Source organism: Cupressus sempervirens, chromosome 11 (genome assembly GCF_028749045.1).
Source record: "Cupressus sempervirens isolate cs-2001-9-10 chromosome 11, ASM2874904v1, whole genome shotgun sequence".
In the NCBI taxonomy this organism is placed as follows: Eukaryota; Viridiplantae; Streptophyta; class Pinopsida; order Cupressales; family Cupressaceae; genus Cupressus; species Cupressus sempervirens.
The window spans coordinates 552,298,295-552,442,473 of record NC_143128.1 but is presented as its reverse complement, the minus strand read 5'-3'; the positions used below and the strand labels follow the sequence as shown (position 1 = coordinate 552,442,473).

At 34.2% G+C, this 144,179-nt stretch overlaps 1 protein-coding gene across 1 annotated transcript; it reads right to left on the bottom strand.

Moving 5' to 3' along the window:
* Positions 1-71,332: 71,332 nt before the first annotated feature.
* Positions 71,333-136,459, bottom strand: LOC149530820 (brefeldin A-inhibited guanine nucleotide-exchange protein 2-like). Its single transcript, XM_089811294.1, has 12 exons — positions 136,319-136,459; positions 134,960-136,223; positions 124,074-124,391; positions 123,479-123,827; positions 122,935-123,357; positions 122,514-122,806; positions 122,146-122,419; positions 90,475-90,980; positions 90,046-90,367; positions 89,497-89,878; positions 88,664-89,352; positions 71,333-72,327 (listed from the first exon to the last, which is right to left on the bottom strand). Exons 2-12 carry the CDS (start codon positions 136,138-136,140, stop codon positions 71,716-71,718), a joined length of 5,349 nt encoding a protein of 1,782 aa, XP_089667420.1. The 5' UTR covers positions 136,141-136,223; positions 136,319-136,459; the 3' UTR covers positions 71,333-71,715.
* Between the last annotated feature and the right edge of the window lie 7,720 nt (positions 136,460-144,179).

Genomic DNA, 144,179 nt, shown 5'->3' with positions numbered 1-144,179 from the left:
TACTCCCCATTAGTATAAATTTGTTTCTATACATACATATTGATGCTCTATACAATTTTCCTTCTTCTCCCCCTTTGACATCAATGACAAAGGTGTCAGAACTTATTTACATATCAAAATTGTGTTTCATTACCTTTTCTTAGGCTGAAAAGAGAGAAATACAATTACTAAAACTACTTGCAAGACTCTTCGTATTCTTCTCCCATGAGTACTTGACTCCTAAAATGTTGAGAAGAGCACACAACCCATAGGATGTTATCTCCACCACATTCATATATGAGTACACAAAACTATCAAAAGATATCTTGAATGATAGACATTCCTCCAATTGTTGCTCAATTGTGCTTAATCTCACTAGATAGGTGTTCTCTAAGAAGTGAGAACTTCTTTGTTATTCTTGTCTTCTAGTAGACTTATCTCATCATAGGTCTTGCTAACCTATGCTTCTACTGCTTCAATCTACACACCGAGTTGACTTAACTATATGGCCAATGCTTCTACCTCTACACATTTTCTTGTAAGCTCACTGTCAATGTCTTTTTTGAAGCTAAAAGACACTGTGCACTTTGCATATAGAGCTTTTCCTTCAAGATCGCATTTCCTTAATGTCTTGATGCATGTATCAAGAGAAAATAAGTCATTTAAGATGTTTTGACAAACACTGTCAAACATCTACACATCATGCTTGGCTTGAGCTTGTGCTACTACAACCTCTGACAAACTTGTGAATTCAGCATTAAATGCTTGTACCATATCTTTGGCTCTATCCTCGGGGTTAGGATCAAGTGACTTCATAGTCATGACTCCCTACAACTTGTCAATTACCTCCATGAGAGTTTTATGCAAACTCTTGACCTATTTTTCCTTGCTAATTATCTTGCTAAGGGATGATATCAATTCTAATTGATCATCATCATCTCAACTAGTAAGTGCAGCTAGGGTGAGAGATGTGTTGAGTGCACTTGGTTTCTCATCCTTCTCTACTTTCTTCTTCCTATGTTCTTCCTCTCTTATCTTTTCCTCATCCTCTTTCTTCTTCTCATCTTCCTTTCTTCTGATCTCTTTGTCCTTTTTCTTCTTTTCCTCTTCTTCTTCCTTCCTCTTCTTTTCACATACTTCTTTCTTCTTCTTTTCTTCTTCTTTTGTTATCTTCTTTTCTTATTTAATCCTCTTCCTCTTCTCTTCTTCTTCAATCTTCTTCCTCTTCTTTTCTTCTTCTTCATTTCTTCTCTTCTCTACTTCTTCTTTTTTCTTCTTGTCCTCTTCTTCTTCTCTTCTCTTCTTCTTGTACTCTTCTTTCTTCTTTTTCTTCTCTTCCTCTTATGTCCTCTTCTTGTCTTTTGCTTCCTTCTTTTTCTTTTCTTCCTCTTGCTTCTTTTTCTCCTTTTATTTTTCTTTTCTTCTTATTCTCTTTTCTTCTTTTTCCTTTCTTCTTCTACTTTTCTCTTCTCATCTACTTTTCTTTTATTTTCTTTTTCTTCTCCTCCTCCTCATCTAAATTGGAGTAATCAATGATATTGCCAACAATGTTTGGCCCAAGATCCTTGAAAGGATCTTATGCAATGTTAACTATCACACTTGTGGTGCCAACTTTCATAGTATTTGTTCCAATGGAGATCTTTCAAGATAGATCTACCACCTTAGTATGTTTATCTTCCAATGTTGTTGTTGCTAGAGTACTCTATTCAATAGACATAGGGATTGCTCCCCTGACTTTGTGCTCACTTCTTTGGGTATAGAAGTCATGTACTTGGCAATGGATTCTTTTGTCTCCTTGTTTTCTTCTTCATAATTGCTCCCATCAAAAGAATGGCTCTCCTTTTATTTTTTAGTAAGGGCTCAATTCCTTTTATCATATCTTGCAAGCCTTCATCATTATTGACTTCACAATTGGTCCTAGTCATATTTTATCTTATTTTCCTATCTTCACCAATGACTCTTCTTCTCCTATTTAAGAACCTATTATATGGGTCTAGTATATTTCTTTGTACATCTTCAAATCTTTTATTCTTCAGAATCATATTTCTTAATGTTGCATTCTCTAATTGAATTCTATTTGTATTGTTGTACATGCTATAAAATTTTTTTAACTAAATAAAATTGTTATCATTAATTATTTGCATATTCAAATTCTCTACCTTTTCCTTCTAGGGCTTCTTTCCAATGGTTTTCCTTTCTTCACCAACTACCTGTTATGTAAGTCTATCCTCTTCATCTTCATATTCATCAGACTCATCTGATTCAACCATTTGCAATATCTTTCTTCTCTTTCCAGGGCCACTTGAAAATTTCTTTGTCATTTTCTTGCTAGGTGACTCAACCTCTTGTTTAACCTTGGTGAGTCTCTCTAATTTCCTCTTGGATGGAGTAGATGATTTACCTTCTACTATATGTACCTCCTCTTCATCAAATTTATTTCATGGTTGTACAATATTGAGTTGCACTTCCAAGCTACTATGGCATAAGGAACAATAGGTATCTGCAAAGTAGATCTTGCTATTGTTACTCCCTCTGAAGGTCCTACTATGGCAATAGAAGTAGTTATTGATACCTATGTTTTTCCACTAGCCTTCATCTCCAAGGCTATACCCTTTATCTCATTGATTTTTTCTCTAGTCATTCTCAATTCCTTGAGAATTGATTTGATTTTCTTCTCAACATTCTTCTTTATATCCTTCTCTAATTTTCTCTACACAAGTTCCCCATCTAGGAGTGTTCTTGTCCTTTTTAGACTCTAGTATGATCTTCACATACCCTTTAATTATTTCTTCATTTAATCCATAGCCCATTAGGTCTATGAACTTAACTCTTGGCACAACTACCTCCATGCATGTTACATCTATTTCAACCATGAAACATATGTCCTCTTTGTACTTTTCCACAAGTGAGGGTGATATCCTATATCTCTACTTCATCTCATTTTGAAAACCTTTCATCATTCTATTGATATCCTCAACAATATTTTCTTCAGTCTATCTTCTGTAATAATGAGTCACCAAGGTCATGGTGCACTAATTCCTATTGTTTCATTCCCTATTAGGCATACCATGGAATTGCCTCAACACTTGGAAGAATAGGTGTATCAGTAATGACTCAGACTTGAACACTACACTTCTTGTTTTCTTGAGTTTCTCTATGTTGTCCAACAATTCATGTCTCAAAATATCACACATATTTACCTTTTCTTTCTTAGCTGTCATCATGTATGTTTCTTGTAGGAAACTAGTAGGTATTGAGTTTGATCTTGAGCTATGATTCATTCTATAGTCAATGATCTTGTTGGTCACTCTCATATTTGTCTTCTTTATGAGGTCAATCCTCATGTTCCTATCATCTAATTTGGTCTTTAGATTGGTCTCTACCATCTTCTTCACATTCTTTTCATTAATTGGATTTCTTCGCTCATTGCATAAACCAGCTAGCCTATATGTCATGTCATTATCAGTCATGGCATGCACATCTCCAATCAAAAACATTTCTTGTTGAATGTGGCTCTGAATGATTATTCTTCATTCATGGTTATCGAAGTTTGTATAGAACATATGGTTCATAGTGTTCAGCTCTTTTAGGTGTGTGAACTCTTGTTTCAATGACAAGTCTCCTTGGCATACTAGATCTAGGTCCTTATAGATTTCATTATCTTCAATGCTCATAAATTTACAGTGAATATAAGATTTGGTATCTTCTACATGAAGAACATTCTCTGGAACTTGTGAAAATATTCCTAAGGGACAATCAACTTGAGATATAAAAGGGTGTTTCTTAAACACATATCTCAAATTCTCACTAACATCATTGATAGAAGGATTCTCCATTTTAGTTGATTCAAAAACTTCATGAAATACCTAAATTTCATGAAACTGGGACTTTTTCCACTTCACACTCTGAATGCTTCAAATTCACTTTTACTTGTTATCGAATCCCTCTAAACTTATCCTCAACTCTTCACATGATCAAATGATACTCAAAATCTTATTCACATCCTTCAAATCTTTCAAATTGAACTTTTCATTAATTGCACATCTACCAAAATTTGTAAAATTGTTACTCTTTTAACTAGTAAACTTGTTTTGACTTCGTTTTCCTTCATTTGATCAGCAAGTGGCATGCACTCTTAACCAACAATTCTTTGTAATATTTACTACCTCATGTCAACTTCACAATGCTCAACTTGATTTCTAACTTCTAAACTATCTTTCTGATGTTCTTGCTTTGATAAAATGTGCTTAATTCAAATAAGATGAATCATGCATAATTTTTGACTTAAATCTCTTAGCAAGTGCATCAAAATATTGTTCTTCTAAAACTTTATGTGAACTTTCTGGATCGTTTGCTCTCAATAATACTTCCTTGAATTTTTCAATGTTGTCTTTAAGTCATTCCTTCTGACTATTATTGTTACCATTATCATTTGTTATATCATTTATGTTATTGTTCCTTTTGTAGTTAGGATTCTTGTCAAAGTTTCTTCTATCCATTCTCCAAAACCTCACTATATGTCCAAAGTTATTGCATAATTGACACATACATGAATTCCTTCTTTTATTGGTTCCATTCTGATTATCTGGGGCTTTGCAATTCCCTGCAATGTGTCCAAGGTTGTTACATTTGTAACATACAATTTGGTTCCTTACTCCATTATGTCTTTCTCCGTCATTGGATCTACTTTGTGATCTTCTTCTATAATTACCTGTAGGGTTAGTATCCCTAAAAATTCTACTATTTCCATTATTACTATCAAACTTAGGTTTCTTACAATCTAGTACTTTATGTCCAAAACCATGATAGTTATAACAACAGAAATTAGTGATAGGTCTAAAAGACTTACTTTTGCAATCTCTCTTCATATGACCAACTTTATTGCATGTAAAAAATCTACCTCTAAATTCATATATGGCTTCCTTAGATGGTTCAACTTTCTATGTTTGTTTTGGTTCATCATGTTTCTCAGGTTGATTAACTTTCTCAACTTCTTTAGATACTTATATAAGTATGCTTTGTTCAATCCTATTATGTTCAATTTATTTTGGCTTACGGTTTTCAACAAATGGATATGGTTCTTTCTTAACTTCATTTTTCTTGGTCAATTTCTCTTCAATAAGATATCCAAGACATGTCTTATCATAAGATGATCTCTAGAAAAATAATTGCTCATAAATTTACTCACTACTGGAATAAAGCTTCTCTAACTATTGCTTAGCCTGAGTTAATTCTCCTTTCACAATAGTATTGTACTTTTCTAATTATGCATGCTTTATTTTGATTGAATCTAATTCAGATGGGATCTTAGGTTTGCATTCTCAGGTTTTAGATCTGGTTCAATCTTACTATCATCCTTCTTCAGACACAACTTAAGCTCAGCAATTTTCAACTCATGTTTCAATATTTCATTTTCTTTCTTAAGGGTTACTACTTCATCATTTTCATTAGTCTGCTCTTTTGATTCTTTTCTATATTTTAGATAATCAATCTTATCTTTTAGCTTACCAATATAATATTTTGCATCTTCATACCTTTCTTTCAGGTTATCTCTTTCTTCTATAAGAAGATCAATTTTCTCTAGATCTTCTTGGAGATTCCTTTTTAACTATTTTGTATCCATAGGGATCTTACTCAAGTTGTTAAGCCTCTTATGAGTATTTTTCTCTGATACCAATTGTTAGAAATAGACAATACTGAGATGGGAGTGAATCAATATTCTACAAACTTTTTCCCACAACTGGATATTATCAATTACCTTGCAACATGAATATGAAAGTAAACCAATAATGTTGAATAGTAAATAAAATCATACACAAATAGAACTCATAACACCATAATTTGCTAACTAGGAAAACCCTCGCCAACTAAATGTTGGAATCATTGTTCTTGTTACACCAAAAAGATCGAGTTGTCAATGAACGTTACAAAATCCAAAGACAAGGATCCATAGGAAGCGATTAAGAACATGTCACAAATCCATTGGTCTATGCTAGACATAGGTACCAACCTAGAGAGGATGGAGGCATTGACCTCCCAAATATCCCCCCTCAGCATGATCCAAGTGATTTCAACTCGTAACCAAATGCTCTAATACCACTTGTTAGAATCACTATTGTCATTACACCAAAAGCTCGATCTATCAATGATCATTACAACAACTAGAGATAAGGATCCATGGGAGGCAGTTAAGCACATGTCACAAATCCATCATTCAATGCTGGATAGAGGCACCAACCTAGAGGGGATGGAGGCACCGACCTCCCAACAAAGAAAACACCAGTGTTGATAGTACCCAAAAAATTATCCACTAAATAAAAGAATCTTGTTAGGGATATTGACCCTGTTAGGAGTCTATGAATTACATATAGTGTCTTAGTCCTTGTTAGAGGACTAGGCCTTGTTAAAAGCCTCAACCTTATTAGGATTTGGTATTACAATTACAACGTATGTAAGAAGAGCCTACTGCCCTAACATACAATTATACAACATAGTGCCTTATACAAAATGAGATAGATACAAAAACCTCTTTACTACTAACTGTTGTACTTTGCATGGCTCTGATCCGACATCAAAATTTACATCACAGATCTCTCATACAAGTTTGCATGTCATATACATAGTTTACATACACATCATAATCTTCACATTCGTATTACATCACATATATCACACATCACATACTTCTCATGTAATAACTCTTTACTTATAATCTTTTCTTTCACAAAATTCTTATGCAGTTGGCATGATGCAATCACACGTTATATTAACTTAGGTTAAACATCTAGGATGTCATCCCTACATAATTAAGTAGTTATTTCATGGCCAAAATAAAATTATTTTGTGACCGAAATAATTCCTTAATAATGTATTCCCTTGTTTCTGGTGTACTCTATTATGTTGTGCATACTGCCTTTATTGGTATTTGACCTATAACTTGTTTCATACTATCTGTACTAATCTATGCACTTAGGTACATCATCATGACACTTTGTTATACCTATCCTTAACTTTGCACATGCCAAATATCTTGGTTACCTTTGCAATACCAAAAACTATCTCTGTACTGCTAGTGAAAGTGTATAACACTTCAAAAAAAAAAAATTCTATGATTGTAGAATCTTCAATAGTATATTTTCCCATCTCTACCTGAGATATATGTTTCCATAAATGACAACCTTAACTTATCCTACCTAGCCATATTACCAACAATTATCTACATGTCAATGCCTTCGAAAAGTTAAAATTAGTTGTCAAAAGATGCCTTATCCGTAGTACAATATAGGAAGGGCCATTTTTAGAGATTATATTACACATTTCATGACAACGATAAGGGTCAAAAATAGGGGATAAGACTTTAGATGTGAGTGACTATTTTTAACCTGGTTCATGCATATCTTGGAAAACACAAGTCAAAGATGTGCCACATGTCAAGGAGGTTTTGCACATGGTATTATAAAGTCACAAGCAGTTTCTAGTTTGTAAGAAGCCTATAAAGGAGGGCTTGGGGAGAAGCTTGAGCATTGAATTTTGTTTGAAAGATTGGGTGCTAGTAGGATGCTTGTGAAGTTCCTCCAAACTTGAGTTGATGTGATATTCTTCTAAGAACTCACATTGTAAGTGCATTGTAATCTCCTATTGATTTTATAATGCATTATGCAACTATTTCAGTGTGGGGTTTTTATCCCATAAGGGTTTCCCTACAATAATATTTTTGTTATGTGTTCATTGTTGTTTCATTTATGCTCTTATTTGTCTCTTGAAATATTTGTAATAATTAAGTTTAAATTTTCATAATCCTCCTCTCAAGATTAGTGTAGGAAGTGATTCTTCATAACTTTCCTTTCTTATAATTTGGGGATGTGGAATAGCCTTCATATGTGAAGAATTGTTTCCCACATGAGACAAGATTTTTGGTAGGATGGCTTAATAAGTACAACCAACTTGGCAGGAAGGCCATTAATCCTCTTTTTGAGACCCTCTTTTTGTAATGGAAAGTTTCTCTATCCATATCAAGATTTGCAAGTGTTTCCTTAGAGTAAGTCCATTCACTTGTCTTTTTTTACTACAAGGATGGGTGGGAACTATGTTTATATTGAGCATGGTAAGATGAATGATTTAAATAGTGGTGTTACTATTTGGAATCAAAAGGGAAGGTTATGCTTCTAAATATATTAAATCTATAAATGTGTTTGGTGAGGATTTATCTATTTACTTTTCTAATTCCTAGGAAGATAAGAGAGTCATTGTCAATAGAATCTCCTTAGAAATTAGTGAGGAGTTGATTGCCAAGGCAGAAAATGGAAAATAACTAGTTGGTGGTGGAAAATGGTAGCCTTGATAGGTTTTTTAGAAGAGGTAAATCTCTAGTTAAGATGCGTGAAGAATATAAAAGGGAGCAGTTGCTACCACCTTTGGATTGAGTTTGTCTCATGATCGTGAGGTATTTTACTCTTGAAGGGTATTTCAAATTTTACTAGTACTATCATATGCATCTCAACCATTTTAGAATATTTTTAATTCCTTGAAATCTCTACTTTGGATGCAAATAAGAGTTCTCAAACCTAGGGCAAGAAATTCAACCCTATGTATCAATGTCTTACATTTGAGCTTTACAATTTTCATTGGCATTGTGCCCCACTAAATCCATAATGGATTATGATGCCCTCATTTCACATTTTCTCACTCCCACCAACATCATTGATGCACCAAGCCCGCTAAGAAAAAAATGTATCCAGCTCCTAGAAACTCTTAAGATTGCCTCTCGACTTGGCACCCCAAAAATGCCCAATCCTGATGTTTCGATTTTTGAAATGAGTGGGCTAAAAGCAAAATTGTCCAAACTAACTGAGATCAATAGAAAAGGGAAAACCCCTCCCTACCACTAAAAAATAAAAATAAAAAATTGTAAATTGAATATTTAGAAGGAAGATGATGTTAATGAGGATTATACTAACCCACATAGATCTAATAGGTTAGCTTCTAGGTCAGTAAGGGAAAAAATTGCTTATCTTCTATGACTCTAAGGAGGAGGATATTGAATAGGGGAGTGGATAAGACAAGGAGAAAGATGAGAATAGAAAAATGATAGAGTGTAATGATGTTGAAGATGATACTTCTTGTTGTTTTAACAAGTCAATGAGCAATAATTCCACCCATATCTCTGATAGGCAAAAGAGGATTTGATTGACCTTACAAGGGAAACGATGTCCAAAGAAGAAAACTTCAACCATACCAATGGTAAATCAATTTGTGTTGGATGTCCAAACACAACGCTTGAGTTGGCTAATTTGAAGAGCAAAGTGGGAAATCTTAAAACAAAAATTGTTGAGATGGTATGGAAGATGAGGAGTATCTCCAAGTCCACTTTTTGAGCTAAGTGTAGTTCTGCTCCTTCCTTATTTTGATGCAACAAAAGGTTCTTGACAAGGATGGAGAAGACAAAGGTAATTAGAACCTATTCAAGTTCCTTATAGATGACTAGAGCCATGTGCTAACACAGTAGGGTTGCAACATTAAATCCCCCCACAATGTTGAATTCTCAGCTTGCTATGGTTCTTACCATCTTTTGTCGTGCGGAATTCCTATGAAATACTCCCTTTTTTATGTGGTCTTTTAACACAAACTTTGAATCTAAGAGAACATTATATTTTAATAGTCGTTTAAAGTGTTTTAATTTGCTAGGATTAAGCTCTACTTGAATAATGTTATTATTTTTATTTACAATTTGATGATCAGCTCATTATGCATAAGTTATTTGACCAATATTTTAGTTGTTATTTTTTATGATTACTTTATATATATTTTTGTGTTTTTCAACTATTATATTTTACAGTCTTAATTGTAGTTCTTTAAAAGTCAACATTATTATTTTATTGCTAATTAATATTGAAAATAATAAATCTCAACCATTTTTTAAGGCAAAAGCCTACGACACAATGGTAACTTGCGAGCCTCTCATGTAGGAGGTCTCTTGGGTTCGAATCTGTCTTCGCTTAACATATAATAATAATTAATTCAAACAAATAATAATAATTAATCTAAGCTTCGACCGTTTATCGGTAAAAATCCCATTTACATCCCGTTATACAATAGAGAGTTTAGAGTATGGGGTGAGCATAAAGAGTGACCCCAAAACAATGGATGGGGAGTCAAATCCAACAATGGATGGGGAGTCAAATCCATCTTTGGTGACTAATATGTTTTAGGGGAGAAAAATGATTTTAGGAAATTCCACTTCATATTAAAAAGTAGCACCAACTTTCAAGACATTTAACAAACGCATTTTTCAATTATAATACCATAAAATTTGAATTCATAGAATAATATAATAAGATATTTCACACCATGCTCCATCGGTCGATGGGTCAAATGATATATATATTCCAACAATAAATAAACTCTTTACGTGGTGGACTCAATATTATATGGTAGAATATTTTACAAAATAATTAATAAATCAAAAGTAAGTGGTACCATCAAATCTTTAGATGGTGTGTTCAATTACGATAATTAAAACAAGTAATGGGTCAAAAGCAAGAAAACATAAATAATGCAGCAAAAAATACATAATTGTATCCCATAATAGTACCTTGTAATTATTGTTATTGGTCAAAGGCGGGAAAACATACTAATGAATGTAAAAGTATAGATTAAAAGTTTTGTGGAAATTTGGCCGTAGAGAAGGTTACTACATCTATCTTGGAAGAAGTTTTTAAAATGAGAGAGGGTTTTAAAGGTGCAATTATAATATTAAATTGGTAATAATGTTGAAGTGTGTGATGATATTTTTCATAGATATTATTAAATTTTATAGTTTTGTTAGTTGGGAATGTACATTTGGATTATTTAAAATTATTTTTTATATAGTGTTGAGGTGACAAAATTAATAAATATTTGTCTATTAATCATTTGATAGTACTTTTAGATATTATTATTGATATAAATATTTGTCTATTAATCACTTGATATTATCAATAAAGGTGGGCTTCTACCTTTCATGAAGGTCATGGAAGGCAATGATGAATCTTTTTCCATGCAATTGGTGAACACCCAAAATAAGGGGAAGGTCACTATTGATAGGATTACATTCAAAATTAATGAAGATGTCATTGCTCAAGCCACTGGGATTTCTACGAAGGGAAGTAAGTGGAAGAAGGTTACCAAAGTGCCAGATGAGACTAGTCTTAGTAAATTCTTCAAGGCCAAGGAGGCTTCAATCGACTTTGATGAAGATAAACTCTCAAAATCCTAGAACAATGTTTCCTTTATGATTATGAAGTATGTCACCTTGAAGGGCCGCTTTGGGGTAAGTTACTATTATCACTTTTCCTTGTTGAATCACTTCAAGTAGCATGATGTGATTTGCATTCTATTTTTTTTGCTTCATGACCTTGAAGCTTTGGTTATGGAGGTTCGTAAGAGTAGACAATTGGGGAAAAACTATGTGATCTTGCATCGGGGTTTGATCTATCACCTTTACAACTTTCACCATGCCCTTTGCCCCCTTGTAATATTGTCCTCTTGCAAACCCTTGTGATTAACACAAATCATGTTGTTGTCTTTGTCGAGAATAATCCTATCCCCCAAGTTTCCCACGATACTCCTATTTGTGGCAAGAAAAATAAGAAAACCCCTACCCAAATTATCTCTAAGAAGAGTCTTAAGTTTGACCCTCCTATTGATTTAGGTGACTAGGATACAAAAATGGGAGGTGGACACAAACACTCCCATAGAATTGCCTCCAACCCTAGGAGGAAACAAATCACAGACAAGCAATTTAATTTGGAAGAAGTAGAGTCAAGCTTTGAGTCCAAAGAGAGTGTGAGGAGGAAGGGGAGTGATTCTAGGCAGAAATAGAAGACAATTAGGAAACAACATGTTGAGGAGGAAGAGAATGTGTTTGAATTAGAGAGTGGTAAAATTACCCCGGATGTTAATACCGCTACTACGAGCAAGGAAATGACCCATGTCTTAGCTAGTTTCAAAATGGACACGATGGACCTAACCATCAATAAGGGTGTTGAGAACCTGATAGATACCTCCCCCATGACTTCCACCTCCCCACTTATCCAAGAAACTTGGGATACCTCCACCTCCTCTCCCAATAAACCAAGCATCACAGGAAAGAATATTCTTAATGGTCGCTCTAAGTGCTCTCACCCCCATTTGTGTAGTATATGCCTATTGTGTAGGATACTATTAAGTGTCGGGACTCTAGAGCATCGTTTGAGGATCTGAAGAGCCTAAGAAAAGAGATTAAGAAGATGAGTGGCATGACCTTGGAGCTGGATGAAAGTTTCACACCCCTTGTTGAGTTATTTTTCAAGGTGATGCACTCTATGGCCACCACTTTTTAGCTCCTCCAACAAGAGAAAGAGAGAGGCATAGATGATGGAGATGAGGGAAGCTCAAAGCATCTCTACAGGTTCTTCATTGATGATTGGTTATGTATGTTGTTGTCTAAGCCAATGTCCCCAAAAAATAAGGGGAAATGAGGGCTCACCCTTGGGTTCTATTAACTTCTATTTTGTTAAGTTGATCTTACTTCCTTGTGTTACATTTAAAAACTTTTATTATATGTTAGCTATGGTTGATGTAAGTAGTAGCATTTTTTAAAGAACTTGTAGTAGTTTTCTAAACATTGATACTTTCTGGTTGTGTTGTTTGGCCTTGGTTATTAGTTTAGTTTATTGTATGGATATGTTTCTTAGGTTGATATTTTTATATTAAAAAGGGGTATTGATTGATGTACAAATGTATTGAGTTTTCCTCCTTTTGTTGGTCTTCTGCTAGAGGCTCTGCCTCTTGTTGTTCTCTTTGGGCCAACCACCTTATTTTGGATGCTTTTAATATCAAAAATATATCACCATATTATTATTAATTTTACACAATACAAATTGCCTAGACAAAACTGTAGAAAATGAAAGAAACATTTAATATTACAATTCATGAATTGTTGCATGACTATAATATATTCAATTTGATGATTTGGCATCAATGCATAATGGACATATTAGGAACAACAATCAATTAGTACTAAGATTCTATTAACATCTCAAATGAAAATACTTGATGTATATTTTTACAAATAGAAGTAGTTTCCTAATTTCCTTATTGTGGTTTTGTGCAAAGGTGTGATAATGTGCTTCTATTAAAGGAAAACCATATAATTATTCTAAATAATCTTGTGGCTGTAATTAATTGTAGATGAATTATATTTTGAAGTTTGTATTTGCACTATCTATGTCGTAGGGCATGTCAATGATCTTCTTTGTAGACCTCTTGAAGTCCTCTTTGAATATATATAATATTTTTTATCGTGAATTGTTACCCACAATGTTTTAAAAAAAAATTCAAACATCAAATGATGGCATATAGAAAGTTTAGCATAGCCATCAAAGTTGATAAATATAATATTCATAAAATTGAAGTCACATATAATAGATTTTCTTAACATATTATAAGAGAATGGCATAGATTGGATTTCACAAAGAAAATCATTTGGACATAAAAATATATGACTATTTTGTTGTCGAAAAAAGCAAAAAGATGTCGAGAAAGAATAAAAGTTGGTTTATGAGTCTAAATAAAAATAGATTGATCAAATAGTGGGTTGGTGGCAGTGCTGAATCGTTTGGCCTGCTTAGTTCTACTAATGGAGACCAAAATTCAAATACCCTTAAGGAAACATTAGTGTTGAATGGCTCGTTGAATGAATATTGTAATGCTTGTCTCATAGGTGTTCCACAAGTAGGTAGTATTGGAAAGATGTAAAAAGAAGGAAACTAGATTATGTTGGATGTAAAGCAAGTAGTTATTATAGTAACAGTTTTGTTAGGTTCATATACAAGTGTTTGAGTCATTTCAAAAAGTAAGATGTAAAATATAAATCTAAATGCTAATGTATGTAAACAACCAAAGTAAGGTATGAAATTGTGTTAGAACTATGAATAGAAATTAAATATAGAAGACTCACCTTGAAATGTGTAGAGGAAGATGACTTCTTGCTTTGGAAAGTGTAGATCTCATCCTATTACTAAAAATCTGGTCGTGGATCCTGGAAAGAAATAGAAAACCCAGAAACTGATTTTTATGTCGAGGACTTTAGAATAGGTTGACTTGTCAAAAAAGTATCTAGAACATGTGACATGAGTTTTCCCTCTTCCTAGGGCTATATAACTAGATCAATCCATTTTTTTCCAAAATCTTGTAGGGAGTAGTTTCTATATCTGCAACCAAAAATTTGCTATCATGTTCCTATGCATTGTAAATTCAGATTTTGGTTTTTAACTTGATGAGGACTTGCCTGAGTCAAGCCCTATATTGAAGAATCTACCTTGAATTGAAATGTCAATGTATGTAAATGAAACAAGATAAATGTAAATATTCACCTTGCTTGTAAAAACCCTTGTCAATAAGGATTTAGCCTTGTTGTGTGTTGTAGATGTTGAATTTGATATGTATGGAATAAAATATCTCCACAATTGCAATGGATCTACCAAAACCACATCATGGAGCCATGGATGCAAATGTGCATTAATGAAGATGGTGATGAATTCCTCAATGTAGATCTCATTCGTTGATGGCCAACAAATGCTAGATCTTGAAGAGGAAATGGTCACAAAAGATCCTTAAATACTTGATGAAAACTTCCTTTCTTAAATGCTTGAATGTCTTGATCTTTCATATAAATTTTCTATTATGAAGGTGTAGGTATAAGTGTTGTATAAAAATGAAGATCTCAAACCTCCTTATATTCTAGTTTTTGGGTGGAAAAATAATACAAGTTGATTGGGGGATAAAATTAAATGATTGGAAATTTTGAGACACTTCAAGCCCCAAGCTCCCAAATCCATGGAGAAGAGTTCAAGTTGTTCTAGATCAGGTCAATCTATTTCCTAGGAATGGACCCAAAAGAGCACCATAAGGTCTTAGACAAAGTGAAGATAGAATAGGAAAAAGTGGAAAGAAATGGGAGAAAGAACATTGAGCTCATATTCATCCACAGTCTAAGAGGTTGTTATGGGACAAGTGCTAAAAGTTCTTAAATCATGGGTACTTCCATTTTAAGATAGTATAATATCTATCTTTTTCATAGCTCCAATAAAAAGTGCTCTTCAATCATTTATTTTTATTTTTAAATAAAATGTACATAAAATACATAATACATGCACAAACAAATTATAAAGATATTTTCTCTATCCACAAATACAAGTAGTGAGGGGGTCTAGTTGAGCAAAATGGTAATAAACTCTTATGTCAACTAGCAGAAAAAATAATTTAGATTAAAATATCTAGAAAGTATACAGACTCTTGACATCTATAATGAAAGAATTAAAATAATGAAATGTATTTTTTAAATGACTGGGCCATGTGCCTCTAGTTCACATTATTCAATTAACATTTTTAAGTATCTTGAAACCTCTTTTCATGTATGAAATGTGGTCTTGTAAAGCTTCAAGAGTTTTATTTATAAAATATTTGAACACCTTTCAGGGTTATGAGTTTTACGTTAGCTTATTGATGAGGTTGTGAAAACCTCATTAAGCTTTGATGTCACTTACAAATGTTATGAAACAAATTCATAGCTAGGTGCATAATGGAAAGACTTTCAAATTTTGAAGCAAGAGTAAAGTAAAAATATTTGTCACAAATTGAGAAGATTTTGAGAACCTTGTTGGGACTCGACTTATGTTTTGAAAATAAAGAAAATATGAAATAAAAGAGAATGTGCAACTTCTAAGTATAAAATGACTTTGTCAGAGTAATTGAAGTTTTGAGAACTATGTTTAGGACCACATAAGGTTTCAAAATCTTAGGAATATTTCATTGACCTTGACCAAAAGTTGGAGAGAATGAAAAAAAATCAAGGCGACAACATTTAATTACATTTCTTTATGTATCTAATTTGATTCAACTCTAGTACATTATAAGTAAATAGCTATATGGTTGTAAAATCTTCCACAAGTAGGCAAGGAGAGAACAAACGCAATTCATAATAAAGGGTATCTAATTTATTGTTATAAGATGATTAATGGAAGAAACAAGTAGTTTATATATTTCAAATTGACAAAATTTATCTACTAAAAGTTAGGTTTATTATATATTTACAAAATCCTAGACTCTCCCTTTTCATTTAAAAGGGAATATCAACAAACTTAAACTATATATTAAGTTTTGAAAATTTCTAAAAAAACTATTGTTAAAAGACTAAAAAATAGAATTGAATAAATTTTGAAACTCTAAATTTCCCCTTTTTCATCATCAAACAACAATTTAGACATATTACTAAAGGTGGATGATACTAGTTGACATGGATCTCTCTACCTTTGCACATGCTTTGGTTGATTCTAACATCTCTACACATCTTCCTAGAGATGTGATTTCCATGGGTCGGGATAGACCATGGACTTAGTTAACTAATTATGGGGGACCTCTCTTTCAATTTTATTGATGCTTCTCAAGTAGTCACTTGGCAATAGATTATTCTCTCACCTCATAAAGGCAATTCCACTTGATGAAAGGATGTTAATGAAAAACATTTATTATCCTATATTATGATTGTTTTTTAATGATTCTTCTTAAGATAATGATGACTCCTCTTAAGGTAATTTTCTTGCTACTAATTTGGCCTCCACAAACCTTGTGAACCTTGCTTCACCTCTTACTTCTAGTGTAGCCCTCTTTGAGTGCATACATATCTCAATGTATCATTCCTACTCTGCTCCACCTATGGTCAATGATGTGCATCTTTCTAGCACTTCTCCCCTTGCATTAATAATATCTCAAAGAGAGATCCACCACTTTCTCCCCCTTGTGGTGGCGATCCTAGTAGTGATAATATTGCATGGATAGTTGTTTGATAGCATAGGAAAACATATTGTGTCAGTCTCTCCTTCTCCTCCTCACATTGTAGGTGAGTTGTCTACCCACTCTCAAGGAGAGCTACTAGCTTTTTTGCCAATTATTTTAGGGTATGTTCTTGACCCTTCTATAATGACTTGTTTTTTCTATCTTAGTAAGATCCAATTTCCTTGTTAATATACTATTGGTCTCTATTGGACATCTTTGGGGTTGAGTTTGTGTAGGGAAAATACCCGTATTTTTTTGTTGTTTAATATCACAACAGTTTAGACATGTTTTCAAAATTTGTAATTATTATTTTTCATCATCATTAATGATAAGATGAAACCCACATTTGATAGTTATTTTCAACACCTTAGAGAAGAAATTTATGAATCTCTTTCATTTTACAAATTATATGACATGTATGAAATGTGAATTGATCCCTCAATACTCAATATGAATTTCCTACAAATTCTCTCTAGTGTCTCATCCTACCATATCTTTAAAATTCTTGAAATACTCATGACAATGATGTTTTATACGAGCAACTTTATGCTCAAGGAGATGGTTTACTATTACCATTGGAGTATACTAGGGCCTTAATTAGGGAGATTTCGTGTTTGAAGTCCAACCATAATAATAAAACTCACTCTCTAAGGAAACATTATCACAAATAAGGTGGTGGGTATTGGGAAGATCTACCATAAGTGAGATAGGGAGAGGCATAGAACCCACATATAAGTTGGGATGTTGAAAACTATAAAATGTTATCATGACGTCCACACAAAAAAAATCACACTAGCATTTTAACGTAATAACATAGGTATCTTAAATACATATATCTATAAAAATGAGAGAGACATCAATTTAGAGTTATTTTATTTACTTCAAAGCTATTTTATTTTAGTTTAGAATTGTTTTATTTTAGTTTAAAATTATTTTATTTAAGTTAATATTTATAAACATATTGTCTTGTAATATATAAGCAAAAAAAGGGCCTTAATCCCATCACAAAATTAGTTTAGAAAATAACTTGAAAAATAGCATCTAGTTAAGAAACAACCACTAATGACCTCAAGATTGTGTTCGCCCTATACAATCAAACCCATATAAATATAACTACTATAAACATCATAACCATATTCAAAAACCACTTCCTAATACTAACATAAACCCTCTATAAATATAACAAACGTGCAAGATAAAAATCCTAGTATGTAGTGGATTGGGGGCTTTAGTTAGATTAGGTAAACATCATGTTGTAGGCAAGAGGTCATCAAGTTCAATCTCCCCCATCCTCAGGGTATCCTAGAATATGTCACATCAACAGCTGATTATAGATCTTTTTTTTGGGGGGGAGGGGTTAATACACCCATACTGTTACATTTCACCCCTTATAACTATTATAAAATACCTCTCCACCTTAACAAATGGCCAGCATCCTCGGTGTTAGTGGAATTATAATTGTATAAAAGATAACATTCTTATCACCCTTATAATGCTACTATTTTATATTTAAAAAGAGACCAATCCTCTTTTACTAAAATTCCATTCAGTAAACCATCATTACTTAACCATCTCAACCAAGAGAAAGACTTCAGAAGAAAGAGAAGAAATGTGTCATCAGCTGTGAAAAAGCATTTCAGAGACGTGGGTATAAACAAAGTCATGGAAAATGATAGCAGGTCCCTGTTGAGTATCATCCTACACCTCTTCTAGTGGAATTGGATATGAAGAACATTGTTCCAAGTCATGCTTTTCCTCCAAAGTCCATTCCGGATTGTTTGGAGGGAGGCATATTCTCAAGCATGAAATATCATAGAATTCGTTGAGGAGAGGGCATCACCGGCCAAGCAATACCATACGAGGAAAGTGAAGAATGGGTCCCTTGCACTTGCTTCCAAGTTCAAAAGATAAGAAAGAACAAGGGGAAAAAATGCCCATCAAAGAAAGAACAAGGAAAAAATGTCAATCAAACCCATGGAAGAGAATTGGACGTAATGATTCCTTGGATTGAAAAGAAGCAGCCGTGTACAAGTTATGCAACAGCATTGAGTACAATCAAGAATGAAGAGATGAAAGAATAAGAAATCTCTTTTGGCAGATGTAAAGGCAACGAATGGATGGGGGAAAATCTAATATCTCCTACAGTTCTTTGACTGCAAGAAATGGACCCAAAAGAGAGAATATGAAGGCACTATGCAGAAACGGCCAAGGTGATCGTGGATATGTTGGATATGGAAGGTAGGACAAATAGTGTGTAAATTGAATATGAAAGGCAAGAGCATTATTGAAGAGGTGGGCGATTGAGAATTGTTCTAATATGGTACATACACTGTCTTCTTTCTTCATTGATGTCACTGTTATCATTTCTTTGGCCTGCCTTTCCAATCTGAGGAATCGTTGAGTCCAACTCTCTTCAATCTGTTTGATTGGTGATTTTCTTATATGGTGGATAGTTTTTCTAGTTCTTTTATCATGGGTGTAATAGTATCCATTTCTTAGGCACCTTTTTAGTAGAAGGCACCGTAAGATTCTGCAATGGTTTTTGAATTTTGATCAAATAATAAATATAATTAAGTGTGTATTTGGAATATTGGATAGGTGATTGCCCTTTTTGATGGTCCTTTATTCTTACAAGTATCATCAGTTCAAGAAGTTTACAAGCAGTAAGTTTAGAGCAGTGAAAAGAGTAGGATGTGATGTGGGTAGTATAATGTTTCATGTTTACTAGTAGTGAAGGGAACTATTTTGAAGTAGGAAAATATGTTTAGATTTGATAAAAATTGTTGCTTTGTTTAAACTAAATCAAGATGTCTATATATGTAACACTAAAGGATTTATTTAGTAAATGTATACCATTTCTAATCATAAAAACAAATTTTATTTCATTGGTTGTGATGTAATTGTTATAACATATGAATCTGATGTAAATAAGTCAATTGACTAGAAAATGTATCCAATCCTATTTGTAACTATATCTTAAGAGCAACAAAATATCTCTTTTAGCATTTTGTTAAATAAACACTTTGTATTATAATATATGATTATGTACTTGTAATTTGATAAGCAACAAGAGGGCCTTGGCCCTATATAGAGAATTAATACAGCATTAGAAAAAAACACCATCTAAGAACAACAAAGCACACAATGAAGAGGCCCCCAACATTATAGAAAGACAAAGTAGGTTTACGAAAAGAAGAGCACCATCAAATGGTACCTAACAACCGAGAACAATCTACTAACAACTAATCATAGTCCTAGCATCCACTAGCATAAAGCTAACAAACGCATTAGAAGTCTCATATAAAAAAATTAAAAGCTCAAAAAAAACCTAGAGCATTAATTATAAAGAATTCAATAAGGCTCCATTCCTTTTCCAAACTCATTTAGCATCGTTATCCAAGTGTCCAATTCTCATTCTAGAGGTTTATTTTTTCTTTCCTTTGTAGTTTCCTATCTTCTTGAGTTACTTTTTCTTATTTTGGACCTCCCAATAGTGATCCCCATCACTACCCAAATCATAATATCCTTGGAGTTGCAGATAACAGAGTGTAGTGCCTTTTCCATACCTAAACACTTTTTAAAACCATTTTCTTCACATGATTAAGTTTCTTCATAATAGCCTAGATTCTTCTCCAAATTCTTGAATATAATGCAATATTGAAGCATTATCATTGAGGGAAATTTCAATTTCCTATTTATCTGAGTCCCTCACTACATGGTTGTCCTACAATTCCCTTGAATCCTCTAAATTCTTTAGTGATGTCATTTATTTCCCATCTTGTTCTTCTCCCCCCCTCCCCCCCGTCATCATTACTATCATCCCTATCTTTTGAATTATCTTGAGAAGAAAGAATCTCCTCTTTATGTACTGCAATATTTTTTCCTTTTGAGGGAGGTTCAACAACAACTTTTTCTAATCTAACTAACTTGTGGCTATTTGAACTAGAACTAACCTCCTCAATCCTCAAATTTGTATTTTTCCCTTTTTATCTTTGGCCTCTTTCAAAATAATGATAGTGACCCCTTTGCTAACAAAATATTTATTGGGTGTTTTCTTAGAGGGGCCAAGAAGATCAACTGAATGCTTATTTTTCTATGGTAACCATGAGAATTTCATTTATTGGTTGAGAGTTGGGAAATCCATTCTTCTTATTTTTCTTACCCTAGGGATTATAAAGAGCAGTTTTACTAGTAGAGGAAGATATCCTATGGTGAGTCTTCTAGGTGTTATTTTTATGGATTATGGGGGAGAACGAGGGAAGAATTAATTTTCAGGAATGATAAGGCCTTGGTGAAGCAAAGGTAAATAACCTCCCTAATACTTTAAATTATAAAGAAGAAAAGAGGAAGAAATGAATGTTAATCTTGTCATAGTGTCAAGAATTATTTAGCAAAAGAAAGTGGTAACCATGTGAAAGCTAACAAGGGCATAAGGGATAAGAAATTTTTAGTTCATTTGTAATACCAATTTTGAAAATCTCTTCAACTACTTCCCATCTTTGAGAATTAATTGATGAAACTTTAGTGGTCCCCAAATATTTATTGGCAATTTTTGTCATTGAGTTTTCTAGGCCTATAGCATATGCAATCATTTTTAAGGAGATAGTGAATTCTAAACTACCCACTCTAACCTTCCCTCTAGTCCAAGAATTAGTGAATTTGGATGTAGCAGTTTCATTATACCCCTACATTGCCATACAAAATAGGGCCAAGCTTATGTTCACAAAAAAATCTTGTAGCTCCACATTTTTTCTCAAGGCTTCACAATTAACTAGCTTAGATTTTTTACAGGGACCTTCCATAGCTTATGTATAGCTTATGTTAGATTTTCATAAGTATACCACCTTTTTATTGCTCAAATTTTTAAACACTTTATTGAAAATAATAACAGATAAGCCCAATTTTATAAATGAAAATCTTAAAATAGAATTAGATTAATAAATTGAGAGTGTCTCATCATAACTAAAAGATTTAGTGACATTTCTTGGGAAGGTGGCATCTTTTGTAGCAATTAAATATGGCCTATTTAATTTTGTCATGTTATTGGTAATTTCTATTTTTCATTGTCACTCTCACATGTAAAAATCATATGAAAGAATTATTTATAAATATTATGTGATAGAGATTGATGATATAGCCAAAGTATGATGAAGTAAAATTGAAGATAGTAGTCGTATTAAAACTAAGAAAGATACATTTTCTTATGTTTAATAATAACCTTCTCAAATATAGAATTCAACAAGACAAAGAAAGCTCTATGTAATCCACCATTACCTTAAAATATAACTCTTCATCCTCTCATACTTGCAAGCAATCCATGTCATACTCCTAATCCTATACTTAAATTTGATGATCTTGACTTTATTTGAAGTTATTTTTATAATATTTGGTGAGATGGGATCCACCTTTTCTATAAAATTACCCACCATATTCAATTCTTGATAGACATGTTGGATGTTGAACTGTGTAAAGCACTTGAGATACCTTACATTATCACATGTCAAAAATCTAATCTCTCAAGGATCATTCATCTCAACTTTGAGGATATCAGTAATCAATTTGGAATCGCCCTCAAATTTTATCCTATTAAATCCCAATACATTAGATAATGTTATTTCTTTCCATATTGCAACATCCTTGGAAAAGTTGTTGGATTTAATTCCCAAGATCATAGTTTTACATTCAATCAACCAAAGTGCACCAACACTAGCTAGCCTTGGATTTTCTTTTGAGCTATCATCAAAGTTAGACTTTATTCACTCCTAATCTAGGGGGCTACAGTTTTTCTTCATTCTATTTATCTTCTTTGTCCAAATTACCTTCATCAAATCTTGGTTAAACCCCATATTTGTTTCATCCTTAGTTCCTACAAAGTAGGCATCTCTTTGAAGGCACTAAAGGAGGTAACATTGATGTTCTTTTTTATTTGATATTTTATAGTCATGAAAATATCCTTATTTTTCTTGGAGTTATATCTTAAAAAATTATTATTATCTTTATTTTCACAAAGCACGAGTCACCATTGGAAGTATTTATTTTCAAATCTCTCTTATAACATGAGCATATTTAAAGAGGGGTGTAAATCCCAAGAATCAATAAACTAAGATAGAGAAGAAAGAATAGACCAATCTCCCAAAGATAAAGGCCTTAACAACACTTCTAAATCATAGGGGAAATGAAATAATAAAAGATCTATAATATCATTATCTCAAGAACACAAAGTGAATATATTAATGAATTGAAACATATTTTATTGAAATCATCTAGAGTAACAGGTTTTTTTATGAATAAAAATCCACCAAAAAGAAATAACTTTAGGGATAATTATAGGGATCCAAATATTTCTCCAATCCAGTTATTAGGGTCTAAGAAGAGGAAGCTCCAATAAGGAATAGATAAACCTAGAAAATAAATCACCTGGGCTTTGGTCCAATTGAGAGTTGTCTCCTAAAGTACGTGCATTATTATATATAATCATTTCCTGATTTGTTGACCAACCATTCCTCAACTATATATTTTTAACGATTTTTTATTTGATGATTTTACAAGTAGATTTTCCATTGTTCAAGGTAATGCAATCTAAACTTACCCTCTGACAAATGTGCTACAACAATCTTAGTTCACCATCAAAGATGATAGAGGAGAAAGAGGGTTCAACCCTCCACACATCTTTCCAAAATAATATATCTCTATTATTCTCACAATATTACCAACACCTCTCCTAAGAACTTATATACATTTAATGTTATTGAGCCATATGGTAGACCTTCTACATGCAAGCCGAATGCATTAGTTTTTTCCCCATGGACTTAGCCAAAGGCTGACATCCAATTGTTAAAGCCCTTGAGAAATGGTCATCCAATCTTAGAGAGTAAGGCTTACTAAATAGTTTGAGTATATTTATTCTTAATCCTTCTTTACTCTTTAGGGTACAAACTTTATCCCCATTTTGAATAAAGATACTCTAACCTTTTTTTTTTCCTATCTAAATAAATTTTCTATGTTATTGTAATATTATATCAATCACATAATCAAAATATTTAAATAGGAACAAGTAGTAAATTGGGATGCTTAGAAGGGAAGCCTTGAGAAGTCTCACTTTCTATGCTTGACTAAGCATTTTTCCTTTTCACTGAGTGCATTTTTTATGGAACCTTTCAATTACTTTATTTTAAAAAGAAATATTAAGAGATGTAGAAATTAAGGAAAAACTAAGGTGAAAGGATGAGAGATTAACATCTTAACAACCTGTACTATAAATAACAATTTGAACCTCTTGTTTAGTGGTGAAATGGAGGCTAATGAATTTACTAATATAAACTATGTGAGATGAACTCATTAACTAGCCACTTCCACACTAACATTCAAAATACAAAAAAAGTGGGGTCTTCCAATTATAACTCAAGTTAGATTAGAAAAACCTAAATGGATAAAGGGATTTTCAATGCTAAACCCAAATTATATCAAGGAAGTACGCAAGAAAGTCCTCTTTCATGCAATGTTACGTTTGATTAAATATGTGCGAATGTAAATATGAAATTCAAGCTAATTGATTAAATCACAAGAGTAAGATAGATCTAGGTGTTAAATATATGAAATCAACCCAATTAAGATATGGAAATAGATCTAGACTAAAAAGTGAAATAAATGATATAGTAATCATCTTGAAATGTGCAAGGAAATATGCATTTTCACTCTGAAAATCATGGATATGAACCTGTAACTAAAATTATGACTATGAATTTATGATCATAATATAAAACAAAAAAAATATTATTTTTCACAAGCCTCTAAGAAGATGTTGACCTGGTGGTAAATTTTTTGGACACTTTAGGAGAAGATGGACATACTCCCAGGACACAGTAGAAAATTTGACAAAACTTCTTTGGATTTTAGCAAGTATTTTCCAATATATGGTCGCAATTTGGATATCCTTCTATTGCACATGATAAAACTTGGTTTTTGTTTTTGTTTTATGAGGGTTTGCCTTTATTAAGCCTTAGATCGAGGAATCAATATTGAAATTGAAATGTAAAACATGTAAGGAAAGAAAGACAAATGTAAGTATTCACCTTTCTTGAAGAAACCTTTGTCAATAAGGATTTTCCTTGCTTATGTGTTGTCAACATTGAGTTTGTACTGAAGGATGTAGGAAATCTCCATAAATGCAATCGATATACCAAAATCAAATCATGGAGCCATGGATGTAAATGTACATCAATGAGGAAGATGATGAATGTCTCAATGTAGATCTCCTCCCTTGATGACCAACAAAATGCTAGATCTCAAAAATGAAATACTCACAAAGAATCCTTGACTCTTTGAATGGCTTGAATGCTTGATGAAAATATGTCTTCTTGAGTATTTAAATGCTTCAGAATGTCTTTTTATTGATGGATTTATAGTGGAAGTCTAGTACATGTGAATACGAGGTTCCTAGGCTTCCTTTTATATTAGTATTCAAGTGTGAAAATAAAGAAAGCTAACAAGGTCATCTAATTTTCTAATTTGCAACCTCAAGACAAAAATAGCCTTAGAATTTAAAATCCTCAAGGAATAGATCGACCTAGGTTGACCTTGTCTAGAACATTTTGATCTGGATCAGCCTATTCTAGGGTTGGCCCATAAGGAGTTAACCCTGAGGTCTTGGATACTACATTAATAAAAATAGAAGATATGGTACAAAATAGGAGAAAAGAGTTGATTGAGAAAAAATCCATCCATGGTCCATAAGGTCACTAAAGGATGGGAGCTAAAAGGTCTTAAATAATGGGTGCTTCCATTTTAAGATGGTACATTTAGCCCCCAACTTTACTAAAGTAGATCAAAAGAAAATTTTGATCTCATCACGATTAGGGAGATGAAGAAACCGTCAAGCCTCCAATAGACTTGAGTCTTCATCATATTCAGATCTCATCATGATTAGGGAGATGAAGAAACCGTCAAGCCTCCAATAGACTTGAGTCTTCATCATATTCAAAATCACAACAAGAGAGATGTCACTGACAAGAGAGAAATTGTAGTCAACTCTCCCCATAAGGTTTATGTTTCTTATTGTGGACTACATGAAAAAGAAAGATATCTTGTAATAAATTATGGCATTGAATGGTCTAGAAAGTATGTGTGGCATGCTAGTCAACCCATCAAAGTTGAATTGAATGGTTTATCAAGTGTGTGTGACATGCTTGTCAATCCATCGAAAAGAATCATCTTCAAGAGATCCCCATGCCACAAAAGAAGAATCAAAAAATGACCTAGGCATAAGGATGTGTGTATCTTTAAGGGGTCATAAATAAGATCAGACTGCCCAAATCGTTAATAGTCTAAAGAAGGATAAAGAATAATGTTTAAGCCTTTAAAACTATTAGTAGTTCAAAGAGGGATCAAAAGAAAGGATTGAGCCTCCCATATTGTTAGTAGTCTAAAGAGACATCCAAAAAGAAAAGAAAAAGGATCAAGTCTCCATTAACTATCATTACTTTTATAGAGGAAAGGAAATTATCAAAGTGTGTGTGTACAAAAGTGAGTGAAGTTTATGCCCTATATTAAAGAGATTGAAAAGTCTTTAACATGAGAAATAGCTTTAATGGAAGCTTACGTGCTTATAATAGAAATGTTTCCATTGTAAAATGGCCCCAAGGGAGAGCACATCAAGGGAAATAAACACATGACAAAAAGAGAGCACAAAGGGATCTACTAGCTTTGGGGTAAGTATGTTCACATGATAATATGTAATTATATCAAGTATGAAATTTCATCATTCCTCAAAGGAGGTAGATCTACAACACAATGGAGGAAAGTCATGTAAGATATATGAAGAAGAATCTTTTTGGGTTTGCAAAATGGATAACAAAAGGAATCAATGCTACCATGTTGCAAGCATCCAAGTAGGCCATACAAGGAAACATGCATAGATTTATTCATAATATTGACCTCCTTGTCAGCAGATATAGCAGTAGAAACAATAAGATCTTGACTAGAATTATTTAAAGAATAACACTTTGGAGTATCATGACAATGTTAATGATGGTATTAAAAAAAATTATTTTGATCAAATGTTATTGGGATTGGTTTTCTAGTGACAATAAGGCATATAGGAGTAAGTTTAAGAATATTAGCATTAATCAACTTCACTATCACTACAAGCAAAGGTTCAAATAAATAAATTTATTTACAATTAGGATTATACATAGATGAAAAAGTAGTCATACCTTTAAGTTTAGTATCCACTTGATCACCAATTGTGTTTGTTGATTTTTTGGCTCTTATGTAGGTGATAGGATTAAATAACTTATTTTGATGAAAGGTAGTGTCACTCTTATCAATAGTAACATGAGTCATTGGAATGGTTCTCTTAAGTTGCCTCACTTGTAACTAAAAATGGTGAAGCATTGCATAGAGATGTGAAAAGGAATTATACTCAATAAGGATAATATTATTTCTAATGTTTTATTGCAAATTAGAAATGAAAATATGTTGAATATCATGATGAGATATGAGATAAGATATTTGAAAATACAAGTGTTTCAATATACCAATAAAGTCACTAACTTTTTCTTTAACATTTTTGTTACAATGCATCAAAATATGTAAAGAAATTGGAGGGCCAATGTTATTTTAAAATTGTTGAATGAAAACATTGGCAAGCATTTGAAAGGAATCAATAGAATAAGGGGGTAAAGAGCAATACCATTGCAAATATTTATCCCTAAGGGTATGTGTGAACAACTTATCCATGAGCCCATAGTCATGAGAAAAAATACTACATATACTTTGGAGATTCCTAGCATGTCACAGGATCATTAGGTTACCATTATAAGTCTCAAGACAAGGTGTTTCAAAATATTGCAGGATAACAGGGATGAAGGATGTTTAAATAAATGGAGATATCAATGTCACATGTAGGGATGGTCTACTTAGATTGAGTGAATTGAGCCACTTGTTGTTACAAAGAGGTGATGGTTTGAACCAAGCTTATAATGGTAGGATTAATTAGAAGATAGAATAGTAGGCATAGACTTATTGAATGTGTTAAAAAAGTTGTTGTGGGAAGCCAAAGGAATATGTAAAGATGTTGGTGGAGGATTGGAAAGAATGGGAAGAGGATTGGAATATGTGAAAGGATCAACATTATATGAAGGTAGGAGGAACATTCAATGGAAGTGAAGGTTAGGAATACCAACACTTAGAGGATTAGATACTTGTGTAGAAGTTGTTATGAGAGGTGGAGCATAAGTTGGATTGCTAGGAATAGAGATGGAAATAGGAATGAAAGGTTCAACAGTTGTGGAAGGAGTGTTTTCTAACTCTTGAGAACATTCATCAAAATATTGGCATGACTATTAGTAAGGTGATATATACCACAGAACATGGAAATATTATTATCATCATTAGTAATAATCTTCTTAATAGCCTAAAAAATGGCAACACTATCAGGATTTTCACTCTCTTGCAAAAGCCAATTTTCCAACTTATCAAACTCATTAGAGATCATATCAACTTAGGGAGGAATAAATCTTGAAGCTTCATCTTTGACATGAGAAGAGTGAGAATATTTATTCTTCATGATAGGATTGAGATCTTGAGGATAACTATTGTTATCATCATGGGCCTAGGAAAAAAAGAGGAATCATGATCAAAAGAGACCATGAATTATGGATTCTACTAACGGGAATGCTATAGGTTAGACTTAATGTAATAAAGCTCATAAAAGGGTATATCATGAAAGGGAACTCTATTGAGATCTAACCACATGAATACCAATATAACAATAAGCATAAAAAGGGAGATCAAAGGATCTAACTCTAAAGTCAAGATAAGCACTTAATGCAAAAAGTGAGATCAAGGGATATAACTCCAAAAAGAAAGGGGCACATGTCAGGTTCACCAAAAACTTTAGTGGCAATGCTAATGATTTACTAATATCAACTATGTGAGATGAATTCATTAACTAATCATTTTCACACTAGCATTCAAAATACAAGAGAAAGAGAGGCTTCCAAACATAAATCTCAATATAACTTAATTTAGATTAGCAAAATCCAAAGGGATGAAGGGATGCCAATGCTAACCCTAGATTTTATCAAGTACACAAGAAATTCATTTGTCATGCAATTCTAAGTTTCATTAAAGATGTGTGAATGTAACTATAAAATTGAGCTAATCAAATAGATAAGAATGGTAAAATAGATCTAGGTGATAAATATATGCAATCGGCCCAATTAAGATATGGAAATAGGTCAAGGCTAAAAAGTGAAATGAATGATATGAACCCACTTGAAAATGTGCAAGGTAATATTCATTTTCACTCTGACAATCATGGATCTAAAACTGTGACTAAACTTCTAACTATGAATTCATGATCGCAAGAGAAAATCCAAAAAAATATTTTTTTTCTTAGGCCTCCAATAAGGTGTTGACCTGGTGGTAAAGTGTTTGGACACTTTATGAGAAGATGTATATGTCCTAGGATACAGTAGCAAAGTTGGCCCAAGTTCTTTGGAAATATTTCAGCAAATATTTTCCAAATATGTGGTCGTAATTCGACTATCCTACTCCTAGACATAGTAAAACTTGGTTTTTGTTTTGATGTAATGAGGGCTTTGTTAGAGTAAGTTTTTATTACTCTAGTTGCTTTAGCTCTCTTAGGTGTATATAATTAATATTTTATATTAATTATAATGCGCAAACCTAGTTTTCTTTCCTTTATGATTTCGTTCACCTTAAAAGGTTGAACTTTTGTATTTTGTTTTCATAACATAGAATACATTTTTCGCTCTCACATTCTTAAGAACTTCTAAGCTCTACTTTTTCAATTTTCTAGTTTCTCTTCATTGCAGGATATTTGCATGCAAGTGTTCTTAAGGATCTGTGAAGTTGGATTTCTCAACTTCTACAGGCTTTCCTTGGTCAAGCCCTATATTTTGGAATCAATCTTGAAATTAAAATATAAAACATGTAAGGAATGCAAGACAAATGTAAGTATTCACCTTGCTTGAAGAAACTCTTTTTCAATAATGATATGCAATGCTTGTGTGTTGTCAATGTTGAATTTCCAATGAAGGATGTAGGAAATTATCAAGCATGCAATGGATCTACCAAAATCACATCATGGAGTCATGGATATAAATGTACATCAATGAAGAATATGATGAATGCCTCAAAGTAGATGTCCTTCCTTAATGGCTAAAAAATGCTAGATCTCAAAAAGGAAATACTCATAAAGGATCATTGAATCTTTGAATTCCAAGAATTCTTGATGAAAATACACTTTCTTGAATTCTTGAGAATATCTTGTGATTTATAGATGTCTAGTGAATGTGAAAATGAAGTGCCTAGGCATTTTTATACTAGTTTTTTAGCCCAGAAATAAAGAAAGCCAAGAGGGTCACCTAATTTTCTAATTTGCAACTACGAGACAAAACTAGCCTTGGGATTAAAAATCCCCAAGCAACAACTTGACCTAGGTTGACCTAGTCTAGAATAGGTCAACCTAGATCAACCTATTCCTAGGTTGGCCAACAAGGAACTAACCCTAAGGTCTTAGATATTACATTGATGAAAATGGAAGATAAGGGACAAAATAAGAGAAAAGAGATAATTGAGCATGAATTCATCCATGGTCCATAAGGTCACTAAAGGATGAAAGTTAAAAGGTATTAAATAATGGGTTCTCCATTTTTTGATTGTACACCTCTATTAATTCAACATTAAAGAAGTAGATCTTGGTTTTATTATAATATCTAAAGTGAGTTGAGATGATTACATAATCATTCAAAATAGTATTCTTGTGTTTTGCCTCAACCATCTAAGCAAATCTAGTAAAGATATTTTCATCAACAAATTATTGGTGCTTTTCAAAAGGAGAATAATTAGATTTAATTCTTTTTTATGTTTCATTAATATAGAATTTTCTTGCAATTCCTTCATAGAACGTTCTCAAAACATTTGAGGTCACGTGTGAAGAAGTTTCCTTGTCTTCTAAGGCCTCTTTCGCATGATAACTACCCCTTAGGTTGCCCATTAACCCTATAAAAAATTGGAGGGAGTCGTATAACAAGCCTGCAATATCTTTAAAATTAAATATTTCAAATCAAACTATATAAGAACCTTTGTTGAAAATTCTATGAAACTCAATCATGGGATTTGGATATATCTACCCTAAGCACCATTCTTGGATTATTAATAACTTTCATTGAATTAAGGATCTCAAGAGCGGTGAAGACAACATCCAAAATATGTCTCTCTTGAACAAAACCTTTCTTATTTGAACTAGCTTATCTAAGATAGATTTTAATCTAAATACTACAAATTTGGATAGAATTTTACATATGTTATTTCTAAGACTAATTGGAACAAAGAATTGCATCAATGTAGCATCATATTTCTTGTGGATCTAATATATGAGTGGCATTAAGAATATAACAAATCTGAAGAAGTCTCTTCTCACATTTAGAATGTCAAATTTGCTACCAAATACCAATAATCTTGAAAGGAAGTAGGGGGGAATGCATCATAACCAGGGGATTTAAAGATGCCCAAGGAGAATATATCATTTCTAACCTCCTCTAAAGTGACTATTTTAAGCACTTATTTTAGATTAAAATGCATTATAAAGTTGCAGATAATATCCATAAGCTTATTCAAATATTCATGCTCATTTGTTGTTGAAAATGAAATATGAAAGAAGTAACCTCCTTTTTTATTTCCTCTTCCATAATAATAATATAGTTGTACTCTTTCATCATCGTTATAAACATATATCTAGACCTTTGTTCCATGGTTAAGTAGTGAAAGAAATTGGTGTTCTTATCACTCTATTTTAGCCATTGGATCCTAGATTTTTCTTCTAAAAACTCCTTTGGTGAGTTTGATTTTTTGATTTCTCAAATTCCTTTCCTTGGAAGAAAAAAATAGAATCCAAATGGCCTTCCTCTAGTTGATTTCTCAAATCCATTTCATTGGAAGAAAAAATAGAATCCAAATGGCCTTCCTCTATTTTATCTTATTTTCTGTGAGGCTTGATCAATGTTCAAGTGGAAGAGTGGCATTATGTGGTGACCGGTCATGCACATAATATACACTCGTCATTTATATGCTTTACAAATTGCCTCAAAAGGTTTAAAAAATAAGTAGTTTTGATATGTGAAATCATCATATTATAATTTTCCCCTAATTGGATATAAAATAAGTGGATGATTTCTTCCCTAGTGGATGTAGCATATGTTAAGTGAGCTACATTAAATCTTTGTATTATTGTATTTCTTTAATTTTCTTATTTATGCATTATCTTAATATTATTTATTAAGATAAACATTATTTTCATGGCATGCTCCATGGAAAATGTTCTAAACTATTTCTAAGGTAAATTTTGACAAGTTTATTTAGGTGATGATGAACCATGCAAAATTGTTGGAAATTAAAGATAGACAAAATGAGTAAATGAAAACCAATGATTTCTAAAAGATATGAGACTTCCTAATTTGAGATGAAATTTAATATCACTATAACAACTAGGAATTATAAATTGCACAATCGTATTCATACACAATTTGTACAAGTTATCAAAGGCTCATTGATAATAGAAAAAGGTTTGAAGGTATGTATATTGTATTAATGTACAAAGTATAACTAATTTTTCTATTCTCATAGCTTTTACAAGAAAATATATAGCTTATGGTACAATTGACTTGGGCACCTAAATAGGAAGGGGATGAAGCTTCTCAATTTGAAGAATTTATTGTTAGGTTGAAACAAGTTGTTTTAGATGTTTCATAGAAAGTGTGTTTATTGAAAACAAAAGAGATTAAATTGCTCAAAGTTGGGAAGGAAGAGAAAAGTGAAAAGTTAGAGCTTGTCCATTCATATCTAGGGCACCATCTCAGGTATCATCACTTGGGGGCTCTTATTATTATGTTACTTTTATTGATGACACCTAGGTAAACTTGGGTTTATTTCATTCCTATAAAATCTAATGCATTTGAAATCTTTAAGAAATAGAAAACTTTGGTTGAGAATGAGATAAAAAAATGTAAGAGTCTTAGATCACATAATACAAGTGAATACTACAAAAAAGAGTTCGATAGTTAGAATTCATACCATGTGATTCATAGACAAAAGATTATCCCTATAACACAGGAAGAAAATGGTGTGTCTAAAAGGATGAATAGAACACTCATGGAGCATGCAAAGAGCATGGGATTCCATGCATTATTTCCCTTAAAATTTTGGGTAGATATATTGTAGATACTTCTATTTATTTAATAATTAGGATTTCAATTTCCTTACATCATGGTATCCCATGGGAGACATGGAAAAACTGATAAACTACTCATTTATGAAGAAAATGGTTATGAAATAATTGTCCATATTGATAAAGAAAATTGGTCAAATCTTGGTACAAAATTCAAGAAGTGTACTTTTATTAGATATGGAATTAATAATTTTGGTTACCAGTTATGAGATTATGATCATCACAAATCATTAGGATTAGAGATGTCATGTTGAATGAAAAATCCATGTATAAGGACAAATACATTGAAAGAAGAAGAAAAGGAACACACAAAAAACATAGTGCTTGGCAAAATCCCAATAAAAGTAGGTTTCGATAGTGCCATAAAATATTGAACAACCAGGATCCATAAATTTCTCAAACTCTAGAAAGAATATCTTCTAAGATAAATAGACCTTCTAAACTATTTTATCCTTCACTACACAATGTATTATTGATTCACTCAAATGAACCATAAATTTATGTAGAAGAAATACATGCCAAAACCATAAAGAAGTGGGAGAAAAGAATGAAATGGATTCCTTAATATAAAATCAAACTTGGGAGCTATTTGAATTACTTGAAGGTAAAATTGTATTTCCTAATAAATAGGTTTATAGGTTAAAGGAAGAAGAAAATATACAAGGATGGACTATTGGTAAAAGGTTTTGCACAAAAAAAGGGTATTGATTTTGATTAAAATATTTCTCAAATTATTAAAATGACTTCAATTCAAAATAATCAAAGCCTTGTAGCTACATAAAACTTTTATATGTAACAATTAGATGTCAAGAACGCTTTTCTCTGTGGATATTTGGAGGAAGAGAGTTATATGCATCAACCACAGGGTATGAGGTAAAATGTAAGGAGGTCTTAGTGTGAAGCTTGAAGAAGAGCTTGTATGGAATGAAACAAGCACCTTGGAAATTCTATTTTAAATTTTATAGTTTTATGGTTGGATAAGGTTACAATAGAGGTCATTCTAATCGTTGTGTTTATTTTAATAGAGTGGATAGTGATAATTATATTATCTTGTTAGTATGAGTTGATGAAATGCTTGTTGTCATATCTACTATGCAATATAGAAATGATTGTTAACATAAATTAGCACAATACTTTGCTATGAAGGATTTGGGTGTAGCTAAAAAACTCTTAGGTATGAGGATAAATGGAGATTGGAAAAATCACAGATTAACATTATCACAAAGTGATTACATAAAGGTGTTGAAAGTATTTCAGACGCAAAATCCAAAACCAATTAGTACACCTTTTACTACTCATTTTAAATTATCCAACGAGATGATCCCCAAGACACTTGAGGAGATAGAGTCAATTTCCAAGTTTCCATACTCTTCATAATTTGATAACTTGATATATGCAATGGTGAGTACAAGGTCATATAGTGTACATGTAATGGGAGTTGTGAGCATGTATATGAACAATCCTAGAAAAGAGCATTGGAGTGTAGTTAAGAGGATTATCAATTATTTGAGAAGCACAATAATTTAGTCACTAGATTGTGGAGGCCCTCATTTTACTTCACAAGGTTGTGTTGATTCAAATTTAGCAAGAATATTGATAGATGGAAGATGACTACAAGTTATTTTTCTATTTTAGATGGCACAACAGTCAGTTGGAGTTCTAAATTGTAAAAGGTTGTAACAATTTAAATAATAGAATTATAATATGTTATTTCTATAGAAGATACTAAGGTGATGATTTGGTTACAAAGGTTCATGGTGGAATAAGACAAGACACAAGAGAGTATCAAGTTGTATATTGGCAGTCAAACTGCAATTCACAGGTTGCCAAGATCCTAATCCTTCACTCCTCGACCAAACATATATCTATTGTGCCATATAATATGCTTCATTTCAGAGGATGGGTAGTAGAATTTAGAGAAGATATGCATTCTCTATGAAGAATCATATGGATATATTGACCAAGGCAGCAACTTGAGAGAAACTAACTTCATGTCCAATTTCTATTGGATTTCAAGCTTGATCACAATGGAAATGAGGACTATTAAAGTCTAGGTGTATCAATGTAATGAGATCTATAGGGGTAGTAGTGTTCCTACAAGATTAGTATCCAAGTAGGAGATCGTTTGGTGTAAATCTTGGCCAATGCCAAAGTCGGATAATTTTGGTGTGGGGGAACTGATCATTCAAATATTGTACACTTGTCATGTATCCTCATCAAGATTCAAAGCCAAGTTGGGCCCCAAGCCAATTTTTGAGGTAAAGAAATCCCAATTAGAAAGGTTCAAGGATAGTAGCCCCAAAGAAAAGTTATGTAGGGTTACAGTTTATTTCATTTACTAATATTATAAATCTCCTTAAAAGGCTTGGTAAATAAGTGGTTGGGTGATGTGAAATCATCATATTTTAATTTTATCTTCAAGGGATGATAAAATAAGTGGACAACTATTTCTCTAATAGATGCATCCCATATTGGGTGAACCACATTAAATCTATGTTATTATATTTTTGTCTTCTCTTATTTATGCATTATCAAATATATTGTTTATTTCTCATATATGTCAAAACCCTAACAGATCTTAAACTTCCTTAAGATCAAAAGAAGCAAACTCCTTCTAAATTATGTTCCCAAATGAAATTGTGTCCTATGTTTTCACCATTTCTATAATGTTTTTCAATTTTTAAGAATGAGTGAACATAGGAGTACCACAAAATGGAGTATTTTTCTACCCTTCAACTAGCTTCATAAAATTCAGATAGAAAGACCATATAATTTTATATATGAAGAAAAAGGTTATTTTATCAACTTGTTCTCTCTGGTGAGGATTGTAGCATTATGATAAAATCTTGTCCTAGGAAGAGAAAAAAAATGGAAGGCTGCAAGAATGTTCCCATTATTACTTATCAAGAAGTTATGTAGTTTAAATTGAATCAAGTGATATTGTTATCTTTTTTAACTCCAATTAAAAATTTTCCCCCTTAGATCCATATCTATCACATGAATCACTAGAAGAAATATACAAAATATGCCCTTTTGTTAGAGAAGTCTTCTTGAACCACAATTTTCTCTAAGAGTTAAATTGGGGAATTGGAATTAGACAAGTCCAATCATATGAAAATCCAATTGTTCCATAATTTAGGAATGCCAGACCTCTTGTTATGAGCATAAACATTTCTAATGTTTCATTTTTATGTGTAAGTAATATCTTCCATTTCTACTATTATGTTGTTTCAATTGCATGGCACTAGGGTTCCTGTAGACTTTATAGGTTTTGAGAGAGTATCATATCCACTAGAATCACCTTAAAAATTAGAGACCAAGTATCGGCTCATAGGCAAAATGTTTTTAACCTTATTCTCACAAACATCTTTTTTAATCTTACTTTCTTGAATAAATGGAATATCAAATGTATTATCTATAGGAAACACTTAACAGAAGATTTTAACCCTCTTAAATTCCAAGAAAGAAACTTCATGGAAGAATAAATAAAACATGAACACCAAAATGAAAATATTCATTTTATTCTTTACCCCTACCATGATCTGAAGGGTTTTAAGCAACATCCATCTTTGATTTTTTAATTCTTAAATTCTTTTGGGATGTCCTTCCAACTTTTTTGTTTGTTGCCTCTACATTTTTTACACTTTTTCTATGTGTTATCTATTTGAGTTCATATTCCCATCCATTTACTTTAAATTTTATTAGAGAAGAGAAGAAAAATAATGCTAGAGAAACTTTAGAATTTTACTATCTTTATATTTATCCACTATCCTTAGGAAATATTTTTCAACTTTGGGTGAGAGGAAAATTTATCCTTCCTCAAAATCTTGAAGAGAACATATCTTCACATGTTCTTCACAAGCCTTCATTTCCATCTTAATTTCATATGTTAAAATGGGCATTATAGTTTTTTCTTTGATATTTTCTGAGTCTTTACTTAGGGAAAAGAGGGAAATTGTATTTAATAAGTTTTTGGATAGAGTATCTAGCTTGGAATTCACATTTGAGGTCTACTCCTTAACCAAAATATTATCTTCTATATTTTTTACCTTTCCCTAGGAATTTTTTTGTTATGTGGAGCCTAGAGACTCAGAGGTTAAATTTTTCCCAACTTTATTTGGCACAGTTTCTCCCCAAATTTTTGTATTGGAGTTTGGGGGCAGTTATTGGAAAAATAGAATAGCAGTAAAAATGAAGAGAAGAAAGAACTTTCAGCTTTTTTTTATTGAATAATAGATGCCAATTTATACAATATCTTGATCCAACAACATTCCTAAATGACTGCTAATTAGATTGACAACAAACTACTTCATGATTGACAACACACACATAAACTTGACAGTAACTAAAACTTATGGACACCTAACTCAACACATCTACAATAAGAACTTGATTCAAACTAAAACTCTTTGACTCAATCCTAAACTAAGCTTGTGTTTCCAGCAACTCAACAAGGCTTGCCACATGTGCAACAATTATTATTGATTGCCATTGGAACATTAACTCCAACACCGCCACTTAATGTGACAATAAAAGGAAACATTATCTAGAAATTATACTTTGAAAATATTTCATAGAGGAGTAAGACTTTCTCATAGTTATGTAGCTATCATTCAGCTTCAAAACACCATCTCCACATGAAATATCTCATAAATGATGCCAAGCTTCCATAATTTCATATCTCCCCGAACTATTGAACACACCACCTCTACATGGAATACCTCATAACCCTCATAAAGGTATAACTTCTCCAATCCTATAGCACCTTAAACTATTCAAGCATACATTTAGCCTCTATCACATCTTTCCTATTTTTAGTGCATAGACTTCTTCAAAATAAAACAAGATCCTCATTTTCAATGTTATCATCATCACTAATAACATCGAGTGATTCAACATGAACAACTATATTTGTTGGTTCTTTAATTTTACCTTTGAGAAGGTCATTTGCACAAATTTTACAATTCATTGCAATATGTCCTACCTTTTTACAATAGAAACATTCAATTTCATTCCTACCATACATTCTCTTTCCTATATTGTTCTTTGAGTATAATGCATGAATGAGTTGAGTATTTTCTCTTGAATCTCCTATAATTATTTCTTTTCTTCAACCAAGAGTGCTGAAATCACATCTTATAAAGTCTATGAAGACATTTGACTAAGAGTAGAAACAACATTGTTATATTTTGAAGCCAAACTATTTAGCAAGATAGCTTTATTATCATCTTTATCAATTACAACACCAACTTTAGCAAGTTGTTTGTTTACAAATCTCATATTACTAATGTGGTTAGACATACTAATTTCATTGGACATTTTAAAACTAAATGGCAACAACTTTAAACAAAAAATTATATTTGTTGATTTTGCTCCAAACAACTTAGCTAGTCCATCCCTATTTTGTTTAGATGATTTCTCTAAATCAACATGATGTAGTTTTGAATCTGAAAGAGCAAGACCAATAATAGACTTAGATTTCTCATCTCTACTTTCCCAATCAAACTTCTTTTAGCATCTATAGGTACTATTTCAGTGCCATTAACTGTGCCCCACTAACTTTTATTCATCAGTTGCATTTGCATTTTCACTTTCCATGTATGAAAATTTTGACAATTATATTTTTCTACAAGCGTATCCATTTACAGAATTTCTAAAATAAAAATATGAAGATACATTTCAATTTTGCACTACAACAAAATCTGTAGTAGCATGAGACCTACATTCTCATAGCAGCAACTTCTTTTGAAATGGAGATGGCTCTGATACCATATTGGAAAAATAGAACAACAGTAAAAAAGAAGAGAAGAAAGAACTTTCAACTTGTTTTTTATTGAAAAATAGATGCCAATCTATACAATACCTTGACCCAACAACATTCCTAAATGACTGCTAATTAGATTGACAACAAACTACTTCATGATTGACAACGCACATATAAACTTGACACTAACTGAAACTTATGGACACCTAACTCAACACATCTACAATAAGAACTTGATTCAAACTAAAACTCTTTGACACAATCCTAAACTAAACTTGTGTTGCCAGCAACTCAACAAGGCTTGCCACATGTGCAACAATTATAATTGACTACCGTTGGAACATTAACTCCAACAACAATGCCCCTGGTGAGGTCATGGAGAAGAGCCCAAATCATGCTTCCTATCACAATAGAGGGTGGGGTTAGAGGGAAGCACCCCCAAAAGCTCAAATGACTTTATTCTTGTAAAAGACATCAGGAGTTATTTTTCTATTGGATGACATATTCTAGCCCTAATTTTGTAAGAAGAAAAAAGCTTGTATAAAATGGCTAAGGATTAGAGATTCCATAATGTATGATGAGATAGTAGCTTCTTGCAGCGATATTGATTCGTAAGGGATTGCAAATTGTAATCAAGTTATAATCAATGGATAATAAGAATATTGGGTTCATTGTTTGGTGGACGTAGTCCAAGGATTGGGTGAATCACGTTAAATCTTTGTGTCTCATGTTCTCTTATGTGCGATTTATTTATTTTTTATTGGTTATATATTCATGTAATTTTAATTTATGTCTCTTTAATCCTAACAGATTCCCCTTCTCTTTATTAGAATTTGGAGTAGAAATGGGATTTTTGGAAGGCTTTGAGTCCTTCATGGGTTCAATTTTTCTGGGAGCATTCACATGTATATTAGTAGGTTCCTTGCCTTGTTATACTTAATTTTTCCCATTATTATCTTGATAACATTTCAAACCTAAATCTTGGGAAAATTATTGGATCTATTTACCCGCAATCATTTTATTCATTCCAATACTTGAGTTTTGCTCAAGATTATTTTGATAACCTTTTGGTCTCAAATCTTAGGAATTGTCCAACTACTATTGAATTCATCACCACACTAGTTTTTTACAATCCATAATGAGGTGATCAAATGTATTGCAATTCTAAAAAAATGAGTTGGCATTTTCATATTCCAAAACTTGATTTCATATCATGAATTTTGATCTTAGGGTTATTGAGGTAGGAAGAACTATGTTGACAACTGCATCAACACATCTCACAAATACCAACACCAACCTGTATACATAAAAACCTAACCTATCAGGAGCACACATAAACAAGAAAACATTAGTTGTATATGTATATCAAAGATTCAAATAAAATTGAAATACAACTAATCTACTTGAGTTTTATAACTTAATGCAGCTAAAAGATAAGAGTCATCATGCAACCTCAGAGCAGCTCAACAAGGATGCCCATAAGAGGCTTTTTTGGTGTGCTCAATAATGAGAAATGTGGATGTGCTCTCCTAAAACACAACTATGATTGAATCCGACAATAATGAAGTATGAAAAAGAGATATGAACTTATGCTAGATGAGTGATAAATTCTTCAAGAGGAGGCTATGGAAGAAGTCATTCTTAAAACATTCTAGAAAACGGAGATGAGTACAAGAAAATAAACTAAATTATCAAAGCAAGAAATGAAATCTAAGCAACTACCAAAGAGTTAGCAATAGTGCATGAAATATCTAAGAAGTTGTAATCATAAACTAGCATGATGACAATGCATATGGAGGAGATGAAGAATGTTAGACACAAGGGCTCTATTTATAGATTTGAGAGAGGCCTTGAGGAGGTGGCATCTATGTGGCATCCACATAGGTGCCACAAGGGAGACACATGGGCTAAAGGGACAAGTCATGCAAAGGACAACATAAGTCCTTTTATGAGTAAGATGGCTCAAGGTGTGCTCACACATGTGTGAGCAACCTTGGAGAAAGGAAAGGGGGTAAAGTGTGTAAGAGTGTAAGAGTCCTTTTGGAAGAATTAATGAAAGGGGGGATTTTCTTGGATTTTGAGTTTCTCACACATGTGTGAGAAATCACTTAGGGGCTAAAAGGTGTTTAGGAGGGTATTTAGGATAATAAAGTGGGATTAACTAGTGGGTAGGCTTAGAAGGATGAGAGTGATGGGTGGTAGACTAGGATTTACATGGGATTAGGATTAAATTAAATAGGATTTAATTTAATCATAGAATTATATAATTTAATAAAGTGGAGGGAATTAAATAAATTAGAATTTATTCAAAAGGGGATTTATGGAGCACTATGCATTAAATAAATTTAACTCATTAGCTGGGATGCATTTAAATTAAATTTAAATACTTTAGGGAGGTGAACCTATTTAATTAAATAAGTAGAAGAATATGAAAAATATAATCAATTATAATGTCAAGAGAAATATCAAATAAATTAATATAGTGTTTGGGACAATTTTAAGCGTCTACATTTTGCCCCTCTTTGATGTAGTGTCAAAATGATATTGCATCAAAGAAAAGAAAATATAGGTTGCCCTTGAGAGGAGAGGATTCCTGGGAGTCATGTCATACTGACAACAAGGGAGGAGGGTGCCCCCTCAAGGAAATGGGGTTAAAAATGAATATTTTGCCCCATTTTCTTGAAAATAGACACAAGAAGGAAAAGGGAAAGCGAAAAGTCTTAAAAATGACCTTGCATGACTTGTCGATAAGGAATGAAGTAGGGTGAATTGGATAATGATTTAACTAAATAATGAATCTAAATGCATCGAAACTACATGATATTGAGGGATTCATTTGTGTTCATATGGGGAGAGCACACCCTAGTTTTATTTTGCAAAAGGAGTTATGCACCAAATGTTATAGTAGCATAGATGACAAGATTTCTTTGTGTGGACTAGACTCAAACACAATAGAGACTTTAGAAACATAGGTGTAGGTTTCTTGGTCATGAGGGAGCAAATGACATATACGCATTGGAGAGGTCCAGGTACACTCAAATTATTTTTAGGGATCTTGGTGGAGAGTGTGTTAACCCATTGCCAATGAAGAACCATAACTCAGAAACTAGCATAAATATACTAAAGAATCATTAAAATAGATCATATTGCAAAATAACTCGTGTAATCAAGTTAAGCCATTCAAATGATACCAAGATATTCAAGATCAAGGCACACTTGGGGAGACTATCGCTAACACATAAAGATAAAATCAACAAAAGACCTTATGACCAAGTAGTCATTCAATCCACAGTTCTTGCCGTGAACATTATTTTGATTGTGAATCTACTAAGCCTGTATAGGAAGGATGCATCCTGTAAGGAGAAAATTTATTGCTTGATTGAATTGTATTGAAATGTTTGTGATTTTTTGCTGGCAATTGTGTGAAAGGAAAAAGGTTATCAAATCATTTAGTCTTAGTGTGAATTTGTGCAAGTGTTGTTTGCAATCACCATTTTGATAAGCTCGGTTTGATGGGTTAAACCTCAACGTCATGAGATTAGATGATGAATAGAAGAATTTGAACAAGATGGTGGATGAAGGAAGAACATGATTGAATTAGCAAAATGATTGTGATAAGCTTAGGTTAGAAGAAAAAGATAAGTATATAGGATGGAAATTGATTTGTATGAAAAGAGTAGAAGAAGGGAATATGATTAGAGTAGAGGATAAATGAATTGATTGAATTGATGAAAATGACTAGATTGGGACCATTAACAAGGGAGATCTAAGGAACAGTAAATGGATGTGAAGGGTGGGGATATCTAAATGGTGAAAGAATATGGGGGACCAAAGGATTTAGTATAGGACAATGAGGAGCCAAGGACCATGGTTCAAAGGAGTTAAAATGCCACATACCAAGGATAGGAAAATGGAAGGAAATATGGTGAGAAAGGATGCACATGTGGAGGAAGGGAATGCATGTGCATTCCCAAAGCATGTATGAGCATTTTTTTGTTGTGCCTCTAGTATTGATCACAAGCATAGGCCTGAAAGTGGAATGAATAGGGGATATGGGAGGGAGGGTATGAAATGGATGGGATAATGATATGTGTATAAAATATAGATAATGCTATGAAGAGTATGGATGAAATATGGGACATGAAATGGATGGAATAACCAAGACCAAGGACATATGAAAGAAGGATGGAAGTATGTAGGAGTATGGATGGAGGATAGAGAAAAGGAAAATGCCAAGGACTATGGGATGCAAGGTATTGATAGGATGTCTAGATCAAAGATGTGAAAATGGATGGAAGTATGTAGGATAATGGATGGATAATGAGAAAGGGATATGGAAAGTGAGCATGAATGGATGGAAGTAATAGGATAGTCAAGATCAAAGATGGAAAAGGATGATTGACGGTATATGAAAATATGGAAGATATGTAAGGCAATACAGTATGGATGGGGCTTGCCCCCAGTGTGGAGTACAAGGGGAAGAGAACAAGTGAATGGATGGATAAGTAGAATTGGAAGACACTAGATGCAAAAAGAGGACTCAAGCATCTAGATATGTGTATGGTATCCCTTGATAATTATTTCTCTTTCTTTTTTATTTTCAAGGAATTTTTACTACTTTCTCATAGATGTTGGTAGGATAGTGAAAAGAAGGATGAAATGGGTTGGGAAATGGAGGATAATGGCTTATGAAAAATTTTGGATTAAGGGGGTGGACTTGTTGGGAGGAGGACATAGTTGATGGATGCTAGGTTGGAAGACTCATGAATGACTAGATGAAAGAGGTGGAAAGATCATCATTCACACATACCTTGAAGGGTGATGGACAAGAGGAAATTTAAGAGAATATGGATGAGAAAGTTTGAATTTTGGGATATAGGGACCCATAATGGACGAAGGATGTGATGGATTTAGGATGGTGGATTTTAGGACATAATGACCCAAAATAGAGTGGGAAAATTGAAGTTTTGAGGATTTATGGATGAATGAAACCTTTAGATTAGAAAAATTTAATTCTATTTTGAGCTTTTTTTTAAGATTCATGGCTTCATTAAGTAGCTTTGGAATCCACATGATTTTTGAATTTTTCATTTTGAGCCTTCACGGCCTTCTGATTTTTTCTTTCCTTTGGATCACATTTTTCTTTTGTTGAACATGTCTTTTAGAGGGGACATTTTGATCCTTGGATTTTTTCAGATTTTTGGCTTGATGTACTTTATCTTTGGCATCCAATTTGCTTCGATTGGCCATGGTATGAGTGTGTGAGGATTAATGGTATGGAGAGTTTATGGATGGTGAACATTGGAAGGAATTCAAGAATGTGTGCTTTTGTTGATCTTTATTAGGAGCATGAGGGGATGAAGTGAAAGAATTGGACATGGTAGATGGATGTATGTAAGGATCCAAAATGGATGGAAATGGAGAAAGTTTTGGATTTGGAACATAAGGACCCAAAATAGAGTTGGTAAATGGAGAAGGAATGGGAATATGGATATAAGGGCCCAAAATGGACTTGGAATATGGATGATTGGAACATTTAGGGTTGGATGGAGGAATTTTGGATTTGGAAGGAGTGGAAGGTGTACCAACATCTTGGAACATTATTTCTTCAATGGGATAGTTACCAGTTTCAATACAAGATGTGAGTTCATGTATATGGGGTTCATGAGTGGATTAGATAGGTGTGATAGGATCATGTAGAGCATTAGGATCACAAAGGGGGTTATGAAGTATAATAGGATCTTGAGATGGATTGGGATCATGAAATGCAAATGAAGGGGTACTTTGGTCTTGAATTATCAGAGCATCATTTGGTTGAATGGAAGGACTTGTTGGATCATGAGATAGAATAGAATCATAGAATGGAGTGGAGAGAATGGAACAACGAGATGGAGATATTTAACCTTGACATGGAGGAGTATTAGTGGATGGAGTGGAAGGAACATCTTCATGAAGTGGAGGATCAATAGATGTTAACTCTTGAGATGGAGGCAAATTAGCAATGGGTGAAATAGAGGTAATGTCTTGATCTTGATTAGGAATGGGATCATGAGATGGATTAAGAGGGATAAATATATTTTGAGGGATAAGGGAACTATGGGATGGGGAATCGCTTGGATCTAGAGGAGAAGAGGAATCCATAATGCATGCTTTGGAACAATTTCTTGAGATGCATTGGGTGCATGACTTTGGGTGATTGGATCACTTTATTTTTAGTTTTGTATTTAGACAAGGTTTCTAGTGAGATAAACCTATTACAAGGTGGGGAAGATGTTGATTTTGGAGTATTAGGATTATGTGGTGATTAAGAGTTAAGTAGGGGATCGAGATGATGGTTTTTAACATTAAGCTCAAAGTATGGGGAATTACATCAAGGATTTGGCTTAGATGGGACATGAGGATTATGGATTTGGAAGCATGGGCGAAGACATATGCTTTGGCAAGTAGATTTTTTCTTTTGACCCCCATTTGATAGGCTAAAGACATAATTCTTGAGTTCCTCAAATTCTTGGGCAATGGAATTTATGTTTGAGGAATTATGTGGGTTGTGAGGTGAACCATATGTGGATGAAGGATAATGAGGTGGATCTCCTTTGTCAAAGGTAGAAGAATAATGAATGTGAGATGGATTAGGATTGAATATGTAATTTTGAGGACTAATTCGGTACGTGGATTGAATAGGAGGTATAACTCCATATTGCCTTTGAAGATCTTCAACAATTTGGTTAAGCCAATTCTTATCCATGGAGCTTAGACAAAGAGTGATGAAAGATTTGACGATGGATGAAATATGACATTCGGACTAGCAGCAATTTTGGTTTTTATTTTGATTTGATTTGGATTGGATTGTATTGGATTTTATTTGATTTGATTTGATATTGGATGAAGGTTTGAGATAACCTTGATGTAGATAAAGACCTTATGATATTGCAAACAATTGGATGTTGGATTTGAATGATGATATCATCTTCCACTTGGAGATGGACAAATGATACCAAGTTGGAAGGGGGTACAAGATAGATGACTCAATACTTGGTAATGGACAAATGATCCCAAGTGAGAGACTATAGCTATGACAATGTTTGCTAAGGATAAAGGTCTAGTATCACACGTTGCATAAATTTTTCTTCCTAAAGATTGGATTGAATCTTGATGAAGGAGAAAGATGATTGATGATATTTATTTGAGTCAATCAAGATAGCTAGGATTAAAGTCCAAGATTTATGATGATGCTCCTATGTCCAAAGTGGAAGATTTTATGAAAAAATTAATTAGAAGAAGATTTAAATAGATGAAATTTGAACGATTGATATTGGATGAAGATGTAAATGAATTGAATTAGGAATTTATTAAAAAGGAATGAATTCCACAAGGGATTGGATTAAGAATCATGAGGATGAATCATTGAATGAGGGAATTGGATCTTGATGTGGATTATGAATCATGACTATGATGAAGATTAGGGATTTGATTGAATGATTACGAAGATGAGGAAATGATTAGGATGGTTAAGATTTTGAAGAGTGTGATGAAATGGATGAATAGAAGAAGTGATGTAGAAAAGTAGAGCTTCTTTTTGTTATTTTTATTTTTGAAATATTTTTGGATTTTGAATTTTTATGATATTTTTAGGATTTTTTGAAACATAACATGCAAAAGCATGTAGTGAAATATATACACAAAAATTTTAGATGGTGTGTCCCCTTCAACTAGGGTGGGTTTCTAACACTCAAGAAAGTCAAACACACCAAAAATCCTATCAAGTTTTAACTAGGATATACAAGCTCAACTAGGGGTGTCCTCAATATACACAAGGTATGTGAGGCCAATTTCTATAGATAAAATAAAATAATACCACATAGCCAAGAGGAGACGGTAACTCAAATCTCCACCTTCACTTTCCAAAGATATAAAGTTATTTGGGGCTTAGCCAAGAGTGACAAGATTTTATTTCCAAGAGAGGTGTCTTTCGATTCAGTTCTCAATATTGTATACTCTGCTAGAATGCTAGAGTTGAGGTCATCCCTAGGGGTGATGAAATCCCCAAGCAGGCCTCCTAAAAAAAGTGTAAAACAAGGCCACTTATTTCTTGTGCACTCAAGATCACCTGAAGGCATGAGAGGAGTGAATATGTAAGTGGTCTTGGGTTTAAAAGACATTTTTTCTTTCCCAATGGAGCTTTAGGTTTTGTAATCTATTCTTGAAGATACTTATGTTTATAGCATACAATTTTCTTTCTAACTTGATAACGTCATCAACATAAGAAATCAAGAGTTCATCAACAAAAATAAATCAATCGACGTCAACATAAAAAATTTGATGGGGATAGAGAAAATTTCTTTATTGCATTCAAGATTTAGTGAGTGTTCATTTTAAGCACCAAATTCAAATGTTCATTGCAATGTTCTTTGAAGTTTTAAGCATTCAAGATTGTGTTTTAACAACATTCATCCAAATGAAAGGCTTTGTTGAACAATTGATTATGTGTTCAAGATTGGATTTTCTTGTTTTAAGTTTAGCCATTCAAGAGTGTGTTTGATTTATCCAATTAAGTGCAACATGCATTTAAAGAAAAGTGTTTAAGCATTCAAGTTCATTTTCCAAGAGCAACAAAACTATAAGGAAAACCTACAAGACACGTGATTAGTTATTTCTAGAATGCCCCAATCTGTAATGTTGCAAACAATCAACTTGATTAGCGTCACCAAAATTCCCAAAATGAATGCTTGACTATGGAAAAAATTATTTTAACTTTTGTTATTTTTTTATATACGTAAATCAACTTAGAATAGCCCATATGCTACGAAACCACTAAAAGTCAATTTTCATTTTATACTCTCTTTTTTTAAGCATTATAGTTGTCGTATTCTTCTACTTATTTAATTAAATTTATTTAACTAAATAGGTTCACCTCCCTAAAATATTTAAATTTAAATTAAATTCATCCCATCTAATGTGTTAAATTTATTTAATGCATAGTGCTCCATAAATTCCCTTTTAAAGAATTTCTAATTTATTTAATTCTCTCCACTTTATTAAATTATATAATCCTATGATTAAATTACATCCTATTTAATTTAATCTTAATCCTACCTAAAACCTAGTGTACCATCCATCACTCTCATCTTTCTAAGCCTACCCACTAGTTAATCCCACTTTATTATCCTAAATACCCTCCTAAACACCTTTTAGCCCCTAAGTGGTTTCTCACACGTGTGAGCAACTCAAAATCCAAGAAATCTCCCATTTCATTAATTCTTCTAAAAAAACCTCTTGCACTCTTACACACTTGTCCCCCTTTCCTTTCTCCAAGGTTGCTCACACATGTGTGAGCACACCTTGAGCCATCTTGATCACAAAAAGACTTATGTTGATGTTTTCATGGCTTGTCCCTTTAGCCCATGTGTCTCCCTTGTGGCACTTATGTGGATTCCACATAGATGCCACCTCCCCAAGGCCTCTCTCAAGCCTATAAATAGAGCCCTTGTCTCAAGCATTCTTCATCTCCTCCATATGCATTTATGCTTAGAGCTTCTTAGAGATTCCATGCATTGTTGCTAACTCTTTGGTAGTTGTTTAGATTTCTAGAGGGAGAAATACTTAAGAAGGAGAAAGAAATGACTAAAAGAAATATAGCTACCTAGTAAGAGGGAAAAAGTACAGAGGGAGATATAAGAACAGAAGGAGAAACCCTGCACTATGACAAAGGAAGAGTTGTTTTTTTTTATCATAATAGAATTTTGTAGCCTTTACAAAAGATAAAAACTATTGATAGAGGGAGAGATTTCAATACAAAGAATTATTTTCTTTTTGGTATTCTTCTTGATATTGGTTTATCCTCAATGTCAAAGAGAGAGATTGTTGATATGAGATTCTTTTGAAGTGAATAACCTATAATGGAACAATTATTGTCTTGTCACTGATGTCAAACATGTTACTTGTTGGTAAGACATCTACTTAGTTGATTTGAGTACTATCATTGTTAATTGATGAAGAGGATTTGATCAAATGAGATAACAAGAGAACCTAGAGGAGAGGTTGAGTTATGGTATGAAAAAGGAGTACAAAGATCAGTTAAGACAGTGATGATATAGAGTATTGTTTATCTACTTAAGGCTGTAAAATTTGGATACACTAATTAAGTCTAGAAGAAAAAGTAAGAAGATTTGAGTATGTCGAGCTTGACCAAGTGCACAATAGGTGCCAAGCAAAGTTAGTGCAAGTTGAGCATAAAATCAGTTGGAGCCAAGCAAAGTGAAGATTCAGTGTATACTGAGTGAATATAAATTAAGCCGAGTAAAGTTTAGTTGGTGTTGAGCATCAGTAAACATTAGTGTTCGCTAAGTGAACTAGTTGTAGATGAGTGGAAGAAGAGTATGGAAGTTGAGTGAAATCATATTGATGTCGAGTACCAGTATTCATGTTAAATCATAAATTTGATGAATCTGAGCTGACTATTTTTTTTTCTTGAATTGTGTGAAGCATGTGGAAGATAACTATGATGAGATGGTGGCATAGAATTTAAGATAAAGTATTTTATGGAAACTTCAAAGAGGATTGAGGTAGAAGTTTCTAGAGGAACCAAATGAAAAAGTGGGTAGATTCATTCTATCCTACCTAACCCTAAAATGGATGATTGAGGTTAAATAGAAAAATATCTTAAATATCTATTTATAGAGAGAGTTGGCTAGAAGTAAATTTTTTCATGTGTGAGAACCTAAGGAAGACAAGGAGTCTAGGGTATTGCTTAATTCAGTAGCCAAATAGAAGAGATTTTGTATGGCATGCAAAGCAAGAAGGCTTAAGAGTATGAATGCTTGAAGGTGTTGGAATTACAAATGGGAAATATATACTTCTAAGGCGGGGGGTGAATTAAAATTTCAAACTTCAACTATTAAACTTTCACCATTCATTAGATGCATGTAATATATGAATTGAAAATAACATGTAAAGCACATACATCTAAATCATGTAAGCATATAATCAAACACACACACTTAACACCAAATATGATTACCCAAAAACCCTCCAAATGAGAAGGTAAAATTGGGGTGGGGATGATACCCACAAATCTTCACTATTGTAACAATAAAGTGTAGCCAATTAAGGTTACAATGGTTTGACCATGAAACATGATCTGCCCTGTAAAAGGCCTACCCTATTAAAGGCTTACAAAGACTGTTAAGTCCCACCTTGTTAGAGGATTTCAACACCCTGTTAGAAGTGTACTTGGTTAAAGGACTTTAGAACATCCACTTGGAATATTACCCTATTAAAGGATTTACTACAACCTGTTAGGACTACTTTGCCTAGGAGATTTAACTAAAATCACCTATTAGGATGTTTTAGTATAGATCTTGTGATTGACTCTAGTTGCCTAATTAAAGATCAAATTTGTATAGTTTCCTTCTTGATCCTCTTTGATCTAATATAACAATTTTTGTATCCTTCTTTTCTTTGTTCTCCTCCAATTGATTCTATAATTCACTCTTACTGTTAAGTCACCTTGAATGCTCTATGAACAAATTCGATCATTCACCCCTTGTTACCTCCTGTAACATGATCTCTCTCTCTCTCTCTCAATTCATTATATTTTTTGGGGCTTCGTCTTCCTTATAAAGACTTTGGTGGCTTAGAGTTAGGTATGAATCTACAGCTGAGATTAATTCTTGTTGCCATGTAATCCTTCCTATTTTTTGATTGGCTGCATGCAAATACATAGCGATTCTGCAAATAGATTCATCCTTATCTTTAAAGAATCAAAATCTAACCTTATGTTGGCTTGAAAATGGTTTACATAGTTGTTTTCAAAATCACAAACAAATATGTCCAATCTGTGTTACTTGGCAGTTGAAGTTATTGATGCTCGGCACATACTGTAATTTTGTTTCTAACTTGGCATCTACTATTCACTCGGTACTTGAATCACTCAGCATGGTCTATCTACTCAGCACATGAGTGACTCAGCACATGAGTGACTCAACACTCATTGCAACTTGGCATGGTCTTGTATTTATATATTATACTCGGCATGCATTACTAGTTCGACATAAACTAAGTAAATGTCTTAAGTGTGTTGACACTCAATTGTCAAAACTAATATAAGACCAATAATCTCCCCCATTGACATGAATGTCAAAAACACTTAACTGTACATAATCAATTCTAATCTTCTTGAGTATAAAATATTCACAACTCGGCTTATATACAAAACTTCAAAATTTCAAAATTTTGTAATAACCTATATACCTCAAAATTTATAACTCCCCTGAGTTAATGTGCCTATTTTGTATCAAAAATATGTTCTCCATTCTGAGTAGATTTATCTCTTGTCAATACTCTTTGACTTCAGTGTGCTTATACTCTTTCATCTGATATGTTATGTTCATGTTCTTTTTCTGTTCTGAGCTTTCTTTCTCCTTTGTTTATTATGTTTTCTCCCCCTTTCATCAGTCTCTTCTTGCTTTATCTTCTCCTTTCATTATTTCATTTTCTTGATATCTTACTCCCCCCCTTTGGTTTATCTCCCCCTTACTCTTTTCTTTCTCTCCCCCTTTTTTGACACTTATGTCAAATGGGCTAAGTACTTAGAGTATATTTGTCCAAAAAGGATTTGCAGACTTCCATGATTATCTTCAGAGTTGCATCCCAGTTGTCACATGCAACATCCAGTGACTTGAGTTGGATTACCAGCTCGGCTGCTAGGTGAACTAGTCCTTCTAGTGTTGAAAGATGAGGAACTTTCTTTAACAAAGTTTCTACATATCCTAGCTCTTTATGGAGTATTTCCATTTGTGGGGTGAGGGAGGCTTGAATGTTTGTCAACTTGGCTCTTATATTAGCCTCCTCTGCTATTAACACAACTAGTTGACTCTATGATTGAAGCAATGCATGAAAATACTTCTCACTCTGAGCTGGTTTTTGAGGTAGTTCCATACCTGATATATTGAGATTTATTTCTAGTCTCAAAATTCTATGTTTTGTGCCTTGAGTGAAGAGTGTGGGATCACACAGTTTAGTGTACAATGAGAAAATATTCTCAAGAACCTTCTTCACATCCTCAACCTTTTTATTTAGTGCTACTTGAGTAAGTGTTATCTCACCAGATATTTTCTTGTTCACTTTACTCTGGAATTTCTTCTTTGACCACTCAAGAAGTTTTGCACTTGTGTCAATATCTTCATTATTGACCTTTTCAACAATTTTTGACAATTGTTCCAATAGAGGTTTTTTTTCTTCAGGTGTAGGTAGGCTGAATGCATCTAAGAAGATTTCCTTCATGTCTTGTAATGCTTGCTTTTGCCTAAATTCCTTTCTAAGCACTTCTTGGTGCTTCTTCTTTTCCAAATCTTGTTGTAATATACTTATTTTTTCTAGTGTCATTGTTGCATAATCAAACTGAGGTATCACTCTTTCTTCATCTAAAGTTACATCTCCATAGTGAATTACCTTGTCAAATTTTGTAGAGCTTGAGCCTGGTGTTGAAATGTGCAGGGGTACAACTTTTGTGCTCAGCTTCTAAAGAATTTTTTTAGGAGTGCTTGATGTTGGTAATGTTACAAATACTTGAATAGATTCTTTCTCCTTTTCCTTTAGTGTATCATTGCTCTCTTTAGATCTACTTTGGTCAATCACAATGATTTGAGTTGCACCTTGTTCTTGTGCTTGTTCTTCAAGTACAGATACATATATCTATCTTGTTTTCTCTTTTTTTGCCTCATTTTCTTATGCTCATCTTTGTTCAACTAAATCAATTGTAACATTTGTGTCAACCTTAGTAGATGTGTCTACTGATGTTTGAATTAAAGGTTGAGCACTAGGAGCTGAAGGGATGGTTGAAGGTGGTTCTTGTGTATTCACCTTATCCCTTGTGATCTCAACTACTACCTTATAAAGTTCATCTACACTAACTAATATTGGATTTTCACGTAATCTTTCCTGAAGAGTAGATTGGTCAAGAATCTGCTTTAGATCTTTTGCAGTTAAAGGATTGATGTTTTGAGCTGAACTATTAGGAACATCCTTAACAGTTATGGTTTCTGCATGTATACTAGTGTCATGAGGAGGGCTTATACTTGGCATTTGTGTGTCTTGCACACTCTATTCTTCCTTGTCATCCTCCTTATCATCATTATCATCACCATTATTTCTTCCCTCAAAGGGGTCTTCTTCTCCTTCTTTGACAATTGGCAATCCATAAATTAATTTCTACATTTGAGTGGATTCCTTCACAACATCTTCAATGCTATTCTGAAGAATGTTGAATGCCCTATATTTTGGTGCAAACCTTCCACCATATTTCTTGTTGGCCTTGGTAATCTGCCCTTTTATCAATTCTGGCATTACCTGGGCTAATGTAGACTCTCTAATTTGTTTCTCCAGGTTTAAAAAATAATGCCATTTATTTTCAACAATAGTATATAATTCCTTTGGCATGGTATTATCTAATTCAAGTGGGTGTTCTTGAATTTAGACATCATTTCATATATTGATTATTCAATCAAATTCTGCTCTTCTCTATCAAGTTTTTCAAATTAATATTTTTCAAACCAGTCAAGTTTGCATTATTTCTAACATTTTCACAGATATTTTCAAAATCAGATTTTGGTGGATGAATTACCACTCTAAATTGGCTTGTATCTTCTGATTTTGTTCTCTCATGATCATTTTCTAGTTGTGCAATGTATTTCCTTCTTTGTTTCTTCTACTCCTAACCTCCTTGTTTTGTAGCCTTGGCCTTTTCTTTGGCTTTCTCCTTGGCCTTTTGTGTGGTGGCTCATATGCTTGCCCTATTTTTTGGTGTTGTTGGCTTTGTTAGGCTTGGCTTAGCAATCTTCTTGCCTCTGTTTTTACCATGGGCTGTGCCTTGGCCTTTCTCTTCTTTGGTTCTGCTTGTACTGGTGCTTCCTTGGTTTCTTCTTGCTCGGTACCTTCTTCCTCTTCTTCATCCTTATCTTCTCCCAATCCTTGGGTTAATGCAAGAGGTTCTTGAGCTTGTTCATGTTCTTCCTCTTCTTCCTCTTCATCATCTTCTTCTTCTTCACTTGTACCTTCACCAAATTTTGCGTTTAATTTCTTCATTAATTTGTCTTTCTTCTTCAATGTGGAGGCAATCTTTAATTCCATCTCAACTTTGGACTTCATGACGTCATAATTTCCAAATACTTTGGTTGTTTTATCAACTTCTTCAGCAAGAAGTGCAGTGATGGCAGTTGAGGCTTCATCAACATTAATCTCATATCCTAAGGGTCTTAACCATCTTACCCTAGGTATGGCAGCCTATACATGTGTATAATCAATATCAACAAGAAAGTATATGTCATTGTAATATTGTTCAACCAATGAAATAGGTATTCTCATTCTCTGTTTCATAGACTTCTTGAAGTCTTCAAAATAACTTATCATGATAGTTTCAAAATTTTCACCCATTTGCTCAATGTATTCATTGATTTGTACAGCTACTGACCTGTTCGTCTTCCAACTCACCTTGCCAAAAGATAGAAATGTATTTTGTACATAGAAAAATATGCAATTTAGGATTCATCCAAATTTGCATTGTGCACGTTGGTTTTTCTAATGGCACCTAGGTTTCCCATTCTTTGTTGCAATTATAGTTCAGCTAGATCATAGGTATGATCCCTCTTCACAATTTTGTAGCCCACATCTACTGCAATACAGGGTAAGCTATTCAATCTGCTTGATTGATAAAACTTAAGAGACATTACCCTTATTGCAAAGTCAAGTAGTGGGTTTGTGATGGTATCAATTGTCATTCCACGTTTGTTCCATTTGGCTACTGTGTTTTTCTCTATAACCTCCTTTGAATCACTTCGCAAAGTCTTTCGTCGATCTAGGGGTGGGTATCCAATTACCCTATGAACTATTCTTTTTGAAATTTTGATAGGACCATCTTCCAACCATAAGTATGCTCAACACTATCTTGATCCATTCTGTTTTGAACACCATGGGAAAGTCTAGGACATGGGTCAAACCCTTCCTTTCAACAATCTTAAATTCTTCTTTGAGAATGTCATTTTCAAACAACTTGTCAGAGGCTTGCCTTATTTCCATGTCTCTTATTCCTCTTGTCTTGCAGTTGTAACATTTTTTGATGTCTTGGACCATTATGACTTTCGGGGGAATTATGGAAAGTGCACCTAATAGGTCTTGTTTGTAAGCAATATTTGGAATTGCTCTAAAATCTGGTTGCTTTACTTCATTGATAACTAATTGAACATTGTAGTGCCTACCCCTAGTTTTTATTTTATTACTATTGCTAAACTCTTTTAGGCCTGTTTATGCTTGATGATTAGTAGCATTATTTTGAGATGATCAGATATTGTTTCAGATTCAATTATTTTTATGATGAGAATACTTGGTACTCTATACCTCATGTATGCATGATGTTTATTACAATGTTTTCAGTTATTGATGACTAGTTAGATGGATTATCATATGTGTTTTCTTATGGATACTTACCTCATACTGCATGTATATGGTGTGCACGTATGTTTTCTTTATGTATGGTGTTTCTGATGTGGTTAAGGGAGTCATAATCACCTGCTAGTCGGGATCTACATGATGCACCACTTCCTACCATTTCCTATTTAGCTTAGTATATATGTGTTTGTACATGCGTGAATTTTATGCAGATTGTAGGTAATGGGTATCAACTTCCCTGAATTGCCAGGATGAGCGTATCCTATCGCAATATCTCAATGGTAAGAGATGGGAGATAAATTCTTAAGTTCAAATCCTAAACTTTTAAACCATTTGTCCTAGAAAATTAGGACAAGTATCTGAGTTGTTTACCTTCCAAATGCGTTGGATGATGTTAATTCGTGATTATAACCCTTTAGTTTGATCTTGTATGTGTTTTTATATGATGGGTTTTTGTATTTTGTTTTATAAGTCTTTGGTGATTTTTCTATTAATTAAGTCTAATTAAATGATTTAATTAATAATTTAATTTAATGGAAAATTATTATGCTATTTGAATATTTAATTAATATGGATAATTAATTAAATAAAAATAATTAAATTTAAAAATAAAAGTTATAAGTTTAATTTTACAACATGATAATACTTATTTAATTTAATAATAATATATTTAGAGTTTTTTTTAAATAAATGCTAAATACTATTATTATTTAAGTTAATAAATATTTTATCAATTAACATTTGGAAAATAAATTAAAAAGTTTAAAAAGATATTAATTTATTAAGAGTTTTAAAATTCTATAAAGTATGCATGAGATTAAAATATAACAAATTAATTAAAAAGTGAAAAAGATATTAATTTATCAAAAGTTTTAAGATTGCATAATGTGTGCATGAGATTAAAATTTAATAAATTAATTAAGAAGGAGAAGTCAAGTGATATTAAATAAAGTTATTTTATTATTCAATAAATGTGCATAAAAAAGATAAATAATGTAGTGCCTGCCCCTAGGTCGCATTTTTGGTTATCATTGTCAAACTCTTTTAGGGTTAGTTTAATGTTGATGATTAGTAGCATTGTTTTGAGATCCATCCGTAGACACCGTGGTTGGAGCATTCTTGGTTGGTATTTATCTTCATTCTGTTCTTGGGTTATTATGATAGATAATATACCTTATGATGAATGTGTTTACTGGTATGTTTCTTATATTGATGATTTGCATATGTTAGATAATGTTACCTTATGCTTTGCTTTACATGATTAGATTTCATATGTACATGTTGTAGCATGTTAGATTACTTTATGCATGTGATGTAGTATGATTTAGGTGTGACATTCCTACTATGATAATACCGATGATCTCTTCGATGATTTGGAATGTTACGCACGGAGGGATGGTTAGGATCCACGATGGTCTAATAATGCTATTTACGGTTGGGAGGAACTGTGCATTTAGATTAGATGTGTTTTATGATTCATGGCTATCTTTTATGATGGATGTTTACATCTTTTGTGATGTTGTATCATGTACGATTTGTGATTTCATTTATGTTATTGCATCATGGATTAGAATTAGATGATGATGTACTTAATTTCACTTATGTTTATTCTTTTAAGCCTTTTCATACCTTGTGGCATGTACAGTGGATGATTGAGCAATCTAAAATGTAATTACTAAAGGGACACTTGTATATTCTTTAAGTGCATTGGTTGTATCGTTATTATTTCATGAGAATGGGATGTTAATGAATAGTTATGTTAGATGTGATTCAACATTAAGGGATCCTTAAAGAATGTTACTTGTTATGTATGTTATGTTTACTTTTATTTGAATTGTTGCTATTGCTTCCGTTATTAAGTATAAATTGTAAATGGTTTATCTTTCTTGTTAAATTAAAAACAAAATTGTTGGGCAAACTTAGTGAAATTTTAGATTAATTCTTTGGATCCCTTAGCAGGGCATTACAAATAAAAGATAATAAAGAGTTAAAGTCTGGTGAGCAAGGAGTCCTCTTGGGTGATCGCACAATTAGCGCCCTAATTTTAGGAGAGAACTCCATATCACAATTGAGGGTTATTTTCGAAGGACCGCGAATTTTGGAGGAAAGAATTTTCGGAAGAGAGAAGAATTTGAGAGAAGAAATTTCTCTCATAAATATTTTTTTTGGGCGTAGCGATTTAGCATCAGAGTTCAGGTAGATTCTTGTGATAAATTCGCACAGTGATTTACGTTTTTTTTTTTCTGTCTTCTTCATGACTATGATTTGTTTTTATGATTTTGTTTGTGATAAATATTATAATTTGGAATTTTGGGTATGTATCTTCTGTCTTTGTAAAGACTAGAATATCTTAGAATTTTGTTTTTAGTAATTTTATAAATGGGGATTTAACCCGAAAGGATCCTGAATTTAAGAATGGAAATTTTAGTTTGAAATTTTGAATGGTTGATGGCATTTCTTCTACCAGACTATATTTGCAAATGTTTATAAAAAAATTATTTTAAAAAAAATTATTAAAAATTTTATTGTGGGGGGGTTTTGTTTAGAATAAATTTTATAAAATTTAAACGAAACAAAATTAAAAATATATATATAAATTTTTTTTTTAAAATATGTGAAGAGGTGGATTTTACCCACCCCCCCACCTTACCTTCACTGTACCTTGCCTCGATGGCCACAAGCCGGACTACTACTTGCGGCCGTAATCAGACTACCGCCACAGGCCAAGGCCGGTGGGCCTTGTAAAACAAAACACTTAAAGTTTTTTTTTTTAAAGTTGTTTTATTAATATTTAATAATATTAAATTTTATTTATTATTAATTTTATTTATAATTTTATTAATAATTATAAATTTAATAAATAATTTTTAAATTATTATTTAGTTAATAAAATTTAATAATTAATTAAATGAAATTAATATAGTTATTATATATATATAATTTTTAATTAATTTAATTAAGTTTAATTAATAATAGAAGTTCATTAATGAAGTTCAAAAATTTATTTAAATTATTAATTTTAATAATACTAATTTTAATAAAATTATAAACTATTTTATTTGAAAATCAATAAGTATTATTTTAATAATTTAAATAAACAATTACCCTTGGATTATTTTAGGAGATTAACTTAAAATCAAATAGGGGTAATTTTGTATTCTGTTCGAACATAGGAATGGGTTAATTGTAAGGGTGAACTATGAAACTTATTTACTTAAAACATACATTAAACTAGAAACTGAAACCTTACACTTATCTCAATGGTATGTTTTCAAATCAAACCAAACTTTGATACCTGCACTTTGTTATTTGTATGTTGTCTATGTTTTGGGTTTGGGTTGACTAGAGTGTTGACCAGTCTTAGGATGTTACTAGAAGCTTGGGAGTTCTGCGTTTGTGATGTTATGATGATTTGATTTCGATCTTTTATACTCAACCATGGTAATGTGTTGGTATGCTCTATGATGAGTTGTATTTATTGTTCGTTATTGCTTTCTAGAGTTCTTGTGTGAAACTGAAGTGAATATTATGACATAATTGATTTAACCATTTTGGGTCTTTGATCAGTATTTTGGGATGCTTTCTAGTTGCTCATAGAGAACTAATGTGTTATTGTGAATTATCTTTTGATTCTTTCCAATCACTTGTATAGGGCTGAGGTGAAATTTGTGATTCTTTGATTTGTACTTTTATGAGCCTAGGGTAGGTAATCTATATGTTAAGTTGGAAAGTGGCTTTCAATGGAGGTCGAGGCCCAAAGTGGCTGCCAGGGTAACCCATTGTAAGTGATTTAATAAGTGATAATATTTCATTAAGTGGGTTTTAAATGAATTAATAAGATATTGGTACCACAGAAAGTCACTAAGGGGCCAGAGGATTAAAAGACTTGTTGGGTAACCTTAGAGTTGACTCGTTAGTATGCCTTGTCAGTACGAAAGGATACTAGTGCTGCATAGGGTCACTAGAGGGGCAAAGGATTAAAAGACTAGCCAGTAACCCTAGCATTGATTCGTGTGATGACACTTGCCCACTAGTAGTATAGATTTCCTACATGTCTTTGTGTGCCTCTGGGTCTAGATGTCGATTTATTTTTGGAACCTTTGAGTTAGATTACTCTTAAGGTTTCTTGGACTTAGAGAGTATTTTTTATATTTGGATTGATATCTTTTTTGGGACTTAAGACTATCTCCTTGGCATGGTGGGAGTGGGCCATTTAGGTTTCACGCGGTCAGGTGGTAGTGCTTTTTACTCTTACCATTGAGATTTGTTTGTTGTCGCTGTAGCTGGAGTTTCCTTGTCTGCATTTCCTTTCATTCTATCTCTATGTATTATGATGGATGGTTGTATTTTTATGATGGATAGTTATACCTTTATGATGGATGGTTTCATTTATTGTATTGTACTTTTTATCATGGATCCAAAAGGGATGATGCAATCTATTTTTATAAATGTATATTCTTTTAGCCTTCCATACCCTATGACATGTACAATGGATGATTGAGCATTATGAATTTTATTGCCAAGTGGCATTCAGAATAAATGTATATTATTTAAATGGACTTTGAACTTTTAATTATTCTTTCACATGGATATGTTATTTATTAGACTTAGAATTAATTAAAATTTAAATATAACTCAATGTCTTCGGATCCTTAAGGAATGTAATCTGTTATGTTTGCTTCTATATGATTGTATGATGTTGCTTCTGCTACTTTATGTTTGACATGTATGTTATTCTTTCTTTCTTTTTTAAATGTTTGTAAAACTTTAGGTTAATTCTTTTGGATCCCTTGGCAGGGCATTACAAACATTTAAAACTTCTTATCCCTCTATGTTCCTTGAACTAGATGCCATTTGAAAAACTAGGGTTTATACAAATTTCAAACTGTGTGACTCGGCTTATGAAGAATACCTTGGAAATTTGATGATCTGGTGTTGGATTGTCGCTAGAATCATTGCAAACACTTCGAACTGGGTTTTGAGTCGCCTTTTTCTCTCCTTGTATTCACTTGAATAAAAATGATGAAAAATGAGTGAAAATTGACCTTATACCCTTCAAAATTTTGCATTTAATGCTTAATGATTGTACAACTGTAAACTCTGCATCTAATGACATGACCATCACTCAGCAGCTACTACAGACTCAGCATCAAATGACTTAGTTTTGCAGCTTTGTACTAACTAGTGTTTCGCTCGGCATACACATAGAACTTTTCATGCTCGGCAAAAACATGAAAGCTTTGAAGATTTAACTTGAATTTTCACAACACCTTGCATCTTTATTCATGTTAATGTAATCCTTTTAGTACTTACTTCTTTTGGAACTAATGTATGATGCAACACTTTAAGTATTAGTCCCACGTACCTCTTGTTTACTTAGTTTGATGAGATGTGACCACTTGACCCATTGGGTGAAGTGATCCCTTCTCCATTTGATGTATTGCATCTTTCTTTCTTTTTCCATGCCTTATTCATCTCATTCTTGATGTGTTCAACATTTGCCTTGCCTTTGCCTTTATCAAATTCACAACTTGGTGCCTTGGACGTAGTTGGACAATGTCTACTGATGTGATCAGTCTTCAAATAGCTAAAACATGTAGTTTGACTCAACCACCTTTTGTAATTACCACTAAAGTGAGTCCTAATGTAGTTTTCAGGTACATGTCCATATTCCTAGCAATAGTGATAGTGATATCTTGTATTTTAATCCTAGTTATAAGAATTTCCATAGCTTCTTACCTTTGTTAGCTTACTTGATAACCATGTGGACTTGGATTTGCATTCAAAGGCTCTATGCCCATACTTCTAACAGTTGTAGCAATATCCTTCAAATTTTGGTGCATGCATGGTTCTAGTTTTGCATTCATGTGCCTAATGACCTTATTTATTGCACTTATGACAGTGGACCATGTTCTTAGGCTTAGCATTCTAATTTGTATTCTTGCTCTTGCACACATTAGCGGTATGCCCTTTCTTTCCACAATTATGACAAGTAGGTTTAGAATTCTTACCTTTGTTGTTCCTTTCCTCAGTAGCTTTGGATGATTCTCCTTCTTTAGTGCTTGTAGCCCAATCCTAATGTATCTCTATTGGATCTAGGGGATTTTAGTAATTGCTCAAAGTACTTGATGGCTTCATTTGGCTTATTGAAACTTTCAGCAAATTCCTTTTCTCTTTTCAGGTCATTTTGCAGTTGTTCATTCTACAACTTCAATGTAGTTATCTCAATGTCCTTGACATTCAACTCATGATGAACATTCATCATTTGGCTTAAGGTATCCAATTGCATGTTTGAGATCCTGGGTAGCTCTATTGACTTTTCTTCCAATCTGTTTGCCAAAATTCTTTTGTCTTCTTCAATCATGGCCTTGTCTTCTATAGCTTTCTTCTTTTGTTCAGTCACCTCACATAGCAGTATAGCTTGTGATTCTTGCTCCAACTTGAGATTTTTGATTTCTTTAGCTTATGCTCTGTTCTTCTCCATTAGATCTGCAATTGCTGCATCAAATTCACTAGAGTTACCATCTGCAAATAGCTTTGTGGTGTCAATCTCTTTGTATTGTGTGTCATTTTCTGCTATGGCAATTTCTTTCCTTCTTTTCAAGAAACTCTTCAAGGCATCTCTGGCTTCATTTAGTTGATGGAGTATAAGATGTATCTCGATCTCTTGGTTCTCAGTGGTCTTTCCCAATTTGTAGACTTCCATTTCAATATCTTTCCTCTAAGCTGCAAAGCCTCTTCTTCTAAGAACTTAGCTCTAATACCAATTGTTGGAATTATAAATGGGAAACATATACTTTTGAGGGGGGGTGAATTAGAAGTTCAAACTTCAACTATTAAAACTTTCACCATTCATTAGATGCATGTAATATATGAACTAAAAATAACATGTAAACCACATACATCTAGATTATGTAAGCATATAATCAAACACACACAATTAACACTAGATATGATTACCTAGAAACCCTTTAAATGAGAAGGTAGAACTGGGGTGGGGATGACACCCACAAATCTTCACTACTACAGCAATAAAGTGTAGCCAATTAAGGTTACAATGGTTTGACCATGAAACATGATCTATCCTATGAAAGGCATGCCCTGTTAAAGGCTTACAAAGACTGTTAAGTCCCACCTTGTTAGAGAATTTCAACACCCTGTTAGAAGTGTGCCCGGTTAAAGGACTTTAGAACATCCACTTGGAATGTCACCTTATTAAAGGATTTACTACAGCCTGTTAGGACTACTCCACCTAGGAGATTTAACTAAAATCACATGTTAGGATGTTTCAGCATAGATCTTATGATTGGCTCTGGTTGCTTGATTAAAGATCAAATTTGTACAGTGTCCTTCCTGATCCTCTTTGATCTGATATAATAATTGATATATCCTTCTATTCTTTTTTCTCCTCCAACTGATTATGTAATTTACTCTCACTACTAAGTCACCTTGAATGCTATGTGAACAAATTCGATCATTCACCCCTTATTACCTCCTGTAACATGATCTATCTATCTCTCTCTCTCTCTCTCTCTCTCTCTCTCTCTCTCTCTCTCTCTCGATTTATTATAATTGTTGGGGCTTCGTCTTCTTTATAATGACTTTGGTGGCTTAGGGTTAGGTATGAATCTACGACTGAGATTGATTCTTTTTCCCACTTAATCCTTCCTATTTTCTAATTGGTTGCATGAAAATACATAGGGATTCTACAAATACATTTGTCCTTATCTTTAGAGAATCAAAATCTAACCTTATGTCGACTTCAAAATGGTTTACATAGTTGTTTGTGAAATCACAAACAAATATGTCCAATCTATGTTACTCGGCACTTGAAGTTACTAATGCTCGGCACATATTGTAATTTTATTTCTGACACGGCATCTGAACTGCTTAGCATTAACTGTTCACTCGGCACTTGAATCACTTGGCATGGTCTATCTACTCAGCACTTGAGTGACTCGATACTCATTGCAACTCAGCATGGTCTTGTATTTACATATTATACTCGGCATGCATTACTAATTCGACATAAACTAAGTAAATATCTTAAGTGTGTTGACACTCAATTGTCAAAACCAATCTAAGATCAACAGAAGGGTGAACAAGCTATCAGAAATGAAGTGTGTGAAAGCCAAGCAGAATGAAGGATTGAAATAGAGATCTATAATCTTCAAGTGAGTTGTAATTTGTTATTATATCAAGTCGTATTGTTACTTTCTAATCATTGTATCAACCTAGGGTAAATCCTTTGGATTAAGGTTGACCTAGCAGTCATTTGTAAATCCTTTAACCAACTGACATTCTAAGTGAATGATCTAAAGTCCTCTAACAAGGCTCACTCCTAACAGGGTGATTGAAATCCTCTAACCAGGTCACATTTAACAGTGTGTATTGTAACCTTTAACAAGGTTGGCATCACTTCAGAAAAGTGAGAATTAGTAGCACGTTACTGGTGGTTTTTCCCAAATTGAATTTCCATGTAAAATCCTCATGTCAAATGTGTTATTTAATCTGTTATATTTCATTTTCACATTTTTGCAAAGTTTTTGTGACCTAGGACACTAACCTACAAAGTTTAAGTATTGTATGATCTAATGGATGCATGTATAATAAGGTTTTATGGAAATGGATTCACTAAGCTATGAAAAGTTTTATTTGTACATTTGGACCTTAGATAATTGATTCACCCCCCCTCTCAGTTATTCTAAAGAATTCCAACACCACATAGATGCCACCTCCTCAAGGCCTCTCTCAAGACTATAAATGGAGCCCTTGTCTCAAATGTTCTCCATCTCTTCCATATGCATTCTTATCATGCTAGTTTATGCTTAAAGCTTCTTAGAGATTTCATGCATTGTTGCTAACTCTTTGGTAGTTGTTTAAATTTCATTCCTTGCATTGATAATTTAGTTTATTTTATTGCATTCATCTCCATTTCCTAGAATATTTTAAGAATGGATTCTTCCATAGCCTCCTCTTGAAGCATTTCTCACTCATCTAGCATAGGTTCATATCTCTTTTTCATACTTCATTATCGTGGGATTCAATCATAATTGTGTTTGAGGAGAGCACATCCACATCCCTCATCATTGAGCACACAAACAAGGCCTCTTGTGGGTGCCCTTGTTGAGCTACTTCGAGGTTGCATGAGGACTCTTATCTTTCGGTTGAATTAAGTTATAAAACTCAAGAAGATCAGTTGTATTTTGATTTTATTTGAATCTGTGATATACATGTACAACTAATGTTTGCTTGTTTACGCGCACTCCCGACAGGCTAAGTTTTCATGTATACATTTTGGCACGCATGCTAATCTTTGATATACATGTACAACTAATGTTATGCTCGTTTACATATACATTATAATTGATTATTTATTAATTAATTGTATTTGTCATATTCTTCTACTTATTTAATTAAATAGGTTCACCTCCCTAAAGTATTTAAATTTAATTTAAATGCATCCCCTCTAATGTGTTAAATTTATTTAATGCATAGTGCTCCATAAATCCCCTTTTAAATAAATTCTAATTTATTTAATTCCCTCCACTTTATTAAATTCTTGCATTCTTCCATTAAATGCAATAATGCATATATGAAACTATACTAAAATGTATATGGAATACCTTCAAGAATTGGCTATGAGTAAGCCAACCTCAAAAGGATTCCATGGATGTGAATGTGGAAATGATATTCAATGAAATAAACTATCGTATGCTACTATGAAACTATGCAAGAACTAGGAATTGAAACAAAGAAAACAACTACCAAGGATTAGCTCTAAGCATGAAAATCTCTAAAAAATAACACTATACTAGCATGATAAAAATGTAATGGAGGAGATGAAAAAATGTTTGAAACAAGGGTTCAATTTATAGGCTTAAGAGAGGCCTTGAGGAGGTGGCATCTATGTGGCATCCACATGCGTGCCACAAGGGAGACAGATGGGCTAAGGGGACAAGCCATGCAAAGGTCAACATAAACTTTTTTTGTGATTAAGATGGCTCAAGGTGTGCTTACACATGTGTGAGAAACCTTGGAGAAAGGAAAGGGGAACAAGTGTGTAAGAGTGTAAAAGGCTTTTTGGAAGAATTGGTGAAAGGGGGGCTTTCTTGGATTTTGAGTTTCTCACATGTGTGAGCAACCACTTAAGGGCTAAAAGGTGTTTAGGAGGGTATTTAGGATAATAATGTGGGATTAACTAGTGGGTAAGTTAGAAGGATGAGAGTGATGGGGGTAGACTAGGTTTTAGGTGGGATTAGGATTTAATTTAATCATAGGATTATAGAATTTAGTAAAGTAGAGGGAATTAAATAAATTGGAATTTATTTAAAAGGGGATTTATGAAGCACTATGCATTAAATAAATTTAACACATCAGAGGGGATGCATTTAAATTAAATTTAAATACTTTAGGGAGGTGAACCTATTTAATTAAATAATTTAATTAAATAAGTGGAAGAATATGACAAATATAATTAATTAATTAATAATCAAATATAATGTCAAGGGAAATATTAAATAAGTTAATATAGTGTTTGGGACGATTTTTAGAGTCTACACAACCTTTACATGGTGACTTTATAAACTACCAAAGGGGAACCAAATGAGTTTTCTATACCTCTAAAAATGTTGTAATCCCAAAATTATAAAGGGAGACTAAGAAAACAAATCCAATTAAAGGAAACTCCCCCTAGGTTAGTTAAGGGGTCAAATTTTAGTTTTCACTAGCACGTATAGAGGAAGTTCTTCAAGCCTATTAAAGAGAACTTGAGATTTTTGATCTTACTATCCATTAGATCGTCAAGAACAAACACTTTAAGTCCTTCCTCTGAGAATATAGCTAAACTTTACCTAGAGGCTTTCTACAAGTCTAACTTCTTCAGATTTTAGTTTCCCACTAGTTTATCCAAATACAAGAAGCTCCTCATTTGTAAAAAGTAGATCTAACGCTAGGGTTCGCATAGAAGAAGCTAGGCCACCTGAACTGGGGCCTTCATTAGAGGTGAAGACAACCTACAAATAAAAGTTAGAGAGAGTACTTCTAGGTTAGGGCTTGTTGAGGCTCCCCTCATCTCACACCCATAAGTGACAAGTGCAAAAGATCTTAAAATCTTGCAAGCAAGAAAGTATAGTTTGTTAAGGCTTTAAGGTAGTGAGAGGGGGGGTGAATCAGTGCAACCACATATATAAAACCTTTTAGGATTATCTTCCACAATATCCAACATGAAATGAAAACTAAAGAACAAAATAAAAGTAAATAAAGCATCCACAAATGCAATAAGTGAGCACCAAATTTTTCACGTGGAAACCCTTGGTCAGAGGGAAAAACCATAGTGGGAATTAGTACCCACAATTCTCTCTACTTCAATAATAAGTTTGCTTAGTTAGGAGCATTACATTCATCCTATTAGGGGCGTACTCAATTAAGAGAATCTATAGCCCAGTTAAAAGCTACTATAAAGACCTATTAGGATCTACCCAATTAAGGGATTTGAAAACTCCTTATGTGTCTCACCTTGTTAGAGAATTTATTGTCCAAGCCTGTTAGGATCCTACTTAGCATATTAGGAGTAAATTGTTCAAGGAATTTAGCTTGCAAATCTATTAGATTCAACAAGCAAAAGTGATGTCATTTGCACTTCATCGTGTGATAGATCCAATGCACTTCTACTCAAATGCTTTACTTTGAATTATTTCATTAACACTTATGCACACCTCATGCACCACAATCCACCACAACATCAACAAAAATACTACAAGTTCATCCTACATCTCCATTTGTACTTATTTTAAGTTGGTGGAAAAGCCCTAAAACATATTATCATGAGTTGGCTCCACAAGCAATTCAAATTTCATGAGCGAATGCTAATTCATCAAATTTTGTGCCTTGATGTTGGCCCAAAATAATGACCAATCAAAAAACTTAACTTTTGACCTCCACTGGATTACCTATTCAACATAGCTAAGTTTGTCAATTGTTATGTTCTAATTGTTGTCACCGATTCAACTCACCAAATATGTATGTACTTCACTCTAGTTGATGTGGGTCCAAACATATATTGATATGCCTCTGATAATGCTCCCATATCAACTACACACTCTAAAACATCAAACTCATCATCGCACATCACTTCACTTCAACTAGTTGTCTAGTCAGAAGTTCACCAGAAACTTACAATTCTAATTGTTTGATCCATTCTTCTGTCAATGTGGTTGATCCATCAACTCTAGAATACTTTGTTTCCAACAATGACAACACTACAATGATAATCCATGCATTCTAATCCATCCAATCTTTACCAAACTTCATCATTATGCCATGATAGAAAAGCATATCATATAGTAGGACGGTGTGCATTACACACAGTCTATCATTGTCCCAACTAATCAAATAAACATAGGTTGAGAAATTTTAATCCCAACATGAAACAATTTATCTATCATATGTTATTATTGACTTTGTTGATGGAATAACATTATTTAAGATGTTTACTAAGTATGAATAGTGCTAATATTTGACATAAGTGTTGTTTCTTAATGTTACATCCATAAATACAATATTTATCAAATTTAATAGAAAAACTTATAAACATTATCAAACAAAGAATGTTAACATGGCAACATGATTAGATATTGGAGTTAGAGTTAAAAATATTTTGTTGTATGAAGTATACAATTCTAATAAAAATAATCTAAAGTACAAAAATATAGATGACTTTTCCTTTGTGTATACTTATACAATATAATCGAACAATCTTACCAAATTAATTCTCATGATATAATTTATTTTAAACATTTGTTCTTGTATGCATTAATGAGGGAAAATGGGACCATGCCCCATTGTAGTCCACACTACTCTAGGAAAGATTTAAAACCTATTCACAAACTAAACTAAACAAACCTCCTTTACCTTCTTACCATTAAAAACCCCCTAGAACAAAGAAACTAGTTTTATTCATTAGTCACCTATTGTCAAACAAATCATGCAATCCTTGCAATGCTCTAGATATTTTTATTTATAAGTGACAAAGACATTTTCTATGCATTATTCTTAAATCTAATTAATAGTTGAGTTGAAATGATTTCTAGGTTGTTCATAATAACAATATAAGCAAAAGCTCTAAAAAATAATTAATCAATCACCACATTGTTTATCATATTAGAAAAGTATGGTGAACAAATAGGAAGGATTTAAGATATCATATTTTTCAGCCTAAAATATCCAACGATGTGTTCTAAAATAAAAAATAATTATTTTTATTTTGTAGTGACTATAATGAAATCATTTGTGTGAGTGGATCATAGTATTGATAAAGATCTACAATTATATTTCTCTATTCCATCATAATGAATTTTCTTGTGATTAAAGGGATATAACAATGAAAAATGGTTTCAATGGTAAGATTAAGAATCAATCCCCCTAACAAAGTGTTCTAGAATATCATAATTCCAACACATTCAACTCTAGATATCTAGTAGATGGTAGTAATGACTATATATTATCATAACAAATAGCAGTAATGACAACATATTAAGTTGCAAATCCTTTATTTCATAAAATAAATAAATTCCTTAAAAAATTTAAGACTTATTATGAGCTTCTAAATATGGCTCTAGCCCTATAGTTTCATATTCATGCATTATTAAAGCACCCAATCCTCATGTGACCCCTAAATGCATTGCTCATTGTTGTTGTCAAATTCCTTTGAGGTGCAATTTCAAAATTTAGCATCGTTCTACAAAAGATGTCATCTTTAACAATTCTAATTACTTAATTAATTATTTTTTATCTATAGAATAATTACATTATATATTCTACAATACTATTAAGAGCAATTTTCTATTTGAATCAATAAATGCATATACCAATATACATAAAAAGTGTGTAATCCCAAAAAATGTATTTGCGATCCTAAGGTGGAGCAAGACAATCTCTTAATTCTACGGGTAGGTCCCCATACGACGATTAAAGCCTATTTTGACTTGCAGTTGCTCAATTTTTTTTGCAATTATTTGTCGAGTTGGTGGCCCTTGTGATTATGAGTTTTAATTGTTTTTTTTTGAGTAGTCATTTTTAAAACTATTTTATGATTAAAAATATTAATAAAATAATCATTTAGAGAAATAAAAGGAGGAAAATAATTTTTGGGGCCGTGTTGTTTTTCACAATTAGCAATTGTTGCTTATTTCTAGACCCCCTTTTTCAATGCTTATTTTCATTGTTTAAACAGCCAATTCACAAATAGTAAAAATAAATTGTTTCGTCTTCTTTTTTGTCATCTATGCATGTGAACACTTCCGCTACTTAAAAATTAAGCAAAAGTTGAAAATAAAACAATTGCATGGAACATGAGGTAAGCTTACCTTTCTAAACTTTTAATATCCGAACCAACAAGTAACTCTTTCCTTTCTACCCACCTACTCATTAAACCTTCCAAAGTAACTAAAATAGCTTCACAAAAATCCAATTCCGCACTCTTAGTGTTATGTGGGTTGAGCTTCAAGTTTAGAGTATTATTTAATTAAATAATTTTTCAATTAAAGCCCAAGTAAATCAACCTTTTTGCCTAGTAAATCAACAGATGACAACTCATGAATTGTGGCCTTATTAGTCCATGTCCACAACTTTATTTCACTCTCTCTTCAAATATCTAAAATTTATAAACGAATAACTCGACAACTACAAATAATTCAAGCAATCAAAAAGCTTGTAGACATTTTTGCAATCCTCTTCATGTGTTAAAATATCACAAGAAATGAATGATAACTACTTGCACCCTTCCTTAATGATCTACACATTGCTTTATCAAGCACCTTTAAATTAATATTACTCCTTAGTTATCAAGTAGCTTTAAATTAAAATTAGAGTCGGTAGGTTAGAGCTAATGTGCTTTAATGGAAAAACAAGTGCAAATATTGTACAAAAACCTTGATACATGGTTCGTGTGTATGTCTAGATATATATAACACATTCGAAGCAAATCTTTATGTTCAAGAAAAAAATGATAATGCATGTGGATATCAATAAGAAGATAATGTTGCGGTATTGACCTTTTCTTGGCCGATAAAAAATGAATAATTAGTTGTTTTAGCTTCTGTCGTCCAATATGAACTTTGTATGATACGACACTAAGTACTTGAATACCGTCACAAATCTATTGGAATTAAATTACTAATATCCACTAACAAACATGGCAGGGCTATTGGGCTGGAACGACCAAAGGGAGGGTGAATGAGCTGCAAATTATTGTGAATGCATTGATTCAAAATCTTGTGGCATCAAAAATAGACCTAACAGATGCAGATTATGAATCTACGCTTCACTAGTGACAAACATGCCTCCCATTTTGTATTGAACAAAACAAAACAAAATTCGTCACCCGTTCGAAATTAATTTCAATTACCACTTAAATCGGACAAGTACCCTACGAATCAGTTTTATCTAAATGATGTTAAAACGTAGGAGTCATCATCCCTATGAGATCAAGGGAACAAAGATGGTCAATAAATCATCAAAATCCATAAAGCTTCCCATTCCCATAATGGTCAATGCCAATTTTTTTCACTGCCTCTTTTATTTAGCAGCAGACCATGGGACCATCCAACTCCAATGTTTTTGGCATGTGGACCGTATCTAAGCCCTCCATCTTTGAATATATCCATTTCTTGTATCATGAGCCGCGGCAAACCTTCTGCTGTGTATGTCACAGATTTGATAAAACTGCACCGTGTTGCTTATTTCAGTGAAGTAAATCTTCATCGATATTATCTTTCCCTTCCACGTTGCAAACAGAAAATATTGACAGCAAGAAAAATGCTTAGTTAAAAGAATAAAACAATAGTTCAAGCTACAAAAATTTCCAAAACCTTCTATGCACTGTAACTTCAAGTGCATTAAAAGAACAATTACATCCTGCATACAATTAGAATTTTCCACAAAATGTCAATAGTGATTTCATTTGAACAAGTACCATGATTGTGTGCAAGCGAAGTGAATATTATCCACAAATTTGTATAGGACATTCATGGGAGACACAGAAGTTCCGCAGTAGACTCTTTTCATTATTAGCGACTTTTATACAAAAGCAGAGAATGTGATCAGAAGCTCGACAGCCCCGCTGCAGGGGCTAAATCATACAATCAATTTCTTACGCAAAAATTATACCAAGTAAAGAATAACAACAGAAGACCATATTTAAAAACACTATTGTACATGGCCGCATACCCATAAATTAAAACATTCTAGAATCTCTTCAAGTAGCCTCGGCTTCAGGACATCCAGAACTGAATATTGTGTATAGCTAGCAATAGCTTACAGAGCACTAAGTGGTTGCTTTACCAAAAATAGTCCTTGACAATAGCCAGAGTTAATATCTAATCAATTCCCTGCATAACTGCCTTCGAAACATATTGTGCAGAATCCATCAAGCTCGAAGCAAAATTGGACCAACCCATGAACTCAACATCTCACTCAATGCTGATAGGACTTCTCCTGACCCATGCTCACAACTGATTAAATTTGCCAATAATGGGAAAAATCGAGATAAGGATCTATCAAATGACGAGTCTTTAAGTCCACTGATGACTTGTAAAGTTGAAACTACTAAAGGAGCACGCGATGCTAATTCTCTCCTCCTAGCAGAGCCCAATGGAATTATCCAGTGAGGCTTTGACTGTCCATTATGAGATTCAGGAAGAGATACAGAGCTTGCAGTGTTAATATACACATGCAAAACTTCTTCACACAATTGTACAAGACAAGCCTCTACTTCAACCTCTTTACCAGATACAGACTTGTCAACAATTACATTCTGCAACAAATTCAGACATGCCTGGTATGACTCGCTCTCAAGTCTTAGTAAAGGGGGATCTGGCATCTGTGTCAATGAACTAACTTCTTGCAGCTTTGATCGTAAAGTGTGATCACTATTAACTTTGTGTGCATGCACTGCCACAGCATGAAGTGTCTCAACAAGAACCATCATGTTAGATGCTGACAGCTGTTCTCTGTGCATATTATAAATCTCCATCATAGCCTACAAAAATTGTAACAAATTTGAGAATTTTGACAAAATCATACAAAAAAACCCAACTCCAACATATATGTATCTGTAACAAATTTGAGAATTTAATGAGTACGCAAAAGATCTTATTACACATTCTCCTACCATAGACAACACACTTGCATCTGGCTGTCCAATAAGAATATTGCACTGCTTTTATATTTATAAATTTCAATAATCATGTGTTCAGAATTCAAAGCACCTCTACTTCAAACATAACAAAACCATATGGGAAACTGATACTTGAAATAACCACCTTTGGCTTTAATCAAAAGAATTTAAAAAGATCATGACTTCTTTATGACTCCGAATAAATGTCTTACCAGAATTGTCTGAATTTCCTACAAATGAGTTAGGACTCACTGCATTAGCAATCATGTTTTGTAGCTACGAATATAACTCTTCAAACATTCCCCATACTTAAGCATGATGCCATTTAAAATATGATCCATTATGGGACAGAAACTAAAAGTTCCAAAATCCCAGCCAGTCCAGTCCACAATTACAAGTTCTATAATTTCTCTAAAACCGCTGAACCAAAAAAATTATATAATTTTTAGTATAGATCATGTCAAAAAAATAAGAGAAAAAATGTATATATAATTTTTTAAATTAATTTTACGGTAAGCATTTAGGGGAGGCCATCTTCAAGATGGTCATTTCTCAAATCTTGAGATTGAAAGGCAAATCACTATTAACAATCCTATGGGTTTCTCCAATTGTAATAAACATATAATATTGATATGAAAATTTGATCAGTTGACTTGGCTATACTGTTTAGGATTCGTAGTATTTCTACCTTCATGCTCCCCTACAACTTAAGGTCTGATTTCAAGTTAAAATGATTTCATGTAAATTGATCATTCTTAAATGTCAATTCTTCAATAAATAGATCTTTGCAATAAATGCTGGGTGGCATTTTTCTTGTTTAAAATGATGGATTGCGTCCGAAAAATTATACTATTTAGAATTACACCCTCTGTGTGACATGCTTCACCAAATAGCAAATCACTATGAACAAATTGTTCTTTCTTAAATGTAAATTCCCCAATGGGTTAAGTAATAAACAACTCTTGGTAAAGTAACTGAGATCGTTTCTGCAAATGTACTTTTCATTGCCATTGTAATTGATGATTTCCAAATGCAGATTTGGATCTCATATATGTATAATATGAGAGGAGACACGTCTCTTCAAGAGACATGAAGAGACATGTCTCTAAACTTAATCACCATTTAGTTTATAAATAACTATATGCATATCTCATCTTATATATATATTATTAATATATTAACCATATATGCAATATAATATAATATTATTATATTATTATATAATATATATATTATATTACATATATAATATATATTATATATATAAGAATCACCAATAACAATTTATTTGAAAAACATAAACACGGATTAATATATCAAATAATCAATGTTTTACTTCTACTCACGCTAAAACATTAACACTCCCTCTTTAGCAAGGGAAAAGTAAAACATCATTAGATTAGAATCAGAATCATTATGTTATCAACACAATGTATATTAAAATCTCTTAGCAACATAAAGTATTTCCTATGATCTCTACTTGCACTTAAGCAATGTCTAGAGATGTTCATAGCGATTAAAATTTTCATGATCTCTACTTGCACTTAAGCAATCTCTAGAGATGTCCATGACACATTTGCAGTTCATGATCTCTACTTGCACTTAAGCAATGTTTAGAGATGTCCATAACACATTCATGATCTCTACTTGCACTTAAGCAATGTCTAGAGATGCCCATGATGACATAATAGATTTGTTACCCATGATCTCTAATTATCCGAAAACAATATCTAAAGATGTCCATGATAACAGGACTATCATTTGTAAGATCGTCACCTTACAAAGATTACCTTCTGTTTGTTATCATGGTGTTCGGCACATTCTGGCCCAAAGAATCGTGATAACAGGCCTATCATATATAAGATCGTCACCTTACAATGATTATCTTTAGTTTATATATGCCAATGAAAGATCGTCACCTTTCATTACATATCTGAAACAACAATTATATAACCAAATATAGATTGAAATCAACATATCAATTTTTACCTTTGAAATATTTCAATTTAACATTTCCATTTAGAACTTTTCCTCATACAGAAGATATCATCCATAAGGGATTGCATCTCAAAATTTCTCCCTCTAAATATAGATCCTGGGATATCAAGTCCTCTTGTTACTTCCTCAAAAAAAACTCTCTTTTCCCAAGGATGCTTGCCGGACTCATCACTCCCTCATGATATACGTAGGAGTATGCCCATTAACATCATGCAGTCACCCACATGTATTTCTAGACTCCCTCCAAGTATAAAACTTCTAAGCTCCCCCATTGCCTTTGAGGAAGTGTCATACTCCCTCTCAATGTAGAAGAATCTCATAATCTCAATCATCAAAGAATATGAGAGCCTTATTTTATCCATCTTGATCATCAGGGTCTTTGGAGTTACTATCGTTAGGTTGAGTCTGCCCAATATCTGGTAGCATGTGTAAAGTACCAACTTTCTTTACCTATAAGAACATCCTTAAACATTAAGGAAAAGATCAAGGCAAATAACCCTTATAGTATGTATAGAATTACCAATAAGAGGGAGACTACAAATTGAACAAATGCAAAAAACAAGAATACTTATCTGCACATGAAGATTCAAAAATTGTCTTCTTAGATTATTTGAGAATAAAACATCTCCCTTCTAATGAAGGTTCGAGTGGGAATGCAACATTGACTATTATTCCCCCCACAATGTAAAATTTCCACTTTTATACTGTTAAAAACTTTTGTATCAAATATGACAACTCCTTTCTAAGTCCCAACTTTCTCTTTTCATCCATTGAAGCTCCAAACATTTATTAAGCTTAATAGTAGAAGCGAACACAAACTCATCCACAATACGCCAATATCTTGATTGAGTATGATTGTGGCACTTGAATGATTCTACAACTCATACATCAAGTTTCATTTATCAAAGATAGACTCGTAAATAGTTTAATTAAAGTCACAACTTTCTTATGATGTACACAAGGGGTAGGCTCATTCACATAGTTGCATGAATTTTAGTTCTCTTGACTATTACATTTTATCGATCATTGAAGATTCTATCACAACACGATTTACTCCCTCTGAATCAATATGATCGAGATCACCAAAGATTGACTGAATCAGATCATCTATCTACTCCCTCTTTCAAAGTTGCCTAAAATAACGTTCTCGAAGGAAAAGATCAAAGCACATAGCTTTTATGTATAGAAATATAAGTAAGAAAGATATATAATAATCGAAAAATAATTATCTCTTGTAATCAAAGGATAATATTTTTGAGACAATACTTGATCCACTTTAATATTTTTAATTTTCATACATTTTCTTTATTTTCATATATACATATTTCCTTATCAAAATGAATATATATATCCATTACTAGAGATCAGATATTTTGGTTTATATTATCTCACCATAATATACAAATTAAAAATGAATGATTTTAATGATAATAATCAAAATTAATGTTATTATTCTAATAACAAATATATGTCCTTTTAACTGTTTACATATATATAATTCATTCTCCATATATATTCATAAATGAATACATTAATGCTATGTTTCTAATAAATTATATATAATGATAAATACCATAATTCATTCTCCATATATATTCATAAATGAATACATTAATGCTATGTTTCTAATAAATTATATATAATGATAAATACCAAACAAGTATTACGATACCTGATTTTACCTTTCTCCATCCACATGTACCTCGGTGGTTATAATATATCAGCTTTGTTTACTTCCCACTTGATTTGCAGTGGGTCCCAGTTTTAAATATGGGTCAGATGTTTTATATTTCTTCCTTGTCCATATTGCGGCACGCTCTTTATTTGCAGACTTTATGAATTATGATACAGATCTTCATAGTACATGTAATCTGAGTCACCATCTTCTAAAGAGACGAACATTGTATACTCCGAATGATTCTATTACTGCACAATATTTCTTACAAGTCTTTGTCTTATCTTGTTTCATCGGGCCTTCTTATTTTAATAGATTCATCATACATATTACTGCTCCATTTATTGTGTTTGACCAGATTGCTCCCTCCTTATTCACTGGTGATAATGGTTTCTTTTCTTCCTGTAGATATGATCCATTAATATGTATGTCACAAACTGAATGTTGCACATTGAGCACTCTGATGATCTGCTGTCGATAGTGCATATGTTCTTTCGGTGGTAATTCAATTTTAAATGATATTTTTCCCATGTCACTGTATATGTGCACCTCTCAAGGTAGCTTCTGATCTATCACTTCGATATATAAATCTGTATATAGTATTCACATAATCTGAGATCTATTCTAACATTTATCAAGGCCAATTTCATTTTGATACCGTGTTAAAGGAACTGATATCGTTTCTGCAAATGTACTTTTCATTGCCATTGTAATTTATGATTTCCAAATGTAGATTTGGATCTCATATATGTATAATATGAGAGTAGACATGTCTCTTCAAGAGACATGAAGAGACATGTCTCTATACTTAATCACCATTTAGTTTATAAATAACTATATGCATATCTCATCTTATATATATAATATTAATATATTAACCATATCTGTAATATAACATAATATTATTATATTATTATATAATAATATATAATGCATAATATTATATATATATATATATATATATATATATATATATATATATATATATATATATATATATATATATATAAGAATCACCAATAACAATTTATCTGAAAAACATAGACATAGATTAATATATCAAATAATCAACGTTTTACATCTACTGACGCTAAAACATTAACAACTCTGACATTCAATTTTTGATATTTTATCAAAAAAACAGGTTTTGTCTCGAGTGTGCCACCCTTCATCAGGAGATATTATTAGGACTTTTCCAATCATAGTTTTCAATCACTATGCATGAAAGACTTCCCAATATCTGTGACGCTTTATAGAACTAATCAAGTTTTGGTGACAGCTTTTTGCTATGTTCCATCTTGAGGGAAATTGGCTTGTAGGATTGCAATATATAACCTCCTGATGCAGACTCCATTTCACTTTACTTACAAACAGTGTCTTGCTTCATACTATTTTCAAGGATCTACAGATTACCCTTAAGCAAGTTACAGGACTTGGACTCAACTCAGACTCGGCAAGCTGATTTTTAACTCAGACTTGGACTCAGCGTCTGGATTCAGCAAAAACATGGCAAGGATTCAGCAAATTGAAAATTCCGAGAAATTCAAAGATTCTTTGGAGTTTAATTTTTTTATAATGCGTCATTTACTAAATCAGCATTAAAGATACAATAGTTGAGATAAATAAAAGCTCTTTTGTACACATACACAAGTTTACATTGATCACATTAGTCTAAATGCAAATTATTGAAAGAAATAAGTTAAACTAAATAACAAATTAGAAATATAAACTGTCACTTCCAAATGTCTACAATTCATGGAATATAAAATCTATGGAATTGGAAGTTTAAAACATATATTAAAACAAAAGCTAGAAGACTAAGGCTCAGAATAGCCTATATCAGTGACCAATCGACTTCACAACCTCCCTACGTGCAGCCATTGTTAGGATTAATGAGACAGAAATAACAATTACATGCAAATATAATCGATATCAGAAAATAATAAATCACATAGAAGAGAAGACAAAACACAAAGATTTAATGTGGTTCACCCAAATCCCTGGGCTACGTCCACCAAACAGCGAGTCCAATATTCTTATTATCCAGTGATTACAACCTGACTACAATCTGTAATCCCTTACAGCTCAACACTCCCGCAAGAAGCTACAATCTCATCATACCTTTCGAAATCCCTACCCCATTTTATACAAGTTTTTTGCCGCTTACAAATTAGGGCTAGAATAAACCAACTATTAGAAAAATATAACCCCTGACGCCTTTTACAATCTCAATAGAGAACACGCGCCTGGGACCACTGACCCCAAGACCCGGCAAGGGGCATTGCCCCTTGACCCCTAGAGCATGGGGGTGCTGCCCCCAAACCCCAGTAGTAAAATCTGGGGGAAACCACGCCGAATAAAGTGGGGAAAACTAATCTCAGAATCTGATTAGGCTCCACATCACAACAGCCATGATCCCTGCTTGTATCTAAAGGCTCAGCCTCATCTGCCATCAGCACTGCCTCTAGATCTGCCTGATCAACCCATTCCAAGTCTTCATCATTGAAGACAGGATTATTGACGTAAGTGTTCCACTCTGCCTATGAATCAAACTCCTCTAAAATGATAGGATATGTGTCAATGCGTAAGATGCGTAGTGTGAATGCAATCTACTAATTTGCACAAACAATCAATAATCAATATCTAAGAGCCAGTCAATCTGCTGGTTTGATCTATAAACCCCAAATATTTTTCTATAATTCACATTTTCCTCTCTTCCTTATGCTTGCAAATGAAAGAATGTTTTCTTTTGTGCTTGAGAGAAATGTATAAACCAAAAAAGTCACATAAGATTTTTTATTTTTTTTAAATTGACTACATTATTGTTGTTGACCCGACCAAGTCTGAGCCCAACGCCAATTTGGTCCATATTCATTGACTCAGCTATAGACTTTGTCCAGAGTCCTCTAACTATGCCCATAAGTAATTGGGCGACATTTTGCATCCAAGTAAAATGATCGCTAAGCAATTCTACCTAGTGAGTGTCAAGAAAGTAACACTTCTACTATAAAGAGTTTATCCTTTAATTTCTTGTTGAAAAATCATATTTTAGTTGGTACAAGCTGGGCATGATGATGAAATAAACTAAGTAATACCTACCAAATCTAAAGATGCTACACAATATTTATCAAGTTACCTAATCCTTGCATTTAGCCCCAAATCTTGATTCCGATGTGATTTTGATTCTGATTTCCTCCAAATTCTGACCTAGTTTTGATAGGATTCCAAACAGGCATCCGGACTCCAATATGATTCCGGACAGGCATCCAGATTCCCTGTGGGCTCCCTGGCCAGAATACGGGCAGAGCCCAGCGGAATCCACAAGCATCTTAGGCTGTGGGTGCCCAAAAACGGGCCAAAAATACCTTTTTTATTTTATTTTTAAATCTAAAAAGCATCTCAAAACCTAATTTTGAGCAATAAAGCATGCATATGGTCATTTCATGATCATTCATCTCTCAAACATTTCTTATTTGTTATACAGCTGTAGCATTTTTCTTTGAAGATAAATTTGGATATTAAATATGAAATATGGCTTGTAATTTATATTTTCATCGTGTAATAACATTTTGAGACTTTTGCAAAGTATGGATATGATATATGAGGTATTTTATTTATAATTTCAAACATTCAGGGGGAGTCTGAAATTCCATCAATTGATATCAGTTCAAAGGGAGTTTGACAATTATCATAGGCAACCTTGGAAAGAGTGCGGGCAGATAGAGGATACGGTTCAGTCAATGTTTGATAATCTTGATTGTATTGATAGGGAGTAGATCATGTCGAGATGGATTCTCCAATGATCAAGAAATTGTAGCAATCAGAGGACTATGATTCATGAGTCTTATTTCATTACTATTTGGGGCCTATGTACATCATGAGGAAGTGACCACTTCCATATGATTATCACTTGTATTTACGGAAGTTGTTGGAAGGTGATGATCTTAAAATCAATTAATCTTCTATTATGATGGATATCTTATGATGTCTAAGCAGATCATAATACATTATATCTTGCATGGTGGATTAATTTTCTTAAATAGATCATGAATATAATGTCTATAGAAAGTACTATTAAGGATACATGTGCACATACCTTATGAACATATGAGTACTTGGTGAATGTCATGCAACTTGATGTTCAGGAGAGCATTAATCAAAGTACTTAGTGAATATCGTGTGACTTGATGTTCAAGAGGCTATTACTCGGAGTACTTGGTGAATATCTTTCGAATTGATGCTCAGGAGACCATTACTCAAAATACTTGGTGAATATCATGTGACTTGATATTCTCGGGGCATTACTCTTGATATCATGAGATAATATCTAAATGGTGGGAATCTTCTTATTAAAGATATCCATAAAACTGTCATTCCTGATATTACGTTTAGGTAGTATATGTTCCTGTGTTTAACCTCCCTAACTAAGAGGAAGTGTTAATGTTAGTGCAGTTTCAGTTAGATAAAACTCATTAAAGATATATATATATATATATATTACATTCGTAATCATGATAATAAGCAAATGCTATTGACTATAAATGAGAGCTAAAGAGACATGTCTCTACAAATACATGCCTCTTAATATCAGAAACTTACACATTGAAAAGGTAACTTGAAACACACAGAAAACTACAACTGCTATTACAAGTTACAGCAATGACAAATCTATTAAAACACAACACTCAGTTTGGTACGTTGACTTTGGTGCCTCTCAGCATTTCGCTCATCATTGGGGTTGGTCCACAAAAATCCATGCCTTTCTCTGATTCAGTTGTTTTTGGAGGAGAGGAGTATACAATTGTCAGTAAAGGAAATGTCTAGCTTTCACTTTGTGGGATGGATTTCACATTTCTGAATGTGTACTTTGTTCTAGGCATGAAGCCAATTTATTGTCGGTCAGCAATGGCAACCAAAACTACTTCCATCGACAATCTTTGGCATTGTCAATATAGGCATTTGAATATTCACTCTGTCTCTCTCAATTGATGTGAGATAGTCTAGTTGTTCGCATACCTGAGTCTAGGAGCATGTCAGGCTGGGAAGCAACATCAAACTCCATTTTTAGATGGTGATGCTTGGAGGGCATTCAAGTCCCTACAGTTGGTCCATGAAGATGTTTGTGGGCCCATGACAACTTCTATCACAGGAAGCAGGTAATTTCTCCTATCTGTTGATGATTTGATCATTACTGGTAGTGCAACACATTTGGTTGAGCAAGACAAACAGAAATTGTGCCAAACATTTGACATGACAGATTTGGGACTTCTCCACTGTTGTCTTGGTGTAGAAGTTTGGTAGACAGATGCTTCCATTTTCATATCTCAGTCAAAGTATGCCAAAAGTTTTTTAAGCAAATTTCTGATGCAGGATTGCTAACCCATCTCTACACCTATGAAGAAAGGGTTGAGACATTCCGCTAAACCAAATTCATTGGTGAACAATGAGTCAGCATTTAGGCAACTAGTGGAGAGCCTTATCCATCTCACTACCACTCATCTTGATACGAGCTATGTTGTCAATTACATTTCTCGCTTCATGACAACCCCAAAGGCTGAACATTGGGTTGTTGCGAAGCACATGCTGCAATATGTAAAAGGCACTCCTGATTTTGGCATTATGTATGGCAGAAGTCAAGGTTCTTGGCTTGACTCAGATTGGGGAGATTTTATTGATGTTTGAAAATCTTCTTTTGGGTATGTTTTCAATTTGGGTGCAGGTGCAGTCACATGGACCAGCAAGATGCAGTAGGCAGTATCACTCTCCTCTACTGCAGCTGAATAAAGAGGAGCAGTTAAGGCAGTTTGGCTTCAACAGATGCTTGTCGACTTGCATGCCTCAAGCAGGCCCTACTCTCATGTTTTGTGATAATCAGGAAGCTCTGAAGTTATCCAAGAATCCAATCTTCCATGAATAGACAAAACATGTAGACCTTCATTGTCACTACATCCACCAGCTTGTCAAAGATGACTGTACACACTAAAGACAACACTGCAGACATCCTCACCAGGTCTCTCAGTCCGGAAAAGTTTGTCAAGTTTCAGGGGACAACCTGGTGTAGTTGATAGACTGACCACTAAGGGAGGGTATTAGATTTTTACTATCTTAGGTTCTTGCTATATATAGCTTGTTCTTTAGAACCTTAGTTAATGGTTGTTTAGGCTTTGTTTTTAGTTTTCTTATTCAGTTCCATATTTAAGTGTTGTCTTTACTTAGACAACTTTACTTTTTTGTTTACATTTTTTATAGCATCTATAAACTCTATTTAAGAGTGCATTGTTAATACAATTATTCATTCCGTCTTTTAACAATTTCACACATTGTAAGTACACATATTGTATTGTCTTTATATTTCTCCAAGGCTCCTCTCAGAAGTGTCACATAGTCCATTTGAATGTTCTTGAAGAATATTTTTGAGCGGATATTTACATTTTTTAAAAGTTTTGTTTTTTGAATGTAGCAAACATAGGTAACTGATAAACTAGACTACCAAATATTTGTTAAAATAACTAAGATAATTTCTGCAAATGTAGAATCATGGCCATTGTAATTGATGATTTCCAAATGCATACTTGAATCTCATATAAATATGAGGAGACATGTCTCTATAGTTAATCACCATTTACTTAATAAATAACTACATGTATAACTCACCTTTAAACATATATATAATATTAATATATTAACCATATATGTAATATAATATTATATTATTATATAATAATATAATAATGCATAATATATATAATATATATTATATTACATATATATATAATATATATTATATTACATATATATATAATATATAATGCATAATATATATAATAAATATTATATTATATATATAAGATACTTAAGAATAAATTTTCATCAATGAGGTAGCTCTGATAAAATCAATCCGACAACGGCTACAACAAAGTCATGTCCCATAGAGACATGTGATGATGAAACAATTACATTCAAGAACTTCATAACACAATAGTCTCTTCTAATCATAAGAGCACAATTAGCTAAATAAAGTAATTTATGAATACATAGATGTATATATATATGAGACATAAAACAATGTTCATATAAACCATGAATACAAATACTCAATGTAATGAGTATATCACTTTGACTGATGCTATACTTCAACACTCTCTTTTAGCAAGGGAGAAGTGACAAAAACATTTTATGAGATACCAATATCAAGGATATTTATACACAACATATTATCTGACTTTAACGCTCTGAAATTGTGACTTGTCAAATAACTACAATCACAATGTTATAAACATTATCATAACATATATTATGATCTTTAATTGTCCAAAACAATATCTAGAGTAATCATAATGCATTCGTTATCAATAATCTCTAATTGTCCAAAACAATCTCTAGAATTTTCATAATAATAGGCCTATCATTTGCAAGATTATCATCTTACAAAGATTACCTTCTATCTATTCATTATCATGGTGTCCGGCAAAATCCGGCCCAAAGAACCATGATAACAAGTCTACCATTTATAAGATCGTCATCTTATAATGGTTACCTTCTGTTTATATATGTCAATGAAAGATCGTCACCTTTCATTACATATCATATGAGTGATAATAACCACCATGAACCCAGTCATAGAGTAGTACAAAGAGTTTTCACCTCATATTTCTCTCTCATAGAGGAGAGTGTATTATAAAGAATTTCTCTTAGAACTTCTCATAGAGAAGATATCATCCACAAAGGATTACATCTCAAAATTTCTCCCTCTGAACATCAATCCTGGAAAGTCATGTCCTCTAGTTACTTCCTTAGAAACTCTCTTTACCCAAGGATGCTTGTCTAACTCATTACTTCTTCATGATATCCATAGGAGTCGGCCCATCAACATCATGCAATCACCCATATGTATTTGTAGACTCACTCTGAGTATAAATCTTCTAAGCTCCGGCGTTGTCATCGAAGAAGTGTGATACTCCCTCTTAATGTAGAAGAATCTCATAATCTTAGCCATCAAAGTTGTTTTCTTCAAGAGCCTCACTTTATCCATCTTAATCATTAGGATCTTTGTAACTACTTTACATATGCTACCAAATTTTTGGTAGCGTTTATAGAGTACCAACCTTCTTTTCCTGTAAGAATATCCTCAAACATAAAGGAAAAGATCAAAGCAAATAACCCTTAAATAGTATGTATAGAATTACAAAATAAATGAATAGATAAATGTAAAAGATACAAGTACTTATTTGCCCATGAGGGTCATGGAATATCTCCTTTTCTAAGGATGGTTCAATTGAGAATGAAACATTGCCTATTATTCCCCCCCCACAATGTAAGATTCCTACTCTTATATCATTTGAACACTTTTACATCATATCAAATTTGATGACTTCTTTCTAAGTTACAACTTTCTCTTTTCATCTATTGAAGCTCCAAACATTCATCAAGCTTAATAGTAGAAGCTAACACAAACTCGTCCACAATACGCCAATATCTTGATTGAGTATGATTTGTGCCACTTGAATGACTCTACAACTCGTACATCAAGTTTCATTTATCAAAGAAAGACTCGTAGATAGTTTAATTAAAGTCACAACTTTCTTATAATGTACATAAGGGGTAGGCCCATTCACATAGTTGCATGAATTTCAGTCCTCTTGACTTTCACAATTTATCGATCACTGAAGATTCCATCACAACATTGGTTTGCTCCCTTTGAATCATTATGATTGATATCACTGACGGTTGATGAAACCATATCCTCTATATGCTCCCTCTGACGAATGTGTCATAATTCCTCTAAACATAAATCTTCTAAGCTTCTAAAATAAACTTCCCTTTAACAAAGTGTTACTCTCTAAATCTGATATTTATCCTCCTTTTCCTGCAAGAACATTCTCAGAGGAAAAGGTCAAGGCAAATGCTCGTATAGAATAACAAGTAAGCGAGATATTACAAAGATTAGATAAATAAAATACTCAAGGATAATAAATTCTCATTTGTACAAATAAGAATATCAATATTAATTACAATGTTAGCAATTTAACTCATAACCATTACTACCAATAACATAAAGGATTATAATCTCTCTTTATTTTTCAATAATAGAATAATAAAATGAAGATAACAAAATACTTAATTTCTATATATATATATATGATTTTTCCCTTGTAAAATACTCTATCATTCTTGTGATGATAATATAGGAATGATACCTTAGATAAGGATTGTCTTTATAAGGAGCATTTGTGGCATCACGTGGTCTCCTTTCTCACTCTTTTGCATCCTCTTTGAGCACCTTTTATGATAACTTTCATGCATGGTTTCCTTTTTCTACAACTGTTTGTTCTATTGATGAACATCCAATTTCTAATAAATTAACATTCATAATGAACGTTCTCAACCAAGAATAATTGGACCATGTTATGACATTGATAATACATGCCCTCCACCAAGATGAACTTGGATCATATTATGACATTCTCAAGGAATGTCCTTCACCAAGACGTACTTTTAATTATTTATTATACCATTCAATGTCATTATAATAAAATAACTTATTACATAATTTCTTGATTTCATTATATATCATATATTTGTTAGTATTAATTTCTTAATCAAATAACTAAATACGATTAAGAAATTCTTATTCAAAAAATGAGAAACCCATATCTGGTAATCTATTCTTTATCAATACTAGATAAATTTAACAACAGATTTCATATTCACATAAGAGTCGAGTAATAAAAGATGCTTAAATACTTACCTCCATCTCCATTTTGACTTCTTCAACTACTAAGCACAAATCTGTCAAATTTTAACGCTGGCCCAACTTATCCATGTTGTGATTGGGTCTGAATCGTTTATAAATCTCGTGTCCATGTCCTTTCTTTGGTCTCAACCTTGCTAAGCTCTCCAAATGCTTGTAATGGACATCACGATCATTGAGATCATCACCAAGCAGGAGTATAGTACTGACATTAATAGTATATGTTGAATAATGGAAATGCTCATACACATTAGTCAAAACAAGCAAATGACCATGATAATGTAGGCCACCGAAGCTATATCAAGGAGTTCTCTCCTTAGACTTCCATTTTCTAGTCTTGACTCAGTTAGATGCAACATAATATAACTCCTACAATAGTGAAGACTTGGCTATGTCATCCAATAATTGCGTGCCCAAATTTCACACTCAATGCCTTTGTAAGGATCAAAATCACGATGATAGAACAATTATTATATTGGATAATTCTTGCCAAATCGTTGTCGATATATCATTTTTACCTCATGCCTCATAAAATTAAAAACAAAGTCTCTCTTGTAGATGCAAATGAATGACCATTACCTGCATTACTCCCCCTCCATTAGTAATTGTGGGTTTTGATATATTTGTTTCACTTCTTTATTAAGATATTTGTATCACACAAATAGGGATGTCGCTGGTGTGGAAATAGAATCCTCCAGAATATATGTATGAAAGATACTCTAGATTATGTTTCTCAGGCTAATTCTTCAACCAACATTCTATGATGTGTAATACCCATTGATAGTAGACAACCTCCTCTTTATGAGATCAGCGATTCATTTATAGTCAATTCATTGTGTTTGAATCCATGCATATTGTAAGGCATATGTTGTACTCCCAATCAGTACTCCAAGCGATAAAGAGTCCACCGTGAGGTATGTCCCATATTATTCACAACCATTGATTCATAAACAAGTACTTTATCAATATTTTTGATTAGCAAGACCATGTCAAAGGTACTCCTAATCAGTACTCCAAGCGACAAAGAATCCTCTATAATATATGTTTGAAAGATACTCTAGATTATGTTTCTCAGGCTAATTCTTCGACCAACATTCTGTAATATGTAATACCCATTGATAGTAGACAACCTCCTCTTTATGAGATCAGCGATACATTTATAGTCAATTCATTGTGTTTGAATCCATGCATATTGTAAGGCATATGTTGTACTCCCAATCGGTACTCCAAGCGACAAAGAGTCCACCGTGAGGTACGTCCCATATTATTCACAACCATGATTCGTAAATGAGTACTTTCTTGATATTTCTGATTAGCAAGACCATGTCAGAGGATTCCATGGTGAGCCAGGTGTTTGAATCTCCATTACCCAATCTGAGCTCATTGATGACCCAATCAATCATTAATCTTCAATACCTCCAATCAATATTTATCATCCGAAGAGTTCTTCAATAATCATTTGTGTTCGAAGGAATTGATAATCTGCATGTTCAAAGAGTTCTTCAATAACCGGTTGTGTTCCTCCTACCTCATACATATATGGAAAGAGTCTTCACTCTACTTCATAACTTTTGTCATGACTTTCCACGATGGTAGTTACATGGAACTCTGCCCTTTGTTTCATGCTTAAATGGTTTTTATTCTTTTAGATTTGCAACCTGCTCTGATACCATGTTAAAGTAACTAAGATCGTTTCTGCAAATATAGAATCATGGCCATTGTAATTGATGATTTCCAAATGCATATTTGAATCTCATATAAATATGAGAGAAGGAGACATGAAGAGACATGTCTCTATAGTTAATCACCATTTAGTTAATAAATAACTATATGTATAACTCACCTTTAAACATATATAATATTAATATATTAACCATATATGTAATATAATATATATTATATTACATATATAACATATATTATATTACATATATAATATATATATTATATATATAAATATGTATTGCATAATATATAATATATTTTATATATTATATTACATATATAATATTTTATATATATATAAGATACTTAAGAATAATTTATCATCAATGAGGTAGCTCTGATAAAATCAATCCGACAGAGGCTACAACAAAGTCATGTCCCGTAGAGACATGTGGTGGTGAAACAATTACATTCAAGAACTTCATAATACAATAGTCTCTTCTGATCATAAGAGCCCAATTAGCTTAGTAAAGTAATTTATGAATACATAGAGGTCTATATATATATATATATATATATATATATATATATATATATATATATATATATATATGAGACAAAATAATGTTCATATAAACCAGGAATACAAATACGCAATGTAATGAGTATATCACTTCAACTGATGCTATACTTCAACACTCCCTCTTAGCAAGGGACAAGTGACAAAAACATTTTATGAGATATCAAACAATGATCACAGACAGATGGTGGACTGCAAAAACATATTGTACCTGGAGGAACACAACAATCCAACAAGAGTTACTATATCCAAAGATAGAAGTGGTGGTTAGCAAGGATTTAGCACAAATATGTGCAAACTACAAGGAACAAGTGGTGATGCAATTTAAACTTCAACTAGGAATCAAGTAATCTCAAATACACCATTTTAACTCATTGTGTTTCAAGGACAGCATGTAAGGAATAAGAATAATAGACCAAGTCAGATCGGCTAAATGAGAGGCAGTTTTGTGACCCTTCAGAAGAAAGATATTAAACAAATGTAAGGATAAAGACAACAATGTTCTTGATATGAAAAAAAGACGTGATACCTGGATCAAAAGAAGTTGCACTGCAGTATGACATTTGGTATCGGAGATTGCAAGTTCTAACTTGCTATGCCTATGTGCTTCCATTTCTTCAGTAGCAATTGATGCATCAGATGAAGCTCCATAAGTTGGTGTTAAAGATTCTGCAGCACTTCCCATATCAATATCCTCCATGCTATGGACAATTGTAGCGAAGTCAGGAAGTGTTTCTATAGCTGCTTCTTTTAACGATAACACAACTTCCTGCCACTTTTCCTCTGAGAATAAGCCTCCTGCATTGCTCATCAAACGAACAAAAGCAGCAACACCAATTCCTGCCAAACTTTGATGGGGTCGCTTAATAAAACTGATCAGGAGTGTCAATACTTTCTTTAGTATAAGATTTACAGTATTGTAAAACTTGACAAAGAGGTCTACAGCAAGTTGCAGTGCTAGTGTGCATGTTTCATAAAGCCAAGCATCTTCCTCTATGTCTTTGAGCTCATGTTCTGATCCATCTCCCTGTACCTTGAATCCAGCAGGATCAATGGCATGCCGAACATAATCAAATAATGGAAAGAGAACCGAGTCGTACACACGCTCCCAAAGAGCTGGTGAGAATAAATGTCCATGATAGCGAAGTGTGTCAAAAAGCACCTGCAATGCACTTTTTCTAATATCCGGCCTGGGATCAAATGTAAGTTCTGATAATCCTGTCATATACAAATAAACAATGAGTGTTACTAAGACATTTTATTTTCAGAATTAAATGCTTTCATTGGTGCACCAGACCAAGACTGCAAAAGAAAACAATTCATCTCTGTAATGTAAATAGGACACCACACTAAACTAAATACCTGCCAATAAAGGGAACCAAAAATACAAATGATCTTCTCTGTCAGTAAATGTTGGACTGGTTGAATTTTCATCCTTTTCTGTACCAGTCGAAGGAGAAACTGGCTTCCCAGCCTTCTCTTTTTCCTTGCTCTTCGCAGAAGAGCCAAGTTCCCCTTCAGCAAGTTTTAGAGCACAAAATCGAAGGAATGCAATTGCATTCAAGCTAACATCTTTGTTGAACCTGCTGTTCGTAAATGCAATCAAACAGTTAACACAATCTGTAAAGGTTGTTGTCTCTGTCTCAGTTATATAAGGAAAGTAGTCTCGCACTATCTTTTCAATGGTCTCAAAAGCTAAAAGAACAATATTCTTGTGCTCATCTGATGCTGCTGTTGTGAAAACCTGAAACATGAGTTAAGATTAGGCAACATAATAGAAGAAATAAGATTAAAAAATATTATTATTTCTCATTGGAAAATTATTTTGGATAACAATTCTTAAACTCCATAATAGTTTCTAGTAATTGCACATGACTCCATGAAAGGAAAGTAAAAGTAAATGATGCATACCATGAACATGATTTTCCAACCTGACTTCACATTATTGACACGAGCAAAAACCATTTGAGAAACACATCTAATGATCAGTTCTCTGATTTCAACAGAATTTGTCTTCCGCATGACAATGACAAACGGTTTCATGAACTCATTCTGGAAATTATAATTAACCAACTCTTCACGTTCTAAGAACTTCATAGCAAGTTGTCGCAGAGAATCCATTGCAAAAATAGCAATAGACAAATTTTCAGAGCATCCAATAGTAACAAAGAAATCAGAAAGCACATTCCAAATCCGGGACCAGATTAATCTGATTCGGTTCATGTTGTAATGTCTGCATAATCAAAATACAGCATTACTCATCATTTACCACAATATCTCAACATACACCAAAAAGTAAGCAGAAACAATTTGACAATTCACATAACACTAAAGCCTTACGCAATCTCCACAATTTTAGTGAGGCTAAAAACTCGAGGATCTGCAGGAGAGCGGAGCTCCTCCATAGAAACTTTACAAAGAGCCTTTACGAAATCAACTATTGCCTCACTGTTCAGCTTTTGGCTTCGTGTGAATATGCGGTTCATTTCAAAGCTTCCAACCTGTTCAAGCATATTCAAATTCGTAACCAGATTATTCATCTGCTCTGTTGTAACTACTCCTGAAGCATGACCCCCAACACCAGCACTGTCATATGAACCCCGTCGAGCAGCAGCTGCTGCATATTGCAACCGGCCAGGGCCCTTCTTCTTTAGGACAGGAAGAATACTCGACTTCGACTGTTTCGCTTTTTCCAATTCATTCTGAGGTAAAGCAAAGAAGGTTGCATCTGGAGGAGCACCCTCACCTAACAGATGCAAATGTTCAAATCGTGAAACACATGTTAAAATGTGTTCCCATGCTTCTTGCAAATAGTTACCATCTTCATCAGCTATTGAAATAATTGCCTACAAAACAAATCATTGCCAAAAGAAGTGAGACATAATTATAACATATCCTATGCATGAAAACTTCCCAAATAATGAGAGCTATGCATGGAACCAAATTATTTTCAGTAGTGTTTGATGAAGATTATATTGATAAACAAGGGAAGATATTATTCCGTGCATTCTATATATCTTTGTGTGAGAATGTGTGTAAAATGTACATGTGTATGTACATATGCATAGAAGTACCTCTGTGTATGGGCCTTTGCATGTGTAGGTTCCTATAAATAAGTGTGTGTGTTGGTGCTTGTGTGTGCAAGCCGATGTGTTAGTGTGTATATGTGTGTACCTGCATGCATGGATGTAAGGGTGCATGTGCATCATTTTGAGTTATTGTGCATACACACATGCATTTTCTGTGTGTATGCTTACAGAAATTTGTATGTGTTTGTGTATACAAAGACACACACAAATTATTTGGTGTGTGTCTAGAGAGAGAGGGGAGGGGAGAGGATAGACTAAAATATATACACACTTTTATGTACATGTGATTTAATATATATGTGTCTGTGGGTGCGCAGAGAGAGAGAGAGAGAGAGAGAGACTTTGTATGGTCTTTACAAAGGATACTAACACTCATATCTCCAAATCAACCATCCAAAAATGAGCTTTTCCTTCAAAAATTATAACCTATATATGTTTTGTATGCTTTCAGAGGTAATGGTACCTAAAACAAACATAAAAGCAACAAGTGGTTGGTGTGAGGAGTCAACAACAGTTGACCTTCGCACTAACTGGGGCATATTAAAGAAAAATGTACAAATTTGCTTAACATACTATTGTTATGAAATCTCTGTAGTATGGTAGGAATGGATTTTCTTTAATACACTAATAAAGAATAGCTGTTCTGTGTTTCTGTCCATTTCGTACATAATTATCTATTAACCAATCTAAAAAGGTCAATTTGGTATAGCATACCACTCCTTTAACTGGGAAAGTCGGGCTATTATTATGTATAACACAAGGAAGCAGATCTGGAAGAGCAGGGAATGGATATAAAACGAGAATGTGTTAGACAAATTACATATATGAGGACCCCTCAAGAGGATAAAACAAAGGTTTCATTATCAGTAAAAAAACACAAAGCACAATATCTCTTAAGTTTGGTGTAGATTTATGATTCCTGTTCCTCATTTATCGTACACGAGTCTAAATGGAAAGTTTCACCATAATTGCACTACTCTTCCAGAGTTATTGCCAAAAAAAATGGTTATAAGACTACCAAACTGAACATTGTTCAGTATGTTGAGTTATTGATTTTAATTTACTTATTTTATGCTCTGAAGACCAACCAAATAACAAAAGGAAAATGTCTTGGGGTTCACCATGCAGTATAATGGTTGAGTGGTTGCATTGATAATGGTGCAAACAAGGTTCCAATCACTGCTGGGATCGCACTGCATTCATGCTGGTACTGGGTCATCCTTATGCACATGTTGCTGGTGGATGGAGGAAAGGAGATTTTTAAGAGGAGTTAATGCCTTGGCCATCATTGTGTATGTATTACTGGTGGAGGGTGAAGAGGAGAGATTGACAAGATGTTAATGACTCAGTCTAATATTAGGCTAAGTCACAAAGTTCGGATTCAAAATCGGGTTTGTCAATCATAAAATTCGTATGAAATTCAGCAAGGGTAAAAATTTGGAAAAAAAATCGACATTAAATTTTAGTTATATATGTTTGTCTTTTTAAATATTAGTAATATATCCACAAAATTGTCAAAATACTTTTAAATTGCTAAACAATTTAACTACATAACTCAAAATCAGTTTAAAATAATAAACAACTATATTTTTTATATTGAAATCGTTTACAAATCTTGTGCTCATTCAAGCAACAACATGAGAATTACAAGCTTATTCAAGCTCCTTTCGAGCAACCACACTAAAAACAACATTTGGAAGACCAAGAGTCACAACTTAGAATCCACCTTTTTAAAATGAGACAAATACAACCAATAGAAGACCAAGAGTCACAAATAAACAATTATTTTAAATAATGGTGTTATATAAAACATCATAAAATTCGAATGAAGTTTGGAAAGAGAAAATACGCTGAAATCCAGATGTCATGGATGAAATTCAACAAATCCTGTGACTTAGATCTTGGGGATAGGGTCCCCCGTTGTGACCCCACTTGTTCCAAAGCTCCAGTCAAAGCCATCAACAATCAAATTTTTAAAAAAATACAAATGCCATTATATAGCTAATGTGTTTTGAGTTTAAATGACATTAATCATTTTAAATTTTAGAAATATGGATTGTATCTTTTGAATTTCCATCTAGAATCTAATGCCTAGTCAAATATCACAAGGCAACAGTAATGGTAATTTGGCAATTGAACTCACTGAGGTTAGTCCAAATTCAAACAGGACAACCAAGAATAAAGACCCTCAATTTTCCAAGTCACAATGGTACCATTAACACATACTTCAGGCTTAGTGGGGTCAACCTTGTACATTTGAACTTAACATGAGCATATTCTGCCGTAGAATTTGTGTTTAGTAGTAATTCCTAGCGAATCCTTCTTGGGAACATCTCGGCGATAGTTTTAAAAAACTCTGAGTGCTCAAAGGACTTGCAAGTACTTAAGCAGGAAAACGGTGGGAGAGTAACTGCCTGAAAAATTCACGGCTCACTTATTGTTAACACAAGTCGTGTAATTTTCCAAAAAAATCACCCAAAAGTCACTCCAACCCACAGAAAATTGCAATGAAAACAACAACTATAAATTTGTGTATTTCCATTCAGTTTTGGACTTAGTTACCGATTGCAATTCGGATACGTGAATCGGATCCATGGATTCATAATTTTTTTTCCCAATTACGATTCATGGAGGATTTGTGTGTGTGTGTGTGTGTATGTATGTGTGTGTGTGTATATATATAGATACATAGATATATATGCATTATATATACAGTATACTAAAAAATGAGAGAAACATACATAATTCTAAAACTAAATCATTTCAAAGTATGAATCTATGATTCTAAATCATTTCATAGTATGAATCTATAATTCTGGTATGAATCTATAGATCAAATCTATAATAATTATAAGAAAATAATTGAAAAAAAAAAAAAAAAAGTTTTGAAAGAATCCGGACGAATCCAGCCACAGATCCAGATCCAGATCCAGCTTCTAGGGCACAAATTCGGTAACTAAGGTTTTGGATTATGAACATTTCAAGCAATGGATGGAAGAAAAATACTGAAGATAATTTTTAATGGATTTTCATGAATGTGCTTGGCTTCACAGGTCTATTGTCTACCATCTACAAATGTGGAGATATGTATAAATAATACACTGTATGTGTTAAGCTTGAGTCTTGACTGTCAAATATGGAGATAGTATAAAGCGTATAAAGCTCAAGACTTAACCGTTGATGGTGGTGAGTGAGGATTTGGTGCCTTTTCAGTTATTTTGAGTGACATAATCTCAACTATTCAACTTGTGGATACAGGTAAAGCCACCATGTAATGCCCCTTTCCTAGATGACCTTGTATTCTTCCGTAAATAAACAAAATCCAAATGAAACAAGGCCAATATAAACCATAAGTGTTATTTATTATTCGTGTTAAGAACTTTGTTCTGATCACTGTTGCAAACATTGCAAATTCTGTAGTGGTTATCTTATTTCCTCACATGGTACTATTTCACATAGTACTATCTCCTGTTGATCTCTATTAAATTTTCCCATGTTTTGACCAGTGAATCCTTCTAATCTAGTATTAGATCATCTTCATCCTCTGCTTCCCTCTTCCAAGGTAGTGTGATTAGCATCACAAGATAAACAGTAAACAAGACAGACAACAATAATAAAATATCAAGATCCTGAAGACACCCAACTGCATCTTCTAGTGTTGCCTATAAATCCTAAATTTTATTTAGCTGTACATGAATACAAGGTGAGCAGCTGGTCTATGAGAACAGAAAAGTTGAAGATGGATATAATAAGCGTCGATAAAAATATTTCAGATGCAGATACAACATGAAGGTTTCTTATAAATTCAGGATTATTGTCACTTTGTAAGATTATATGAGAGATTTTGAAGCCTTTTATTCTTAGTTGCCAGGTTCGCACCCCTGACCCCATGCACCCACACTGGGTTCATGAAGGTACAGGTACCCTGCGCACCCACAGTGTACCCAGAGCACCTGGGGCATACTCTGGGCACACCCAGGGCAAACCCAGAGTTGATTCTTTTCAAAACCTGGATTTATTCTAATTCTTTTGGACCCCCATATTCTTCAAAAAACCTTGTTATCTGTCTACATTGAGAAAACAAAATCAGAAAACGGGGTCACATATAAGGTAGCTGGTCATGTCATTAATAGGGTCATTCAACCTCCGCGATTGAGTACTATCTGTAGGTATAATTGATTCTGCATAACTTTAGAGATTTTTTTTTTAATAATATATTAGCAATTTATTGGCGTATTGTTTGGGTGTCGCCCAAACATAAGAGTATTCTTCTTCAAGGAGAGGAGCCCGGAAGGCTGAATCTGATTTACTCTCTCTTTGTTTGAGGACAGACCCACATACTATCAATAATCATCATAGTTGGCTTGCAAAAATCAAGCCCATTTTGTTATTTGGAGTGCCCATTGTTGCTCATTAATGCCCTCTGTCAATTAAGCACCATTGCATCCTTTTTTACTGGTAATCTATAGGGTCATTCTGTGTAACCAATGGGAAATAACCTGGTTGATTGCTGATGAAGTTGACGGAAGACATTGAGCTGTATATCTGATGTTAAGTTCATAAATTATCTCCAAGGAGCACATAATAGATAGAAATGTTCATCTTTTCTCAAGCAAAGGCCAAAAGAGGGATTGGAACTGGGGGTTATAATGCCTAGATATATGATTGTTGCTACTGCAACCTTGTTGGCCAAGAAAAATAAACCCTAAAATGGCAGAATATGATATTTTTTATAAAACATCATATTGAAATTCTTAACCATCAATTGGCATTTGACATTAATCTGATTGGCATACTATTTTATTTATTTAGTTTTAGAATTCTGTATATTTCTTTAGATTATTTGTATATAATATGTATACACAGAACACACATACATAAAGACGAACCCAAACCCACATACCGGGTTCTTGTAAACTTAGCTTTTATTAGAATAGACTGTATCGCATATTTCGTGACACTTAAAGATCAAATAGCTGCATACCCATATCTTATACCATTCAAGTACTTCCACAATTATGTAATGTATTTACTTTTCTTTGTTTATGACTGCCAATTTTAATTTAAAACTTTTGGCCATCACCCCTCCAAAGGAATCCAAAACTGAGGCAAGATTAGTATTATTTTGGGACAGTTCCAAAATATGCCATCTTTAGAAGGCAAAAACTGCCATTATGTAGAAAGAAAGCCCTATTGTCTGTTGCTGAAAGCCACTATTTTCAGAGAACACTCACGCAGGTTATTCTTTCTTGTTTTCTGATTTTTTTGGGGGGAATTATTTTTACTTTTTATTGAAAAAAACTGTGGCCTACATCACTACAAGTCTATAAGTACAAAAGGCCCAAAAATGGGAGAACATTGGACAGACTGTCCAAAAAGAGGTCCACAACTGAGGCAAGATCAGTATTATATTGGGACAATTTCAAAATCTGCCATCCAAGGAAGACAAAAACTGCCATTATGTAGCAGCAAAGCCCTATTATTTGTTACTGAAAGCCACCATTTTCAGAGGACACTCACGGAGGTTGTTAATTCTTGTTTTCTAATTTTTTGACAGGCTTTGTTTATATTTTTATTTTGAAGGATTTGATATCCATCAGTTCAAGTAAGAAATGTCTAAAAGCAGGAAGACATGGGACAGGCAATCCAAAAAAACAAATGATCATTTGCAACCATTGTACTTGGGATATTAGATGAGGTATAAATCATCTGAAATATCTTCTTGCAGAGATCCCTGGCAGGAATGTTACACCATGTGATGATGTAATGTTCCTATCTTGGTATTTACGTCAGATTTCAGAAATGGCTATGGAAGGAGCAAGGAGAGAGGCCGTACGGCCTTATGGTTTCCTCTATACGGTATACTTGGCAAGACAATGGTGACTGTACGGTAGCAGAAAAGGGTCGTACGGTCAGGAAATGAAGCCGTACGGTAAGGTGGGTGGGGGGCAAGATGATGGCCGTACGGTAGTAGTATGTTGCTACATGGGGCAGTAATGAAGCTGTACAGTATATCTATGGAGGTCATACAGTATGTGTATGGAGGGTGTACGGTAGGCTGGAAGGCAATACAGTGATCTCTGGTGCCATATGGATAGTACAGAAGTTGCAGACCACATGATATGTATATGGAGACTGTACGGTAGGATGGAGGGTAGAATAGTGAACTCTGAGGTCATACGGATATGTAGTACGGAAGTTGCAGTGAACGTGGTGAATAACGAACGGGGTACGGATGGAAAAACAATTTCAATCATGCACCAAAACTATCAATCATGAATTCATTCAGCAATCCCAAACAAGAATGGAGATTTGAACAAGAATGTCCTTTAATTAATATTTGCCAAAAGATGGTGCTCCGATTTGCCAAATCTAAGCGAAGTATTTCATGCTACAACAGAATAGAGTGAGGGTTCAATCCCACAAACCAGATAGGAAAGATCTTTCACTTCCGAAATGGCAAACAGCAAAGAATCCCAACGGGAATTTGTAGTACTAAAACAACTTACAAGAAGGCCTTATAAACGGCTTCAAGGAAACTTCCCGAAGGATTACAAAATGGCAAGCCGACAAGTACTAAACAAAAATAAAGAGTGGGCCCAAGAGATTAAAAACATTGATTCTCGGCCACATACAAAATATTATTATTTAACAATATTGGGGACATTACAGTCCTTCGTGCCCAAAAATTGCTTGCCCTCAAGCAATTGCAAACTTGGATGCTCTAGAATTTGCTCGCCTTCCCAAGTGGCATCCTCGATAGGAAGATCCTTCCATCGCACAAGAAACTCCTTAATGGTATAGGACCTGAGTTTCTTCTCCCAGACATCTATGATCTCTGCTGGCTCTAAATTTAATTTCCCTTCTTCATCAATGGGAGGCAATTCCTTCGACATTGTGACACGTTGTCCAATAGCCTTCTTCAGTGATGACACGTGAAAAACATTGTGGATTCGACTCCCTTCAAGAAGCTCCAATTCGTAGGCAACTTTTCCTACCTTTCGAACCACTCTGTAGGGTCCATATAAGCGTGGTTTTAGTTTCTCCTTACCAGATGACTTCAGGGAGGATTGTTTATATGGTTGAAGTCAAAGGTATATCGGATCACCCACCTCAAAACTTCTCTCAATTCGATGTCGATCTGCAAATATCTTTTGTTGATTTTGAGCCCTTTGTAGATTTTCCTTGAGAGATCTCATGATATCTAAACTCTCCTATAGCCAATCTTTAGCCCTCGATGCACGACTGTCTCCCAATGCCAAATCCATGAATGATGAAGGTTCATAACCATACAATGCTTTGAAAGGTGGCATGCCTATTGACATGTGATAGGTAGTGTTGTAACAATGCTCACCCAGATGCAACCAACGCACCCATGCATTCTGTTGCGCTGAAACATAATTCCTCAAAAATAGCCCTCCAACCATTTCTTCACAATCTCTATCTATCCCTCTAACTGTGGATGGTAGCTTGTACTTGGTGACAACTTCGTTCCCGCTAGCCTAAATAACTCATCCAAAAAATGCTAAGGAAATGACTATCTCTGTCACTTACTATATTTCGTAGGAGACCATGTAAACTAGAAAACCTCACGGAAGAAGAACTTGGCCACTAGTGATGCTTGGTACCCGGTGGAAATGGAAAAGAAATGGGCATACTTGGTCAAACGATCAACCACGACAAAAATGCAATCCTTCCTCTGAACTTTGAGTAGCCCAGTGATGAAACCCATTGAAATACTTTCCCACTTCTGATCAGGAATTGGCAATGGTTAGAGTAGTCCCGTAGGTAGGGTGTGCTTGGATTTGTTTTGCTGACAGGTAGAGCATTCCCATACATACTGTACGACTAATTCTTGAGGCCCTTCCATGCAAAACGTTCTCGGATCTACCTGTAGGTTTTCAAGTATCCTGGGTGTCCAGCCAATGGTGAATCGTGCATCTCTTTCAGAATTCTTTCCTTCATTTTAGAATCAAGCACCAGATAAATCCTACCCTTGTAGTAGATAATATCATCTACCACCTTATACCTATCATCTTGTACTTGACCATCCATCAACTGGCAAGCAAATGTGTTCTTGGCGTATTCAACCAATAGGTGTTCCTTCCAATCTGCTGAAATTTCAGACAACGAGCATATTGTAGGCCTTCTTGATAAAGCATCAGCCACTACATTATGTTTTCCTTTCACATACTCAATATCAAAGTCAAAAGCTTGAATTTTTCTCACCCACTTCTATTGTCGTTTATTTAAATCTTTCTGCTCTAAAAAATATCTCAGCCTGTTGTGATCTATCCGCACCACAAATTTTGCTCCAACAAGATACTGCCGAAACTTTGTTAGTGCATGCATCATTGCGAGGATCTCTTTATCATAGATGGAGTAGTAATTCTGCTTCTGAGAGTTTTCGACTCTCGAACGCAACGGGGTGACGGTTTTGCATCAACATCACCCCAATACCTTCTCCTAAAGCATCACACTCCAAGATGAAGGGCAGATTGACGAGCATGAACTCATGACTTCCTTCAACTTGTCAAAAGTGCGTTGTGCCTTCAAATCCCAATGAAAAGATCATTTTTTTGTCAGCTCTGTCAGTGGTGCACTAAGTTGTGAGAACCCCTTCACGAACCTTCTATAATAACTGCACAATCCAAGGAATCTGCGTAGATCAGAGAGAGTCTTGGGAGGCGGCCAATCCAAGATGGCTTGAATCTTTTCTTGGTGTACTTGAACCCCTTGAGCACTGATTATATGCCCCAGATACAATATTTGTGTCATTCCAAACTCGCATTTAGACCTCTTGGCAAATAGTGATTGTGACTCCATAATTCCAAGTACTTCATCCAAATGCCTCAAATGTTCCTCCAATGTCTTACCATAAATAAATCATCAAAAAATACTAGTAGGTACTTTCACAGTTGCTTGTTGAAGATGTGGTTCATGCATGACTGGAAAGTCGCTGGAGCATTGGTTAGACCAAATGGCATAACTAGGAACTCATAATGTCTGTAGTGGCAATGGAAGGCAGTCTTCTCCACATCTCTATCCCTCATGTGGATCTAATGGTATCCCGAACAAAGATCTATATTGGAAAAATACATTGCACCATGTAACTCATCCAATAGTTCGTCAATCCTAGGAATGGGGTACCTATTTTTAATGGTTTTCTTGTTCAGTGCACGATAGTCCACACACATTCGGAGGGTTCCATCCTTCTTAACCAAAACTGCTAACGATGCAAAGGCACTGGAACTAGACCTAATTCATCATTTCTCTAGGAGTTCTTGGATTGTTTTTCTATCTCATCCTCAAACCTTTTAGGATGGCGGTAGGGTGTAGTGATGACGGGCTTGGCTCCTTCCTCCAACTCAATGGTGTGCTCAAATCCTCTATGCGAAGGGATGCCCGAAGGGATGTTGACGAAGATTGTACTATGCTTATCCAACACTGTGTGAAGCTCATCATCCTGGTAATCGATCTGTTGTCCTTTCATCAGTTTTGTTGATATCAAACATTGTGTTGCCCAAACAATGTCATCATGTCGAAGAATGGCTTCCATCCGCTGTGTTGAGATTTCCTTCGGCCCTCCATTTGACATTCCCCTAAGGACCACCTTCTTTTCATCCACTTCGAATGAAAACTTCATTCGCTTGAAGCTTTGTGAGTACTCGTCCAAAGTTTCCATCCACTAGATGCCAAAAATGACTTTCATGTCATCTAGATCTACTACCAAAAAATCTTTGGTCGTCGTATGGTTTCCAATGGTAATGCTAAGTTGTGGGACCAAATGGGTACATGATAGGAGGTTTCCTCCTGCTACCTTGACTTGGAATCTTGCATGTGTCTCCATAGTTAAACCTCTTCGTTTCATAAGTGATGAATTAATGAAATTAAGGTGACCCCACTGTCCATCTTGACTATGACCCGTTGTCCTTGGAGAGTTCCTTGTACCCGAAAAATAGTACACCTTGGAGTGCCCGCAAGAGCAATGGTTCCTCCTCAACGTACTAGTGCAGCAATCCTCTCTGCATGATTTATGTTACCCTCTTTTACAATTTGTCGATCATCTTCTTTGACTTCTAGTTCCTCATCCTCTTCACTGTCTAACATCACCTCTATGTAATGGATCTTCCCCTTCCCTAAGCATTGGTGTCCTAGTTCCCATGATTCCTTACAATTAAAACATAGCCTCCTCCCCAAATCTTTTCTTGTAGCTTCATCTATTGACTGCTTCTTTGGAGGGGACTTGTTGTCTAAGGTCTTTCTCCTTCGGAGCAATGGGTGGCCTGGCATGTGAATAACTTTTATAAGAAGTGGATGTTGCCATGTCTCGTGTCTTCTTGATTGCTGCCACAAGTGTGTCAGGGTTAAAACCCTTCACCCAACCCTTTAAGGGTTCAGTCAACCCATCCATGAATAAAACAAGTCTTCTCTTTGAAATGTCTGTCACTAGTACTGATAGCCTCTGAAATTCTGTAATGTAGCTCTCTACTGCTCCAGTTTGCTTTAGTTGTGCCAATTCCTTGAAGTTGAGCTCCAGATCCTTTCCATCAAAGCGGTCAATAAGTCTCTAAGTGAAATCGGCATATGAAGTGATTCGATCATGACCGAGGGTGACCATCCCATGGTGCCACCATTCATGGGCGATTCCCTCCAAGTGAAGTGTTGCAAACTTGATTGCCTCTTCTTCAAGCATGGGGTTGAGCTAAAAGTAAGTATTAGCCTTTTGAACCCATGCTCATGCTGATGCATAGCCAAATCCATCAAAGCATGACAAGTTTATCTTTCCAATCTTTCGTCTAATGTCATCATTGTAATTGCCCTGCCTCCTAGAATATCTCATCCACAAATCCACATAATCCTTGAACGACAATTCTGCATCAAATCCGGCATCAAACCAATCTTCATGGAATTGATCTTACATCTTAAGGAAAGTAGGCTCTTGTTCCCTAGGTTGTTCCAACTGTTGGGGAAATGTCAGCATCATTGGTCGTGTGTAGGATCACTCTATGTGAAGCATTTCATTGACAAAATTATCACCATGCCCATTGTGTCTTACATTTAACCTTCCTTGTGCCAAAAGCCGGAGGGTCTCACCAATTTGATCTTGCCCCTCCGCCATGGTCTCACTGAGTTGTCCTTGTCCATTTAACAAGGTTTCACTAAGTTGTTGTTGTCCTCTTGTCAACACCCTCAGAAGTTGCATCATCTCAGTACTTGATTCACCCATTCTTCCTACTGATGGGGATCTTGGCGACATCCAATGTCACCAACAGGCTGGCAAGATCACCAGCTCTAATACCACTGTAATGTTCCTATCTCGGTATTTTCGTCAGATTTCAGAAATGGCTATAGAAGGAGCAAGGGGAGTGGTCGTACGGCCTTATGGTTTCCTCCGTACAGTAGACTTGGCAAGACAATAGTGACTGTATGGTAACAGAAAAGGGTCATACGGTTAGGAAATGAAATCGTATGGCAAGGTAGGTGAGGGGGGGAACAAGATGATGGTCGTACGAAGTGGTCATGAGGTAGTAGTATGTTGCTACATGGGGGCAGTAATGAAGTCATACGATGTATCTATGGAGGTCGTACAGTATGTGTATAGAGGGTGTACAATAGGGTGGAAGGCAGTACAATGATCTCTAATGTCGTACGGATAGTACGGAAGTTGCAGGCCATATGATATGAATACGAAGGTCATATGGTAGGATGGAGGGTAGAACGGTGAACTCTGAGGTCGTATGAATATGTAGTACAGAAGATGCAGTGAATGTGGCGAATGACAAATGGGGTACAGATGGAAAAACAATTTCAATCATGCACCAAAACTATCAATCCTAAATTCATTCAGCAACACCAAACAATAATGGAGATTTGAACAAGAATATCCTTCAATTAATATTTGCCAAAAAATGGTGCTCTGATTTGCCAGATCCGAGTGAAGTATTTCATGCAACAACGAAATAGGGTGAAGGTTGAATCCCACTAAAACTGCACAAGCCAAATAAGGAAGATCTTTCACTTCCGAAATGGTGAACAATAGAGAATCCCAACGGGAATTTGCAGTACAAAGAAATAATCTAAATTACCTCCTAAAACAATTTACAAGAAGGCCTTATAAAGGGCTTCAAGGAAACTTCTCGAAGGATTACAAAATGGCAATAAGCCGACAAGTACTAAACAAAAATAAAGAGTGGGCCCGAGAGATTAAAAAATTGATTCTCAACCGCATACAAAATATCATTATTTAATAATATTGGGGACATTACAAATGAAGCACATTTAGTGGCTCTGAATTCAATGAGAGCTCTCCTTTCTGTATTTGAGATGAAATAAGCGAAGAATATTAGGACAACATAGGCAATGGGAGCCTCATCCACATTTCCCAATTCAACATAGTCAAACAATATGGGCATTATGAGGGGCTCTTTTTAATTGAGCTGAAATAGAAGGATTAGACAGTGTGAAGCCACGATTCCAATTTTTTCTCTCAGAATCAAGAACACTCCTCGTGTACAACCTTCATTGACAGGTACTCTTGAATGCTAGTAGACTACTAGAAGAGACATCCTACATTGTGTTGGAGCCCTTGTGCCACTCAATATCTTGACCCTCCCCTTGACAAATTAGGAAAATAAGTTGAGATAATCATTAAATAATAAAATTTTAATAAATAAATAATAACATTAACATAACAATAGACAAATAAATAAACAATATAATATAAGTAATAATCATAATATCAAAAAATAATAATAAATGATTATATAAATTATATAATTAAATGATAAAATTACACTATGAATATAAATAAATAAATAAACTATAACATATTGTAATACAGAATTGTATCAACAAGGTTCACAGCAGTTCGATAATATCAAATAGATTGAAATAATGAAGAACAAAAGCAGGTAGCAACTACTCTAATTTGGTCGAGAGAACGATTCTGCTATAATTATTAATGCTTTGAGGAAAAGAACACTTCCTAACTGGAGGTTAAATGCTAAGTTGGCATCAGTCTTAGAGTTATGTGAGTTTTTCATGAAAACCACTTTCAATCATATCTATCGTGAGGGAAATAAAAGGGCGGATGAATTAGCCAATGCGGGTATTAACACATACCTTGAGACTAATGTCTAATCATTCCTAGTAATCATTAAACTATTAGTTTGAGGGAAGTATGGAGTAAACTTTAATGAATTAATTATGGTAAGTTAATCCAAAGATTCGCCTAAATCTTCTTCCCTAATTTAAGATCCCCCTCTCACCCTTAAAAATTTGCGGAGGCAAGTAGGCTACGCCACGACATAGCTTTTAACACTATGAAACGTATGCATCAATAACCCAATTTTTGGTCTTCATCTAATAGATATCCTCCTCAATCCCCATTTTCTAGTAGTACAGGCTGTCTTTCGTATCTTAGGAAAAGTATTCAAAATAAATACAGACTGGTACCGGGTCTTGAGTGATTTTCCAGCTATGTTCATAGCAATGGACATTGACAAAGGTAGTTTGAACACAATGACAAGACACCTCTTCAAACCTGAATTCTTAGGGAATTTGAGAATAGTTATGGTCAACCTGAAAGATGATCTTCTGATTTGCAGACCTAGTCATTACAACAATCCTCAACATGGCAGACAATTGGTTCTGCTGTATCCGATCATTTCTTCCTTTGACCCTGTTAGGGTGATAGATTGGTTCCCTATTATTCAAAGAAATGTTTGTTTCCTCCTCTGTTTCCTACATGTGAGGAAGGGGATTCAGAGGTGGAGGATCCTGCATCCCTGGCTCATATGCCAATTGATTAAGAGAGATGCCTGTAGTTGAGTCAGGTGCTCCTTGTTTGTTCCCCTTTGAATTTATTTTTATGCCCCTTCTTCGTCTAAAGATGAATGTAATATATAGGGACGTCAATCTTAAATCGGATCTTTTTCAATTATTTTATTCTCTCTGCTTAATTCTAGATCTGTTGGTTCTCTTGCTTATGAATTATGGCTCTTGGTATGATTCTCAGCTTTTGATTCTGAATTCAGGATGTTTCTAATGAGTTCTGTATATGGATGTTTAAGTAATTATCCATTCTTATTCTGTTTTGATATTCTTTCTACTTATACCTTGCTCCGTCTACTCTTTTGGTGCATGGTTTTAACCCCTAGACCTCTTTTACTATCTCTAACGTTTAGATCAGTATTGTATGTTTGATTGGTTTCTTGTTTTCTGTTGTCTTTTCAGACTTCCAGAAGTGGGAAGCTGAATCATATACGAACATATAACTCAGAGATTTTTTGAAAGGAGCTCAACTTGTTTAATTATGGCTTATATTTGGCTAGACTGAAGGACCATCGCCCAACTCCGTCCTCTCAGTGACACTTAAGTTGTACCTATTCTCATATTAATATATGGCTTTGGCCTCTTGCTTATCAAAAAAAAAAATTAAAATAAACTATAACGTATTATAATATAGACTTGTATCAACATGGGTCACAGCAGTTCGATAATATCAGATAGATTGAAATAATGAAGACCAAATGCAGGTAGCAAATACTCTAATTTGGCGGGGTCATATTAATCTTAGTAGCCAATAGGACGTGACTTAACAAGCAGTAATTACAAAGGCTAAAGACAGATTCATATACAGAAAAATCAACAATACAATGCCACATAAGTTAACAAACAAGGTAAGATCTAATTAAATCGTGGAAATGTATCGAATTTGCAAGATTAATATATATAACCTTTTAACAACTAAATCATAGTCATCAGGGTGCGATATTATGAAAGAGGCATGATAAATACCTTTGGTTATGGAAGGCTCCACACAGAAGGGACGTGTCAAGTGAGGATGCTAAAAGTAAGGTATATATTAGTGCCTCTTTCATCTCCAGCGAAGCACACAGCAGGGCACATAAATACACAGTCCGGAAATGATGATACAATCAGCCACCAGAGGAGACGGACGAGCCAACAAACACAGCAAGAACAGAATATAATAAAGGGACCGATGGAAAACACAGTCAAACAGCCTATCTATCTATCTATCTATACTAATGGCAAGCAATAAGCCTCCCAAGGTATGTATTTACTTGATGTGATTATATGAATGGTGTGCTATGTTCTGCCACTGTATTACATTATTATGTGTGATTTACTGTTTCTCAAGCACAGAAATAATTACTGCAGAATATATAGTCATGTATCTGCGTATGTGTGTGTCTCTCTCTCTCTCTCTGTAAATGGCATAAGGCTGTTTGTTATATCAATTGTATCATAGTAATATAAGAAGATACTGACATCAGCATTCCTGTAGTCTTCAATTGTAAAATATATTTACAGATCTTAATATACTTATAATTACAATAGGAATAAATGATAAAAACAAGATCATTACCTCATGAGATAAGGTAAGGTCTGCAGTGGAATGGATTGTGCTACATCACACAAAGGCATTAAGTAAGGCTTGCAATGGAATGCCAACAAGTTACATCATACAAAGGCACTATCTTGTGGGGAACGAAACACATGGATGAAAGGAGTAACATTGAGGGGGAATGGTGATTGCCTACTAGGTACGCCAGCCTCATGAAACATGAGGCGAAAGGGGATAGAGTTCTGCTCTTGGGCCTAGGGTTGGGCTAGGGCACCCATTTTGTAATATACCCATCTGCCTTTAAGAACACCAAAAACAATATACAATACATTTTATGAATTGGAGCTCTCTTTATAAAATAGTAAGGTAGATTATATCATGTTTTGTACATCTTACTCTTCTTCCCTTTTGTTGTTGCAAGACCTAAATCAGGAATTATCTTTAAAAAGGCATTATAATTGGTAAAGTTATATCTCTATCCATCTTACAATTCTTATTTTAATGAAATTCAATCCCAAAAAGGGGACATCACAGTGAAGAATGTGATTGAAGATGTAAGATATATTATAAAATACATTTAAAATCACATGTGTGCCCTAAATATTATGAGGTAGTACAAAAATGGCAAGGAGCTAATGCACACAATAGTAACATGCTCTGTAACAAATTTTTTACTTTGTAGCATACAGCAATTACATTGCTCAACCTTAAGCCCATGATTGTGAGCAAAAGGTAGTTAGAGAATCCTTACTACAAGAAGACTGAAGTAGAGAATAGTGAAGACCGTATGCTATCATCCGTGTGTCAAAACCATGGAGAAGATCATCATGACAAGTGTTTTATCAATAAGTTCTGTCCTTTCTAACAGCATTTATTTTTCTAAAGAAGTAATATTATTAAATTTGTGTATTTTAATTTATTCTTTAGTTTTTTACTTACTCTGATTCCTAGTTTCTTTTTTATTCACTCTTCTTTTAAGTGTCAAATGTGTTTGTTAGGTGTTTCTGAGTGATGGATGGAGATAAAAACCTAGGTTGCATGGGTACATGTAGCCAAACCCCACATACCCCAGTACCAGGTACTCGGTGGAGAGCATTATAGCTAAGGACCTTGATTAAGATTTTTTATTTTGTTTCGGATTTTTGTTTGTGTATCAGCTTGTTTTTTATCAAGCTTTATTCTCTACGTAATCAGTTTGAAACTTTGATACAATCCTGATCAACAGTAAACTTTATCACCGTTCAAGTCAAAAGTTTATCATTTGCAATATTCATTTTTATATGATTTATGATCTTCTTGTTCATGCTTTAAGTCTGTCTTCTCAATTATGCATCTAAACATTTATCATATATTTAATATTATTATTACAAACACATTGCAAATCTGAAACTGAAAACAATACATATAATTTGCAATTTTATCACCATTCTTGTTATGAAAAATCATTGTCATAACTCATATTTTCAGATTTTCTATAAATATTAAATTATATTTAAAAAAAGTTTGACGTGCCCAAGTAACCCCATCCCCATGCAACCTTGAATAAAAAACTCTATGAATCTAAATGAGGTCATGGAAAAGACAAAGGAAACGATTTAGCGTTCATATGGGTCAAATAGAACCACATGTAAACTCACATAGCACATTATTGTTCAAAGTTGGAACCAACAACTTCAACAATATATTTATGTTGCCGCCTACTATTTACACCCCAATATCTTCTTTGGTGCTTCATTTAGTGTAAATGTGATCGTTACTATTGGTCTTGAAACATATAATGAGAGACTGATCCCAAATGACAACCTTCAAGACCTCGTAAATGATGAGTATATTGTTTTAAGAGGGTGGAGTAAGGCATAATTGTCTTCAACTTTATACATCAATCTGTCACAACATTCATGGTTGGAAGATTTTGGTGCCACAACATCTAATTTTCAATAGCTTGCCATTTGCATTCTATTCTACTCCACTAGCAATTTTGGTTGTAAGTACAATTGGAGTGCTTATTAAGTCATTCATACAAATAAAACGCAATAGGTTGACTCATTAAGTACTTGAATGATCTGTCTTTGTGCAATACATGTTTCAACTAAATAAAATCAACATAAAAGGATAATACAGGTAGCATGTGCCTGACTTCAATGCATTACTACATACTTAAATTGGGTTGTTGAAGATGCAGATATATTGCTTACTACTGATAAAAAAGCTGATTTGGAAAGGGATGCAGCCAAATGGCAAACAAATGTGGCAGCATGTGAGTAGCCATAGGGTGAGTTTGGTGAGACATCACGAGAAGGTTCACCACATTCTACACTTGATCCTATGCCTAGTTGGGATAAGGTGACTCAACCTTAGGATCTTTTATTGGTTAATTATTTATGCATTTTTGGAAACATTCAAAATCGGACCAAATCTTCTACAAGGATAGACTTGGAGCAAAATTTAGAGAGTTTATCTTTTGGCACATTCTCTTAGATTTGTATTTTATGCAAGATTTGTGCATAAAGGAAGTTTATAAAATAGGTTATAAATACATTGAATCTAGACACTTGAAAAACAATTTCTTTTTCGCACAAAAACACTATAAATACAACGTGTTGCTGAAGAGAATTGATTGTGTGTGTGTGTGTGTGTGTGTGTGTGTGTGTGTGTGTGTGTGTGTGTGTGTGTGTGTGTGTGTGAGAGAGAGAGAGAGAGAGAGAGAGAGAAAGTTTGAAGAGTGTTGTTATGCTATCAGAATTGTTCTTGATTTAGATATCATAGCTGATTACTTGTGGAGAGCATTGGTCTTGAAATTGTATTGTAACTGCCTTGTTGCTGATAATACAATTGGATCCAGCTTTGGAGTGTTTATTTAGTTATATCTCTTTTCTATATGTGTTTCTCTAGTTTGCAATAGCTCAAGGATTTGTGAGAAATTTCTGCACTATCTTTTCTGTTAGATTTAGCATTTGGAAGTGTTTCTGCACTTGGTTTCCTTCCAATTGGTATCAGAACCTGGCCAACTTTTTTATTGTTGTTGGGTAAAAGGGTTATTTGTGCTGATCTAGTTTCAATGGGAGTTTTGCAGAGGAATGTTTCATAATCTTAGAGCAAGTTAGATATGCCAAGCACATCCAATAGAGTCAAGATGGATAAATTTAATGGCAGCAATTTTGAGTTGTGGAAACTCAAAATGGAGGACATACTTGTAGATAGAGACCTATGGGCTACAATTTCTTAACCAAAGCCCCAAGCTACAATGTAGGATGATTGGGATAAGATGGATCAAAAAGCCAAGGGTTTAATTGAATTTTGTTTGGCTGATTCAGTGCTCCTGAATGTCCATGAAGAGAAGACTGCAGCTAATCTTTGGAAGAATCTTGGTAACATTTATTGGAGAAAATTCTTGGTAAATAAGTTAATCCTGAGAAAGAAGTTGTATTCTTTGAGGATGGGGGGAGGAGGGTTTGTTGTTGATCACTTGAATGCATTCAATATGTTAGTTGCTCAATTGAATTATGTTGGTGATAAGATTGATGATCAAAATAAATGTCTGCTTTTGTTATGTTCTTTGTCAGACTCATGGGATCACCTTGTTATGGCTATTGGAAGCACACCTACTACTTTCAAATTGGAAGATGTGGTCAGTTTCTTGTTATTGGAAGAGATGTGAAAAAAATCTCGTGAGATGGCTAAGGAGGCCCTAGTTGTTTGTGGTAGAACAATGGAGAAAGGCAAAAATAAGTACAAGAAGGGCAAATCCAAGTCTCCTAAGAGATCTAAATCTCCTGATAAAAAGTCCAAGGAAAAATGTTGGAACTATGGCAAAACTAATCATCTTTGAAAAGAGTGTGAGGGAAGAAAAAGTAAGGTAATAAGGATTTCTTTGATTCTGACTCTAAAAAATCCTCTCAAGATGATGTAAATGCTTTTATCACAGCTTTGGCAACACGTGCATCAGAAAATGTGTGGTTAATAGATTCAAGTGCTTCTTTCCACATGACATCTCACAGAGATTGGTTTTCAATGTATAAAGAGTTTGGTGGTGCGAAGGAGTATCTGGATGATAACTCTCACCTAAATATTGTTGTCCATGGTAGAGTCAAGATCAAATTCTTAGATGGTAGAGTGAAGGAGATTGATGGTGTGTTGCAGATCCCTAGTTTGGCACAGAACCTACTTTCAGTTAGTAAGCTTGGTGATGTGGGTATGCAGGTTGTTTTCTTGAGTTGTGGATGCAAGATGACAAGAGACTCTATGGTGCTTGCTAAAGGGTGTCAGGATTAGCACCTTGTGTAGGTTGGATGCATGCACAGTTCAATGCAATAGTGCTTCTATGAAGTCCAAGAAAAGGGTTTTGGATTCTTTATTCTCACTAGCAAATCAACAAAAGAGGATTGTTGTTTCTACATCTAATAGGCATGCTTTCTAGGTACCTAAGGGTGCAAATGTTTTTGAGATGAAGCTCCCAACTAACAAGACAATGCTAGGGCACAAAAGACTTCGTCACATTAGTGAGAAGAGTCTTAGAGCCCTACAAAATAAGAGCCCTATTGAAGGCCTTCATGATTGTAATCTAGAGTTTGACTTCTGTGACCATTGTGTTTATGGTTAACAACATTGTGTTTCTTTTTATTCCAGTTCTCATAAGTCTTCTGGGGTTTTTTATTATATTCCTTTGATATCTAGATCTATGTACTATGTCTCATTCATTGATGATTATAGTAGGAAATTTGTGTATTTCCTTAGAAATAAATCTGAAGTTTCTAATCAATTAAAAGAATTTAAATCCTTGGTTGAAAATCATACTAATAGAAAAATCAAGTGTTTGAGGATTGACAATGGCAATGAGTTTTGTTCAACAAAATTTGATAGCATCTGTAAGGATCATGGAATTGACAGACATAAGACAACTACATACAATTCACATCAAAATTGAGTTGCAAAGAGGATGAACAGAACACTCATGGAGAGGAATAAGTAGTATGTTGAGTGGTATTGGGCTTTAAAAAAAAAGTTTTGGTCTAAAGTTGTAGCCACTACATGTTATTTGATTAATTGATCTCCTATATCAGCATTTGTTGAGAAGACACCCATGGAGGCATGGTCTAGCAAGAAGCCCACATTGAGACATCTGAGAGTCTTTGGTTATGAGGCATATCCTCGTGTGCCAAGTGAGAAAACATTGAAATTAAAGAACGAGGCAGTTAAGTGTATCCTCATTGGCTATGGTGTCAGTGTGAAAGGTTACAAGCTTTGGGATCCACTTGTAGAGAAGGTGCTCTAGAGTAGAAGCGTAACCTTTCGTGCGCTGAAACCTTCCATGGTTGATTTGCATATAGAGAAGGAAGAGAAATAGAAAAAGGAAGTCATTAATATCCATGTAACCCTAAGAAAGAAGAACCACGAGCTCCTAATGGACCTTCTAATGAGAGCTCAAGCTGCTCTGAAAGTTCTGAAGAAGAGCAACAACCTCAACCTCAAACTTTGAGGTCTACTTGTGATAGGCAGCGATCTGAAAGATATTGTTATTCACCTAAAACGTTTGGATATTCTTTGTTGGATTCCAGTTGTATATTTGCTTTGATTGTTAACATTGATGAGCCTAGGACTGTTGATGCAGATTCTTGGATGGAAACCATGGATAAAGAGATGGTAGTATTGAAGAAGAATGCTACATGGATCTAGTACCTTTTCCTGGAGGACGAAAACCAATGGAATGTAAATGGGTGTTCAAGACGAAATTGGGTCCAAATAGCAGAGTTGAGAAGTATAAAGCATGATTGTTTGTGAAGGGGTATTCACATGTGGAGGGAATTGACTATGGTAAAATATCCTCTCCTGTAGCGAAGCTGACATCCATTCGATTCTTGTTATCACTTGCAATTGCTTATGATTTTTTAAGTTGAGACAATGGATGTGAAGACAGTGTTCCTTCAAGGTGATTTGGAGGAGGAAATTTATATGTCACAGACAGAGTATTTCGTTGAGAAAGGTAAAAACACCTTGTTTGTAAGTTAAAGAAGTCTCTGTATGGTTTGAAACAGTCTCCTAAAATGTGGTATCAAAGATTGACACCTATGTGCTGTCCTTGGGATTTCTGCGATCTAAACCTGACCATTGTGTATATTATAAATCTGAACAATGGTCACATTCTTTTCATAGTCCTGTATGCGAATGATATGTTGTTTGTTGGGAATGGTAAAAGAATGATTTCAAATTTGTTGTCTCAGTTTGAAATGAACAACCTAGATGTAGCTACATATATTCTTAAGATTGAGATCATTAGAGATTGATTTAACAGAAATTTGTAGATGCGTCAAAGGAAGTATGTTGACTCTTGTGTTGGAGAAATTCAGCATGACAGCTTGCAGGCAATTAGTTGTCCAATATTACAGGGAACAAAGCTTTCTAAGGTGGATAATCCAAAATCTCCTACTAGGATGGAGGGCATGCCTAGAGTACCTTATGCTAGTGTTAGTAGTAGCTTGATATATGTTATGGTCTGTACGAGGCTAGATATTGCCCAAGAAGTGGGAGTCCTTAGTCAGTATATGGCTAATCCTAGAAGGGTGCATTTGGATGCATTTAAGAGAGTGTTCAAGTATCTAAGGGATACATCTGAGTATTCCTTATGTTTCCATGGTAATCCTATTGGATTTCAACATTCAGTTTGCATTCTTGGATATGCAGATTCGAATTGGGTAGGTGACATTAACAGGAGAAGATCCACTAGTGGATATGTTTTCACAATGTTTGGTGGTGCCATTAGTTGGATATGTAAGTGACAGGTTGTAGGTGCTTTTTCCACTACGGTAGCAGAATAGAAGCTACTCATGCTTCTAAAGAGGCCATTTGGCTTAAGAGAATGTGTTTTGATATTGGTTTTGATGCAAGACACTATTTCTTGTGACAGCCATGGTGCTCTTTGTTTAGCAAAGAATGCTACTTTCCATGCCAAAACAAAGCATATTGATGTACAGGACCATTTTGTTCATGATATGGCGTAAGATGGAAAGGTGATATTGGAAATGGTTGCTACTTTAGAGAATGCAGCGGATGCATTGAAAAAGCCAATGGGCACTGAGAAGTACAGATGGTGTGTTGGTTCTACAGGTCTTGGGGTCTAGGTGTGATACAATAGCTCATGTAATGTCTTCGTCAAGTGGGAGATTGTTAGAATAAGGTGATTCAACTTTAGGATCTTTTATTGGTTGATTATTTATGCATTTTTGGAAAGCTGCTAAACGGGACCAAATCTTCTACAAGGATAGAATTGGAGTGAATACTAGAAAGTTTATCTCTTCGCATATTCTCTTGGATTTGTTAAAATAAGGTGACTCAACTTTAGGATCTTTAATTGGTTAATTATTTATGCATTTTTGGAAAGCTGCTAAATGGGACAAAATCTTCTACAAGGATAGACTTGGAGCTAATACTAGAAAGTTTATCTTTTGGTATATTCTCTTGGATTTGTATTTTATGCAAGAGTTGTGCATAAAGTAAGTTTTTAAAATAGGTTGTAAATACGTTGAATGTAGATGCTTTAGAAAACTCTATAAATAAAATGTGTTCTTAAAGTGAATTATGAGTGAGAGAGAGAAATAAGTATTTGAAGAGAATTGTTATGTAGGAGATTATTTCCACAACAAGTCAAATTGTGATATTGGTATTAGGATTTAACTGTGTGGTTTTTAGTCAAACTCATTGACCCATATTTCATGAGTGGTGATTCAACATGAATCCATCTCTTATGAAAATAAATGGAACACTTAGCACTTCACCTCTATGGGCATCACCTAGATCCAATTAGTGCTAAGTGTTCCATTTATTCTCATGAGAGATGGATTCATGTTGAATCACTACTCATGAATTACGGGTCAATGAGTTTGACTCAAAAACTACACAAATAAATCTTGATAGCAATATCACAATGAGAATTGTTATGCAGGCGGAGTCATTCTAGATTTAGATAGAACAGCTGATTACTCTTGGAGAGCACTAGCTCTTGAAATTATATTGTGACTGCACTATTGTTAATAATACAATTGGGTTTGCCTTTGGAGTCGTGGGTTTTTTCCTAAAAGGGTTTTCCCATGTATATTCGGTGTTATGTGTTTATTTGCTTAAATATGTTTTCTTTGTGTGTTTATCTAGTTTGCAATAGCTCAAGGATTTGTGAGGAATTTCTGCACTATCTTTCATGTTAGATTTAGCATTTGGAAGCGTTTGTACACTTGGTTTCCTTTCATGCCTAAGTCTTCTATTGTGGATACTACAATTAGACTACTAACCTCCATGACTCCCTCACAAAAGAAATACTTCTTCTAAGCTTTTGTCAAAGAAGAAACTTATGATTTATGACTTTAGTTGATTTTTAAAAACAAGGCTTATATGTATAGAAACTTTGCGAGCTTGAACACATTTTTTGGTCTACGAAGCATATTTAACTCCAGTTTTAACCTATAAATGAAGGGAATAAATAATATGGTCCACAAAGTTGACAACAATGATGTTTTTAGAGCATATTTTAAAAAATGAAACAAAAACTATATAATGAATTTGTCAAGTTCTTGCCAAGTCTTGAGTTTCTGAACATTGTGAGTCCAAATTTTTAAACAATGATTTTAGCATACCAAAGATAAAGATATTTTCAATCCGTAATGTGCCCTTTTTAAAATATGATTTAATAATAAACAATAGAATTTAAAATTTAAAATATAAAAGAATAAACTTAAAATATAACAAAACTAAAATCTACTAAAGTTTAATGGATAGTCAAAAGGTGCAGAAAAAAAAGTTGGGACTCCCTCAAAAATAAGATATAAAAAGGAGAAGAGAACTTTATTTGAAAGGGAAAGTGGAGAAAGGAAGAAGGGAGCATAGGAATTAAGGAGAGATTAATGGAAGCAGAAAATAATGGGAAGGAAATAAGTGACTCCTTTGAAGAGAAGCAATGATGAAGGGTTGTGACTTTTTCAAGGGCTGGTAATAATGAAACGTTGTGACTCTCTCAAAGATCAGAAATGATGAAGGGTTGTGACTCTTTCAAAGGATGCTTAATTATTAAAGGTTGTAACTCTCTGAAAGGGCAGAAATGATGATGGGTAGTGACTCTTTCAAAGAATGGTAATTGTAAAAGGTTTCGACCATTGCAAAGGACAGACATGATGAAGAGGTGTGACTCTTCCTCAGGTAGGAATATATAAAGTGGAGAAGGTTTAACGAGGACACTCAAGGGAGAAAGATTTAAGGAATAAGGTATTATTCTCCAAGGCAACAATGAAAAGTGGCAATAAAGTATAATGAAGAATTCAATCCAAGACTTCGAGTACCACTTATCAATCATCACCCATGAATGCATCAAAACAAATCTGTCATTAAACACCAATTATTAGCCTCTCAAGAAATCAAGCAAACAATCATCAAATCTACATCAATCATCACTTTATATTGGGGACAAGAAAGCAAACAATTCGGCAACAAGGCATCTCTCTATCATTAACATTCATTCAATCATCGTTCGCAAATGTATCAAACCGGAATTCATTACATCATCACTCAACAAGCACTTAAACATCATTCATCAATACCTCAAATCACACAATCAAAGGTAACTCATTCAATCAGTAATTATGTTTTTAGTACATTTATTCTCTTACAAGCAATCATGTTTGGGTTAGATATGAGTCATGATTGAGAGAGTAGACATGGGTAACCATCTATGTAGGCCACCCCATGTTGGATGGACAAGAGATCCTACCACTTGTGTTCCAAGTTGTGTTATATCCTAACTTGGCCTAGTTGCAGTGAATATTTTGTGCATCTTTTCAAGCATTCCTCTCCAACTACAATGGTTGGTTGTTGGAAGAGAAACCAAAATATAGAAGCAATCATAAGCGTTAATAAGGAGACAAGATTGGGAGGGCAGAGACAGGTTGCTCATCTAAGTAGGCCACCCACGTTGAGTTGACAAGAATTCATGTCACTTATGAGCCAAGGGCTGTTACATCATGCCCTTGGGCTTTGATGTAGAAAATCTTCTAAGGACAATATCATGTGTTCCTCTTTGATCCCTATAATTGTTGTTTTTGGAGGTGCAACTAAAGATAGAAGCAATCATGTAAGGTTCAGTAAGGAGACACATTTGGGAGGGAAAAGAAGATTCCCCATCTAAGTAGACCACCTCATGTTGGATGGACAAGAGTTCTTCCCACTCATGGGCCAAGTTATATTATACCCTTGGGCTTAGCTGTGGTGAATGTTCTAGCACGCTATTGTGCTCTCCTCTCCAATCCCTAATATGGTTGATTATCTAAGATGAAGATGAAGTATGTGATGTTATTTCTCATTTACTTTCAATCATTCAATAGCTATTATGTGATTTATTATAGAATACTATGAATATTATGTTGTGAATTGCTACTTTGGGCAAAAAGTAGGTATACCCCAATTTGGGAACATTACACAATCCCTTATAGCATGTTTCTAGGAAAATTATCAATAATCAATCTAGTTTATTGCATAATAGAACTTAAATGAGCAAAAACATCACAATTTACAGCCTAAAAAGAGAAAATTTGATATCAAAAAATACAGGGAATAGCCAAAAATCAATCGATACATCAAGCCATTTAATTAGAAAAGGAGTCAATGAGATTTTCAAAAAACAAAATTGCGATCTACTTCTATAGATTTTATCAAGAGTTTTGTTTGCAACAAGCTCTTCTTCAACCATGGCTCATCATCTCTATGTGTGTATTTCGACAAAGCCTTGCATATTATTAAGTTCTCTTCAACCTTGAGCCAAGTGTTTTATGCTTGGCAAACATATTGCACACACTTCCTTGTGTGCCTTGCTCTTGCATAATTTTAGCGGTGTCATCTTTTATCTCCAACCACACTGAAGACTTGCTTTTGCATAATAGTGCGCAATATGGCTCCATTGCTTTGTTTGTTGTACATATTATTAAGTTCTCTTCAACATCGAGTCTAGAACTCCATACTCAACTGTCGAATGAGCTTGCTTCCTCTATCTATGCAATATGTATACACTTCAATGAGCCACCGTGCTCTTACACAAAAATTGAGCACTCAAACATGATGAATTACTTGCCCACATATATAGTTAAGTCCCTTTGACATCCCTTTCGCTGCATCTTCATCTCAATTAAATAGTTTCTTGTACTTACTACTCAATGTGGCAGTACTAGTTCCTTAATTTACATTGTATGATACATATGTCTTCCTACACCTTACTTGTTCCTCACATTCTTGTTTCTACCATTATTACACAAGAATTATTAAAATCGAGATATTCTTCCACCTTGAGGGAAATTTGGTGGGTTTCCTCCATAGACTAAACAGTTAGCATGCACATATTATTATAAATGAAGATGCACAGTTCATTTACGTACCTAGAAAACTTTTTAGTGTCATCCTCTACATGGCAAACATAAATGCATGGTTCAAACCTCTTGTATCTTCTTTCAAGGATGTCTCTTATTCAAATAGGTCTTGGTGCCTCTTGTGTGAAATGAGCACATAGTTGGTGGTCAAAAACTTCCTCTTCTGCTAGCCACAATGCAGTCTTGTACATTTCCTCCTACACATGGCTTTCATGGACAGAGTCCAACTACAAGGTAGCATGACCTTTTAACTTTCTGATCATGCACTGGACTCTTTCAATTCCTAGTTACTTTTAATTTAGAGTATCTCTATGGGTCAATAGCACACCCTTTTTAACTTTGTGGGCATGCACTTAACTCTTTCAACCCCTAGTTATCTTCTAACTTGATATATCTCTTTGGCCCTGTGATCTAGTCAACTGACTACTAAATTTAATATTCCAACATAGCATAAGACATCAATTCTCAATTTACACCCAACCTCCAATAAGACATTGGTAAATCATTCCTCCACTAAGACATCCTTCTCAACATTGTCAACATTAAAGACCCTTTCTTGTGTGTCACAACCTCCTCCATAATCACGTATATCATCCATTGCCACATGAAATCTCCAAATCTTCTTTGTGCACAAAAACCAAACAAATTTTTTTAGTGATACAAATTTGTGAAAACCCAAGTATGCCCCTACATCAATTGTAATGAACATGTTTATAGAGCATAGATGGATTGGGATTGTTGTATTTTGGGCTGCTATTGTAAGAAAACTTCAAAGATTCAAAACAGTAACATTCAAACAAAGAGATTTGTAATCGTATTAGACAAAGGCAATGACATTCTACAGAAAAACATATACATTTTAGTAAAACATTATTGATTGTGTCAATGGTGTGGATGACATTATCAATTTACTAAATGAACTAGGGACTTAGTGAGGTAGCAGCACCCTCAATATCTAACATTTAGTCTATAAACTGTATATGATCAAAACTAAAAGTCGTTAGAAGAGGATAGCCTATTGAGTGTGCTTTGACCACTTCAATTTCTGTAGATTTTGCATGGCTTTCATGGTAAGATATTAAATGATGATTTGAATGCACTGTGTTTAAATAGTGTATTCTACATGGTAAAGAATTTAAGTTAAATCTAGAGTTCATGTTCAATGTTTATTAGGTATTTATGATGTAATGTAATTTTTTCATGTCTTGTGAATGCACACAAAATATATTGCATGTATTATTTAAGGTTGCTCAGGCTCGTTCACAAATTATGCACTTGCATAAAAATGTCAATGTTCTCATGTCGTTTAGTTAGAAATATATAGTGGTAAGTTATGCACAACATTAAAAAAGTTGTCGACACCATTTTCAGTAAGCTGTGGTCATAAGGCTTAAGTGAATGTTGGTATCCCCACCTTCTCGGATCTTAATGATTGCCTCTTTCACTTTGCACCCTAAGGTGGGGTCTAGGCAATACAACTCATTGCTTGTACCTATCTTATCCCATACCTAAGTTCAAGGATTTGATGGATCATTTGTGCACCAGAAGTTATCATTTATGATTGAGCTTATCATGTTCCATTGAAACCTGACAAGAATACCTGATATGAAAGTTGTAAACTTCATTTATCATTATTGAAATCGTTCTTGTTGGAACCTGAATTGAGATCATCATTATAACAGTATCTTGAAGAGTGATCTTACGTAGTACATACTCATTAGTATCCTCAATGAAGATACATGTGCTATAAGGTTAGAGAAAACCCCAGTGTATTGTTAGTGATGTGGATACATAATGTTTATACCTGCAATAAACATCTGTACGTAGGTTCAGAAGATACATAAATGTAAAAAAGATATATTCACATAAAAAGTTAACGAAATCCTGATTGAGAAATTTCAAATTTCCTAAACCTGATATCTTTTCTAGTTCTATTATAATGATGTTAAACAGTTACCAAGCACACAACCAAGGCTGGAATGAGGTAGCTGATAGATCAAAGTTATGTTTTGATTCAAGTGCTAGTCAAACCTATTATTGTACGATGGAAAGATTAGAATCAAGGTGATTTATGTGATTCTTGTTTACAAGATTAAACTTGAAGAGGAAATCTCTATGAAGTCTATTTCTAACTAGATTGCAGTTATACGATATGAACCATATCATGTTTGACAGAAGATTAAGATTCACAAGTCCTAATTTATATTGGTGTAGACACCTAAATTTCTCCACAACTTTACACTGTCCTACTTAAATAACATAATTATTTAGTATTTATTTATCATTTATCTTTCACCTTTACTTAAATAAATTTAACCTTCACTTTTATCATTCATCTTTAACTAAATAAATTTACATTCTTTTCAAAAGATCCAAATCTTGTCCCTCAAATCGAACAAAATCAAATAATTAATACCTAATTAATTGATCGATTTAAGCAAATTAACCTTCATTACTATTTAACCTAATATTCAATTCCAGCTCACCCTTAACAAATCCTTGTCCATTCAATCTTAACCATTGGTACATTAGCATGGATCAGGTTCTAAACTTGCCATCGTGTGAGAAGCGTGCCTAACTACCCCATGCTCATGTCTCAGCATGAAAAAGTCACCTCTTGGCCATCCTACCTCCTACATGTAATAAAGTAGTTATCCTACCTTTCACACTTGTCTCTTTCATGAGCCTCCCATGTGTCTGCTCACACACGTGTGAACCTGGCTCTTACATTTAGGAGAAGTCATTCTCATGCCTCCACCATGTGACAATAGTAACAAGGATAATCCCTCAATACATGCCCTCACTCTCATGCAATCCAAGCCATCCATTAGACATTACATCTTTGCCAATGATTTTCCCGATGGGAAATCTATAAATTGAGGCCTTTGATTTCATTTTGACCGTTCATCTTCTATCATCCTAACTAAATATTGCAAGTCTAAGCAAAAACATTCCCCCTCGACAACCAAAGAAAAAGATCAAATCAAGTGAGAAGGGTGCATCCAATTCAGCCAAATCCATAACATGAGAAGGTAAAAGGCAATATAGCTTGACTGTTCACCCTCAATGGGAATTTAGTATTGAAAATAACAAAAGAGTTGAGAAAACCTAGTGAAATTTATATCTATGATCCATTAACAGTATGATCAAATTACGGTTGCCATTTGGTGAGTAAAGTGATGTCTACTAATTTCAGTATATCTTAAAAAGAACTTTATGGACATGGTTGAAAAAGTATCATTAGACTCAAATCACCTGAACAAAGTCCAAAGTTATACCTTGAATGCTAGAGGTTGTACTTAGTTAACAGAATTTTGAATCTGAGATGAGAACAAGAACATCAACACGAACCTGAATTCATAAGGGCTCTTAATTGATAAGTACTATATAGTCTAGGATTAAATCAAATAATGATAAATCATAGGATGAAGGTAACTCTGGTTCCTGTGCTTTTAACTTTTGATTTGCTAAATGCACATTGCTTACTCTAATACAGTGTGGATACACAATTTAACCTTATATTGCGAGGTTGACTTATATTGTGTGATGTATTTATCAGTGATACATAAGTTGGTTAAATTTAAAGTACGCTCCCCAAAGTGATACAATGAAGGTGGGAACAATGTGAACTCCATAATACCAACACTTGCTTCCACTGCATGGAAAAAAATTGGTTTCGTTAGGGGGTGTTTACATAATATTGAGAGATGTTGAATACACCTATCAAATACATGTCAAATATTTGCTTTGGAATCTATGAACTCTATGCATAGGCGATAACCAATATGCTTCTAACAAATGCAATAGGCAAAGAAAGAGGTAATTGTGATATTAATCAGTTGCAGAGCTCTAAACCAGTTGATGAATTTGTTGCCATATGTTTGTAGTTTCAAGTTAACAGCATTTTACTTATGGAAAAATAGATTTCACAATCTATCTTATCCAGCTCAAACTGAATCCAATTTTAGAAGCTCAATAAATTTTCCTTAATCGATTGACCTCTTTTAACTTAATTTGGGTACCACAAATAACTTACAAAAAAAGGTGTCCACAAAAATATTTGGCTCTATTTCAAATTCATCCATTTCAAACTCTTACAAAATAAGCACAGCACCATTGTCAAATGTACGGTCATCTATTAATAAAAGTGGCTAACCTTGATTGCATCAATGTTTTTCTGCCTTATGTCTGCAGCAGAGTGAAGGGATGTGAATTTCGCTAGTGAGGTCACAAAAGCATCTCGTTGCGTTTGCATACACATGACAGAGGTGACATGAACTGCATAACGAAAACCTTCAAGACATTGATAAGTAATAATTTCATCATCACTTTGGTCAAGAGGAACACTGAATGCTGCCAGCATCGGAGCCCAGCACACCTCCACCATGAATTTTAAAATCACCACATCTGTAGCAGCATAGTAGACAGACCTGAAGAAATCAAAGCACGGAATTTAGCAACAACAATATTATAAAAGAAACTGTATCTACAATATTGCATTAAAATTATGTAAATATTACTTACTCAGATTTGCTAGCCTTTGCCTTAAACTGCTCTTGCATATGCCTAATAAGATCATCACTTGTTTCCAGATCTTTTCCTTCTCCTCGTTTGCGAATTACAATATTGAGAATGCTATCTAAACCTAGAATTCTGTTTGAATTTGTTGGAAGTTTACTTTGAGGAATCAAAGTATCATCTTTCATCTTAATTTCTGTTTTCACAATACGATCATACAAGGATCCCAGATAATCTTCAGGTAAATCTTGGCCATCATCAATACCTCGATTATTTCTTATAAAATCTGCCTTTGACATCTGAAATAACATCGAAGGTTACAATAGAGGCAGCTGATTCAAGAAATGTCTGAAACTGCATAGTGATCTACCAATGCAAGAGAGTTGCCAATAAGCCTAGAAAACAGATATAAAACTAGAAAACAAACCTTATTTTTCACCATTGGATTGTGTGCATCTGTGTTGAGCATTATTACAGAATAGGCAAGTACATAAGCTGTGTCTGCACTAGTAAATGCCTTTGGGTTGCATTTGCAATAGCGCTCTGCAAACTTCTCCGTGATGCGATCAATTTTCTGGGCCTCTCCAGGCAATCTGAACCCTTGTAAAAAGAGCCTAAGTGCCTCATCAAATTGCGTACCTTGAAAATTAAAGGAGTCAACATATGCATGCATGACCCTCAATGAAAAATCATCCCTTTCCCCCAAATAGTCACCAATCAAGGTCTTGTCCAAACCAGATGCATTTTTAAGAAATGCAGCTATCTCCTCTGGCGAGTCTCCGACCTTCTTTGCATTAACAAGGAATTCAATGCCTTTCCGAGGCTTCCGATTGAAAAGGGAGATTCCTTCCTGTTTCCAATCGATTCATTAGTTTCTAAAACGAGAGAAAATTCAACAAGTATAGGAGATTTTTCAAAAGAGGTGAGAGGAGAGAAAAGAAAGCAGGCAAAACAAAACATTTTCAGTTTACCTGAAGTTCTAGCTTATATGCACGCCGTTGCTCAAATGAAGCAGCTTCAGATGTTTCCGTACCTGTTTCAGGATGGGAATCCCCACCATCCAAAGCTTCATCCCCTACTTCATTGGATAAATGTGAATTATTAGCATTCTCTGTATTTCCATCATCAACTTCAACATTTTTCAAAAGATGAGAATCTGGAATACGCAATTGTCTGTTCATCCAATCCCCCATTGATCTCAACACCCCTACCAGACACTTCAGGGCTTCAAGTTTCATGGTTGCATCCTGAGCAGGTAACAATGTAGTGGCAGCACCAGGAGGAACCCCTTGAGCAGTTTTTAACAGACCATTGACCATTCTGTAATAATCAAGCATCAGTTGATGAATTATACCGTTTGCCACAACTTTGAGAACACATACAATAACTTCAAAACAGGCATAAGCTGAGAAATACACCATAAGATAGAATATGTGAGCATGTGCTACATTACACATATAATGCAAGATCCCTGTGAAATACAATATTGTTTATCGGGAAAGAAGAAAACAAGTTAAGGGGTTGCATGAAATGATTAACAGATGATATAATTGTGAAACTGCATACCTCTCAAATATATTAGATGACTCCACATCACAATCATAATTGATAAAAACATCCACTAAAATTTGTGAATCAACACAGAGTTTCTCCAAGAAACGAAGAACTATCATTTTCTGCTGGAAATTTGGCTGGGCCACATTTTCTAGAACCCGAAGTACAATCATCGGAAAGAAAACACCAATCTCAGCCTTCAATCCTGCCCTAAATCTCGAGACCAAGCTCATGAAAATGGAGCATGAAAGTTGAAAAATGTTCATGAGAGATGATGCACTGTTTTTCAAAAGTGATAGACAAAGATACTGTTTGATGGCGCCAAGAAACCTGTGCAGTTCAAAAGCAAATGGACGAACAACAAGCAGTGTTATTCGTTAAAAAACATAAAAGATAATGCTTGATAAGATCTCCTATTGACCATCAAAAAGGAAGCAACAATTGCATAATTCTCTAAAGAAAATGGTGGCATCAACCTCAAATGATAAAATCACATTTCTCAACTATAAACCAATTTATGTCTCAAGTTCAGATTTCTTAACATGCAGTCCTCATAAAATGTTGATCGGCATAAAACAGTACACTTACATCAGATACTGATCATTAACAGGCCAGATTCTAGATCACAAGGTGAGCATACAAAAAACGAAATGTAAATTAAAATAATCATAAAACCAGAACAACCTAAGTTACTGGTCCCGGTACTAGTTCATGTTTAAGTTTGGGGATTTGATTTGCAGATTTGGTCGAAAAGTGATTTACGGTTGGGTTTGTTTTAGGTTCATCCATACAAAAAATATAAAAAATGAGAAATATACAAATATATACAGAAGTACTTAAGTTCAAAATACCACAAAGAGCATCATCTATTGTATAATGAGCAAAACTACCATGAAAACAAACATGCTTGCACAAATCGATATAAACTAGACTGACTTGCAAATAGTAGAGGGTCCAACTGTAGCCAAGCCACTAGACATTAAACTTGGCTCCGGGCTTATGCATAAAAAGTGCAACACTTTTTCTGAAAAATTGTGATCTTGAAGACAAAAATTGGAGGAAAGACTCCAAGATCTCCCTATAAACCTAACCTCGCCAAAATATCACATAATTAACTGTTTTTTTTGTGTTTTTAAAAGCAATTTCTAATGCGACCTAAGGCTCTATTGGCATAATCCATCATTTAGCCATACACCTTGTTAGATTTGTTTGGGCTGTTTTGTTACATGTGTTAGTTTATTATTTGTTGTGAGTTGTGTGAGTGCTATCACAAGCACTTTGATCATCGCCATCTTCTGTTCATAAACCCATTTCAAAATGAAATTGATTAATTCTTACAATATGGTACCAGAGCAGAAATATTCTGTTTCTGTGATGTGTAATCATACAATCTTGATCAGGAAGAGAGCAACAAAGGAACTGCTGGCAGTATGACCAAAACGAGCAACCATTGCTTTCCGTGATATTGCTAATACTGCTGCTGAGATTGGGAAGGAAGGCTTGCTTGTGTGCTAGCCTATATAAGTCATGAGGATAATGTCTGGAGACACCTTGAAAGGACGCAAGAGTGATGGATGGACTTGACTACCCTGAGAGTCTGGAGACACCATTTTGAGAAGTTCTCAATGGTTAATGAAAGGGCATAGTCGAGCTTGTTCCGGCTCCCAACCAGAAGGCTGTGAGACATCTCCCTATCACTGGTTCTTAATAGATTGTAATCCTTTGTAGGTGGTTCTCATTGTCTGCACCACAGAACGCATTTTGCAGAACTTTATCATCCCAGTCTGGAAGCCTGAGATACGTGTGGATGATTGCAACTTCTTTGAGAGAGCTCGTCAAAACTATGACATTGGCATTGGATCACTGTGCTCAAATTATTACGATAATAGATAAGCTTCTATTATTAGTTAATGGTTATCTGTTTGTAATCTATTGTAAATATTAGAATGTTTATAATATTTAGTTAGCTTGTAGATAACTGTAAGATTGCTTTTAGCTAGAATAGAAAGTTTCTATTATTTAGAATCGCCTCCTAAGGAAACATCATTTCATTCTTTTGTATGTATAGGCCTCTTGGTCTCTGTTATTAATAAGCAAGTATTTTACCAATTACATCGTAATATGGTATCGGAGCATAGATTTCTTTCGAAAATAATAATTTCTTATTGAAATTTTCGGTTTTTTATTTTTGAAATTAATCTTTTTCAGGTTTTACCTGCTTCCTAATACCTAGTTTCGGCTAGAGTTTCAGAGACGAATATCTGCAAATTTGTCTGCAAAAATCGCAATTTTTTCTTGGGTGTTTTTTCTGAAAATCACAATCTGCAAATTAGCGATTTCTTTTATCTTGAAAAATCGACTTCCCTTGTCTGAAGAATCGATCTGCAACATCTGCCCCTGTCTGCAAACTCGACTTCATAAAGTGGCATTTTTTGTCTGCAAATCAGCTCGCATCCAGAACAAGAAAAAGGGTTGTTTTTTTGTGACATTTTTTTTGTAGTCATTTTTGCCACTTTCGCACACCTATAACTACAAAATCTGTCGTTTGTGGAGTTAAATCTCTGATCTTCAGTGCCGTCTCTGCTTGTAGTCACACTCTGGAAAAAAATTGGCCATTTTTCTCGAAGAAATCACCATTTTTCTGCAACTCATACCTTCATTGGCCGCCAGCTAGGGTTTTGCTCAAAACCCTAAATTTTGAGCTCAAATATTTTTCTGATTTCAGATTCTTGGGGGGGGTTTCAAGAGCTAAACAGGGTTGTCGTCCGATTTTTGTAAGTGCCTCAATTTCTTTTCCTTGATTTTCCAGCCAACGAATCCAAAAATTGACAACCTATCCTTTTTGGGTTTTTCGAGCGCTCTTCTGGGTACCATTTCAAATGTTTTGGGTCTTCTATTTTTTTGCCTCGAAGTACGTGCCTTCACAATTTTTCACACTTTTTCATTGAAAAAGCGTGTTATGGCATCTTTGACTAATATTCTACTCAAGAGCAATTCAAAATTCAATGGTTGGAATTATGGCACTTGGAAGTAATGGATAGTAGCAATTTTTGAATATTGAAATACTAATCAAATTGTTCTTGGTGTTACACAACGTTCGACTGCCCCTGGTATTGATCAAGATACATGGGATCTAAATAATAGGGAGGCAGTGATGCTTCTCAAATTATCCGTAGCTGATGATCAATCTCTCAGATTCAATCCAGCAAGATAGCTGCCAAAATATTGGCACATCTCAAAAATCTTCATGAGACTTTTGACAAAAGCAGAGCTTTCGTATTGAAGAACACTCTGTTTTCTATTATCATGGATGAGAAAACATCACTCCAAGGCACCTAAATAGGATTTAGGAAATCTGTGATCAGTTAAGTGTCATTGGTCGGAAGATGGAGGAAGAGGACATTGTGGTTATCACTCTCTTGAGTTTACCAAAGTCCTATGACCATTTTATCGAGACTCTCAACATCACGTCTTTTAGTATTGATCTGAAGTTCATAGATCTCCACACCATTCTACTTCAACAAGATTGGTGGAAACAATAGTTTGGTTGCAGTTTTAGCTCCACCTCCACAGAGAAAGCCTTTGCTGCTAAATCCTTTCAGAAGGATAAAGACAAGTCTTAGCAGTCTTCTCAGCAAAAGTTAATGCTCCCACTTCAAAAGGCTCCCAGAAGAACATTCAATGCAACTACTGCCACAAGTTTGGTCACATGAAGGTTGAATGTCGAAAATGCTTAGCTACCCAATCTAAGCAATCAGATTCGCAACCCAAAGCGAACAATGTAGAGCACACTGAGCAGACTGAATCTGCCTTGTATGCCTTTATGGCTAAAAGACCTGCAGATCATGTGAAGTCATCTACCTAGTATATTGATTTAGGTGTCTCTCGTAATTTCACCCACCGCAAAGACTGGTTCACTGACCAGCAGCCTTATTCAGATTCTGCTTTTTTTTGTGCCAAAGAAGAGTACACTGTTGTCAGCAAAGGCAACATTCAAATTCAATTTGTTGGGAGAAATCCCATTTTCCTCGATGTGTACTATGTTCCAGAGATGGAACTAAATGCACTCTCAATCAATCTGTTGTTGCGAAATTCTTCACACTTGGATGTCACCTTCAGTTAACATCAATGCACCATCACTAATAGGGCGACTCAATCTATTGTTGCAGTGGGTCTTGAGGACCATTGTCTTTTCCGACTTACTGATTATGGTGATTCTAGGGACATAATTATGGCTGCTCGGCAATCTTCTATTAGCACACTTTGGCATTAGCAGTATGGGCACTTAAATGTGCATTATCTCTCTCAGCTTGCTCGGGAAGAGCTTGTCCTCTATCTGCCAAAGATTCAGACTCAGCAGGTTGGAGTTTGTGATGCATGCTAGGTTGGGAAGCAACATTGCACACCTTTCACTAGTGGCGATTCATGGCGAGCTTCTCAGGTACTTTAGCTTGTTCATGACGATATCTGCAGCCCTATGGCCACTCCTTTTGTTCTTGGGTCCAAGCCTTTTCTATTGTTTGTTGATGATTTCAGGAGAAAAGTGTGGGTATATTTTCTTAAAAAGAAATCAGATGCATTTACTATATTTCAGAAGTTTAAACCTTTAGTTGAAAAAGAGTCTAGGAAATCTATTATTACTCTTAGGTCAAACAATGGGGGGAATTTTGTTCTAATGAATTCTCTAGCTTCTTGGATACTCATGGCATCAAAAGTCAATTAACTACACCCCACACACCACAATAGAACAATGTAGTTGAACGTCAAAAAAAACAATCACCAAGATGGCTCTCTCCATGCTCGAACACAGACATGTTTTGAAGATCTTCTGGGTAGAAGCAGTTAACACTACCATTTATCTTTTGAACCGGTCACCCACAGTAGTAGTCAAAGGTAAAACTCCGAAAGAGGCCTAGTTAGGTCGCAAGCCCAGAATCAGTCACCTAAAGTTTTTTGGCTCCCTTGCTTTTGTTTGGATCCCTGATGCGTCACGCACCAAGTTAAATGCCAGGAGTCAGAAACTCGTGCTTGCTGGATATAGTAGTCTTCACAAAGCCTACCGCTTATCAACACTAAGACATCTAGTCTCCTGTACAGTCGTGATGTAGTCTTTGATGAGTAGCAAGGACCATTCATACTTGTTTCTCCTGTCCCTGTTCCGACAGACCAGCCTATGAAGGCTCATGATTTGGGAGTTAGGCTTCCATTAGGTCCACCTGATTGGAGGGCTCCAATAGCTCCTACAACTCCAATTATACCAATGATCCTTGTCCAAACACCTCCTGCTTCTCCTGCAAGATCACCTAGATTTGTAGATGCTTCACCTAAGTTTTCTCCAGATTCTTCAAATGAGGAACCTGATCATAGAGCATCTCTTGATACTAATGTTGGTCATTTTCCTCTCCGGCCTAAGTGGTGGGCTAAGACACTTGTTGATCTTCGAGATGATGAGCTCATTGATGGGAGAACTGCTTGGAAAAAGAGCAAACCTACAAAGCTTGTTTACTTTTCTCTCATGGCCAACACTCACAGTGTGTCTGAACCTCAAACATATTCTGAGGCTAAAGGAATTCCAGAGTGGGAATAGGCCATGATATTTGAACCCAGAGCCTACTGAAAAATAATACATCAGTCCTTTCTAATCTTCCACCAAGGAAGAAACCCATTGGTTGCAAATGGGTTTACAAAATCAAATACAAATCTTATGGTACTTTGGATAAGTACAAAGCTCGCTTAGTTGTGAAGGGTTTTTCTCAATGTCAGGGCATTGATTATAAGACCTTTGCTCCTATTGCCAAGATGAGCACAATCAGATTAGTCCTAGCCATGGCAGCAGAGTTTGGCTGGAAGGTCCATCAGATGGATGTCAAGAATGCTTTCTTGAATGGTGATCTACATGAAGAGGTCTACATGATGCAACCTCCTGGTTTCAAAGTTGTCGGTAAAGAACATCAGGTTCTTAGATTAGTGAAAGCTCTAAGGCTTGAAGCAAGCCCCTCGAGCAAGGTACATGAAAATTGATAAGTACCTCAGTGATCAAGGCTTCTAGAGGAGTTCTTCGGACTCAAATTTGTACATCAAGACTACTGACAGTGACATAATCCTTCTGGTTATTTATGTGGATGATTTGATCGTCACTGGCAGGTCGTCATCTTTGATTCAAGGAATCAAACAGAATTTATGCTAGTCTTTTGATATGACTGATCTTGGGCTCATGCATTATTACCTAAGTGTTGAGGTTTAGCAATAGTCTTCTGGTATATTCATCTTTCAATCCAAATATGCCAAGGCTCTATTAGACAAATTCCGTATGCAGGATTGCAAGCCTGCATCCACACCCATGGAGAAAGTTCTCAAGTTATCAGCAAAGTTTGATTCTCCTCCCGTTGATGATACCACATACAGGCAATTAGTAGGCAGCCTCATCTACCTCTCTGCTACTAGGTCTAATATCAACTTTGCAATCAGCTACATCTTACGCTTTATGGCAACTCCCAAGGCTGATCATTGGATGGCAGTAAAGCGTGTACTTCGTTATGTCAAGGGCACTTCAAATTTATGGACTTCTTTACTCTCGAAATTCTAATCCTAGACTCAGTGGGTTCACAGATTTAGATTCGACGGGCTCTATTGACGATAAAAAGTCAACTTTTGGATGTGTTTAGTTTGGGATTCGATGTCATCAAATGGACCAGTAAGAAGCAACAAGCAGTTTCTCTCTCCTCCACCGAGGCTGAATACAGGGAACAGTTAAGGTAGGTTGTGAAGTTGTTTGGCTTTGTCGGATGCTTGGGGATATGCAAATGTCACTAGCAGGACCAACCACTTTGTTTGTCGATAACGAAAGCGTTATCAAGTTATCACGATATCCAGTCTTCCATGACTAAACCAAGCATGTGGATGTTCACTATCACTACATAAGACTGCTAGTTGAAGACGGGACAATACACCTGCAATATGTTCTTACCATAGATCAGACTGCAGACATTCTCACCAAGCCTCTTGATCCTGATAAGTTTGTCAAATTCAGAGAACAGCTTGGTGTTGTGGATATATTAATCATTAAGGAAGGGTATTACGATAATAGAAAAGTTGTTATTATTAGTTAAGAGTTATCTTGTTTGTAATCTATTGTAAATATTAGAAAGATTCTAATAGTAGTTAGTCTGTAGTTATCTATTAGCTTTCTTTAGCTTTTTTTTAGCTAGAATAGAATGTTTCTATTCTTTACGATCGTTTCCTAAGGAAACATCATTTTATTCTTTTGTATATATTGACCTCTCGGTCTATTTTAATATCAGGCAAGCATTTTACCAATTACTTTGTAATAGAGAGACTCATGAACATGGGAACGTTGCTTGTACTCATGAACATGAAATGATATTAAGAGGGAGACCTTTTAGCTTTAGTGGGAGGTTACGTGACAAAGCGAGATGTATAATTCTTTGCAAGCTTATGTGACAGTGTACCAGCTAAAGCTCACTGTTTGGACAAATCGGAATCAGTTATCTTATTGTGATGATCAATGTTGTCCCAGCTAAGAGGGAGTCTTTGTCAAGAGAGTCTCGGTCATTTTTTTATACATGTTGTTAATGAGTTCTTCTTTGTGAGAGAATTTCAAGGTTAAATCCCTTGCTAATGAGTTCTTCTCTGTGAGAGAAGTTCGAGGTGCAATACTTATTAGAGTTCTTCTTTGTGAGAGAAGTTTGACATGCAATCCCTTGTTAATGATTTCTTCTCTATGAGAGAAGTTCAAGGTAAAACCCCTTGTTCCACCCTCTACAAGCATGCATGGTGGAAATGCATTCTTCTCTGGGAGAAGTCTTTAGATGAAAAGCCCTCATTCCACCCTCTGTGAGTAGGTATAGTGGACCGCTCTCTGTAAGTAGGCATGGTGGGAATTCATTCTTGTCTAGGAGAAGTTTGAGGTGAAAGCCCTCGTTCCACCCTTTGCAAGTAGGTATGTTGGACCACCCTCTATGAGTAGGCATGCTGGAAGTCATGTGTGTGACTCCATGACTTTAATTTTATGTGCTTATGAAATAACTAAGGTGGATTATGTTTATGCTGAGATAACATGTTTTAATGAGAATCAATGTGATGAGACTTTATCATTGACATCTTTGGTTGCAACTATGTGTGCTTGTCATACTAAAAAAAATTCTCTTGCTAAGATGGAGTGTTGAAGTTTGTCATTGTGGTAGAGATCTTTATCTCTAATTTTACCATTGAGAAAATACCTCTCTATTGTTTCAAAAAATGGAGAAGATATTTATGATACTATTTGAGATAATATTATATGCAAAGACATGTGTCATGTAAAGAGTCATGCATTCGGAAATTTGAAGACTTATTTTTGAAAATTGAAGAGACCTTCGGTTGTGATATGAAGAGTCTCTCAATTCTATATACACATGTGATTGTTTATGTAATGCATCAAATGGAAAGCATTGTACTTGAACATTTTATTATCGACAAACGAGATTTTTTTTTGGCATGGCTGGGTTTTTACCTTCAAGTTGAAGAGTTTCCCCATGATAATTTATTGTCCTTTGTGCCTATTTTTTCTACCTTTTTTTTCTTGTTGTTTATCATTATTTTTGGGGTAAGCATTAACACATTCAAGCTCTAAATGGGTCATGAGTAGGGGCAAGATGGGCTTCTTTTTTTTCTTGTTGTTTATCATTATTTTTGGGCTAAGCATTAACACATTCAAGCTCTAAATGGGTCATGAGTAGGCAAGATGGGCTTAGGCACACTTTCTCGCACGAAGTGGATTATGAGCAATAGGATTGGGGTTAGGCCAACTTTCTGGCTAGAAACGGATTATGTGCAGCAAGATTGGGGCTAGACCCACTTTCTGAATCAAAATGGAATATGAACAGCAAAACTGGGGTTAGGCCGCTTTTTGAATAGAGGGATAATGAGGAGCAAGATTGAGGTAAGACCAACTCTTTGGATCTAAGCGAATCCAAATTTTAGGATCTAAGCAAATCCCACTTTTTGGCTTGAAATGAAGTACGAGCAAAAAGATTGAAGTAAGGCCCAAACTCTAAATGTATTATGAGTGGAATGATGGGGTTAGGTCTACTTTCTAGCTCGAAACGGATTATGAGCAACAATATTGGTGCCAGGCCCACTTTCTGGCTCAAAATGGAAATGAGCAGCAAGATGGTGGTTAAGCCCACTTTCTAGCTCGAAATGGAATATGAGCAGCAAGATGGGGTTAGGCCACTTTCTGTCTCCAGCAATGGGTGTATTTGTGTGTATATTATGTGTCTACATATACATTCATGTGTATGCTTTGACTTTTTACATGTAGCTCCATGTCTGCAAATGTTTATATGTGAACTCTGTGTTTCTATGGTCTGCTCCATGTCTGCATCTATTAAAATGTATACTTCATGTTTTTACGTGTGTGGTTCGTCTCTGCACATATTCATACGTATAATTCATGTTTTATTGTATGCTCTATGTATGATCACTAAGAGATTTTTTTAAGGTCATAGATGTGTGTCATTCTTCTAATCCTCTTCTCAATATATGGAAAGTTTGCCCTTGCTAGCTTATGATTGCCTGAAGACAAGCAATATTGAGCAAGGCAAACTGAAATGCCCCCTTGTCAAAATAGGATTTATTAGTAAAATAAATAAATTAAAATACAAAAGATTATATAATTAAGTTTAATGAATCATAAGGCATGAAATGAAAAGTTATGATTCCCTCAAACATGAGATATAAAGGGGAGAGAAGAGAAAGGGGAAGGAGAAGGGATACATGGAGGAAGAAAGGAATTAAGGAGGCATGAATGGAAGAAGAAAAAATGGGAAGAAGATAAGGAAGTGACTCTTTCAAAGGAGCAGCAATCATGAAGGGTTGTGACCCTTTCCAAGAGTGGTAATTGTAGAAGGTTGTGAACATTGTGAAGAGGTGTAACTATCCATCATATTGGAGGCTATAAAGGGGAGAAGATTTCATTTGAAAAGGAGATCCAAGTAAAATCAATTTGGGGAATAATATAGTATTCTCAACAGCAACAATGAAAAGTGGTGCCTCAATCGTTATGAATGGTGGTGAACCTTCCACCAATAAGTATAAAGGAGGACTCATTCCAAGCATTGAAGGGGACTTATCAATCATCACTCACCCATACCTCAAGGCATCAATCAAGGAAGATCAAACAATTGAAAAATCACACTCATCCAAGAGATCTGCAATCAGCGTCCATAGAGAGTCAGCAGAATTGAGAATTGACATTTACAGGGTGCTTGGGCAAGATTTAGGGCAATCCCAAAAAGGAGACAGACAATCAGACACTATATCAAGCTGCAAATGCAGTCAAAACCACCATATGCAGAAATTTAAGGGAATCGCTGATATGACAATGGAGTTTGTTAATAATAATAATTTAAAAAGAGGCAGAATACAATGCTAAGATATGCAAAAATGGCTAAAATAGAGAGCTATGCACGGGTAGTTGCTCTCCTATAACAAAAAATTGTCCAGTCTTTGGATTTCATTTCCGACAATCAATATGTTGCTTTCTGGGGGATTTTCATTGCAGAGTTTTCATGGGCAACAGCCATGTGGAGATTTTTTGGTCCTTTTGTATTGTGTATTGTATATTCCATGTTGTAGGTTATATATGAGTTGTTGCTCAAGATTTTAGTTCTGTAGTAACATATATATTTATAGACACTTTTGAGTTAGGCATAATAGGAATACTAATCTACACTCTCAGGTATGAACGATAAATTCTGGACACTAAGCAATATGCTAAGGTCCCATATAAAATAACAAAATATGTTTCTCAACTAATGCAGGGGAGAGTCATGTCAAATGTTTCATTACTGCAAATATAAAAATGCAAGATGGGAGCACTTACAACAAAATCATACCTCTCGCTCGTGCGAAAAACAGCTCCAGCATTTTCCAGCAAAATTTTCAGCAGCTCCAATGCCACAATCTTCCCTCTCATAAGCAAAGGATCCGACGAAGCCTCCTGAGGCAGACTCTTCATGGACAACTTACACAATGCTCTGAAAACCAAAAAGGCATCCCTTCTAAGCTTATTACTTATCTTCACTTCCAAATCACCATCCCGATCCAGCTCCCCGTCAACGAGCTCCCCCTTTCTGCCCTCCAAAGCAGTCTTGTACATACTAATTTCCCAATACTTGGCATCCAGCATATCCTTGTCAGTACTCTCAAGCAGATCAGTGGGATTTGTTGTCTGCACCGCAGTGGAGTCAAATGCACCATCATGTCCCCCAATGGATTTCAACGGTGAAGGATTCAAAACTACGTCGATGTCCTGCATAACCTTGGTTATAAAGTTCTGCACAACTTGAGTCGAATTTACGTCAGTACCGGACTTCTCAACAGGTTCCATGAGATCGGCAACCACAATGGGCTGAACGGGCACTGTCGACGAATCGGCCTCCATTCTGCGGAAAACTATGACAAGCATTTGTATAAGCGAAGCCTTGGCCGTGGTCTGATTGACCAAATTCTTGCTACCCAAATAAATATTATAACAAGTCCTCACAACTTGCAGAAGGCAGTCGCCATGAACCCTTAGAGTTACAGAAGTAACCCCCAAAAGTAAGGTTTTGAGCACCATGAGCTCAATATTCTCGTCTCCTGAATCATGGACCTTGCAGATGGATTCAATCAGGCTAAATAATAACTTGCTCTCGGGACCTCCGGTCGTATCGGCCTCGCCTCTGATGTGACCATGGACTATCAATTTCTGTATGCAGTCTAATGCAGGTTCCGCAATTTTCAGGTTCCCAGATTCGCAAGCCACAATTAAGGGTTTCAGAATGGTCTCTGAATCAGATAAATCGAAGGAAATGGGGCCATCTACAATAGGGCTGACAGAAACGTTTTCAATCTCTTGCTCATTTGTTTCGGCGGATGGTTCTGCAGCCGAGAGCTTTTCAAGCACTGCTTTGCATTCCTGGACAAGCTTAGAGTGCTTGCGCCATGACGCGTTTTTTATGATCTTGTCCAGAGCGGGGCTTATTATAGGCCCTAGTCGAGACGAATCGGGGGCAAGGGCTTCCGATGTAGCCATTTGATTAGTCGCAGAGATTTTGCCTTCTACTGGCGAAATCTCAGATCAACCGCAGATCCTACAATATTCCTGTTGCTTCGGATCTAAAATTTTCATGCATTGCTTTGAATCTGAGATCTTCTCACAAAAGTATTCGTTTACAGGAAGAAAAAAAATTGCAATTGAATTTCATGCTTACCAGGGTGTACGCTCATGCTGCTTCTCCTCCTGTGAGGACATGCTGCTCGTTAATTCTTCATTATTTTTGTTTTGCGTCTACCTACTGTGTAAATGATGCAATTTTGACTTCAATCGACATATTTGCTTTTTTTGTATTTTTGTATTCGTATTTTTTTGTTGCCAACAAAGGTTGAGGGAAAAGACAATAAATACATAAAAGCCTAGGGAACTGTTATCATTTGATTTTGAGGCTTTTGTACTTGTTCATAAGTGGGCTAGAATGTCCATCATTGTTCATCTTAGCAGTGTTTTCCAAGATTACTATTTAATTTTGAGGTAAGTGCATTTCTATGTATTAGAGTTAATTTTTTATGTGTGGGTCTAAATGATATATTAGATTTTTTATCATTTTTGGTTATTTCTATAAGTGATTTAATTTAAAATGACTAGCAATATTAGCATGACATCTTTTCGATCTTATGTAAAACACCACCTTATTTCTATCGATCAAAATTGAGGCTCAAATCTACAAGCACATTAGCTCAATGAAGGCACGAATCCATGAACACATTACCCCAACAAAATTTGGACTTTGATGGCCACAACAACACAACTAGTACTCCATAACAATATTTGTAAGGTACAATTAACAATTAAAAAGTTCAAAATGGAACTCTATAACAACATTTATAAGGTATAATTAGCATTAAAATAATATGTTTATATATTATCCAATATAAATCTCTAGTGTACTCCTTTAGTATATGGCCTTTATATTTAAATATGTTCCTTCTTAAGATATGTGCAAGGAGTAAAGTGAAGTTTTAGTTATGTTATCTTCCGTTGATATAAGTAATTTCAAACTACCAATTTAATAATATCAAACCTTCCATTGAAAACACATATCAAATATATGTTAAAATGAAATAAAGTAATTTTATAGATCATCATTTATTTTGACATCATGGAAACCCTTGTTAGAGGGTGAAAACCACAGTGGGGGGGTGAGACCCACTCCATTGCACTAAAAAGGTTTGTCCTATTAGGAGCTACAAGTACCCTTTCTAAGGGTTCACCCACTTAGGAATGATTTGTACATTGTTGGGAGTACCAAAAAAATTGTTAGGATCTACTTCGTCAAAGGATTTAGAACTCCTTCTGAGAGCCCACCTTGTTAAAGGATTTACACAAAAAGATTGGTTAAGGTCCACCCAGTTAAGGGATTGTCCTCACTACAACTATTAGGAAACAATAAGTTGAATGATATGTCTAAGCATTGCTTGAGTTGAATGATCATTTTTGCTCTACTCACTCAGTGGCTTCCCTCCTACTCAATCTTTGCTTGGCAATACGATTGCACTCACTATAATCACGCAAATTCTCGCCACAATATATTATCATCACATACTAATATTCAAATAACATCATACAAATAATTTATCCTTTTTATCGCTTAATCTTCATCATTTATTCAAATGACAAACTCAACACTCTCGTATCTTCTTCAATTCACATATCCCTATGGACATTACATATTTTTAATTACCGCCTTTTCTTGTGCAGCTCCCTAGAATAATCAAAATGTGTTTGACCTCAACAAGCTTCTTCTCGAATCCTCTTGCCATTCTCACTTCTATCTCCTAGTCACTGAATCATCACTTATCCAACTTACTAATGGCATGTCATCATTTCACTTGTTTTGACTGCATTAATCACACCAATCGCAAATATGATAGTCTATCATAGGTAACTTGAGAACATACTCCACAATCATATTCTAACATATTGAATTATGCTTATCTATCAATGTTTGGTGTTGCTATCATAACATTAGTCTGTATAGACATCACAAAGTCGTATCCTTTGATTGCTGCATTTTATGCATATTGCATCATGATCACCAAAAAAATAATCACCTTATTATCACTTCTCTTGTATATTGGTTGTGTCACTCAGACATTGTATGCTTACCGATCACTTGTGTTGTCTCATTGATCAATATTGCTTTATGTTATGACTAAGTCACCATTAATGACAACCAAATGCATCATTGTATTTGAGTCCATTGTTCTTCTCATGTCATTCTCATGTCAATTCCAACAATCTCTTCCTTTGGCATTGACAGAGAAAACTCTACATCTTTGTATTCTTATATAAAAATATTTTTAAATCTAGTTGTAAGATCCCCCTTACATATAGTTTCTCCCCCTTAACTTTTGAGTGATTAATTTCACCTTTGCATTACACTCTATTATTAAGCTTGTTATAAGATCAAATTGATCAATCAAGGTGTCAAATTATTTTTGTGCAACATTCTTACACTTTTCTAAGTCATTTGTGAATTTTGTTAATGTTGATTTTGAGTATTATTTTTCCAACATCTTTTAATGTGCTCTTTACTTCATCAAAATGTTCTAACAAAGTTACTCTATCTTTGTCTATCATCTCTATTAGTTGTTCAATTTTCTTCTTCTCATAGTTATCTTCTGCCATTTTGAATGTTGTTGTTTCCAATTTTGGAACTTGTTATGCAATGACTTTGATCAAAGTCTCTAGCTGGTCAATCATGTTTGTATTTGGATCACATTAAACATTGAGTACTAATTCTCCTAAAATATCTCAGGTTGCTTCCATTGCTCTTGTAATGCCTACCCCTACTTGACTTTTCTGTTGTATTATTGAATTCTTTTAGGCCAGTTTTTGGATTATGTTTTATGATTATAGGTGATTGGTTACTAGATTAGATTAAATGTTATTTTATACTCAGTTGATATATGTGATGAACTACTTAATTATTTTAGTTATCTCATGAATTTTCAAGGATGATATATGTTCATGTAGCGACTTTTAGTAATTTAATGATGTTAGTTAGATGAATGAATTTTATGTGGTTTCTATGGATACTTACCCCATACTTGCACATGTATGGTGTGTGTGTGTATGTTTTCTTTATGTTTGACATTTATGGTGTGGTTGAGGAAGGGAGTCGTAGCCACTTGCTAGTTGGGATCTACACGATGAACTACTTCTTGCCATTGCCTGTTTAGTTTAGAATATTGTGTTTGTACATGTGTGGATTTTATGTAGATTGCAGGTATCGGGTATCGACTTCCTTGAATTGCCAGGATGAGCATACCCTATCATAGTATTTCAATGGTATAAGTGGGGAGATAACTCTTGAGTTTGAATCCTAAACCCCAAGCCAATTATCATAGAAAGTGGGACAAGTATCTGAGTTAGTTTACTTGTCCAAATTGGTCAAGAGATGTGAATTCATGATTTTGACTTTGGTGTTTGATTTAGTTTTATGTCTTGTGTGATGGGTTTTCGTATTCAGTCTTGTGGGCATGTGGTGATTTTCTATTATAATTAAATCAAATTAAAAGATAATTTAATGGATATATTATAAAGAAATTCAATATTTAAATATAATTAATTAATTGAGAGATTACTTAAATAAAAGAATTAAATTTAAAAGATTATATTAAAGTTCTATTTTTGATGTATTTATATTTATTTAATTTAATGATGATTATTTAGGAGTTTTATTTTACTAATGAACTCTAAATAATGTTATTAATTAAGTTTAAAAATATATTATTAAAAAACGTCTCGTGGAAGGTGATGTAGTATCAATGGAGTAAACCAATTAGTGGGATACATGTTTATCCCTTCAAAATCCATTAAGTAATTTCATTATATAGAGGCATCTCATGAGGCAAAACAAAGCATTTTCGAACACAAAAACATCAACCCTTCTTCATCTGCATATCTTGATTACTATATCTAATTCCATTGATCATAACTTCTTTTCTAAAACTCTTCTTGCAAAACCCCCTAATGGAATTTTTTTCAAATTATACCTATTAAAACATATCCAAAGCCAAGCCAAAAATAATAAATCTATTACGCATTATAGTCTCTGCATGTAGACCCATTTTCTCTATCATAAATTAGAAGTAAAACTAGTAACCTTGCCTGGGGAATCTAATAACTTCCTCAAAATGACTCCAAATGAAACCAAATCAATTATCAATCAACCTTATACAAGTCTAGTTTCTAAATCTATAAGCCATTGAATTTTCCAATTCATAAATCGTTCTACAAGCACAATTCATTGCCTACAACTCCAATAGAGATCCTTAAAAACCAGTCTTCATTGAAATAAACATAACTTACACATAACTAAATGAAAATGACTCAAACCAATTGAAAATGAAATTTGGTTCATATACCCTTCCAATGAATATAACTCGAGTTTTTATTTCATCCAAATGTGTTCGTACCAAACATTTAAATCCGACTATAGTTGGGCATCCTCAAATCTGAAAATAACCACTTTTTCCAAAACTAGCATAACTTCTTCATTTCTCAACATAATCACTCAAAACTAGAACCAAACAAAAGCTTATTCATACTACTTTAAATAATCTACGCTTTTTACAACATTTCTAGGTTGTACAAGTCCATACAAGACCTAGAAACCACATAAGAACAGTTAACACCAATCAAAACTGCAAGTTATGAAGATACCAATTGTCTCAAAATGATCTTCCTCTTCTCATTCATCAAATCTGATTTGGAATGACCAATACAATGATTTTAAAGTAGTTTTGGGGGTTTACAACTTCCCAACCACCTTTTAAACCAACCCATTACATTCTTTTAACCCTTGTGCATTTTTCAATGCTTCTTTAAGCACTCCCATTACAATGCAAATCTATTTTTTTCTAGTTTTTAATACTTCACAATGCAAAGTAAAACATTTTAACCATTTCTTTGACTTGGTTATAGGAAAGTATAAATGACTTAAATATTACAATATTATGATATTCATCATAATGTATGAAGGGTCAAGATGCTCCCACATCATACTCCCAGGCTTGAAAGATTTTTGTGTCCCATGGAAATGTACAGTGGAGAGTTTTACAAAAAAATCTTTTGCTTCCTTGTCTTTATCACTAGGTCCATGCTTCTGCTACATACTCTATTTTTTCAAATGATTCCCATTAATGAAGTAAAGACTAGCTGCTAGCCATCACACTTCATGTTGTTTCTTCATACCACCTTATTACCATCTTACCCACCCGAGATCTTGGAAGATGTGGACCACCCTTTGCTTAGTGGTTTCTCTCTTGCACCTTCTACCTAGCCTTATCTTGGTGGAGATAATACCAAGATCCCAGCTTGAGATCTTCACATACGCAATTGCAACTATGTCCTTCTTGTAGCTATGATGGATCCACATACCACCAGTTATATCTCTACCCACAAAAACACCAGATCTTTCATTGGCTCTGATACCAATTTGATGCAAATAGTATCAATGGAGTAACCAATCAGTGGGATAAATGTTTATCTCTTCAAAATCCATTAATTAATTTTATTATATAGAGGCATCTCACGAGGCAAAACAAAGCATTTTCCAACACAAAAACATCAACCCTTCTCCATTTGCATATCCCGATTACTATATCTAATTCCATTAATTATTACTTCTTTTCTAAAACTCTTCTTGCAAAAACCTCTAGTGGAATTTTTTCAAATTATACCTATTAAAACATATCCAAAGCTGAGCCAAAAATAATGAATCCATTACATGTTATAGTCTCTACATGTAGACCCATTTTCTCTATCATAAATTAGAAGTAAAACTAGTAACCCTATCTAGGGCATCTAATAACTTCCTCAAAACAACTCCAAATGAAACCAAACCAATTATCAATAAACCTTATATGAGTCTAGTTTATGAATCTATAAGCCATTAATTTTTTCAATTCATAAATCATTCTACAAGCACAAATCATTGCCTGCAACTCCAATAGAGATCCTTATAAATTGGTTTTCATTAAAATGAACATAACTTACACATAACTAAATGAAAATGACTCAAACCAATTGAAAATGAAAGATGGTTCATATACCCTTCAAATGAATATAACTAGAGTTTTTGTTTCATCCAAATGTGTTTGTACCAAACATTTAAATCTGACTATAGTTGGGCATCCTCAAATCTGAAAATAACCACTTTTACCAAAACTAGCATAACTTCTTCATTTCTCAACATAATCACTCCAAACCATAACCAAATGAATTATTATTCATCCTAATTCAAATAAACTACACTTTTCACAACATTTATAGTTTGTACACATCTATACAAGACCTGGAAACCACATAAAAATAGTTAACACCAATCAAAACTACAAGTTATGAAGATACCATTTGTTTCAAAATGACCTTCCTCTTCTCATTCATTCAAATCTGATTTGGAACAACCAATAAAATGATTTCAAAGTGGTTGTGGTGGTTTACAACTTCCCAACCACCTTTTAAACCCACCCATTACATTCTTTTAACCCTTGTACATTTTTCAATACTTCTTTAAGCACTCCCATTACAATGCAAATCTAGTTTTTTCTAGTTTTTAATACATCACAATGCGAAGTTAAGCATTTTAACCATTTCTTTGACATGGTTATAGAAAAGTATAAATGACTTAAATATTACAATATTATGAAATTCATCATAATGTATGAAGGGTCAAGATGCTCCTGCATCAGAAGGTGAGTCAATGGTTATTATTAATGCATGTATTAAGTGGGAATCACATAATTGGAGACTTGCATATATATTACAATAAATTTGGATACTATTAGATACTTTTCAAGAAATATGTATATCACATACTCTTCGCGAAGGGAATATGGTGGCAGACTACATGGCCAACTGGGGGTGGGAGGGTTTGGACATTGAAACAGATAAATCAATGGGCTTGTTTCAACATGATAATGATCTACAAAAACTCATCACAATCGACAAACAATATAATCAGCACATGTAAAGAGTTGTACCAACATTGTAATGATTTGTGTAGTTCGACCTATCTTTGAGACTTTCAAGGGTGTGTCTCAAGATGGCAGTTGCATTATCTTTTGACCTCATTCTCTTGCTTATATCATTTGTAATAAACAATGATGTCGAGTTTTCTTTATGGTTCTTTCCCAATTGAGTTTTTGAACCATTTTATTTTATAATAATATATATAGTGGCATGTCCACTTTTGCTTTTTAAAAAAATGTTTCGTGAATTAATTAAATAAAGGAATTAATTTTAAAGATTTAATTAAAGTTCTAATTTAGGCGTATTTATATTTATTTAAAAAAATGATTTTAATAATAAACTCTAAATAATATTATTAGTTGAATTGATAAATATATTATTAAAATGTCTTGTAATTAATATGAGAGAGTAACCAATTATTTAATAAAGTTTATTTTAATTAAATTCCATAAAGCGTATACATGAAATTAAAATAAAGAGAGAAAGCTAATTATTTAAATAAACTCATATTTTGTAATTAAATATCTAAAAGTTTGTGCATGAAAAGGTAAAAGGTAATAAAGTAATAAACAAAAATTGATCAATGAGTTCCCTCGCGTGATTGTACAATCAGAGCCCCAAATTTAGGGAGAACTCTTTATCAAAGATCTAGAGCTCATTTTGCAATTACATAAGTTTTGGAGGAGCAATTTCAAAGAGGATGGTTTTCAGAAAAAGGGAATTGTTGCATGTTCTGTGCTTCCGTAGTTTTAGCATCAGATCCAAGTAGGATCTCGTGGTTTAATTGTATAGTCAATTTCCATTCTTCAAATTCTTGTCTTCTTTGTATCTAGATAAATTTGTTTTCATAATTTTAGATTTGGTTGAAACCCTTGTGTTGAAATTTATTGTTCTCTATCCTTGATTTTGTCTGTGAATGAATTAATTAAATTGGAACCCTTTTTTGTTAAATAAGATTGAAAACCCTCATTTAATTTAAATTGGGCAATTCGTAATGGATTTGATTAAATTCGAGATAGGGGTTCTAAAAAGAAAAC

Excerpts from the sequence above, each read along its gene's own strand:
- LOC149530820 (XM_089811294.1), bottom strand. The coding sequence starts at position 136,140 with ATGGCTACATCGGAAGCCCTTGCCCCCGATTCGTCTCGACTAGGGCCT. Across the intron at positions 89,353-89,496 it reads TTGGTTCCCTTTATTGGCAG|GATTATCAGAACTTACATTT; the intron begins GTATTTAGTTTA and ends TGTATATGACAG. Across the intron at positions 72,328-88,663 it reads TGCAACTTCTTTTGATCCAG|GCTATGATGGAGATTTATAA; the intron begins GTATCACGTCTT and ends CAATTTTTGTAG.